At 35.8% G+C, this 144,179-nt stretch overlaps 2 protein-coding genes and 1 long non-coding RNA gene across 5 annotated transcripts; 2 read left to right on the forward strand and 1 right to left on the reverse strand.

Moving 5' to 3' along the window:
• Positions 1-10,519: 10,519 nt before the first annotated feature.
• On the reverse strand, positions 10,520-98,651 carry LOC6054823 (RNA-binding protein MEX3D). Of its 3 annotated transcripts, none has more exons than XM_038261148.1 (4): positions 98,064-98,651; positions 44,308-44,691; positions 43,278-43,860; positions 10,520-12,812 (listed from the first exon to the last, which is right to left on the reverse strand). In XM_038261148.1, exon 4 carries the CDS (start codon positions 12,701-12,703, stop codon positions 11,276-11,278), a length of 1,428 nt encoding a protein of 475 aa, XP_038117076.1. In that variant the 5' UTR covers positions 12,704-12,812; positions 43,278-43,860; positions 44,308-44,691; positions 98,064-98,651; the 3' UTR covers positions 10,520-11,275. The 3 variants fall into 3 exon arrangements, with proteins under 3 accessions (XP_038117076.1, XP_038117082.1, XP_038117070.1); XM_038261154.1 differs by lacking the exon at positions 98,064-98,651 and adding an exon at positions 63,268-64,042; XM_038261142.1 differs by lacking the exons at positions 43,278-43,860; positions 44,308-44,691; positions 98,064-98,651 and adding an exon at positions 22,050-22,849.
• LOC119769230 lies at positions 90,339-90,744 on the forward strand. The gene is made up of 2 exons (XR_005278301.1): positions 90,339-90,497; positions 90,556-90,744. It is a non-coding gene; the product is annotated as an uncharacterized LOC119769230 (long non-coding RNA).
• Positions 98,652-133,077: 34,426 nt separating the features above from the next.
• LOC6054821 lies at positions 133,078-139,693 on the forward strand. Its single transcript, XM_038267055.1, has 4 exons — positions 133,078-133,708; positions 133,772-133,963; positions 138,004-138,162; positions 138,228-139,693. Exons 2-4 carry the CDS (start codon positions 133,786-133,788, stop codon positions 138,557-138,559), a joined length of 669 nt encoding a protein of 222 aa, XP_038122983.1. The 5' UTR covers positions 133,078-133,708; positions 133,772-133,785; the 3' UTR covers positions 138,560-139,693.
• The last annotated feature ends 4,486 nt before the right edge of the window (positions 139,694-144,179 follow it).

Below are 144,179 nucleotides of genomic sequence, written 5' to 3' on the forward strand. Positions count from 1 at the left end.
TTTAAATTTATGGTTTAGACTTAAAAATCGAAAAATCTCATAAAAGTGGCGTGTATTATTGTTTCAGAGTTACAGTAATTTTTAAATTGCAAGATACATTTTTTTTAAATACCTTACGCCCTTCTCAAATGTTATTTTCGTAGAATAAATGTCATATAAAATGTGAAAACTTTTGATTCTTGCTTCGATTTAAGTTTAGAGTGTAATATGATTGGATAATTTTATAAACAAAACTAGTTTTAACGATTTTTTGGCAAAATTTTGACTTTTTAAAAAATTACCAAAAATTTATATGTATTTGTTAAAAAAGCTTACAAACTTAGTTAACTATTTATAAACATTGATTTTTTTTCTTAAAAGCTGTATCAGACACCTTAGTGATGGTACATTTGACGTAAACATAAAATTTGAGCACATTAAATATCTTTTTGTTACAAGAATAGCTATGACTATCAAAGTCACTCCGCAATTCAAAATAAGAATTTTCAATGCAACTATTTTTTTTAACAATAGTGTAAAAACTTTTTATCAAAAAAGTGCATGCACCTTGTGTGGCCTAAATAGTAATCTTAAGACAAACCTTACCAGTTGGAAAATATTTCAAAAATAAATTGTAATTCTATCAATGTCACCCCGGTTGACGGTATTTTATTGATGTGTATATGAAAACGTGAAAAAAACTCAACTCAAACTCAAAATTATATATATTTTTTTGTATTAATTTTCTACGTTTATGTCAAACGACGAGAAATTTCGGTTAAAATTATGCAATACTGGAGTTTGTAGTAAAATTTTCACAAAAAGTGATTTATTTTCAAAACTAAGTTATTTTAAATTGTTTTAGAGTTATAAAAAAATAACAAAATTCCGTATTTAAAAAAAAAGTCTATTCGGACGGTAAATTTTGGACAATATTTACAATATTTGAGCTTTGGGAAAAAATAAATAAATTTCTTATTGCTTGAAAATCTATTTTATATGTTTTTTTTTTTTGAAAAGTATACGGATTTTTTTCAAAATTAGAGTATTTGGAAAACAATGGTAAATTGTTTTAACAAGGTATTTTTTTTAAATACCTAATTTTTTGTTTCTTTAATTGAATAAAGTCAATGCAGATTTTATTTCAAGTTTATGCCCCATTCCCTTAAAAAAAATCCCTAAAAAGGGTTTGGGCGAAAAAATGTTCAAAGAAAATAAAAAAACTGGTAAAATCGCCTGTAAGCTTATTAGAGTACATTGCAAAGCATTTATTCGTGCATTTTCAGTAAAATTAAGGCTTTTTTACAAAATTGATTGATATTTTGCAATTTTGTGACAGTGTTGTATGAAACATTTCTGGAGTTTTTTTTTTGAAAAGGACCAATAAACCAAATTTCCAGTTTTTGCTTTTTGGGTGTTATTGAAACCGCCTTGAGTCAGGGGTATTAAAAAACACCCAAAAAGCAAAAACTGGAAATTTGGTTTATTGGTCCTTTTCAAAAAAACTCCAGATTTTATGATACTTTTTGCTTATTTTTTAAATTGAAAAAAATATTTTAGAACGTTCAGGTTTTTGATAAAAATATTCAAAAATGACATTTTGTGAAAATTTAGTTTTTTTTTGTAGAAAAAATTTCAACCGGAACGGACATGGTCTGACCCCTTATTTCAAACTGTGGAAATTAGGGCTTATTTTGGTAAATTTTGAAGACAGTCCACCCTCTTTGACAAGACAAGCTGTGAATACAGTTCTTTCAATTCGGATAATCAAGGCTCCAGAAAATCGAGTCTGTACTGTATTTGAGATTTTTTGCCTATGTATCAATTTTACATGAATTCGAACAAAATCTTACATCGTTCACCAATATTGAATTTAATAAAATGACTTTCGTTTCAGCGATTGCACGGAATTTGACAAAGATAGGCGCTTTCACTATCAACTCAATCGTTAAAATGCTCACTGAGCGCGCCTGTCACGGTCATCGCTAGGTCGCAACCATCAGGGAACGCACACACGAAGTCGAAACGAACGAAACCAAGCTCAACACTCACTCGCATTTATTTGAACGCAGTCATGGTGAAGGAGATCGGTACTTTGGAAGGACGACAAACGAACGTGCTCTGTCAAATGAGAGAGGTGGTGAGAGTCGAAATAAACTGTGTGAGTGACTGTGCGCTCGATCGTTTGAGTGTGAATAATCGAAAGAAGAATTTCAAAGTAAAAAAAAAAATGCCGAATGGTCACAAGCCATGATTTTTGAACACTGAAAGGCGGATGTGTGATACTCACGCGGGCGTGAAAACATTCAACCAAAACAAACCAAGCTTTGTTCCATATTTTTTCTTCTATAATTTCGTATGAAAGTATCTTTTCTTTATTTTTTAAAGGAAAATACATGATTTTTGTTTTATATTTTCTGTTCTGTCCGTCTGCTCAGTTATTCTTTTGGTATTTTTTTTCTGTTACTCATTCAAATGCGCAAAGTTGATGACTGTCGAGTATAGATGTGAGTGTGAGTGTTTTTTAATTGTGTATTTTGTGTTGCGTGTGTATTGGTGAGATGGGCTCTTTCTGTTTTTTTAGGTAGTCTTGTTTTCTCCGTTTGTTTGTTTCAGAGTGTGAGTGTGTTTCTTGTTTGTTTGTGTCTTTATTTTTGGTTTATCTTTTAAATGCTCTCTGTAGTATTTTCTTAAATTGTTTGTTAGTGTATTTGTGTTCAAATGTTACGTGGTACGATGAATAAATGTGAAATGACGCTCTGTTCGCTCTCTGTTTTACTTATATTGGTAATATGATTCCATATATCTCTCTCTCTCTCTCTTTCTCTCGTTTTCTCAATAGTGAGCGTCTGTGTTTACTAGGTTCTTTTTTGGTTACTTTTTAAATGTTTTCTTATTTGCTTTTCAATCTCCTGTTTCCGTGTTGACTTTATTGTTTACTTTATTTTGACATGTGTTTGTGTATCTTCTTGTTTCGTCGTTTCATTTGCTTGTTTTTTGTTTTTAAATTTTTCGATTTTTTGTTATCTAAATATGAGTTATGATCGCTTCTCTTTCTCTCTTTCGCTTTTGCGGATGCTCTTTTTTCTACAAATTGTTTTAGGATGGGACGATGTTTGCTCAAATGGATGCTTTTACAAGTGTTTGTATGTATGTTTGTGTATGGTTTGTTTACGATTTTTTTGTTGTTTACTTTTGTGGGATGACATGAAGTACTCTCTCTAGTGGATGAGGTTATGATTTTGGTTTTTGCAACAATTTTTTATTTTATTATTTGCCAGTCAGATTTCTCGTTTTTTAGTTTTTATTACTCTGAATATTTTTTATTTCATCTCTATTTGCTCCTTCTTTGCGCTTTCGTTATATAAAAATAACACGTAAATGTCGTTAGTGTTTACACTCCAATCATGATTTCTTGCTTGATTAAACGCGCTCAATCTCTCGCTTAGATTTTTTTTTACTTTTATTCAATCTATTCAGATCGGGCATCCATATGGCTCTAAAACACGAATTCGAATCAAAAGTTTTTTTTCCTGTTAAATAATTCTTTTAATAATATAATATATTTTCATTTAAATATTTTATTTAATATCATATCTGCTTTTTCCCAAATATAAATCTATTATAAATGCTTCTTGTTTTCTTTTAGCTTAATATTTTTATATTTCAATATTTATCTCTTTCTCTCTATTCTCTCTCTGTTTTAAGACTGCTCTTTATTATATATTGTTTCTCTCTCTCTGTCTCCTCCGGTTGCTCTCTCGCGAGAGTAGTCTGCTGTTGCTGCTGATACACCGAAAAAATGGCACAAACACACACGCACTCTCGCGCTCTCTCTCATGATTTTTTTTCTTCCACGTCTCTCTTTTGCTCTCATTCGCCAAATTGTGCTGCTTTGACTCAAATATGGATATTTTAACGCGCGCTCTCTCTCTCTCGTTTTCTCTGTGATTTTTTTTTTTTTTTTTTTCATTATTTCGCGCCGTGATGAGTGACGCCTCTCTTGTGAGTGTCTCTGTGTCTGGGTGGTCGGTTTTGGTTTGACATCTGATGGGGGGTGGTAGGAAATCACGCTCCTCTTTTTTTTTGTTTTTTGCTTTGTTTCTCGTATTGTTCGTAGGAGGGTTTACTGGGCAGTTTTGCAAATCGTTTGTTTTCTTTTCTTCAGGAACTCATTACTTTTTAGCTGAGAGACTGAGAGCTCAAAAGGGATTGCGCTTGTTTGCTTGTGTGAGTGTGTTGTGACTGTCTTGGATACCGCGGAAAGGAGTTGAGTATGTTTGTGTGTGTGTTAGTGAGTGGTTTACCTTTCGATTGTTTGGAATAATTCTATCGTTTTAATAATTATTATGATCGTTTAATAATAATATTTATTAAAATGGTGTATAATCCGGCATCTTCATCAGCTCTATTTTATTTATTTTCTCCTTGAATTTCTAGCTGATCCACCTTTATTCCCTTTATTAATATATAATAGATATAATAAAGTTTACTTTTTAGGGGATTTTTCTTTTTAAATATACCAGCTTGCGAGAGCACACACTCTTGATTTTCAATATAAATTGTTTTTTTAGTATAAAATTGAGCTCTTAAACATACATTTGATAGTGGTGTGTGTGTGTGTGAGGGTGTTAGTGAGTCTTGGTAAAATTCTAGTTTGATAGAGAGTAATGCTTCAGATTGCTGCATGTGTTAGTGTGTTCGGCGCTCCTTTGTCAGATTTGAGTGGGAAAAGAAAGTGCCACGAAAATGATTGAGTTCGAAAACCAGATTTGATGGTGCGCGTGAGAGACTTTGTCTCTCGAAAATGAGCGAATGTGTATGTGTGTGTGTGAGAGTGTGTTTCTTTTGCTAACGATGTAATTTTTACTACCACTACTAAATATGTTACGACTTGTTGCCTAGTAGTCAATAATTTGCTTTGGAGTAATTTTATGAGAGTGAGAGGATTTTTTGATTTCCGATAATTGCTTTTACTTGAAGAAATGATGCTACCCATGAAGATGGCTTGATTTTTTTTAGAAAAAAAGATCGCTTCAATCACATGTTTTCCTTTATCTTTCGATTTTTCTTTTTAGAACATAAAAACACAAAAAAAAACATACAAACCTTTCAAAAAAAAATTAATTTAAACAAACTTACCACTTGGAAAAAACACAGAAGGCCATGAAACAACGAAACGAAAAGTGTCAACGCAAAACAAATCAAAATAATGAGTTACCAACGAAAGTCACTCAGAACTCACCACGGCTCAGCTCGCGCGCACGCGTTCATTTGAGTTAAGTCATTTTTGAGTTATTTTTACTCAAATTGCGTCAAAACCGAATTTACTCAGAAATTAGTTTGGGGACTTTTTTCTTTTTACTCAATTTTAAGGCCGAATTTCACCTGTGTTTTTAGTGATTTTTAACTGGAATTCTGAGTGAAAATTACCCAACAATGAGTAGGTGTGGCAAAAGTCAGAGTTGGGATAAATTCACCCAAAATTTCAAATGAAACTGAGTGAAATGTAATCAAATTTGACGCTTCTCACATCTACTCATTTTTGAGTAGGTTTGTTTTGACGAAATTTGTGAGTGATTTTGACGTCGGTTTGTCAGTTAAGGTAACAAAACAATCGAAGGGCGGATTAAAAAACAAACGAAAAATGTCAAACGAAAATTGTGAACAACGAAAACAGGGTGTGGAGGAGGGGAAAAAAGGGAGAAAATTTGCACAATTGCAGCTGAATGCGTGGATTTTCTGTTTGTTTGTCGAGTATCGTTTATGAAAATAAATAATGTTTAAGTTTATTTCTCTTTGTATTTCCTTTTTCAGATTTTTTTCTTTTCTTTCAATATTTTTTCTTCTTTGTTTGCATTAATATATCATACTATATTGTTTATATACGTCATGCTACGATTTTTCCTTCGCTTCTTGCTGCTTTAAAGATCCTTCTTTATTAAATATTTTTTTCTTTAATTGTAACATAATATCAATATTTTACTGCCTAGTTTACTATAATAATTTTCACTCTTTTCTTTTCAATATTCATTAATTATTGGGCGTGGCGAGCGCGGTTTGCCGGAGAGCGAGAGAGAGTGGCGCGCACGACGCGCCTCCGCTTTGAATGTATTGGTGAGTGCGACCTCACGGGAACTCACGCGCAAAGCGCGAGCGCGCTTGTTCGCTCTCCTCTCTCCTTTTCGCTCTCTTTCCTACTAATAATCTCTGCACTGCACGTGGATTTGCTTGCAAAATTGTCGTCGTCTTCTTCCTTGCTCACTTTTTACTCACTGTTGATGCTGTCGCTTGTCAGTTTTTTTTCTTCTTCAAATATAAATATTTAGATAAAAATAAACTATATAAAAATAAATTAAACTTTTAAACGGTAAAAATAAAAGCACTAACAAAAATATAATCAATCGTTTTTTTTGTTTGTTTGTTTCAAGGGTCTTTTGTTTTTTCATTATCAATAGCTTGTTTTTGTTATTGTTTTAATAAGTAATATTTGTGTTGCCTTTGTGTTTGCTAATAATTCGATACTCAATAGGGAACGCTAAAAATTCAAATAGATCAGCTCAACCGAATTGTAAAATTCCTATACTTTTGTGGCCTATTCACTCACAATAATCTCTTTTATTTCACTGCTTTTTTTCTTCATTCTTTCTCTTTTTTAGTATTTTCTTCACCTTTTCTGATATCTCTTCCTTCCGTTTTTTTTAAATATATTTCTAATTCATAATAATAAAATCAATCTCATATGATATATAATAATGAACTTACTCTTTCTTCTCTTCTTTTTATAGTTTGCTTCTCTTCTCTTTCTCTCTCTTACTCTCGCTCTCGCTTGCTCTCTCTTTCTCTCAGTTTTAAGTCAAAGTTTATATCTTTTGTTTTCGGTTTTCTTTTTGCTTACGTTTGCTTTCACTGTCACATTAGTATAGTCTCTTTAAGTTGTGTTTTGTTTCTTATTTGTTTTTTTTCTTCTTACTGTTCACATTTAAATCGGTTTGCTCTCTGTATTTTTTTATGTTTTCTTCTTTTGTTTACTCCATTGATAATAATTAAATATAATCATATAAATATATATACTTCCATATAAATAATTTTATTCATATCAATAGTTCCTTTTTTTCTTTACTTTTATTATTACTTATTACTTTCTGTTTCTGCTTCTTCCTCTTCTTCAATATCTGTTTTAAACTCCGCTTCGCTTCGCAGCATTTTTTTCACTCTCGTCTTCTTCAACCCAGCCACGCACACACACAGAGCTTGCCGCTTGTTGTTTGTTTTCACAGTTAGAATTTTAGTGTTGTATTTTAGTAAACGCCACAAAGTTTTTTTTTTTTTGGTGTGTGAAAAAGTCCGACCACATTCGAAAAAATGGGCACGGGTGGGGGAAGCTTAAGTTTTTTTTAATGGGGGGAGAAGGGACGAGAAATGCTTGCGTGTTTTTTTTCAACTTCCGGACGCGTGATTATCGAGTTTTTTCTTGCTTCAAATTTTGCTTAAATAGTTTCTCACTTGGAAAGTTTTGCTGCTCTTCATTTGCTCTAATTGGTTTTCTTTTTATTCTTTAATATATAATATATATCGATAGGATTATAAACAAAAACACATAAATGTAACTACTACACTGTTTAACAAAATGGGAACAAAGTTACGGTTAGATTTTCATTTTCTTCCTCTCATACTCGGGTTTTGTTTTGCTTATGATTTTTTCACCCTCTCGCTCGCGATTTTTTCCCTCTCTGCGAGAGTTTAGGATGAGTGTATTTTTGTGTGCTTTGCTGTTTCGTTTCTCTCGTTTTTTTTGGATTCGCTCTCAAAGCACATTTTAGCGTTTGGTTTGTTTCGTTTTGCTTTGAATTTTTAAAACAAGGTTAGCTTTTGTTTTGCAAAAATGAAGGTTATTTTTTGGGATGAAAGAGACATTTTGATCCTCTTTTGTTCTCTTTAGGAATTTTGGGATGAGAGTGGCGGCACTGTTGACAGATTGCTTGACAGATTGGGGGCAGTGTTGCCAACCGAAAGAGTTATCTATTAATTTGTTTTAAAAAAAATACTGAATTGCTTTAAACCGAAAGGAACATGTAGTATTTTAAAATAAATTCATTTTTAAACTATTCTAATAAATTAAAGATTAAGATACTCTAAATTTTTACTCATTTGTAAAGATTTTTTTCATGAAATATTGGGTTTTAAATGATTCACTCTGAATTTTCACAAAAAAACGATTTATAAATGGTAAAAAAATAAGTTCGCAGTGATGTCAAACAAATGCAAATTTTGCCGTTCTTCCGGAAGGATGTTTATTTTTGTGTAAATACCAAAAAAAAAGAAAATCACAAAATACTGTATTTTTTTGCATACAGTCACATTTTCGCATTTGACAAAAAATCTCTCTAACAAAGACAAACATTAAAAATTTTTTTAAATTATTTTCTTTAGGTATTCAGTATTTTTTTCAAAATTCAAAAATCACAATAATTTTCAAAAATGTTTAAAAATATATTTTTTTAAATATAAATTTTTAAAAATCGAAGATTTTAGATATTTTAAGAATTTTGGCGAATCAAAAAAAAATTTTAAAGTATTAAAATTTTGAAAAATGCTTTTTTTATGTTTTTTTTAATTATAAAAGTTTTTGAAGTTATTACTATTACAAATTTTGATCTCGATATCGAAATCTCGATCGTGAGGTGAAAAATTACGATCAAATGCAATAATTTGCACAAGAGCTCCTTTACGTTGCACTGAAATTTTTACTAAAAATTAAAAATTATTTTTCAAAAAAAAAAATGTTTGCAAAATTGTCTCATACAAGTTCAAATTTGGCTAAATTTTCACAAAGTTTTTTAAAATGCAAAAATTTTGAATATGAGCTTCAAACAAGTCCTTTTTTTTTTTTTTTGAAGAATTTGGAGAAATGTATTTACGAAGTATTTAAATTTGTCCAAAATACCGTACTTTTTTTAAATTGGTCCAATATGGGTATCAAACGATGACAGATTTTTCAAGAACCTTTCTTAAAACGAAGTTTTTTGAGATCTAAAAAAATTGCTAATTTGGATTAAAATTCAGCATGAAAAAACTTTTTTTAAATTGAATAAATTTTCACAAAATACCATATTTTTCGAGATTTTTAATATGACCGTCGAACACTTAAACATTTAGCTTAATTTGCGCGCAATTTACCTTTTCTGAATTTTCGCAAAATACGTTTTTACAAGTACTGAAATTTTTACAAAATACCGCGTCGAGCGTCGAGTTTAAATTTGCGCATACCAAATGATATTTCTTACAACTTTCTCTAAATTTTCCCAAAATACGATTTTTCAAATACTCGAAATTATCGAAATTTGCTATATGAAGTTCAAGCATAGGCAAATTTGAAGCATACTTTAGCACTCAAAATAGTGTAAGAGCAAAGTATAATTTTTTCACAGTTTTCAAAACACTATTTTTTTTTTCTTAGAGGGGCAAATTTTGAATGGATTTTCGAAAGTTGGTTTTTATTTTTTGTTTTTTTCTGAACACATATTTGCGCGTTTGCTAGAACTTGTTTGTAGAACTTGGTTTCATTGATCTAATAAATGTAAAATGTTGACAAATTTACGTAATAATTTTTAATATCTCGCAAATACATGCAAAATATAGAAAAAACTAACAAAAAAAAATAATTTGGGAACAAAATTTATATATTTATTTCATACGACCTTTACGACCCGTAAACAACATTGACAGCGCCTCTGGTGGGGACTTCAGGAAGCTGCATGCGGGTCAGATCCCTGGTTTGTCTATGAATGTCCATGATTTTTTTGAGTATTATAATTTTCTTTAAGTACATGTTTTCTGATTTTATAAATTTGCAAAATGGGTTTGAAACAATTACAAATTTGGTTTTAAAATTTTTAATAAAAAATGTTTCTATTCGGAAATGCTCAAATTTTTTTGAAGGTGCAAATTTAGTTGGAATTTTGCATAATTTTTTTTTTATTTCACGAAACGCAGTATTTTTGAAAAATACTCAAACTAAGAAACAAACAATACGGGATGGTTTTTTTTCAAGAATCTTTCTTAAAAAATAACGCTTATTTACACATTGCTTAAATTTTTTGGATAAATTATGGTTTTGATTTTTCAATTATTTTTTTGACTAGATATTAAACAAGTGCAAATTTCTAATAAAATTTCATGTAACACAAACGCAACCAGTTCGATTAAAGCATCCTGATCTTGTTGTTAGATTACGCCCAAAACTCTTTATTTGTAATTTTTATCAATTGCAACACATTGGAGAACACCCGAAAATGTATGACAAAATTTAAAGCGGCCAGCCCAACTGCGTTGTGTTCACCGCAAAGAGGATTCTGAGAACGGAGCACATTTCACAGAATCTACAGGGAAGGAGGGATGCGTGGACATACCGTACCAAACGCTCCGGTTTTTTTGCACCAAAAAAGTGCAAATACCAAATGAAAAAAACAAAGGTTTTGTTTATTTTCAATACAAGCATTCTTCAGAATTTATTTTTTTCTGTTTGCAAAGTAGACGGTCAAACGAAGCAAAACTTGCATGCATTTTTTTCGAAAAATGGGGTGATCTTTCAATGATTTTTTTTTCAAGCAAGGGTTAAATTTGCACGAAAGAAAAAGAAAATGTTGACATTCATCATTTGAAGCATTGATTGTGTGTGAAAAAAATAACCCCGAAAAATACGATGTTTTTCATTGACAAATATCAATTTTTAGATCAAATCAATTTGAAAATATATTTATCATTTTGTTGCGCGTGTGCGGTTTTTCTCCTTCGCCTTCCTAATCTTCTCTAACTAAATCGAAAAACCCGTGAAATGCTGAGTCTTCTTCAAACTTCCTGCGAACCACACGACGCTAAATCTCTCTTTCTCTCCTAAATTATAGCTTTAATGTGTTTTTAAAAAATCTCTGAATTCTCAACAAAAAAAGAACGACTTCAACGAAAAAATAGTAATAATAATAATATAAATCAATCTCTCTCTAAAACGGACAACTCTGTCTCACTTTTTTGTACCTGCCTGCCTGCCTTACAATGCTTACAATAAACCGCCACTTTTTTTTCCCGATTACTTTTGTTTCTTCTGATTGTGTCTCTCTCTGTCTGTCGCGCGCCTCACACGAAAGGTTGGGTGGGGAAACGGGTGGGGGGGCAAAAATGTACATAATAGATATTTATATAGTTAAATCGTAATAATCGCCAAAAAAGTAACTAGAATAAAAAGAGGGGGGAGACTACTACGAGCTAAAAAAAAACAAATCTACTCAGAACTCGCTTATCGCTGAAAGATGAAATCGTCCGGCGAGTAGGAGACCGAGTTGCGCGACGAGTGCGACTGCGACGGCAGCGTCCAGATGAGCGAGGACGCGTCCGTGTCGGTGCCGGACATGCCGGAGCCCTGGCCCTCGCTCAGGTTCTCCCAGATGTTGCGAAAGTCGGGCACGCCTCCCGCACCAGTGTTGCCGCCGCTGCTGCCAATGTCCAGCCCGGACAGGTGATGGTTCTGCTGGTGGTTCTGCTGATGGCCGCCGAGCCCGTTGAGGGGGGACGTGGCCGGTCCGTTGTACGCGGCACCACTCATGTTGTTAAAGTACTCGAGCAGGTTGTCGATGATGAACTGGTTCGTGTCAAAGTCGGGCAGGCCGCCGCCTCCACCGTTCTGAAGGCCACCGTTGCCACCATGCAGTCCGAGCCCGTTGACGGTGCCGTTGCCGCCGAGCCCATGCAGCAGGTCGTGGCCGGCGTTCGAAAGGGAACTCTGCGGCGACGTCGTGGCCGTGCTGCTGCCCGAGCTCGAGTTGGAACTGCTGCTGCTCGACGACGACGACGACGAACTCGAGCTGGAGCTGGAACTGGCCGAGCTGGCGGAGGAGCTCGAGTTGGTGGCCGAAGTGCCGGCCCGCGTTGCGATGTGTTCCTCGATCAGCTGTCGCGCCGTGTGCACGTTCGTGGGCAGTCCCGTAATCTCAAACACCGACTCCTGGTTCCGCTTGGGCGTGATGATGTACGTGTTCGTCTTGAGCTGGATGTTCTTGATGGTGGCCCCCTTCGGCCCCACCACCAACCCCACCACCTTCTGCGGCACCCGAATCTGGATCGTGATCTCGTCCGGCGTGCTGTACCCGAGCATGTTCCGGCTCTCCGCCAGCAGTGCCATCGCCTGCTTCTTCGACGACCGCAGCGTGCTAAAGTGGTCCGCCGCCGACAGAATCTCCTGCTTGGCCCGCGTCACGTCCTCCTTCGTTCCCGTAATCACAAAAATAGGCTCCTCCCCCCGAATCGGCGTCTTGATAAACGTGTTCGTCTTCGCCCGCAGCGCCTTTATCTTGCAGCCCTGCCGGCCCACGATCTCCGCCACGTGCTCCGACGACGGCACCGGCACGCACTCCGTGTGCGACTTGTACTTGACCGGCCGCTCCTCCACCTTCGGCGCCAACCCGTTGATCATCGCCACGAACGTGTCGAACACCTTCGAGTTCTGCTGGATCAGCTCGTCCACGTTGGACGAGTGGTCCGTCAGCACCGGACTCAAATCCCCGGGACCGCCGTGGCCGACGCCGAGCTGCAGGTCCTCAAAGTGTGACGTCAGCTGGGCCAGCGTGGTGGTGCCGGGCGGGAGCATTGTGGCCGCCGCCGCAGCGATCGATTGCCGGTTGTCGTCGAACGCGAGCGAAAACTCGTCCATGCTGGTCGCCGAGGACATGCTGTGGGCGTTGCTGAGTGTGGGAATTTTGGTGGTTTGGTTCCGGGGTGGTGCCCGGAAGTTGATGGTCTAAACGACTAACGATATTTTTTTTTAACTAGAATGGACACTGGAAGGAGAAGAGATAAAATGGAGATTAGAATCGTCATTTTATGTTATTTTGGAAGAAAATTGCAAAAAAAAACTAAGTTATGAGAAAATATATGAAGTTTTTTTTGAAAAGGTCCAATAAACCAAATTTTCAGCTTTTGCTTTTTGGGTGGTTTTAATACCCCTGACTCAAGGCGAATCCAAAAACACCCAAAAAGAAAAAAGCTGGAAATTTGGTTTATTGGACCTTTCCAAAAAAAACTTCTTGAAAAAAGAACTCCATAATACAGAAAAAATCGCCAAATACTTTTTTTTGTGAAGCTCTAGCCTAAAATCACGAAAATCCTGAAGTCCAACAAAGAATTACTTTGAAGAATTGTTGGAATACTCCCCGCTGCTAAAAACCCAATTCAATTCAACGATCAACGAATTATCGCTGCGGCACACTTTGCGCAGTAGGCCTGGCCAGGAGATTATCAATGGCGCAAAAAAAAATCTCTCTATCTTCCAGGCAGCTCTGCGTCGTGATTAAATAAACGAAAAAATAGAGCCTGCAAAAAACAACAGCAAACACGTGCAAGACTGTCAAAACGGCTGTCACTAAAATTCCCTTTCGTTTGTTGTCGCAATTGCAAGGTGTTTTACGAATTTCAAAACTCTGTAAAGGTCAAAAGGGTAAAGGCTGGTATGCTGATCGGAAGGAACGCAAAACTCCATATAAAAAAAACGCCCAAGAAACGGTCAAGGAAAGGGTCACGAAAAGATTTTTCTTAAGCGGTACGCAGCTGAAAAGTAACAGAAACGGAAAGATTGCGTTTGACGTTTCTTCGCGCGGTGCTTATTTGCAATATGTTTTGATGAAAAAATCAAAGAATTGCCATTTTCTTTTTTGAATGCGACTGATAACTACAAACGTTTAAATAATTTTGTATTGGATTTAATAATATTTAAAATTCCCGCCGAATCTCAAAATGCAGAATATTGAAATTTAAAGGACAGATTTAGTTTTTTGGAAATGGAGTAAAAAAAAAGAAGTTGTCTTTATAGATGTCGGCCATCGTGTCACCAACTATTTATTGCTAGTACCCACCAGTACTCTATATTACGAGTCCCCTGCGCTGTCCAAAATGCAGTAAATCAGAGTGAAATTAAACTTGACAATAATCATACAAATGTCTATGTTCTTACTGAAAATACAATAATAATCTGAAATTTTGAAATCCAACCTAACAACAAATTCAAAAATATGAAAAATCAAACATTTCAGAAATTTCAAATAACTTTTTTTCAAATAATAAAAAAAAATTCAACAAAAATATGAAATTTGGAATAAATAATAATAATAATATTAAAGTTTTTATAAAGGCAATAGCTCAAAAATGTTAAAACTCGGAACGAATGTACAAGTCGAAATTTCAAAAGTTTTAAAATCGGAAACATAGAAATTCGTAATTAAGCATAAGCATAAGCATAGGTGAACATAGAAATTCGTAATTACAAATTTAAGAAAACCTGGAAATTATAACAATCAAAAACTTTATTTTTTCCAAAATTAAAAAAAATCTAGAATGAAAAATTGAAAATTTAAGAATTTAAGGATTTAAGAATTTAAGAATGTAAGAATGTAAGAATGTAAGAATTTAAGAATTTAAGAAATTAAGAATTTAAGAATTTAAAAATTTAAGAATTTAAGAATTTTAAAATTTAAGAAGTAAAGAATTTAAGAATTCAGGAAAAAAATTAAACATTTGTACCCAATTAGGGTAGAGGACCCAGTTTTCACCCTGCTCCAGTTTTCGCCCACCTACTGGATTTAATCTGTATTTAGCAAACTTATACCATTTTTTGGTTGAATTTACTATGCAGGTTTACATATTCATTCATTTCTAGTACTAATTGAAACTTTTCTTATGAATTTCTATTGTTTATTAAGTTTTTATAAGCTTTTCAAAAAAAAGCCTTACTGCAGCCGCCATATTTTTGTCAATTTAGACTACAGCGGGTAATAATGTTAATGAGGGAAAACAACTCATTTTGTCCGAAAATTATGTAAATGAATAATTCATTAGTTCACTGTATGTGTGAATTTCATGAAAATCTAGTGATTTACCTGTTTTAAACGTTTTCCAAAGGTTATTTCAATAAAATAAAGAGGGCGATTTCTGGGGTCATGAAAAAACATGCGATCCAATTTTCGTCCAGGGCGAAATCTTTTATTGTGTTTTCAGATTTTATCTAGAACCAGTTTTCGTTTACCATAAAAACTTATCTAATCGCAGCGAAATGTGCTTGAAAATATATTTGGAACATTCTAGATTATTTTTATAGGTTAAATAATCATTTTAATTAGTTTCATTCATTAGGGGGTTTTGGTATAAACATCAGTTCAAAAATTGACCTAAGCTAAGATATGGGACACCTAGTTCAAATGTAGTAAAAGTTTACTGGTACAGAGGAAAACAAATTAAGCAGAGGATGGGAAAGTAGTTACACATGTGCTTTAATATTTTTATTAAGAGGTACTCGAAGTTTTATATTGAGTCAATTCGGGAGCGAATGCCCCATAGGGTTAAAGCTCCCCTAACAAAATCAACAACAACATGGAGCTAATTGTAACTGTGTGCTCTTATCTAGGGTGAATAGGGACACATGAGTTCTATCACAAATTTTGATTCAGTCATATTTTTTTTAGTGAGAGTGAGAACATGTTTTGGTTTTAGTTAGAATATACAAAGAACCTAAAAAATATTAGGACATCTGTATAGAAAGCTCCTAGGGTTTTTTGAACTTCAATTTATTTTACGACAAAATATGTGCAAATCAATGAAATTGAGCTTCGGGAACATGTTGTGTATCAATAGGAGACCATATTTGCTTAGCTTTGTGTCATAACTTCATATGGTATCTTGATTTTTGTCGTGGGCGAAAACTGGTTCCAAGGATGGGCGAAAATTGGATTTAGGGGGGCGAAAATAGGCTCTTCAGAGCACTTTATTAAAACGCAAAATTTCATCAAAATGAACATGTAAATGATGAAAACTTTGTGGAAACTTAAAATCAAATAGTTTATCAACGTTCTACAACATATAGAACCAAATACCATAAATTGTCATTAAATACTCATCAAATTTCCTAGATTGCCACTATAAAGTGGGCGATTTCTGGGTCCTCTACCCTAGTACATTTAATAATTTCCAAATTTCCTGACTTCCGTATTTCCAAATTTACTAACTTCCTAACTTCCTAATTTCCTGATTTCTCAATTTCCTAACTTTCTAATTTCCTTACGTCCTAATTTCCTAACTTCCTAGCTTCTTAACTTCCTAATTTCCTAGTTTACTGTTATCCTAATTTCTCAATTTTCTTACTTCCTAACTTCCTCACTTCCTAATATCCTAATTTCCTTATTTAATTTCCTAACTTCCTTACTTTCTAATTTCCTAGTTTCCTAATTTCAAAATTTTCTTATTTCCTAATTTCTTAATTTCCTTATTTCATAATTTCCTTATTTCCTTATTTTCTTTATTTTACTAATTTGCTAATATCCTAATTTCCAAATTTCCTAATTCCCTGATTTCCTATTTTTTTATTTTTCTTATTTCATAATTACATATTTTTTTAATTATAGTTTTTCTTGTTTAAGAATTTAAGAATTTCTAAAACGGGAGCGGCCGTGGCTGACTGGTTACGGTGTTCGCTTTGTAAGCGAATGATTCTGGGTTTGATTCCCATATGCTCCCAACGAGAAAGTTAAGAACACATAAATTTGAAATGTTGAATATGAACGAATAATCAAAGTCGCTCAAGGCGGGGTTCGATCCCCCGTCCTTTGGGTTGGTAAGCAAAAATGCTAACCACTAGGCCATGACGACTTGGTGAGCTTGGACTGGAATTAGGAAAACTGTTACAGAGAGCGAGTTGTGGCGCTATAACCACGGCAAATAGTGTCCAGGGCATTCGTGGAAATACAATGTCCCATCCCAGAGGGTCCCGGAGTACCAAACCTTCTTAGCATGGTGCTCCCAACGAATACAACCAAAATCTCGGAGCGTATTTTGGTGTGTCCCCACGCTTCTTCCTCCCCTGTCGATTCAGAATTGTGTTGTTGTTCGAACACTCAGTGCTCAAACTCAACCCAATTACGGATCATCTCTGCGATACGGCTTTACGCAGTAGGCCTGGCCGCTTTAACACTTGTGATGTTTCAATGCATTTGATGCAATGGCGCACTGCAAATGTTAATAAATGACAAGAAGAATGCTAGGCGTCATCTAACCTAAGGCACTCTCCAGGATCCCTTCGAAAGATTGGCTGCGCTAGGGTCTGATTAGATTAGATTAGATAAGAATTTAAGAATTTCTAATTTTCTGTTTTTTTAAAGAAATGTTCAATTATTGATTTCTTAATTTTGTTTATACTTGTTGTTAAAAGTTTTTGAATAAACATTTATAATCTATTTAATTTTAACTTTTGAATATTTATAATCTTTTTATTTTTTTCCTCGAAACAACCTCAAGCGCGCACACCGTCAATCGCGCTCATACCGAACTGTCAACTTTTCTTGGGGGTCACGAAAAGAACACGCAACATTTCTTGACCGCGTTCCTTCCGATCAGCATACCGTACTTAAGCATTGAAAGCTGCACAAAACTCAATTAGGTCCAAAATCGACGCGGCGTTCATAGATGGCACCATATTCAACTTATGTCACAGAGAGTTCAAGTCCCAAACAGAGTTGTAAATGACTGATAGGACAAAATAAAGCGATCGTCACTATAGCTTGTGAGTTTTCTTCTTTTTTCTCGTGATAGCCAGCAAGAGCATTCTCTTTCTGTCACTCCTTCTCTTTTCCTCTTGCAAGCTCACTCGCCGAAGATTCTTTTGTTTGCTCAGAAACCCGCAATGAAAGAAAACTAGAATATCACACCGAAAGTCCTTTTGCAGAGAATTTCGCGACGGAAAGAAGGGCGGTGAAAGTTTAAATCACTCTTGAATTTTACAATAAATTTCAGCATTCAAGAAACCTCGGCCGAGCTCGGTGTTCAATGTCTAGCAAAGTCCAGAGCTTCCAAAGAAAAATTCCGACCTTTTTTAATTAGGTCCTATAAAAATTTAAACATTAAGTGTATCTCGGATGCTCTGCTGGGCATTAAAATCCAGAGCAACATTTGAAAGGGGCGGTACGACATTGCTCTTACGGCCTTTCATTACACGCGTTTAAATGGGACGAAAGGCCGTAAGAGCAATGTCGTACCGCCCCTTTCAAATGTTGCTCCAGAAATAAGATGTGAGGAAGATACACTCTATTTTTACATTTGGTTATAGGCCCGAATGAAAAACGGGTCCAAAATTGCCTACAAAAATCGCTTCTTCCTTCCCGCCGCTCAAACCCAATTCAATTCAATGAACTATAGCTGCGACAAACTTAGCGCAGTAGGCCTGACCTGGCCAGGCGATTTAGCGTTGGAGAATAAAAAAGTTTCTCTCAGCAGATGATAGAAAGCATGGGCGCTTGCTTGCTCGCTCGAGACCACGGAAATGTTTTTTCAATAAAAAAAAAACAATTCTCACCAAAATATCAAAAACATTTTAATTTTTTTTTATTTGGCTAAAAATTGTGGAGAACTTCTATGACTAAAACAAAAAATGACGAGAGCAATCCAAGAAAAAAAATTTCGTTTAAGTTTCTGCAAATTGGTATGACCCTTAAGATATTCCAAAAACTACGCGACTTTCTTGAAAATATCGAACCAAGTACCAGATTTTAAGCGTGTTTTCCAAAAGTATTAAGGCTGGTACAAATTTTATTTAAAGTTATGGGGGGGGGGGAGTTGATTGAATTTTAAATTTAAAAAAAAAATTGTGTTCGTCAAATCTCTCATGATTGATTGCATGATTGCATTAAAAACAGTTGAAATGCATTTTAAAACACTTTTTCCATGCAAATGCTGAAACTAGGGCTTGTTTAAAATATATATATATATGGGACACTTATTCGTAGAACGGAAATGTAGCTTGCTCGAATCATAAAATATCCTGAAGAAACTTTCAAAAGTAATAGGAAGTGATATGATATTTTAAGGGACTTCCAGTTCAATAATACGCGGGTTGACAATTATCTTATGAATCAAAAATGATATGCCTTGGACAGATGCTCCTAATCTAATCTAATCAGACCCTAACGCCATCATTTCGGAAGCATCCTGGAGGATGTCGGTGTGATTATTTCCAACATCCTGCGTTTCTAAACGGCCAGCCCAACTGCGTAAAGTAAACCACAAAGATGATTCGTTGAAATGGATTGAATTTGAGCATGAATGTTCACACAATACACGTTTCAGGCATTACAATTTTGGAAATTGCTTGCACACAATCAAGCAGGCATTACACTATGACAAACTAACAAACTTCCACTTTTACGTGTTTGACAGTTTGTCAAACTCGCAAACAACTCTAAATATATGCAGGCTGACGTTTTTGCAAACAACTGTAGGCAAACTGTTAAAAAGTACGAAATTACTTTACGCTAGTGTAGTAGTGTGCCAATAACCGACCTCGTAAACTTTGTGCTGTTCATCGGAATTTTACAAACATTCTAAATATCAGTAAACGTGCCCATGCAAAATATTATTATGCAGGCAGGAAAATTAAATAAACCACGTGGGCACCCTTCTCGTTGAAAATTTCCATACAAAACATATCTTTTATGTATGGAGCGTGAACAATCGTTGAACCCCCGGATGGTCCTTTTCCATAAAATTGTCTAAAGGAGCTATTACACTACGGCAAACCAACAAACAAACTCGCACTTTTCGACAGTTTGCCTGGATTTGTTTGCACAAACGTCAGCCTGCATACATTTTGTCTAGTTTGAGAGTTTGGCAAACTGTCAAACACGAAAAAGGGCGAGTTTGTTTGTTTGTTTGCGGTAGTGTAATGGCTTCTTAAGTTTATTGAAAAAAATACTTTTATTGCCTCCGGAATTTTTTAAAAAAAGGGGGGGAGGGGATTGCGGTCAAGGGGGCAAAAAAATAAAAAAAATATAAAAATTTAAATAACAAGTCATAATCATCACATTTAAATGAAGAAAATGTTTTAAAATGCATTTTACACTAGTTCAGTTGTTTTGCAATAATTAGTTTTCCAAAAATCTAAGATCTGACAAAAACAAAAATTGTATCGAAAAAAAAGATTTTGCATCAAAAATTTTCAAAAAATCTTAAGATTTTTTAATAAACCCAAACATGCTAAAAATGATTTTAAACGCAGAAGAATGTATTTTAATTTGATTTCAGCTGGTTGGCCTTGAATTTTAATTGAAATTTTGAAGTTTATTGTAAAAATATTTTTTTTGCCCCCTGATTTTTCGGGCCAATTTTGAAGGGGGTGACAAAACTTTTAAAAATATTTGTACCAGCCTAAAATGAATGACAAAAAACTGCAATTTCCACCTCGGCAATAATTTTTTGAACTTGACATGTTTTTGAGGAAACAGTTACAGTGAGTTTTAGAGTTTTAAAGTTAAAAAAAAGCTGGGCGATCAAAAAAGATCCAATGCCTCAGCAAACAAAATCCTGATGAACTACGGAAATTTTATGAATAGACCTGTGTTTGTGTTGTACGATAAACAATAATGAACTGCATTACCGAATTTCGGTCAGTTTTTACCAAATTCGGTAATTTTTAGTTTACCGAACTGTTTAGCAGTTGAAAAATCGGTAAAAATAACCGAATTTAATAAAAATCTAAGTGTGTAGATTTCAAACAAATGGAAAACTATTCTTTTACTTGCAAAAACAACCTTTAAATATGTGTTATTTATTTGTTAACGTGACAAAATTTGCACAAAATAGAGAGTTCCGCAAAATCAGCAAGATCCTCCACCAGAATTGCAAAACAAAAGGAACGGATCACATTTCACAGAATCAACAGGAAACGAAGGATGCGTGGACATACCGTACTAAAACAAAATTGTGGAACAAGCGGCTACCTCCGAAAAAAAAACAATAAAGATCAGCTAAAACAACGCTGATCCAGCGCAAAAAAACTGTTAGCTTAACAAATCCGCTGTGCCAGTGGATTGTCTGAAATTATCAGACAAAACTGGAAGAATTTGGAACTTTTGGGCTGGTTCTAGGAAAACTGAACTGCCAGACGGCGATTTATTCAATAGGTTTAAGGGGTTACATACATGTAGAAAATCGCAAAATTCCATATTACACAAAATTTATTAAAACAACTAAAAAGATGATTTTCAATCACTCCTGAAAGTTTCATGAAGATATTTTAAGCTGCAATTTTTTCCATGCGCAAAGCGAACTGTCAAACTTTGCGAGCGTTTTTTCTCTGAACTGTGAGTTTATTTACGAGTGCCACGATATCTCAAGATAAGAAAGAATAAATTGGCTGAAATTTGGGGTGAAGACTCGCAAGACATATCCCGTGTGCATGACGAAGTCCGATTTTGAAGTTTAAAAAATAAACAGATACATAAAAACGTTTTTATCTTTTTTTAAAGTAAACCTTTTGAAAATCGACCTTCGTCATGAGCACAGGGCCGGTTTAACGAGTCTTCACAAAAATTTTGAGCCAATTTTGTCAAGGCAGCGTTGAGATATTGTGGCACCGGTTTTTTGAAAATGCTAACTTCATATAGCTGTATCTCGGCTAAGATACAACCAAATGTCTTCAAGTTTGTTTTGTTAATAGTTGAAAATTTTTTATTTAATGTCCTGAAAACCAGCCAACCTCTGACATTTTTTGCCGATTTACATGTATATAACCCCTTAATTTAAGATTTAATAGGGATTCCAGTGAATGTTTTTACAGCCTGAACAGAAAACGAAGGTTTTGGTTTAGCTAACATTATTGATGTTTTGACGATTCAACCTAGTAGACTAGGTATGTATAATTTGTTGGAAAAGTTAACCTGTTTGTGAATACTTTGTACCCGGTTAAAGAAGAAAGTTAAAAAAATGTTCAAGAAATGAAAAGGAAACAAGAATACGAAATTCATAATAATTTCAAGCATCAAGTCGGAAAGCACTGCTCAGACAGATCATCGATCTGCAAAACCGTCCCTTCACCATCATTACCCACCCAAAGACTGTGAAGAATTGCTTCAATTTTCTGCAAACCCAAGGTTGCCAATCCCTTGTGTAAGCGCCCTCCTCCTCATCTTCCTCATCTTTTAGCAGACAACCCACCCAGCTTTCCGTACCATCATCCCTCTTCTAGCCGGTCAGCGCGTTCGTACCTGGTTCTTAATCCTCTTCTCGCTGCAGCAGGTTACTTGGATCCCCCAACTGTGCTGCTGCTCTTGGTTTTTCTTGTGAGTTAATCCACCGTGCAAAAACCAAAACGACGTTCTTCTCCGAGCTCTCCTGGAGACTTCCCTGGAACAAGCTGCGTGTGTGACTAGACCTCTTGTTCGAGATATTGCCGTGTGTGTGTAACGACGTTACGATGCTATTGCTTCTTCTCTCCTTTTCCGTTTTGCGCTCGAGGTTCTTCTCTCCCACAGGCACTTCGTTGGTTGGTTATTCAGACTTCTCCTCAAGGTTGATCTTCACTTTCTTTTGAGTGAAACTTGCTTACTTTTCAATGCTTCTTTATTCTTCTTTTAATTTTGAAACAAAAAAAAAAGTAAAACAATTACTATCGCAGACTTTTGAGTGGTGTGTGGCGTGTTAGACCTTTGAGCACTTTTTATTTTTTTTCCTTAGAAATTCCTAAATTTTACGATTAAAACACGTTAGATTCCTGACTTTCACTGGGGTTTCCTCTCACTAGAATATCAAAGCAGGCCTCACTCGCGAGAATCCTTTTTATTGGTTGCACAAACTCTTCAACTTTGTTCCCTTCTTCTTGTGTTTGGCAATGTGCAGCTCGAACTGTCTGTGTCTGTCGAACTGGATCGTAGCAAGCCTTTTTTTCCACACTACTAGCACAACGACGACGACAGGAGAGCACGTCCGTTCGCGATGAACCACATTTTACTTCTGACCGGCCAAGATCGTCGCGAGGATCGCAGAAGGCTTTGGCGAAAAAAAAGGACTGCTGCAGCACGAGGAGAAACCGAACGCTCAGTTCTGTCACACACGAGCACCGTGTGCGTGTGTGTGAGAGAGGGAGAGAGCAAAGAACGGACCAGCTGCGCTCTGCGCGCAAAAAAAAACGAGAGCTTTCTTCTTTGTGGTGGTGGCACTTCTTTGCTGGGATAGACAGAAGTAAATAAGGACCTCCGGCCGGCGCTCTCCCGTAGGCACACACGCACAAACACGCACACACACGTGTAAATAAAAATCAGCCGGCAAAATGTGAACACACATGAAGCATGGGAGAGAAGTTTCAAAAACGAGAGAGCGAGAACACAATTTATGCTCCAACTCTCTTTGCTCTACCTCCACCGCACCGAACACCAACATAATCGTAGTAGTCGTGTGTGGAGTTAGGTGCTTGGAGTTGGAGTTGGGGCTGGCTGGAGAGGCTCGACTCGTCTCACGTCTGGCCCGGTCTGCCCGTCGATGCTCGTAAAACACGCATGAGCGATCAACAAAAAGAAAAGAAAGAACGAAGCGTTCGAAGGATGTGTGTGCCCGGTTAGGGGAGGGGGGTCTTTTTCGAGAACAGAATGGAATTTTATTATATTAAATTATTTTCATGTTTTTTCCGAAAATAAATCACATGAATTGAATTTTTTAATCGATCAATCATTTTGTTTGAAGGTTCTTTTCTAGATTTCACTTGTGTTGATTTTTATCGATTTTTGTCTTTTATTGGATTTTTTTCAATGATTTTGTCGGTTAAACAAATCACTTCAAATGTAAACATCCACTGACGTGAGCAAGATACACTCAACCCCCGGTGGTTGGTCACTTTTTCGTTTGACACTTTTTTAGTTTGTACCCCGTTGGTTGGTCAAAGTCAAACTAAAAAGTGACGAACTGTCACTTTTTACACAGCGCTTACGCACACTATCACAACAATCGTTTGGTAGTGTGTGTGAACTCCGTGTAAAAGGGGTGTCAAAAGTGACCCCGTTCGTTTGACAACAGTTGGTGTCAAACCATCGGGGTTTGAGTGTACACCCTTCAGTTACAAACTTCAAAAAATATTTGCAACGGCCTTAGCCTCGCAAATTTTTTTCGCTTATTTTTTTGTTTTCGTCAAATCTTACTTTTTCGAAAACTAATTATTGCAAAACAACTCTGGAGTTTTTTTGAAAAGAACCAATAAACCAAATTTTCAGTTTTTGCTTTTTGGGTGTTTTTTAATACCCCTGACTCAAGGCGGTTCTAAAAACACCCAAAAAGCAAAAACTGGATATTTGGTTTATTGGACCTTTTCAAAAAAAAAAAAACTCCAGAACTGAACTAGTGTAAAATGCATTTTAAAACACTTTTTGCATTCAAATGTTGAGACTATGGCTTGTAATTTTTTTTTATTTTTTTATTTCCGCCCTCCCTCTATTGAGCCGAGGGACAAAACAAATTTTCATCGGCCTAATCTATTGTCTTTCACATATTTATAGAACCGGAAGAGATTTTTAAAGCAAACAGAATCCATGGGACCGTCGAGGAAGAGATTCATCAAGCAAGGGAAAATATCGAGGAATGAAGATAATTGAAGTATGCAGATTGAAGGGACTGAAGAATTCATCGATAGATGGAGAATTATTGATATCGAGAAGATCGACAGCCAGAGTGTCGACTGTATGACACCCCTTTTACACGAAGTTCACACACCCTACCAAACGTTTGTTTTGATAGTGTGCGTGGATGTCGTGTAAAAAGTGACAGTTCGTCACTTTTTAGTTTGACTTTGGCCAATCAAACTAAACAAGCGTCAAACGAAAAAAAGACCAACCACCGGGGGTTGAGTTTTAAAGTGTAATAAACAAATTGTCCGTCTTCAACTAAATCATAAACATAAAATATGTTTTGGGAAATGATCTTTTCCTTAAAACATCAATAATGATGTAAAATTTGTATGTGTCTTCTCAATCTTTCAAATAAGAGCAGTTCTTTTTACAGTTTTTGGCCTTGGGATAATCGAGTATAGACTGTATTTCATCAATAATTTTTTAACTATCTATTTTTTAGAACATCTTGTTGTGTTTTTTTGAAGCGTTAAACATTCAAATGGTTAATAAAAAATATTGCGAATCAATAATTTATTTGATGTTAATATTTTTTTCCAAGGATTGTTAAAATATTTGAGAATATTTTCCACTCTTTCAAATAGTAGGTAGCAGTTCTTTAAATAGGTTTAAATAGGTGATTTGTTGGACTCTTTTGCAATAAAAATGTGAAAACTGTACTGAAATTTAAAATGATTTGAAATGTTATCATTGTAAACGGTTAGTTGAAAAATTATTTGCTGTTAAAGTTTCAAACTAAAAAGACGTAAAAAGAAGCGAAAAATATGCGGCAAATGTGATCCTTTGACTTGAAAATCAGACAAAAAGTTGTCATGTAAAAATTTAAGAGCGAGTCCACGAGCAAAGCATACCCATCTCGCATCGACCTCACCAATCTGCCTGAAATTTTCAGGGGTTGTTTGTACATATAAAACTAGCATCTGGCCAAAATATGAGCACTCTAGGTCAACGGGAAATGGGGAAAATCGGGACACAATGTTTGAAGGTTCAAAAACGTCAAAAATCTTAAAAAGGCCCAAAGCGTTCTCAGTCTCAGATGGTAGTCCCAGATGTCCCCTACAAGCTGCAGGTCGAAGCGAGTTGATATCTGGATGGAACACTTTTTTATTTGAGTTTTAAAAATTATGCTATTTTTTCACTAAAATGCCAATAACTCCCTTTAGATTTAACCAATTAGGATGCTCTACCCTGCATTTTGTTGCATTTTTTAAGCCCTTTCAGATGCATTTTGAATTTTGAAATTAAATTGAATTTTGCCTAAGTTATAGCCTTTTTAAGATTTTTGACGTTTTTGAACCTTCAAACATTGTGTCCCGATTTGCCCCATTTCCCGTTGACCTAGAGCACTCATATTTTGGCCAGATGCTAGTTTCATATGTACAAACAACCCCTGAAAATTTCAGGCAGATTGGTGAGGTCCAAACGACGTCCCATACAAAGGGGTATGCCCTGTTCGTGGACTCGCTCTTAAGGCTTACCGGTTAAAGCATATATAAGCACAAAAAGAATGTTATGTTAAAAAATGTGGCATTTTTGAAAAACTGTAGATGATGCGCTAAAAGAGTGCTGTCATATTGTAATGGCCAGATTACCGAAACAAAATGCTGTTTTTTTAGAGCATTTCATATTTTTTACGTGACATTTCGAAAAATTGTGAATATCCATTAGGCCGTTTCAAATATTTGTCAGAAATTATGTTATAATTATCCGAGCTATCAAATAACAATGTTTTAAAAATCTTCGAATCAATCCCCCCTCCATTAGCCCAACAACGGCTCAAACATCATTAATTTTCAGCCATAGGTGACAAAGGTGGCATTTGAGTTATTTAAACAAATTGAAAAATTATATTTTTTTAAAATGGTTGTTTTGTTCATTTTTTAATTCTTATCGAAAAAGAAGTCAAATCGACTGAAAACAATTTGAAGTGCATTTGATGCTTCGATAGGGACCATCGTGGACATATTTCTGAAATTTTGGGTGTTTTTGAAACCGCCTCAAGTTAAAAATATTCAAAACACTCAAAAAGCAAAAAAAAGGAGTATTGGCCCTTTTCAATCAAAACTCCAAAAATATGAATACCGTGGATTGAAATTTCTATTTTTATACGCATTCCTTTTTAATTTTTACTTTGATCGGAGTTGAAGGACAAAAACTTTTGATTTTTTAGACCACCCTATTGGCGGTTTTAACTTTTTTTTAAAAAAGGAGGTTCCATACCAAATTTAAGCCAAATCAGAGCACTTATGACTTGGATCCTGTTGGTTTGGCATGGAAACGCTGAATTGTTTTTTCTGATCGATACCTAAAACCTTTCGAAGACAAATTATATGAAGTTAAAGATAAAATTGCTAACAAATTAATTCAATACCAAAGCAAATATAAATCTATGGAATACCATGGGACCATCCATAAACCACGTGGACACTTTTTTGTGAATCTGTTACCCCCCCCCCCCCCTTCGTGGACAATTGTCCATACAAAAAAAATCTTTTTAGTATGGATCGTGGACAATCGCCACCCCCTAAAGTGTTCACGTGGTTTATGGATGGTCCCCATCCCGAGCATGGATAAATAACATGGGAAATGCGTGATAATACCTTTCTCTGGTATCAATTCCAAAATTTGCACTCTGAACCATTTAAAATTTGTCCTAACAGACCAAAATTTGTGCATAACAAGAGCAAAGTTTGGTATCAAACAAATTTAAGGAATTGTTTATTTTTGCAAAATTGCAGAATTTGTCATTGATGGCTCAAAGCGAATGCTTTCATTGAGAACCGAAAATTTCAAACCTGATTTTATTTTTTTTTTACATCCCCCTATCTATAGATATGACTTGAATTTGTGGAAAATTTTCTAAGTCATATTTTGGTATTACATTATTTTATCAATTTCTTTCGAAATTATGGGAAAATTTTGACGAATTTTGATAAGGTTAATTTTGCGCTAAAATGACTTGAAAACCAAAAATCTTAAATATGATTTCAAGCAAAACAATGTAAATGGGCCAAATCCAAAGTGTAAACAAACAGTCTGTCTGCTTACGTCAGTGGATGTTTACATTAGGAACGAGCAGGTCAGACTCTTTGTTTACACTTCGGCTTTGACCCGTTTACGTTGTTTTGCCTGATATTTAAAATTTTTGATAAACCCACTTAGAAAATTTTGGAATCGTTGAAATGTGGACTGTATATGTTTTGCCTAATATATATTTTTTTACTTTTGTACTTTGTTATTCATTATGTCCAGAGGTTTTTTAAAAGGTCCTATAAATTATTGTCCTTCATGTGATTACAGGACCTATAAAAAAAATATTTTTTTAAATTTTACTGACTAGTCAGCTGCCACCACCCAAAGTAGGGCCCACTCCCCTTCTTCTTGCGACGATTACGGCAGATGGGAACCGCGCGCGCGTGTGTGCAATGGTGCCGGCAAAAAAAGAAGCACAAAGTGATGTTGTAGAGAGCGAGCAGAAGAAAGAAGTTTCAAGTCGGAAAACAAGAAGCATAAGAGAGAAAGAGAGAGGAAAAGAAGCAAGTTTTGGACCACATGTCGATCAATTCGTCGTCGTCGACGACGGGGTTCGAACCGAGACCGAAAGTGCAACACTCCATTCTCAACAGGCGACAACGTCCTTTGCGCAGAAAAAAATGGTTCAAAGAGAAAAGGAAAATTTAAGAAATAGAGGCATAAAAGCAGAAAATAATAACGAAAAATGGAACCTCAATAGACGGACGAATGGATTGATGGAGGCCGATCGCGGAATTGACGCGATGAACTTGAATTATGGCATTGCGCTGTCAAATTTGGATGATTTTTGTAGAAAGTAAGGTTCATGAACAGAACGAGATCGTGCCAATCTATTTTTTTTTCTTTTTTATAGCTATCGCCATTATGACATAATGGTAGCTGTCACTTGGCATTAATTAACCCAAACGTCAAATTTTGCGTCATAACATGCTAATCACCACGTGCTTGCTTGTTATAGCAACCGTCATTATGGCACACTGACAGCAGCTGTCACCCACTTCATTCACACAGTGTGCGTAGATCAACCTGAATGAGGTTCTGTGTAACACATTTCGTCAGACAGGAAGGACCGAATCAATCGCGAGGGAAGGAAAAAAAACCAAAGTAAACAAGTGTGTGAGCCTCGAAGAAGGACGCACCAACACACAGGCAAACGAGTTGTCGGCAGCTGTTAAGGTGCCACCACCGTGCAGTCGTCGTCGTCGTCGCGCTGGATAAAGCCTGAACTCAACGATATCGGAAACGATTTATGAGCTCAAACATGAGTCGTTTTTTTTTTGGTCAGCTTCTTCTTGATGTGTGTGGAAGTGACTCTCGCAGTTGGTGGTAGTTTGAGCTGTGAGCGCGCGCGCGCGCCAAGGGTGAGTGTTGTAATTACAAGAAGGGCCAATTAAAAGGTTTACACTGTAATTAACAATCTTGCCTTCAGTTGGGAGTTTTTGAGCAGCGTAATTTTTGAGGCATGTTTTGTGAATTAGTAAACAAATGAGCACATTTCACTCAAACATACTTGCAAATTTACCAAGGGTTTGCATCTGCTATTTTTTTTAATTAAAAATTGTGGATTTGTAGTCAAACCATCGGGATTTTTTATATGAAACACCTTTAGCAACTCTTTATGAATCCGATCAATTTTCTTAATCTTTTACGTTATTTTGTCTGATCAAAACTTTTTGGGGGCCGTTTGAATCATTGGTTTGTCATAGTTAAAAAAAAATATTTTTTTGCATTTTTTTCCACAAAAAAATATAAATTCCAAGAAACTATTTTTTTGTTCAAAACTGTTTTGATCGGTCCAAGGCAAATATATTTCTCCCTCTTTCAAAAATTCAACAATAAAAAACAATTGGGCACACACAAAAAAAAATGCAGAAAATTTTACCTTTTAGTTGAAAAAAAAACAGGTACAATTGCTGGAACGCTTTTTTAAACACATTGTATAAAGTTTTTTTTTGTCTTTTAATCAAATACGGCATTTTTCTACTTTTAGAAAAAGAAAAATACATTCAACTTAAGAAAAAAAAAAAAGATTTTTCATTCATTCAATTAATATTCAGCAAACTTTCAGAAGTAGCATAATGTGCAAAGCATTTTGTGACAGTTTTTGCTTCAAAATAATAGAATTAGAGAAGTTTAAACTACACTTTTTTCTTTGTAGCACTCAAACTACACAGAAAAAAAATCATGGTAATACTACACCAGGGGTTCATCTTAGTATATTATAGGTATAGGTAATATTCAAGTTTCCAAAATTACAGCTTCCAAATTAAAAAAAAAAAAATACTGTGTACCATAAAAAGTAGGAATGTTTATAATAAACTGGCAAAACTCGTATTTGAATCAAATTTGAATGTTAAATCGAAATTGCACACGTTAAATAGGGTTAAACAAGAGCAATTCTCTACGAAATCGGTCTTTTTTCTTCAATTGCAATGCAAAGGTTTAAAAACAGGAAAATTGATGTTTTCTACATCTCCTCAAAACATTCATCATTTTCTAATGTCGATATCTCAGCAACTAATAGTCCGATTTTCAATGTTAAAAAGTGAAATATTTGTAAAATTTTCCGATCTTTTCGAAAACAATATTTTCAAAATTTTCAAGTCAAGACTAACATTTCAAAAGGGCCAAACATTCAATATTTCGCCCTTTTGAAATGTTAGTCATGGATTAAATTTTTTGAAAATATTCAGAAATGCAAAATATAGAGAATTTTCTCAGCTTTTCAAAAATATTTTTCTCAAAAGTGGGCAAGCATGTGCACTAATTTTAAAAAATGAAAAACTGTGACTATTTTCAAAAAAGTCACCTAAATATGTATTTTACTTGAAAACGGCGCACTTTATCAAAATTTCACTTGAGTACTTTTTGATTGCAAATTTAATTTTACATCGAAAAAGGAAGTTGACAAATTTTTGCGACCAATATTACGATTTTTTGAAAAAAATAGTACTGATTAAAAAATTCATAACTCGCTCAAAGATTTTTTTGTACAACCTGGAAATTTCTGAAAAGTTGGCATTTTATGTCCTCTAAAACATATCAAAAAATAAAAAAAAAGTAGTGTTTTTTTGCAAATCAAGTTTTAGTGATAAAAAGTTAAATGAAAAAATCACCAAATTTTTTTACCGTGTATCATTTTTTCCAGTGTAGTCCGTATCCATACCTACAACTTTGCCGAAGACACCAAATCGATCAAAAAATTCCTTCAAAAGATACAGATTTTTGAATTTCCATACATCATTTTTGTATGGACAGCTTTTGTATGGAAAATTATATGGACAAACTAATGATGCAAAATGGCTTCTTTGGGCATACCAAAGGCACCAAAAAAGTTTCAGCCGGATTAAAAAAATACAAAAAAAAAATCGAATGACCGAAATCTGAAAGAACTGCTCACAAGTTAAACATAAGTAATTTTATTTTTTTTAGAAATAGTGATTATATATGTTTATCAATCTTGGAAAAGCGTTAAAAAATTCTCAACAATTTTAATTTTAGGACTTCAAAAATCGGACAATAAAATGTTGAGATATGAATCAAATTTGAGAAAATTGAGTTTTCATTTTTAGACCATCGATATACCGGAAACTGTAAGTGCGATTTTCAATGTTTTAAAGTGATACCATTGTGAAATTATCTGATCAACCTATTAAGGTCAAAAATCTGTGTTTGGTTAAATTTTGGTTAAATATAAACACAAATTCGCAGGATATTTGTAAACATATTTGAGTTTGGAGATATTATTGCTTAATTCTTTAAAGCAGTTGTAATTTTATTTTGCCCTTTTGAAAGTTTTGCGTGTTGAATTTTTTCATAAGATAATGAAAGAAATCGATTTTGTTTTTGAAAATTTAATCAATATGATATAATTTTTTTATAATTTTTAAAGAGCTATATGCGCCTTGAATTTCCTATGTTGCTAGGGCCTTTTGAAAAAATAAGCAAACAAATTTCTAAATAGAAAATTCCATATTTGTCCTGATATCTTTAAAAAGTTCAGACATGATCCAAAATTAACACTATATACAAACCTTTTTGCGATACTGAACATCGAAAATTTTAACTTTAAATAAAATTTGTACCAGCCTTATAGCCCAAAAACAAAGCGCTTTTTTTAATTTTGATTTGATCGGAGAAACCAATGATGTTCAATGGCTTCGTTGGACATTATAAGGAATTTATTGACCAATTTTCAACAAAATATCTTAAAATTACAAACCTCAAAATCATAAAAAAATAATTGCAAAAAGCTGAGACCTGTTGTTTTTACGAAAAACAAACACTGTAACTTGTTAAATAAAATAAACTTAAATGTTGAAGCCGAACGTTTGAAATTTGTAAGCAAAAAAAAAAAATATAAAAATACTTTATACATTACTTATTGTAACAAAAATTGAGAAATATCAATGAACCTTTGAATTTTTGATGAAGTGGCTCACAAGCTGGAAATTTGTAAACATATTCAAAAACTTTTTATTAAAAATGCACACATGAACGTTTCTTCAATGTATTCTAAACAGTTTCAAAGTTTGTTCAATGTTAATTTAAATTTTAATTGCTTTTTACAAGCATATTTTTCAGTTTACCATTTTTATTACTTTTAAATTACAGACCTAAAAGTTGAAAAAAAAATGCTTAAATATACAGAGAAAGCCCCAATTTAAATGCTTTAAAACTTTCAAACAAGTTTCAAATTAGTCTAACAGTTTTAGTGTAATGTCTTTGATTATATTATAATGTTATTACATTTTTAAAGAGCAGATTGTTGATTCTATTACACACATTTATAAATTTATTCATATTGACATATTTTACATAAGTAAATACAGTATTTGTTCGCTAATTGGGCATGGCTTAACTGGGCTGCTTTTAAACTTGACGCTCGATAGCTGAGTTATCTTGTTAAACTTACAATTTTGGTGGATTTTCTGAAAACATTTCATCGCACAAATTAAATGGCACATGTCAGGCTGACGTCTGCCGAAAAGTTTCAGAAAACTTAAAAAAAAATCAAAAATCAAACCATCCACATTAACGACCCTCGGGTCTTTTGAGTTCTCTATTGCAAGTTTCTGCTCGAACCTAGGAGTCCGAAGACTTGAATGGAAAGAGCACCCAAACCTCTTTCTACTCCAAGGAACCTTCCACCCCAGTGTTTGAACTGACGACCTTTGGATTGCGAGTCCAACCGCCGCCAGCGATTCCACCGGAGTAGGCTTGGTTTTGGTGTGTTGTTTGTACTTATGGCATGGAGACGACTCCTACACCTGGAATGACTTAACGGCCTAACAACAACCAAGCCCGGGACCGACATTTTACTTCCTCATCCGATGGAAGTTACGGCAGTGGATCGCTCGACACACTCGCTCAACAATAGCGTGTGTGCGTGTCCCATCTGCCTAATAACAGAAGAAGCCTTTGAGATTCTATAAATAGAATTGCAAGTCCGCAATAGATCTAATTCCTGGTCGCAGTGGATAGTGGCATCGAACAAAAAAAAAAAAAAAAAAAAGGTTGGGGCAGATGGGTCAGGAAACTTACCGATTTAAAAAAATCCACCAAAGTTATCAGTTCACCAACAAGGCAGCCCATACAAAAAGCAGATAAACGTCAAAAAACAAAAACAAAACGATATGGTCGAGGGGCCAGTGGTTGCAAAAAGCAAATTCAACAAATAAAAAATAATATTTTAAATATTTAGGCAATTTCAAGTCAAGATTAAGGAATAGTTGTAAAGTGAGCTCTGGAAACAAATTAAAGCAAACTTTATTTTTATATTTTGTAGAGAAAATATTATGCATCGGTGATCCCCTCATAATGTTGTGTTCAGACCAGTTAGCGAGCAGCATTCGGTAGCTGAGCTACGTTCTCGCCAAGTTATCGAACAAGTACTGTAGTTGAAAATAGACTTGAAAATCAATATTTATAAAATTTCAATGTTACGATGTTCCAGAAGGAAGTAAGTTGATACACAAAGAAATTGCAAAAGGCCAATTTTAAAATTGATCAATTTCTTTGTTGCACATCGTTTTCAGTTTTACGCAACCTAAGACGGAAGTAAAATTGCAGCGTATTTTTTCAATTTTGAAAACTTCTTTCAACCTAACAATTACCAGGAAGTTGATGAAAAAACACAGGCTTTAAAAAGAATTCAGAGACAATTACTGCTGGAAACAAATTTAAAACTATGCAAAAAAGAAGAGACAAACTGCACATTCCGAACAAAGACCTCCGTAAGGACAATGACGGCGGTGCAAAACCGAACATCCTTTTCAACGGTCCGCTCCCGATGGTTGCTTCCGATCCGATCGGCGATCAGGAGGACCCCAAGCTTTGTGCGTGCGTGTGTTCATCGACCCAAGCGACAGATAATCGAAAGGTGTTTCCTTTCGTTTCCTTTCTTTTCGTTTTTTTTCCTGAGGTCCTTTTGCTCTCTCTCTCTCTCCGACGATGGTGTTCCAATTCTTGCAGCTGTTTGCCTGCTGCTGTTTCTGCTGTTGCTGCCAATGGGTCTGAAATTTCTTCCTTCGTTGAGGTCGATCCTTTTGCATCCAGCGTGTGTGTGTGTGTTTGTACACCATACCCTAGTTAATGCAACACACAAGGAACTTCACTTGGTAATTTACAATTTTACAGCTTTCTGGGCGCAATTGAGGAGCAGCAGCTGTTCGGCTTTGGGCCTGGTCGGTTATTTTATTGCATTTTTTTCCTTTGCTTCCTACAACAGCAGTTTAAAGTGACAGCTGATTACGGTTAATCAACTGCCAAATGGGGAGCAGCAGCAGCTGGTGAGTTGGGATGGATCGATCGGTCAGGGTGAAAAACAGACAAAAAAACAGGACGATCACCTTGAGTTGAAATGTTTCTTGTAGTTATTACACATTTTCGTTTCAATTGATTACATGTTATGATAACATTTAGAAATAATATTGACAAATGTGAACTTTACCTAAATTGATACTAACCAAAATAATTTATGTTTCTCTTAAAACTAACAGATTTTCCAAATATAACTTATATGGGAGTTTAAATATGGGTAAGTTGACCCATTATTTTTCAAAAATCTTATATTTTATAATTGTTTAAATGTTCATAGTATGGGGTAGCAGTTCTCTAGATTTTCGATATAAATATGCCTGTTTTTGATTTTTAACTATTGATTTGCATGAAATTTCGTCAATTATCCTATTTCTTATAACCGAATAAGTAGTCGGTTTTTCAATACAAGTCTTTATATAAATTTGTAGCTATGAAAATTTCAAAAGTTTAGAAGTATCTGATCGCAGTAAGCCGCGCGCGCGGACTGTTGGGTAAAAATCGCAGCAAAATTTTTGACGGTTCGAAATGCTTCTAGAGAATTTAAAAGTTGTCGTTTTTCAATCGGTTAGCAAAAAGTTTAAATTTTCTTGTGATAATATTTTCTACACTTTTCCAGGCCAGGTCATAAGTGCAACTTCTTTCTTAGAACCACCGAACCATCGGGAAATATTGGTTGGGAACGGACATACTCAGTGCAAGACGAAAACTCTTACGTCAAACGATCGGTCTGTCTCCTGTGAAGAATCTGGAATCTGACGATCGGGATACCACCTCGCGGCGTCTTTTGAAGATTTGACTTTTATGTTAGATTTGCTGTTTCTTGGTGAGAGCTTTCCATCATAAGTTGTTAAATTATAGTATTCCCCTATATTATGTTATTATAAATTGAATAACCCTTCTATCCCTTCACAATCATCCCCATTCTCTCCAACCCGAATTGCCCAATTGGGTCCTAAAATGAAGCTTAGATTGCAGATATTATTGTTTACAGCGATAAAGCTTACTTTTCTGAGTACAATGACCCTTTGTACGACCACAAAGAGTTGAAAATGGATTTTTAAATCAATTTTGAAAAATTAACCGCGCGGTCCTTCTTGACAGAAAAGCTCCTACTTGACAGCTCGTTCCAAGGGGACCATAGTGGATCCATCGAAAAAATGTTGTCTCGTCAAAAAAAAATTTCCGTTTAAATGAAAAAAAAGTGATTAGAAATGGTTTTTAATCGTGTTTTTTACCGTTGTACATAAAAATTGACATAGGGCTTTAGTACCCAATTCCACTTCCCTCCTAAAAATATAATAATTTGCCAATTTACACTCACACTACACCTAACTGATTCGGAGCGTTTGGTACGGTATGTCCACGCATCCTTCCTCCCCTGTTGATTCTGTGAAATGTGATCCGTTCACCGAATATGTCTCTGCGGTCAATGCAACGCAGTAGGCCTGGCCGCTTATATTTTTGCTGTACATTTTTGGGGTTACTCGGATGTACTGCAATTGTTAATATTGACAAGAAAGGACTTGAGGCGTAATCTAACCGCAAGTTCTTTCAGGATGCTTTCTTCGGACTGGCTGCGCTTGTGTTCGATTAAATTAGATAAGCTTAGCTTAGATTTAGAAGTATCTGATCGATGTGGTGTCTTTGGCAAAGTTGTTTATTCAGAGAAAAGGCTGGTATAAATTGTATCAAAACTTTTAGTCCCTCGGCTCCGGTCAAGATCGACGGGGAGAAACTAAATTTCATGCTTGATTTTGAAAATTTCAATAATCATATCTTTTTTGAATAGTATTTGTATAAGTTTTTAGAAATACCTTCGAAAACATTATAAATATCATTTCGATGTTAATTTAAATTTGCAATCGAAAAATACTTATAAAAAATTTAGTTTTAAACATTTTTCTTTAAGCTTTTTGGAAAACCTTGTCATTGCCAAGCCAATTTAAAAATAAAAAACATGCTGAAAAAATCAATAATTTACTAATTTTTCAAATTTTTCATTTGATTTTGATTGATGTCTGATGGCTAAGGCTACCAACTCTTGCTGAGCAAAAATCCGAACACTTTGCCGATATGACACCATGGTACAGTAGTTGTTCGTTAACTGGGCTGAACAAAAAATAACGAGGGGACCACCGATGCATAATATTTTCCAGATAAAATATAAAAATTAAAGTTACTCATTTTTTTACAATGCTTACTTTTCATATTTCTTTAATTGTAACTTAAAATTAAACAAAAGTGTGGGAAAGTTTTTTTATTTACTGAATCTGATTTTTGCAACCGGTCATTTTGGTTTGTTTTGGTTTTTTGACGTTTGTCTGCTTTTTAACTGGGCTACGGCCCAGTCATCGAGCGCCCAGTTTAAAAGCAGCCCAGTTAAACAACGCCCAGTTACCGAACAACTACTGTGTAACAAAAACTGTCAAGGAATTATTTAGATAAGTTCAACTAAATAAATTTGAGAATTACAAATATAAAGCTGTGTCGTTTTTACAGCTAACAAATTTTACAAAATGCTATCAGAGTGCTGATGACTTGCACGTTGAAAAGTAAAGTAAATAAAGTAAACCGTGATTTGAATCAAATCATTATGGTCTTTAATTTTTTTTTTGTAAAATGTTTACGAAATGTCAAGTTTGCTTTTACGAATGATATCGTTCTCAGTATTTCACGAACACTTTTCCAGAGTTTTTTTTTATTGAAATAGGACCTTTTCATGTGAAACAGAACAGTTTATAGGACCTTTAAAAAAAAACTCTAGATTTGTTAATTTAAATGTTCAAAGGTTTTCACAAGTTTTAGAAAGCCTTTGGATCTTTTAATGGATAAGTATATTTAGTAAGAAATGTCAAAAAGAACAACTCTACAGTGTTTTTTCAAAAGGTTCTATTAAAATATGGAAAAAAATAAAATAAATAATAAACTCTCCCTTTTTAAATCAAACTCACAGTTAAATTTAAATGTCTAACTAACAAAAGCTTTGACCAAATCAAAAAAGCAATTCAATGTTCAAAAATTGTTGAAATTCCATACAAATTCGTATTATGAAATGTTAAAAATCCGCGAAAAGGGTCAAAAATCCGTATGATCCGGAAAAATCCGTACAATTGGTAGCCTTACTGATGACATATGGCCTCGAAAAGATAAAAAAATCTATTTTTTTTATTCATAACTTATTTTTATTAGGTCGTTTTAGGTACTACGACCAGGTTAGGACATAAAAAATCTATATAAATATGGATAATAATGCACTCTGTGCAATCTAGCAAGCCATCATTTTTCATTCACGATTTCTTAAAAATCTATTGATCCGAATTTCAAAGTTCAAAAATTCAACCTTTGACTAATTTTTAATTCTGTTGATTTTTATTGCAGAATTGTATGATCAAGATCAAAATACACTGGAGCAATTCTCTACGAAATCGGTCTTTTTTCTTCAATTTTAATTTTTGTATTTTTTAATCCGGCTGAAACTTTTTTGGTGCCTTTGGTATGCCCAAAGAAGCCATTTTGCATCATTAGTTTGTCCATATAATTTTCCATACAAATTCGGCAGCTGTCCATACAAAAATGATGTATGAAAATTCAAAAATCTGTATCTTTTGAAGGAATTTTTTGATCGATTTGGTGTCTTCGGCAAAGTTGTAGGTATGGATACGGACTACACTGGAAAAAATAATACACGGTAAAAAAAAATTTGGTGATTTTTTTATTTAACTTTTTATCACTAAAACTTGATTTACAAAAAAACACTATTTTTAATTTTTTTTATTTTTTGATATGTTTTAGAAGACATAAAATGCCAACTTTTCAGAAATTTCCAGGTTGTGCAAAAAATCACTGACCGAGTTATGAATTTTTTAATCAATACTGATTTTTTCAAAAAATCGAAATTTTGGTCGTAAAAATTTTTCAACTTCATTTTTCGATGTAAAATCAAATTTGCAATCAAAAAGTACTTTACTAAAATTTTGATAAAGTGCACCGTTTTCAAGTTATAGCCATATTTAAGTGACTTTTTTGAAAATAGTCGCAGTTTTTCATTTTTTTAAATTAGTGCACATGTTTGCCCAGTTTTGAAAAAAATATTTTTGAAAAGCTGAGAAAATTCTCTATATTTTGCTTATTCGGACTATGTTGATACGACCTTTAGTTGCTGAGATATTGCAATGCAAAGGTATAAAAACAGGAAAATTGATGTTTTCTAAGTTTCACCCAAACAACCCACCATTTTCTATCGTCAATATCTCAGCAACTAATGGTCCGATTTTCAATGTTAATATATGAAACAATTGTAAAATTTTCCGATCTTTTCGAAAACAATATTTTTGGAATTTTCAAATCAAGACAAACATTTTAAAAGGGCGTAATATTGAATGGCCTTTGTGAAATGTTAGTCTTGATTTGAAAATTCCAAAAATATTTTTTTCGAAGAGATCGGAAAATTTCACAAATGTTTCATATATTAACATTGAAAATCGGACCATTAGTTGCTGAGATATTGACGATAAAAAATGGTGGGTTGTTTAGTGAAACAGAAAACATCAATTTCCTGTTTTTAATTGCAATATCTCAGCAACTAAGGTCGTATCAACAAAGTCCAAATAAGCAAAATATAGAGAATTTTCTCAGCTTTTCAAAAAATATTTTTCAAAACTGGGCAAACATGTGCACTAAAATGAAAAACTGCGACTATTTTCAAAAAAGTCACAAATATGGCTATAACTTGAAAACGGTACTATCAAAATTTCAGTAAAGTACTTTTGATTGCAAATTTGATTTTATCGAAAATGAAGTTGAAAATTTTACGACAAAATTCGATTTTTGAAAAAAAGGATTAAAAATTCATAACTCGGTCGTGATTTGCAAATTTCTGAAAAGTTGGCATTTTATGCCTTCTAAAACATATCAAAAATAAAAAAATTAAAAATAGTGTTTTTGTAAATCAAGTAGTAATAAAAAGTTAAATAAAAATCACCAAATACCGTGTATTATTTTTCAGTAGTCCGTATCCTACAACTTGCCGATCAAGAAATTTTCAATTTTCGCCATCATTTTGTATGGACTGCCAGGTATAATATATGGACAAACTAATGATGCAAAATGGCTTCTTTGGGCATACCGAAGGCACCAAAAAAGTTTCAGTCGGATTAAAAAATACAAAAAAAATCGAATGACCGAAATCCTAGAGAACTGCTCACTGAAAAAAGTCAACCCTCGAAATCGTGAATTGTGTTCATGAATTTGAGAACCACGAAGGAATATATTCGCGTTTAAAACGCAAATTCACCATACTCCTGAATAATTTCCATATGGTTCTCAAATTCATGAACAACAATTCAATTTTCTTCACTCTTTTGACCGTTTCAGGTCAATTTGGAAATATTATTTAAAAGATGAGGTAAAATCATATTTCACAAAGCCTAAAAACAAAAAGCTAGCTTACTAAAATGATGAAGAGATAAGTTAAAAAATTTACGATATTTTGACAAAAAGCACTTTTTAAAACACAAAAGATTTGAACTGCAGCTTTCTATGTCCAATTTTTTGTTTAACTTATTAGAGAGAATTTCCTGAAAGATTACTTTCAGTTGTTGAATATTCTCTAAATAACAAGTGCATTTTTGTAAACTGATTTCTATGTTTGCAATAAGCAGCTTATTTTTTCAACCAATTTTGAAGCCTTCCAGCTGTGCACTCAAATGCATCAAATCTAGAACAAAAACCTGCACCTTTTTCTGCAAAGGAACCGACACGAGAAACCTTCGGCTTTTCCTCGTAAATTCATCGTCTCTGAATATTGCAACTCTTGGTCCTCTCTGGTTGTCGCAGAACGAAACGCAAAAAAGGGTCTTTCAAGAAACCGTCGTCGAAGGGCGCATTCTTTCCCTCTCTTTCTGGTTCTGATCTGATTTCCCCGAGATGCACCGACGACGACGACGACGACGAGACCAAGATAAAGGACGACCTCCAACAATCCGGCCTGCTGGTCTGGTTTCGTATGCGACCGGGATCAAGGCACTATTCAAGAGTCTCTACAGACTTTTGCGAGCGCTCTAGACGCTGGTCGTGGGTTGTTCGTTACCTTGATCTCCAAAAAACAACTGGCACGACCGAGACGCAAACCAAAGAGTGTTGTGTAGAAGGGCAAAAAGCAGTTCCTTGTGAAGCACAAGAAGAAACAAGAACGGAACAGAACGTAAAGCCTTGATGAAAAGGACATTTCGAACGAGTCTCGACGGCCAGCTGAAAGAGTGTTGCTTTCGAAATAAAGGTCTACATAGCAAACCAGGTGAAACATCTGTCAATCAACTCTCGACGTAATTAGCAAGAGCCGGAATTTGTGAATGCTGTGCAGCCTCTAGGTTGAGGCCTCTGTCTGGGGTCTGGCGCGGCCAGGGTATAGAGCCAAAGTCGGCTGGAGGTCTTTGAATTCGTTCGAGGTCCTTGAATGAATATTGGTTATCGTGATCGGGCTGGGCAAGTTCAAGTGATTATAATCAAAGAACTAAAAACTAAAAACTAAAAACTAAAAACTAAAAACTAAAAACTAAAAACTAAAAACTAAAAACTAAAAACTAAAAACTAAAAACTAAAAACTAAAAACTAAAAACTAAAAACTAAAAACTAAAAACTAAAAACTAAAAACTAAAAACTAAAACTAAAAACTAAAAACTAAAAACTAAAAACTAAAAACTAAAAACTAAAAACTAAAAACTAAAAACTAAAAACTAAAAACTAAAAACTAAAACTAAAAACTAAAAACTAAAAACTAAAAAAACTAAAACTAAAACTAAAAACTAAAACTAAAAACTAAAAACTAAAAACTAAAACTAAAACTAAACTAAAAACTAAAAACTAAAAACTAAAAACTAAAAACTAAAAACTAAAAACTAAAAACTAAAACTAAAACTAAAAACTAAAACTAAAAACTAAAAACTAAAAACTAAAAACTAAAAACTAAAACTAAAACTAAAAACTAAAAACTAAAAACTAAAAACTAAAAACTAAAAACTAAAAACTAAAAACTAAAAACTAAAAACTAAAAACTAAAAACTAAAAAAAACTAAAAACTAAAAACTAAAAACTAAAAACTAAAAACTAAAAACTAAAAACTAAAAACTAAAAACTAAAAACTAAAAACTAAAAACTAAAAACTAAAAACTAAAAACTAAAAACTAAAAACTAAAAACTAAAAACTAAAAACTAAAAACTAAAAACTAAAAACTAAAAACTAAAAACTAAAAACTAAAAACTAAAAACTAAAAACTAAAAACCAAAAACTACAAACTAACATTACCGTCAAAATGAAAAAATATTAATAGACTTTCCGGAAATTTATTAAAAAATCCCGAAGAGTTTCCCATAACTTTGCTGCCGGCCACCGGGTACAGAGCACATCCGTTAATTCGAATGTCCGCTAATTCGAGCGTTTTCAAATGAAAAAGGATCCAATTGTTCGACGAGCACGTGGTTTCGTGCTTTTGACAGCTGTCAGTCGTTTCAATTAGCGAAATCGGATTCACTCATTCGAAACAGTTTCATTCGAATTAACGAATCCGCTCTGTAATTGTTATTATGGGTTCCTGAATATTTCGACTAAACGCTTTACTTTCTAACAATTCAGAAAAAATCGAAACAAATCTTAAGTCTCATCTACAACCAAACTTAAGCAAACCCTTGCGAAAACAATCATCAAGTACATCCAGATGTCAGTCGAGTATCGACCATCGGTTGCTGCGATCTCTGCTTGACATCGAAGACACAAAGCTAGCAGGGGCGAAAGTGACAGGCGCAACATTTTGCGATTTACCATTGTTGATCAGGCTTTAGAATGTAGTGGAGGCGCATGTTATTCAATGGAAAAAGTCTGAATGACTCTTTTTAAATAGTCATGTTATCTGAATAGTTTAATTCAAACCGATCACCTAACCCTCAAACCCTTTCCTCACCTTGGAGTTACCCGGTTTTTCAAGAACTAGCACAACAAATTCTACCACACCGTTGCGTTCTGTACCTCACACACACACTTTTGGTCTAGTGCCAATTCAAACAAAGCTGGCGAACCGGCGCATAACCAGGCCCAGCAACCATATGCCATTCCGAAATGTCATTGACTTTTTGTCCTTATTTATTACGTGATGTTTGGGTCGGCCATCGGCGGCGGCAACGCGGTTCCCCTTCTTTTCGTTGACGACGTTTAAAGGTGCCAACTAGCCGCGAAGCAAAAGGGATCCGAGGAGGCTAGGGAGCCTCAACGCAAGAGACTTTGAGATTTGGGTAAAATTTGAAGTAATATTGAAGTCATGTGATTGACAAATTAGTCAGTCAGTCTAATCTTAAAATTTAGGATGACAGCTCGACAGCCAAAACGGTTTTGGAAATTTACAAAGTTACACTTAAGGTTACGTCCTTTTGCAAAGTAAACATGTAGTTTTAAAACTATCAAACTGCCCCTCCCTCTTAAAGGTTCCCCACAATGATTCCTAGCTCACGCATTCGGTGCATCTTCCCCGCGTTGATGAACTTGTGCATCGGGACTTTGCAATTTAGAAGCGCGAAAACCCCGAAGAAGTCATCCCAAGATATACGCACACTTGCGCGCGGCTTGCTTTGTTTTTGTTGTTGTTTGCGAACGTATGTGCATGTCGCGCACTTTTTGCGGTTTTCGTTTTCTGCCCAGAAATGTGCTAATTTTAAACTTCTTGTTCTAAAATGCGTTTGGAAATGTCATCTAATTACATGCCGCGCGAGCGCTAGGGTTTTTCTCTTCCCGGATTGCGCGAATCATTCAGAAAGGCGCAGCGCTGTCATCGCGGTTGTCACAACAACGCACGCACAACTGTCAAAGAGGGTGCGGGTGGGTGAATGAACTGTCATATTTGGGCAAAATTGTAAACAAAAGAAAAGGGAAAACAATGGACAATATCAAAACAAAAGGGGGCGGCGACATTTTAGACTTACCTCAAATTTCCGTTACACGAATTTTCTGCTAATGTTTAAACGTTAAGGGTTGAGGGTAAGTTCGTAGTTGTAGTTCCTGTTTCCTTCCTCCTGTTTTCGGTTGACGAGTTTTTTTTGTGTGTTTTTATTGTTGTTGCTGCTGGTTTTCACACACTTTTGCGCTACTTGTTTTTTGACTTTTCTCTGTGGGAAGAACTTCGGCGACTTCGTTTCTTCTTTTTTAATGCTGATTTTTTCTCACGCAGACTTGTTCTCGAGTGTGCGTTGTTTAGTTGATTTTTACTAAGTTACGAAAAGGAAAACTTTGCTAACTTTTTACCGATTACTTTGAGTAGATGTGTGTTTTTTAGTAATAGAAGTTCTTTTTTGCTTCCTCTATGAAGAAAATTTAGTTGGTTTTAAATTTGACTAAGTTCGGGTTAAATATTTGCCTAGAAATTGTTGTTTGATTTTATCTTTTCGACTCGTACAAAAGTGTGTGTGTGTGTTTATTGACGATTTCCGACTTTCAATGACGATGAATTTTAACGAATGAGAAATGGACTCGTTTTTTCTTTCTTTCAAAAAGTTGATGATTTGCAAGCTGTGAACGAAAAAGAGAGAAAAGAAAAATTGAAGAATCTATTTTTCATCATGTCTGTCGAACAGTCCTTTTTTCAAAATTATTCAATAACAATTTTTAGGTTAAAAAAAAAATCTGAGTAGGAAATTCAAAATGGTGAAGTATGATACTCATATTGCCTATGTTTGATTGAATTGAGTATGGTCTAATAGCAAAACACCCAAAAGTACATCGTTAATCGACAATCCAGTTTATGGATGACCCCCAAAAATGTTCATATTTTCACTAAACATTCTCCAAGATGGGAACAACAATTGATTGGGCTGGATTTGCGCTATCTTCAATACAAAAATTATAAAAAATCAGGCGGTGAAAATTATGTTTCCCGTTAAGGCCTAAGTCCAACGGTCATGTTTTGGTGATGTTGAAATTTAATGTTTCAAAATATAATATTCTTTCGATACTTACCTTCAAGTTTACGTCAAAATTAGCTAATTCGTGGTGCCGTCCTTCGATTGATGATCCTTTTTACAGATGAAGTTTCTCTAACCGCTTGTCGCCCAAATTTACCCAAAGTGAGAATGCTAATTACTAGTAGTAGCTGCTGCTTACTTTCTCCCCAAAAAAAGAACTCCACGCTAACTCAGAGTTGTATGCACCTTTGATTAATTTCGTCTATTGCTTTTGCGGTAACGTTCCGTTCGGTTTCCGAGACCCCTTGTTGTTGCTGTTGTTGTGATAATGTCAAATTTCTAGCTCTCACTCCTCGTTCTTGAAACCTATTTGGGGTCCGAACCCAGGCGGAATTCGACAGCTTTCGGGGTGGGGGTGGTGGTTGACTTTGGTGAATATCTGAAAGGCGAAACAAAAAATAGACAACAGTAAGTACGCGCGCGATCATCATCTTCGCCAAGTTCTAGAAGCGTCAAGAGAACGGACAAGAACAGCCTCGAAAAGCAGATCGGAGACGCCGGTGCTGAAGGCCTTTGATCCCAATTACCCGCCGCGCACCGATCTTGTATTTCAAATTCCATCTCCTCACGTCGTCGTCGAAGCCTCGGTGACCACCACGGTGTCGGTCGGCGATGGAAAAAGAAACAACCGCGGCGGGGCCATTCTCAGCGAAATTGACAATACTTTTTGCGAGCTGTCAAAGTTTTTACAGCATGAAATCTACTCAGTTTTCGTCTTAACCGAATCTATTCAGAAATGAGTAAGAGGGGCAACTGTCGGATTTGAGTGAATTTCATATTTCAGATTAAAAACTGTCAAACCAACGAACTATATTGCAGATTTCACAAAGAACTTCTCATGAACAACAAAAAGCCTCATCGCGCCGACCAGAAACATAAAACATTGCCGTAGTCTGTGCGGTGATTTGACCAGGTTGATCCGTATGTGTGTGAGTCCGTGGTGGGCTATATCGAAGAGCCAAATTTCAATAAAAAGACCTCGTGTGCGTCACGGCCATCTATCTGCCGGGTGGAATCTTTCTCACCCTTGTTTTCGTTGTTGTTGTTGTTGGTGGTGCTCGGTGAAGGCTCCACCACACGTCGCGGTTAAGCAATAGCGTCAAGAATTGAAGCGCGGAAGGTTGCTATGACCACATCGCAGTAGGCTGAGGAAGCACCAAAAAACAACAACTGAAAAAAACACGCGGTTTGAAGTTCTTTCTTCCGAACAAAAGATTTTGAACTTGTTGTTGTAGTTGAATCACAATATTTACCATTCATATTATTATGAGACTCAAACCACGCTGGTTTGACACAAACTATATCAAACGTTTGTTGTGAAGGTGACAGTTCGTCACATTCTAGTGAACTTAGAAAAAACAAAATGAGAGCAAACAAAAAGTGTCAAATTATCAGAGTTTAGTGTATTTGACATTCTTTGGTGCGGTTGTCAAAGTCGCTAATTCTGACTCTGTCACTCCTATGGAAGCTGACTTTGTTTATGTTTTGGTTTTCCTAGCACGGTCTATTGTTTGATTGTTATTGTTTTAGTTTTCGTGGCACGAAGTGATGCAAACACAATAATGCAAGCCAAGATGGTGCGTACCTATGATATACAGATTTGGTAGTAATTCATGTATTTGAAGACTCTTGCTATGACTTCGGCTTCTGAGGATTTTGTGACTCCGATTTGACTCCAGCTTCTCAGAATTTGCCGACTCCGACTCCTGCTCTCCAAAAATCCGACTCCGGCTGCGACTTTACAGCCCTGGTGCTTTCAGGCCTTTCGTCAAATTTGATCGGATAGCCCTCAATTCTTTGTGAAATTCAATCAGTTTGCGTTCAAAATACTCAGTCGTTTGGCCTCAAAAATATTTATTGACTACAATTGTTTTTTACAAAACTGAGTGGCATTTAATACACGCACATTCAAAGTCACAATCGTTAGGTAGTGTGTACGCGCTTTCAAAAGGGCTGTCAAATTGAATAAAAAACTATTTTGCAAGATTCGATAAGCTGAAGTTTTCTTGAAGACCCTCGAATATTTCTAGCAAAACAATGCAAAAGGACCGAAGCCAAAGTGTAAACAAAGAGTCTATCCTGCTCATCCCGAATGTAAACATCAACTGACATGAGCAGGATAGACTCTTTGTTTACACTTCGGCTTCGGTCCTTTTGCATTGTTTTGCTAGATTTCTGGAAATTTCTGAAAAGTTGGCATTTGATGTCCCCTAAAACATTTCAGAAAATAAAAAAAAATAATAAAATAGTGTTTTTTTGCAAATCAAGTTTTAGTGACAAAAGTGAAATTATTTTTTTCAGTGTAGTTCTTATCCATACCTACAACTTTGTCGAAGACACCAAATCATTTTTGTATTGGCATTTGCCAAATTTGTATGGAAAATTATATGGACAAACTAATGACGCAAAATGGCTTCTTTGGACATAACGAAGGCACCACAAAATTTTCGAAATACAAAAAAAAAACGAATGACCGAAATCTCAGAGAATCGCTCATATTCGAAATATTGGATGATCATGTTTAATCTGTATGACAATAATAATTATTGTAAAATTCTCTGGATGTTTTGCACCTCTGACACTTATTTCATTTGTGAAACATTGGGTCCTAAAATTAAGCTTAAATTGAAGATATTATTGTACACAACGATAATGCTTATTTTTATGAGAACAATGACCGTTTATACGACCCCAAAGGATTTGAAATGGATTTTTAATTCAATTTTTAAAAATAAACTGTTCGGCTCTTCTTGATTGCCGTTCAAGAGCCAAACGACATGCGACACCTAGTGTTGAGTAGCAGAACAGAGCGAAGAATGTCGATTGAAATTTCCGCCCTTTGAGGTTATGTATTAGGATGTAACAAAAATGACTTTTTGGCGGGCATTCAGGGGTTTGTTCCGGTGGGCATACTGAGCCTAAATCCCAAATATGAGTTTGATTGGACGCCACAGGAGCTGGCGCTCCGTCGTTCAATTTTAAATGGGATTTAACCCGTAAAAATTTTTTTTTCAAAAATGTCACTTTTTGAGGCATTTTGGCCACCAATGCGTTAACCAAAAACATCACTGGCGTGTAGGCGCACCTCGTGACGCCCGAGACGCCATTTTGATTTTGCTGGGACCGATTTTTCGAAAAAATGCCAAACTTTAAAGGTCTATACCGAGCTCCAGGATGCTCCAAACTTCAATGTTATATATACCAAAAGATGCGCAAGGATCTGGCCTACACGCCAGTGATGTTTTTGGTTAACGCATTGGTGGCCAAAATGCCTCAAAAAGTGACATTTTTGAAAAAATCTTTTTTTACGGGTTAAATCCCATTTAAAATTGAAGGGCGGAGCGCCAGCTCCTGTGACGTCCAATCAAGCTCATATTTGGGATTTAGGCTCAGTATGCCCACCGGAACAAACCCCTGAATGCCCGCCAAAAAGTCATTTTTGTTACATCCTATTATGTATGCGAATTCTGTTTTGTTAAATTTCAGCGTTGAAAACAACTTTTGAGCAAGAATTCGAGCTGATACTTTGTTAACTTTTGATGCTCTATCATTTTAAACAATATTTTGTTTTCAAAATTATTTTTTTCCAAAATCTTTTTTATTGCGTTAATTTAAAGAGGGCAAAAAGTTTACAATCGTACTACTTGAATTTTTTCTCAAAAGTTGTTCTAAGAGCTGTAAATTCAATTTTATGTTTGCATTCCTATGTAACCGAACAGCGAAAATTTGAATCGTCATTCTTCGATGCTTTGCGCCATCTGTCGGAATTTTTGAGCTTTTGATCGCGAATAGAAAGTAGGGTAGAGTAGTCATCAATGAGACACGGGGAACAATGATAAAATGGCTCTCACAAGTCGTATTTTCAACCAATCAGGCTCATATTTGGGGGAAAGGTGTATCTACTGGATACACGTCTGCTATAATAGTGGCTTTGGTTATGGACGCTCCCTTGAAAAGTTATTCATATATGTTTGATTCTGGGGTGTAAAAGTAAATTATGGACAAAAAATACTTTTTCGCTCTTAGGCTGCCATTTACACCAAAACTAATATTTCTTCAAATTTCTTTCGTCGTTCCATAGGGATTGAGTTGTCCTACATTGTCCTTTCATTAGATTTGGCCAAAATTTAGAATACACCCAGAATCCAGGGCTGTCTCATTGTTCCTACTCATTTCAGCCCATGGGTAACAATGAGACACTTTGATTTTTCTTCATTAAACATTTCAAAATCCATGTAAACCTTTCAAAACATGAATTGAATGTGATTTTTGGCATATTTATAGAGTTTTAACTTCATTTAACCAAACATACAAAGTTATTTGGTGTAAATATATGGATTTTACAAAATTTAAATACTTTTTAATATAACTTTTGTTAATTAATGTTTCATGTTGGCAAAATTGCTCTAAAATGTTCAAGGCAAGTCACCTGTATTGGAACAATTCAAAAACATGATGTTGTATTAGAAAAGTATTGATTTTCGTAAAGTGTCTCATTGTTCCCCAGCTGTCTCATTGTTCCTGCCAAGTGCGTCTACAATGAGACAGTTGAATAACTCTGGCTGTAGATGTCGGATCGATCTCATATTTTGGTCAATGTTAGAACACACTAAAAGAAAGAAAATGCAACAAAAGGCTCATTAAAACATGCTGATGAAAAAATTAGAAAAATCGTTGAAAGTTGAAAACCAAAAGTGTCTCATTGATGACTACCCTACCCTATCCTATTTGACAGCTCGTTCTATGGAGACCATAGTTGATCCATCGTCAAATGTTGTCTTGTCAATGTTTTTTGTTTTGCGTTAAAAAGTAATCAGAAATGTTTTTCAATCGTGTTTTTTACCATTTTATATAAAAGTTTGGACCCTATTATTATTGTTTTTCAGTAAGGATCATTTCTAAGACTTCCAGATAAATAATTCAAAGGTTTTTCTTTGAGTTTGATAATTTTTAAATTGATCTAGAACCGATCGAAGAATGGCATCGGTTACAACTGGTAATCATACGATTCTCACCAGCGTTTCCACGACCGGAATCAACCCCCTTTTACGTGTTCACCTCTCATCATCGCTATTGAAAGATGTAAGTCCGTACCTACCAAGCCAAGAATCACGATGGATGGGCTGACTGGTTGGTGACCCCCTGCGTGCTAGCATCGTCGCTACCATCACCACGAAGAATAAGGAGAGCCCCCTAGAAGGCATCAACCCCTAGAGCCCGTAGCCCGTGGCTAATAGCCCACCAACAACCCTCGACTCCACCACCATAGAAAAGAGCCCCCCACTTCAACCCCAACACACATACGCGCTCGTGCAAAAATTATAATGTCTTCCGGTGTGTATGAAGACTAGGCCTGTATGTATTGGGATAGTTAAAGAGGTGGGAGAGATGGAAGAAAACCGCCAGAACCCATCTCAAAGCCTCCGGACCACACCGAAGAAGAGCGAGGGAGAAACGCCACTTTGGTGAACTACACTGAAAAAAAATGAAGTTGCGAAAGAATGACGTTTGACAGCTCAACCGCAGACAGGCCTACTTCGCATAGATAACCGTTGAGAGGATTCGATGAAATCTGTGACTCATGCTTGAAATAAATCAATAACAAACGTACTTTCGTTAATCCAGTGCTTCTCGCAAATCCCAAGAACAAAATTGCGAACCAAAGCTCACAAACAACGCAAAAAGCAACTCAACGGCGCAAGATCGGTAGAAAATGAAGACGTAAGTTTGATCACCTCGACTTGTAGGTACAATCAACTCTGCGCCACGGCCTGACGACGATCTTCCACCGAACAACAACAACACCAAGAAGTTGCCAACGATTAACAGAGCACAACACACACACACACCGGTCGCAAAAGGTGGCTCAGCAGACACCGCGCTGAACCAGAAGGTAGCAGCGCGGCAGCTCAAGTCAGGTACACATGTTCAAGGCCATCACTTTGTGTCCGCCGGCCGGCAGCTGAGAGATCGAAGAAGGCTGCGGCTGGATCTCTTTTGAGGAAAGAGAGAGAGAGGGTTGATCGAGTGCCAGCCATCAGAGTAGGCAAGGTGGTGTAAAGTTGAAGTACCTCGTGTTTGGATAATAAAATTCGAAATTATTAGATTTTTTGTAATTCACTTTAAACAAAACAATGTAATTGGGCCCATTTCGAAGTGTAAACATAGCGCCTGCTCGTTCTCAATGTAAACATCAACTGACGTTAGCAGGATATACTCTTTGTTTACAATTCGAGTTTTGCCCAGCTACATTGTTTTGCTTGATAAAACCCGATTTTACTCAGAAATGTGTTTTGACGCCAAGCGACTAATTTGCGTGCATTTAACTAAACATGAATTAGCGCAAATCTGACGTTTGGCCTAAAAATACCAGGGCTGTGGTGAAGTCGCTGACGGAGTCGGTGGACTCAGATCTTTTTGTAGAGCTGGAGATGGAGTCTGATTCTGAGAAGCTGGAGGCGAAGTCGGAGATTCGGATCGAGATTCGGAGTAGATGGATCGCTACCAAGGCAAGCTGTATCATAGATGCCACTAAAACCAAAACAATAACAAAATAACAATGGACCGTGTCAGAAAAACCAAAACATAAACAAAGTCAGTGACAGTGGAGTGACAGTCAGAGATAGCGATTTTAATAACCGCATTACTACACTGATTGCTACATCACCATACCTGTCAAAAATGTCAAATACACTCAAACCCCGTTGGTTTGACACCAACTGTTGTCAAACGAACGGGGTCACTTTTTAGTTTGACACCCCTTTTACACGGAGTTCACACACACTACTGAACGTTTGTTTAGATAGTGTGCGTGAGCGCCGTGTAAAAAGTGACAGTTCGTTTGACTTTGACCAACCAACGGGGTACAAACTAAAAAAGTGTCAAACGAAAAAGTGACCAACCACCGGGAATAGAGCATTCTACGTGCGTATGTATTGCGTGTACGTACACGACAAAAAAGTGAGGTTAAATTTTGTCAGCCAGCAAAACCAAATGGTGCGCTAGTGTGCGTACGCGAAACGTCATAAAGCTCTATTGAGTGTACACTGAAACCGTGATGATTTGACATTTTTAGTTTGTATTCGCAATTTTTTTGAAATATTATCAAGTACCGTAAAATTATTACCTATGTACTGTTTATTTGTCAAACCAACCGAGTTTTACTGTACCTAGAAAATCGAACCTGTATTCAAATTGGTACGTTATCAGGAGGTGAGGAGACATTACGCACCGATCTGAATCCATTAGTATTTCGATCGAAATTAATACCCACTACGTGAGAACCAACTCGTGCGCGTCTTGTAACAACTTTTGTACGCACGCTTTGATTTCCACGCGCGTTTTTCGGTCACTTCTTCGCGTGAAACCTCCTCGAAACCATGTGGCTTCGCATTGAGGCCGCGAACCGCAATTAATTATGCCTTATGGCCTATCTACAATCACTTAGCTTAGAACATCTAAGTAAAGTAGTTACTTAGGAAAGTCTGCAACTTACGTTCGTCATCCACAATCAACTTAGAAAACTTGCTGGGCTGATATACATTGCTATGCAGTTGTTTGTTTACCTTTGATATGGAAACGTCAACTTACTGTAGATTTTGAATTTTTCCAAACCAAACGTCAGTTTCTAATTTGATTACTTTTCCATTGTAGAAACTCAGATTCATTTCCATTGATTCAAATTCCTAAGCTAAGTGAAATTTTCTAAGCTAAGTGATTGTAGATAGGCCATTATTGAGTGTCTTCTTCCAAGTTCTACGCACCGGACGCGCTCTCGCAGACAAGAAGGCCTTGATTTTTTCTGCTCGTCTCTGGTCAAATTTTGTCAGATTCTGACGCTTTTGTTGTTTGGCCCATAAGTAGCCGATTTGGAGTCGTTAACTTTTCTAGAGTGCTCTGGGTTGTTCAACCCCCTCCGCCGGACACTCTGGTGTTGGCAAGGCTTTGAACCGGATCTTGAGCCCAATTTGCTGGTGTACGATTCAACAGGATGATCGGCACATTTCAGAACCGACATTTTCGTGGCGCGGTTCGTGGCATTTCAATTTAAAGCGAGTTTATAGCAAACTGACAGCTACAGCAAAAAGGTGCCATAATGGTGGAACTAATCTCTAGGGTAGGGAAGCCGTTCAACATTTTGCCACTTTTTGCAAAGTTGTAACCCGTTTTTGAAACTCGTTGTTAATCCAAATTCTAAGAACGGATTAAGACAAAAAAAATGCTCCAGACATATCAGGGTCTATTATCTGTTAACATTGGTACCGCATGATCCATAAAACAGGACCAAAACCCCCATTCATGGTATTGAAATTTGAGTAGTTCAACCCGTCAGACGTTGGGGGACCCCCAACAAATTAACAGCAACATAACACACGTCCCCGTACAAACATGAGGGAGGAAGGGACCTGTCAATGGGTTTTATGGTGCCGCCCGGCGGCTTTGCTAAGTGTCAAATTACCCCCGAAACCACTCTGGCGAACACAATGAGCGTGTGTGTGCGTTTTTCAAATTTCAAGAAATCCAAGAAGGCTACGCTACCTAACATGGGCTTTGAACGCAGTTTGTCACCCGCATAAATTGGCAATATGGGCTTTTGGATTGGTAGACATAATTCGAAAAGGATGGCTTGGTTGGGAAATTAAATCATTTTACTTAATGTGTAGCAGTAATAAAATTATTTCAACAAAAATTAAAAAAAAACTGACATTAAAAAAACTATACTTAGTACAACAAACTGAACTATTTCGATGAAATTACCATTGATTTTAGAAGAATTTTAGAATTTTTATATCCAGAATTTTAAATGTTGAAAGTTTTGTAGAATTTTAAATGTTAAGAATTTTGTAGAATTTTAAATGTTACGAATATTGTAGAATTTATAATATTTGATTACAGATTTTAGAAATAAGATTGTCTATAAACTTATTTTAGAATATGAAAATAAAAAAATGGAGTTTTAAAGATTTTCTGATTTTTTTTTATTTAAAGAACTTTCCAATTTCATGATTTTTTAAACTTTTAAATTTTTAGAAATTTTGAAATTTTCAGAATTTTTTGAGCCATTAGATTTTTTTAATTTTTTTTACTTTTTTGAATTTTTCAAATTTTGAGACTTTTCAAAAATTTCTAAATTTTAAGAATTTCCAAAAATTTCTGAATTTTCTGAACTAAAATTTTTTTAAAAAATTTTTAGAATTTAAAAAAATGCAGAATTTTCAGAGTTTTTAGATTTTAAAGAATTTTTAAAATGTTCGGAATTTTCAGAATTGTAAATTTTTTCTAAATTTTTAAAAATTAAAGATTTTTCAGAATTTTTTTTTTTAATTATTAGAATTTATAGAATTTTGAGAATTTTCAAAATATTTAGAACTATGAGGATTTTTAGAATTTTTAGAATTTTGAAAATTTTCAAAAATTTCAAAATTTCCAAAATTTTCAGAATTTTCAAAATTTACTGAATTTTTAGAATTTTCAGAATTTTTAGAATTTACTAACCCCTCAAAACTCATGTCCTCATGTGATACTTTGTCGGAGACGCAGCTGATTTAGCGGTCCCATCACTCAAGTATCGGACTAACATTCCCATCCACTTCCCCGTGTCTTACCACTGGTCGTGGCCGGCGTCTGTATTGATCAGCATGATAGGGACCTTTGAAAATTGCGAAGGGGTGATGATTGGTTCCTACTTTTCATCTGTGGTCCACGGAGCAATGTTTGGGGTCCTGGTCAATAACGAAGTAGCAGCTACGGGTAGACACAAATGCTTTGCTAATTTTTAGAATTTTTAGAATTTCATAAAATATTCAGAATTTCCAGAATTTTTAGAATTTTCAAAATTGTCCTAATATTCAAAATTTCCAGAAATTTTATATTTAATAAAAAATATTTTTTTTTAATTTTAAAAATTTTCAGAATTTTTCAAATTTTCAGTTTTTTTTTTTATTTTTAAAATTTTTAGAATTTCCAGAAATTTTATAATTTCCAGAATTTCCAAAAATTTTAGATTTTTTAATATTTCCAAGGTTTTCAAAATTTTTAAAATTTTCAGAATTTTCAGATTTTTCAAATTTTTATTTTTTTTAGATATTTCAGAATTTTCAAGTTTTTTAGAACTTTTAGAGCTTTCCAAATTTTTAAAGTTGTATAAATTTGTTGATTTTTGTGAATTTAATTTTTTTTTCAAATTTTCAGAATTTTCAGATCATTTACATTTTTTAAATTTACTTAATTTACTTAATTTTTTAATTTTGAAGATTTTGGATTTTTTCTGAATATTAAAAATTTTCTAAATTTCTAAAATTTTCTGAATCTTCTGAATTTTCAGAAATTTTCTGAATTTTCTTTTTTTTAATTTCTGAAATTATCTATTTTTTTTAATTTTCTAAATTTTCAGAATTTTATAAATTTTCGGTACTTTTGAAGGTTTCTTAATTTTCATTTTTTTTTTGTATTTTCAGAATTTTTTAAGTTTTTTAAATTGTCTTAATTTTCCAAGTTTTTTGAATCTGCTGAATTTTATTTTTTTTCATTCTCAATTTTTTTTGGTTTTTCAAATTTTCAGAATTCACTTAATTTTTTGATTTTTTTTTAATTTTCTATTTTTTTCAATTTTTTGAATTTTTTACATTTGAGAATTTTCAGAATTTTTAGAATTTTCGGAATTTTCTGATTTTTTTTAAATTTTCTAAATTTTTTGAATTTTCTGATTTTTGTATTTTTTCTGAATAGTCTGAATTTTCTGAATTTTCAGAATATTCAAAATTTTTTTTTTTAATTTTCAGAATTTTTTAAATTTTCTGATTTTTTTTTATTTTTTTTTTTTAATTTTCAAAATTTTCTGAATTTTCGATTTTTTTTTGAATTTTCTTTTTTTTTAATTTCAGAAATTTTCTGAATTTTCGGAATTTAATTTTTTTTTGAGTTTTCTGAATATTCTAAATTTTCTGAATTACAGTCATCCCACAAATTCGGAACACCCACAAATTTGGAACACTTTTATGATAATTTGTCAATAGCATGCCAAAAGTAGCTTTTCTGTCGACTCTACTATTTTTAGAACCTTCATTTAGACATTATCTTGCTATTTCACTAGTAAAAGTAGTACTTTTTGAACAAAAAACTTCATTCCAAGACTATTTTGTCCAGAACAGCAAAACACTGCCTCCAAATGGCCTGTTTCATAATTGTGGGATGTTATTGTGCCTCCCACAATTGTGGAACACCTGAATTTAACTGATATTTTCACAAAAAAAGTTATCAAACCATGTATAATACATCACTAAGCTTGAGTTTCATTGGTTTCAGTGTGTGAAGTCATTATTTGATAATAAATAAGTACTCCTGGAGAGATTCAAAGTTTGTTTACATTCGTAAGAAAAAAGTGTTCCGAATTTGTGGTTTCAAGGGTCAAAGTAATTCTTCAAAAACTTCATATAAAAGTTAAAATTTGCAGATGTTCGATACAGCATTCGAAAGATCGCAAGAAAAGCTTTCAAATGAAGGTAAAAGCGAATCATCAAGTTCAATTATCGATTTGCTATGATTTTTTGAACATTGGCCGATCTGGAAACCGTTCCGAATATGTGGGATGACTGTATCTGATTTTTTAGAATTTTCAAATTTTTTGAAATCGTCTAAATTTTCAAAATTTTTCAAATTTTCTTAGCTGTCTAATTTTTTTGAATTTTCTAAATTTTCTAAATTTCCAGAATTTTCTGGATTTTCTTATTTTTTTTGAATATTTTGAATGTTCTGCACTTTTTAATTTTTTTAAAGAATTTTAACAGTTTTTAAAATTTCTAGATTATTAAAAATTTTAAGAATTTTAAAATTTTAAAGTTTTTAAAATATTTAAGAATTTTAAGAATTTTAAGAACTCTAAGAACTTTAAGAATTTTAGAATTTGCTGATTTATTTTTTTTACTGCGAGATATCAAATCAGCAAATTTTAGTGTTCACCTATTAACACGAGGTCCAAACCACGTGGCTTCACGTTCAACCTGCAATTGCCGAACCCCCCGTTTCATTAACCTCCCCTCACAGATCCGGTGTATGTGTGTTACGTCTGACCCTGACGTTCGAGTTGGAGACCGGCGTCGGTGGCGGCATCCAAGTCGACCGCGGCGTCGACTCCAACTCGATTCCGCCAGCAGTGGCAAATGGTTGCTTTGGTTGTGTCCTTGGTGGGCTCATGAACAAGAAGAAGAAGAAGAAAAAAACCTTTTCACAATTCCAATCATGATCATCATGCTAATGTGTGTGGAACCATTGCCGGCATGTCCGACCGGCTTACCACCGCGTATAATGGTGCATGACTCGGTAAAAGTGTTGCCAGTGCTTGCCCGGCTTAAGACGGCTGGATGGCAACACTTTACTGATATATTGGCTGAAAATTATAATAGAAATTACTGATTAAATGCTGTTACCATCACAATCATACAAATTCACAAGAAGTATCATGTAAAATTACACACACTTTTTTGCACAGTGTACAATTGTTGGTAATGATGCTTGCGATGGTAATAACAATTGTGATGCAGAGCAAAACGAATACTTCTAGCGCGATTTGACAGCCTTCCCCCGAGTTGGCAACACTGCTGCTTGAGCAAAGCTCAATTTTCTTTATTGTTTTGCGCAAATTTTTCCTCTTAGCATGTTTCCCAGTTCAGTTCTCTTTTCTGGCATTCAAACCACCCTCAATTCAGCGAGTAAAAAAGCCAGAAAGAAGAAAGAAAAAGGTGTTGAGGGCAAAAATTGCGAAAGGAAATTTGCAATTAAAACATACACTCTCCGGTGAGCTTTTGGCAGGTGCCTGGGTACATAAATTTGCTGGCAGCTCTGGCTCCTGCCTTTGGTTTGGTGCGCCCAAGGTTGGCCAACGGGGTTTAAGTGGCGTGAAAAGATTGCACTCTTTTGACAACAATGTCATTTAATTAAGAGGGAGGGCGCCAGTTCATTCTCGGGTTAATAAAGTGATTTGGAGTTGTTTTAGTTTGATTCGGTAGTAAATTTATTTAAGTTTTAGTTAAAATGAGTTTTTAACATTATTTCTTCAAATCTAAGTTTTAAAAACCTGATTTAACTAGAAGTTAAGAATTGAAAATTGATATTGATAATATTGAATAGAAGTTAACCTTCGGGAAGTCGCGCAAAAAAAAACTACAAGAGCAGTCGCGTGGTGTACTTTGTGCACCTGTCAGAAATTTTCAAATAAACCGAATATAATTCCAAATAGGAAGAAACAATGTTCTACAAAGTTGTTAATTCCACCAATTAGAATGCCATCAGATATCTAACCACCATCCAGAATAACCCGGGGGCCCGGGATGTTCCGAAGGGGGACATTTCCGAAATTCTGGTCCGCTAGGCATGATGGGTGTCAAACTTCATAATTTTCAAAGGCAAACCTCTATATGGGCATTTTAAGTATCAAAGATGATCTGGCCACCATCCGGATTAACCCGGTGGCCTTGGGGATGTTCCGGAGAGGGGACATTTCCGAAATTCTGGTCCGCTAGGCATGATGGGTGTCAAACTTCATAATTTTCAAAGGCAAACCTCTATATGGGCATTTTAAGTATCAAAGATGATCTGGCCACCATCCGGATTAACCCGGTGGCCTTGGGGATGTTCCGAAGAGGGGACATTTCCGAAATTCGGTCCACAAGCCATAATGGGTGTCAAACTTCACAATATTCAACGGCAACCCTCAATATGAACATTTTTAGTGGTATAGGTGATCTGGCCACAATACGGACTAACCCGGTGGCCCCCAAGATGTTCCGAAGAGGGAACATTTCCGGACATCCGGTCCACAAGGCATGATGAGTGTCAAAATTCCCAATTTTCAAAGGCAGTCCTCTATATGGACATTTATAGTGCCATAGGTGATCTGACCACAATAAGGACTACCCCGGTGGCCCCGAAATCCCAAATCTGCAATAACAAGATCATTTCTAGAGCTTTTTGTGACTCCAAACTGTACTGTATTTTTTTAAAGTATTCTTCATGGTGAATGATTTTTCCTATGTTTAAAAATCTGTTTATGTCTTACCTACTCGTAGTAATCAAAAAACTTGTTATAAGATTTTAATCCGAATGTATAAAAAAATACAATATGTTTTTCTTAGATGATAAATAATGACCTAAAGCAACATTTTAACTATTTTTTTTCTTTGCTAGGACGACTTTAAATTTTCATTGATTAAATATTTACAGTACTTACGGAAAATTAAATATACATCAATAATCTTAACGCAGAATGCATATATATTTTTTGATCGTAATTAATTTGGGTTCCAATGGAAAGCATAAAATGATTTATGGCCTTACTTACATACGTAATCTACTTCAGATTTTTAAAACCCCCCAACATAGTAGTCATGTCGTCATTAAGAGTAATAGGGGCAGGGGGGGCAGAATGGACCAGGAGGGGAAGAATGGGCCACCCTTGGTTTTGGGCTTTAGAATGGATTTAGACCAATTGTAAGGCAAGGGTCTTATAAAGGACGTCAAATAACTTCACCATACCGAAAACGACGTTTGAATTCATTGTATTTTTCGAATTATGAGCAAAAATGTAAATTTATTGACAAAACCACGCAAATGTTGTTTATTTCGAGGTTTTTAAATAAGCTTTCTAAAAAGTTGGATTGTTTGAAAAAGTTTGCTCAATGCTTATAACGTTACTAGATGTTACTACCAAGGTATACAAACAACAACGGAACCTTGAAATCATTTAGAGGCTTGGTGGTGGAAGTGTTAAATTAAAATCCACTTGGGGGCAGAATGGACCACCCTTATCCTGCCTTATAAAAACAATCAAAAGTTATGAAATTTCGATTAAATGGATTATTTCACTCATGGTGGCTTCACAAATCACGTTTAATGCAACATTAGTTGATTTTTTAGTTATTTTGATGATTATTTGTGAAAATAAAAAAAACGGAATCGACGTAACACCTTATAATGTGTGGCCCTCTTAAACCTTGCGGTTTCGTCAACGGATCCACAGGCGTGTATCGTTCTTTTAGCGACAAGACTCCGCCTCCCGGGTCTGCTAAGTGTGAAGGTATGGGCACGGGGAGAGGGCACCGAATACCTATATTTACACTTAGCATTTTTGCGTCCGCCTCGGGATTCGAACCGGCGACCTCTGGATTGTGAGTCCAGTGCGCGGTCCGATTGATCCACACAGGTGAAAATAGTGTCCTTTTTCAACATATTACCACTATTTTCAAAAATGTTTGTTTTGTTAAGTGACTATTTTTATAAAAGTGGTCAAACTTCATGGAAACTATGTTAGAAAGGTACCTTAAGTCATTTCTTATCTCCCTTCAACGTTGTATTAGACAAAATGGCTTGTTTTCTAAGGTGGCCCATTCTGCCCCGCACCCTGGAAAAAGTAGTCGAAAAAACTTTTTTTTTAAGTGACTTAAAAATAGTTTTAAGCTAAAAAATTTCATCAACCAAGTATATAACATTGAAGGGAACATCCCAAAGCATAAGCCTACTACACTGAATTCATAAGTTTTCATGTTTTTCTATGGTTTTTGGCACATTTTACTTAGGCGGGCCATTCTGCTCCCCCTCCCCCTAGGCATTTTCAACAAGTTTCATTTAATTTTTTCTCGAACTTTTTTTCTCGAACTTTTTAATGAAGTTTGACACCCATCATGCCTTGTGGACCGGATTTCCGAAAATGTCCTCCCTTCGGAACATTCCCGGGGCCACCGGGTTAGTTCATATTGTGGCCAGATCACCTATTGCACTAAAAATGTTCATATTGAGGTTTGCCGTTGAAAATTATGAAGTTTGACACCCATCATGCCTTGTGGATCGGATTTCTGAAAATGTCCCCTCTTCGGAACATCCCCAAGGGCCACCGGACCGTACTCAGAACCCATATTTTCATCAAGTCGGAATTAGCGGCCCTCCTGATTACAATGAAACAGTTTTGGGGTCAATTGATCCTGATTGAGACTTATAAAAACAATGTGTAACTTCCGGTATTCATTCCACCAAAAAAATACTTACGCGAGCAGTCGCGCTGGTGTACTTTGTGCACCAACCCAAAACACTATTTTAAAAATATATTAAAAATAGTTTTTACTCAACAATGTCTTAGGTTAACTTGTTTCCGTCAGTAAAAATGTTTAACTTGAGCATATATCAAGGCTACGGCTTGATTGTTTCATGAAAAACTACTGTTTTTTTAAGTTTCCCAAATCTGGTGCACAAAGTACACTAGCGCGACTTCCCGAAGGTTAAGGCTCTGGCATCATCCTCAATCGGCCATTTGGCGGCCATGTATGTTTTAGAAAAACATTCAAACCTTGATTCAGAATGTTTCAATAAAAAAAAGTTTCCTTTGTTGTGTTGTTTGTAGAAGCATTTTACATATAGTGATTATTTTTTCATTTCATTTCACTATTTCTGGACCCTGAATCATTGATAGTCATTGCCCCAAAAGTGAAAGACACCATCTACCACCTTAAGAATCTTATTTAATGAGCTGTGGTGAATATAAATTTGTAGTGGTGAGTTTCGTTAAAAATGACAGTTGATGTCTTGAATTTTGAATGGAAGATTTACATCTGTTTGTCTGTGATAGCATTCTTCAAGTATGATGATACATAAATTTGATTGAAATCGAAATCACGCTCAAGTTCACATAAACATAAAAGAACAAAACAACCCGAACAGGAACAGACGTTCTCATTATTCGATAAACGTGCGTAAAAGTAAAATTGGCAACACACATAAAAGTATGAATGCCGAAGAAGTTAATAAAAACCACAACAACAACAACAGCAATAACAACAAAACATTTCGGAGGAAGCAACCGTGCGAGAGAAGAGCGAAAAGGAAGAAACAACCACAATGAGCCCATAACAATAACAACAACCAGCGGAGAAGGAGAGAGAAGAGATGGGGAAAAAGCTTCATTCTTGAGCGCGCTCAAGTACCATTTACTATACCTTCAGCCACTTCTCGGTGTAAATAATAAAGCATGTGGTATGAGCGGGTGATGATGAATGATAGTTGATGGCGATGATAATGATGATGATGATCGAGAATTCCCCACCATGTCGTACCAGAAACATAATCATCGGTATCATTATCGTGTACCGTGGTCTGAGCACGCAGAAATGTCAAAAGTATCACAGGTATTGAAATACAAATAATGTTGTGAGTCTTGAATCTACCCAGATTCCCCTAAAATATCAGCAAAGTAGTCCACCACACTCACTGAAGCTATTCGGGTATATTCCAGGGTCAAAATCCGTCGACCTCTTGCTTGTTACGGCGGTAAATCTGCAGGTCCTAACTTGAGAAAGTCTTTGGATGGCCCAAAACATCCCAAATTATCTGCAAAGCAGTCTACCTTACTTACTGAAGCTATGCGGGTATGATCTGGGGTTAGAATCCGTCGACCTCTTGCTTGTTACGGAGGTAGACCTACAGGTCTTACCTTGAGAAAGTTTTTGGATGACCCGAAGCATCCCAAAATATCTGTGAAGTAGTCTACCATACTCACTGAAGCTATGCGGGTATGATCCGGGGTCAAAATCAGTCGACCTCTTGCTTGTTACGGCGGTAGACTCACAGGTCTTAATTAAAGGGAGTCGTTGGATGACCAAAAATATCTCAAAAGTAGTCCACCATTCAAACTGAAGCTATGCGGGTATGATCCGAAATCAAAATCCTTCGACCTTTTTCCTGTTACGGTGGTAGATTTACAGGTTTAAAATGCAGGACGCCGTTGGATGGCCCAGGTCATTCCAAAATACCAACAATGTAGTCTACTAGTCTCATTGAAGCTATGGGGGTACGACCCCCCCCCCCCCCCATCAACCTCTTGCTTGTTATGACGGTAGGTACGTAGATCTTAACTTCCGAGAGCCCTTGGATGATCCAGGACATTCCAAAATACCAACAAAGCAGTCTACCATGCCTGCTGCACCTATTGGCATATTATCTTGAGTAAAAATCCGTCGACCTCTTGCTTGTTACGGCGGTAGACCCACAGGCCCTTACTCCAGGAAGTCTTTGGATGACCCAGAAAACCACAACATATCAGCAAATCAGTCTACCATACTCACTGAAGCTAAGCAGATATGATGTGGGGTTAAAATCCGTCGACCTCTTGCTTGTTACGGCGTTAGACCTACAGGTCTTAACATCAGGAAGTCTTCAGATGGCCAAGAAAACCACAACTTATCAGCAAATCAGTCTACCATACCCACTGAAGCTATGTGGGTTAGATCCGCGGTTAAAATCCGTCGAATGCTTGTTACGGCGGTAGACCAACATGTCTTAGCTCCAGGAAGTCGTTGGATGATCTAGGGTACCGCAACCGATGTAGTCTACCCCACTGATTGAAGTTATGCGGATGTGATCCGGGGTCAAAATCTAATAAAATCATGGTTGTGATGGCGGTAGACACGCAGATCCTTACTCCCAAGTGGTCTTGGATGACCCAAGACATCTCAAAATAAGTAGTCTACCAAGCTCGCTGAATCTAATGGCATATGATCCGGAGTCAAATTCCATCGACCTCTTGCTTGTTACGGCGGTAGACCCACAGTTCTTAACTCTAGGAAGTCCTTGGATGACCCAGCGCATCCAGAACTGTCAGAAATGCGGTCTACCATACTAACACAGCTATGCGAATATAACTCGAGGCCTAAATCCTTGGACCACTTTCTTGTTACGGTGAAGGTCCTGAACGACCTAGGACATCCCAAAAATAAGGACATTTCAAGACCACGTGGTTTCTGATACCCTTTGTTTCAAAAACGTGATTTTTAAAGGTTTCGATGTCTTCATCTCGCCCAACTCGGGTCAGACCTTGGGGTCTCTTCGTTCGTTCTTCCCACCGTCATCGTTCGAGGAAGATCTATTGGCGGGGGATCTCGCCAAATACCGGATGGGAAGCAGCACTCTTCCTTACCTCGCTCTCTCCTCACCAGCTGTCGCCCAGTCTTCTTGTGCTCCAGTCAGTCTCCTGTTCGCCTGCGTTCGCCGCACGCGCATGTGTGTGTTTGTGCTTTGTTATGTATTTGCCCGGCACTCGTCTGGCCGGCTACTACTACTACTAGTACTATCTTCCACCACCTTCCTGCTTTGTTTCTGGACCTCCTCTTCCACCGGTGTCTTGTTGTTGGGCTATGACTTTTGCTCTCGTTTTGGAACCGCCGCCACTCTCTTGCCGTGTGTCGCGACTCGTTGAATTTTGCACAATCCTTCTCCCGCGTCACAGCGCTCTTCTTCGTCACTTCACGGTACCGGGAGTGCAGTCGCGTATCGAGAGATCCCGTGTTTGCTTTTATTTTCACTTGAAACTATCCACTAATTGCTTCCCACACCGCCTCCTCCCTGTCTTTCTTCTTGTAGCACCATACGAGTTGACGCGGCCGCGTTCCTTGCCAAGTTCTCTTGCTGGTTTGTGCAGGTTGATATTGATTTTCGGGTTGTGTGTGCACTAGAAGGCGTAGTAGGCCGGTTGGAGGAAAGGTTCTTCCTTGTTAGCGCCCTGTGCGTGCACTCTCCTGGTTAACCACTGCGACAGAACAGCCTACTGTGCGATGTGCTCGTTAACCTGCCCGCTTTCTTTGATTTCGCCGTCGTAGTCTAGGGGTGGGTCTCGTCGTTGCCGTCGTCAAGGGTTCGCGTTTCACGCGGTCTATCCGTTGTCTGTCTACCTTGGTTGAGCGTTTGATACTGCCGCCGTTGCACTATCTGGGGTGCTTGCCGGTGTGGAGTTCGGTGCGACTGTCGTCTGTTCGTCACTCCAACCCGTTCGTATGCACTTGGCAAAAAAAACACGATGTGCAGCTGCCGGCACGGCAGCGGAATCTCGCAGTTGTACATAAGAACTTTCTGCATAACGTCGGGCAGCCTCCCCGAGCTTCGTCGGGAGTACGTGCATGAGCGCTTCCGTCCTCCTCCTCCAGCGTCAGAATCATGCGCGCCCCGCGGTAATCGTCTTCCCTAACCTCAAAAGCAGCAGCCCCAACCCCCCGCATCGTTCCCTTTGATCTAGATTGCCCTGGAGAAAGAGAAGGGCGGTTGTCATGCCACCCGGTTTTCCTCTAGAACCCGAAACAGCACCGATCGAAGCATGCTCTGGAAATGTTCCTACGCGTGTGTGTGTTTCGATTCGCCGGCAAACGATTGCGATTCTCTCTCAATGAGTTGCAATAAAAATATGCTTGCGGGAGAGAGGGACTGTGCTCGCGAAACGTCAAACAGCTTTGGTGGTGTGCTGATTGGAGCTCTTTCTCTCTCTCGCAGAGAGCTTGGGAAAGGACCTCACCTCTCTGATTTGTCACGGGGAGTTGGTTTGTGTTGGCGACACTTTGCGACCCTGGACAATAAAATTCAGTAGTAAATTTACAACGGGGCGTAAGCTGGAATGTAAACTAACAACTCCGTAGTAACAGCACAGACAAACAGACATGAAAGTTAGAACAAATTTGTGTTCAGAATGTGGGACCAGTTCGAATCAGTTCAAATTCAAATTTTGTCTGCACACTAGCGACATCTACTTGCGGATCCATAAAGCTCATCTTCTGCTTGACAGCAAGTTATGTAAGTGTGTGTGTGTGTGTGTGTGAGTGAGTAAATGGTGACAGATTGGAATTCTACCAAAACTAAACATTTTGAATGGATTTCGAACCAAATTTTTGTATAAATGAAATTAAAATGCTAATAATTATTAAGAGCAGTTAATGATAATGCATTTATTTGCCAAAAGTGTGATATGGAAGTGGAGACTTCTTTCGGGGGAACTATCGGATACTTAACGGCTGCCCTTTTTCTCCACCAACGAGTTGCTCGCATCTGGTTTAACCTGAGACCGCCGTTCTTCCGGAGAAACAACATCGTGGATCAAAAGGCTGTCCTCCCATTCGAGCGATGAATTGCTCTCACCTGCTTTGACCTGCGGCTACAGCCGCCGTTTTCCCGGAAGAACGAAATCGTAGAAGAAACGACTGTCCCTCCACTCCAGGGAAGGATTGCTCTCGCTTGTTTCCACCAGCGGCTATCGTCCTTCCGGAGCAACACCATCATAGACAGAAAGGTTGTCCTCCCACTCTACCGACGAGTTGATCTCACCTAGATCGACCTGCGGCCTAGAGAACTCCACCGAAGAAGGAACGGCTGTCTTTCAACTCCAGCGGCCAATTGCTCATTCCGAGCTCGGTTTGCGGTTGACTTTCTGGGGGAACCCTATCAAAGAAGGAAAGGATCTCGGCAAGTTCAACCTGCGACCTTTCTTCCTGGGGAACATAATCGAGAAACTCCACCTCCATGTAATCAAAATTTTCTTGGAGAAACTCCACCAACGATGATGAACTGCTGTTGCCAACTTGCCGCTGTGGCCAGCGTTCTTCCGATGTAACATCCTCAACGAAAGAAATCCTATACTCCAGCTTCACTCACCGGCACACCCACCGGCAGCCGGCTGATGTTACCAGCATCGCATTCCACCTCCATAAAGTATTCTTTCAACAGCTCTATTTGGACATGAAAAGTTTTTTTCCATTTCTGACTAAAAACCTCGCCACAAACGTTGCACGCGGCAAGGCCAACTCAAACCCATACAACAAGATATTAAAAATATATAGCGGAATTAAAAGGAACAACTCGTCTCTTTGTATTCACACCAAACAACAAATTTTAAGCTGTCATTGTAACGAAATGTCAGTGCACAAGGGCGCCTCTAGTGGCGAATCCGAAAAGTATTGACCATGCTTTACAAATTTAAAAAAAAAACCGTTGCATTTTTGGGACAAGTTGGGATCCCGACTTTCATGTCTGTTTGTCTGTGGTAACAGTTCAATAGGGCAAATCTACGATTGTAAACAAGCAGTCTATCCCCCTCTTACTTGACGTGAACTGTCACATGAGCAAAAGGGATAGATTGCTTGTTTACAATCGTAGATTCGCCCTATTGAACTGTTACTACGGATATAACGAAATAATTGTACAGCTTTTGCTCAACAAGTTAATATCTGGAGTTTTTTTTTAAAAGGTCCAATAAACCAAATTTTCAGTTTTTGCTTGTTGGGTGTTTTTTAATACCCCTGACTCAAGGCGGTTTCAAAAACACCCAAAAAGCAAAAACTGGAATTTTGGTTTATTGGACCTTTTTTTAAAAAAAAACTCCAGATATTTAGAATGCTTGGTTTATGTAGTGTTTTGGAATGTTTTTATTTGATAGAAAGGTTTATTTTTTTTAAAATTTAATTCGGGAGTGTCAAAATATTTTTTTTTTATGTTTCTGAACCCAATGCCAAAGCCAAGTGAAAGGCCAAATGGCCCATAAAAGAAAAAAAAAGTTCAACCGCCAATTTTTTTATTTTAATTTAAATAAAACATGTTTATAATTTAAACATTCATCAACAAAACAGAAAAAAATATTTTGTTGCTATTTTTATTACAAATGTTAAACTAAAATTAAAAACATACGGCTAAAATATGAGCAAATTAAAGCAAACAAAATGAGTAAAAATGGTACTTTATGCATCAAAAATATTTAAAATTTTTGATATTTAGCATATTTAAGCATGAATTATTTGGGAGCCTTCAATCAAGTTTGAGTTTTTAGATGATATTTAGGCTGGTACAAGTAAAAGTTTTTGTCACTCCTCTTCAAAGTTAACATGAAAAATCAGGGGGCACAAAAAATTAAAACTTCAAAATGTTAATGGAAATTTAAGTGCAATCAGCTGGAATCAATTTACAATGTATTCCCTTGCATTTAGAATTATTTTTAAGTATGATTGGGTTGATTTAAAAATCTTTTGATTTTTTTCAAATTTTTGATGGTTTGCGATGTATCGCAAAGTTTTTTTGTTTTCGTCAAATCTTGCATTTTTTGAAAACTAATGATTGCAAAACAACTGAACTAGTGTAAAATGCATTTTAAGCAGTTTATGCGTTCAAGTGTTGAGACTTGTTATTTATTTTTTTATATTTTTAAAGACCTCGACCGCGGTCAGAGTCAAGGGACAATTACTTTTTAAAATATTTGCATCGCAATCACTGTTTATAAATAAAAAAAATCCAATATGTTTTTTAATCAAAAATAACGACTAAATATAAAGTGCGTGAATCATTCACAGTGTTATATTTTAATGAGATTTGTTGGAAATTGTTATTTATCAAAAAAATTAAAAACGGCTGAAATGTAGCATACAATAATACAATTAATACAATTAGTTCATTGAATACGATTACAACAAAAAAAAGTGAAACAAGATTTCAAATATAAAGTCCAAAATGTTTAAAAGAGGTGTATTTTCACATTTTTTATCGCTTTCTGTTTTTTTTTAATTTGAACTTTGAATTGAAGCGATATATTCTTTCACCTTGATTATTTGACTTTAATTTTTATGATAATTCAGGGTATTTTTGAAACTAAGCTTCCTTTTCAATATTCCCGATCTTAAAAACCAGGGCTAGTGATTTTTTTCGCTATTTCACGAAAGCCGTACAATCCGTCAAATTTGCCTCTGAAACCGTCAATGGCAAACTTATGGGAAATTGGACGAGCTTTTCGGAAAAATTATATTGAGACTGAAAAATCAAGTCTGTCATATAGAAATTGCCAAAAACCACCAAAAACCCTATTTTTTCGACATTTTAATTTTAAGACAATGGTCAATATGGAGTCTTTTATGTAAAATTGTCTGACGAATCGATTTCCACTATCGGCTTTTAAAAAAAATACTTTTAGACCACTTTTCAAAAACACTGTTTATGTAAATGATTTTTGTATTTTTTTTAGGAGAGACATACCATCCTGCAATTTTCTTCAGTCTTTTTGTAATACTTAGCCTAATTCCTCAAACATTTTGAACGAAAAAAAAAATCGTGACATCTCCTTAAAATTTAACTTTTAATCTTAAAAATTGAAAAATCTCATATAAATGGCGTGTATTTTTCGTTCAGTGTATTTTTTTCAGAAAGCTCGTCCAATTTCCTACAAGTTTGTCTTTTACCACTTTTTGATACGATACGACCTCGAAGCCGTTGCGAGGTACAGTAATATTTAAATTGCAAATTACAAAAAAATATTTAAATTACTTGCGCCCTTCTCAAATGTTATTTTCGAGTACAATTTGCTCCATATACACAAAAATGGCTTATATAGGCCTAGGATAACATGTCTACAAAGTTTCATTGAAATCGGAGAGGGTCGGGTACAACAGTACCAGAAAAAAAATCCTGATTTGAGCTGGCATTGCTCTTAAACTTACAAAAATATTGTATGGTTTAAAAAATAGACGAACGTAAAACCACCGCGTACGTAACACCACCGCGTAACACCACCGCGTAACAAAAAACGTAACACCACCGCGTAAAAAGAGGTCTCTCTGTACATGTTGAAATCATTTTTTTTAAGCTTTTTGCATTGTATAATATTTATTGAAATTATGAATAAATGTAAAAAAAACTGCTATTAATGAAATTATGCCTAAACTTTATTGAAATACCCAACTAGCCAGTTGCTTATGTGCACTTTGTACACAATTTGTAGGAACAATTTTATGAAACGCCGAAACATGCGACTAAGGAAGGGATAATACAATTTCCGTATTGCTGGAATTTTTGAAAAGCAGATATTTTTTTATACTTATTTTACTGGTTTTACGTTTGATGAGTGTGATGGTTAGGATCTGTTTCGTTTTGTAGATTAGCAAATTAAATTTCTAAAATTATGAATTCAAAGGACGAAAATTCTTCCAAGTTTCCCAAATAATTCCAATAGCACTTTTTTTTCATATAAATATTTTTGTCAGGGGCGGCTATTTTTTTAAACATTTTTTGGTTCGTAATTATTCTAGAAAAACACATTTTTACGTTTGTTTTAAAAAGTTTTGCCGTGAAAATTCGCTAGTTCTGATTTAAAAAAACCAACAAAATACACCTTAAATAAAATCATTCAAATTTGCAGGTTCGCACAGTGAGCACCCTTGCAACGAAGGGGGCACGTTTTGATTTGGTCATTAAAAATGCCGGTACAACGCTTTTGCTCAGAGTTTATATACTACCAATACTGCCACAGCTGCCTCTAATTGAATGCCGAGAGGAAACCAAAAAGATTTGCGGGAGAACTCCGATTTAAGAGAGCCAAACGAGAGGTAGATTTTTTGTTTAGTGATGTGCAAGTATTGGTTATCACTGGCAAAGTTGTCACACTTTTTTTTATCGGGATTGTAGAGCACATTGGGCAATTTATGATGGTGGAATACGACCATTTTTGAACGATTTCTTTGCCCCATAAATCAACCCTACCTGAAAACTTTTTGAACCCTTACGAAAATCAATCACACTTTTTTTGATTGCATGCGTGCTTACAGTTTGAGAAAACTGTCAAAAGCACGTGAATCAGCCCTGGTGAATTCGAAATTAGCGTGGTGAGTTTCCGAACCTTCAAATTGACCATAAATTATTGATTGATGGATTCTGAAACAGATCTTCGTCTGCATGTCTGTGGCTTATCAATAGATACACATTTTTTTATGTTTCAACAAAATCGTTTTCCGGTAATGTATTCAATTTATTTTAGTGTGTTATTCTTTTAAACACAATTTTTAAGTAAATTCAATCCAAATTACAATCCCACTGTGCCGTGCAAATCAAGCTGCAGTTTTTCGCTGCAGATGCACCGCCGGTCGTTCTCGAAGGTTTCAAAGCAAAGATCATCGCAGCTCATCAGTAGCACGACCAATTTGCCGGAAAGACCCGAGCGAAGGAGGAATCCTAACCTAAAAGAAAGAATAAAAAATCGGCTGCTACATCATCTTGATCAAATGAGAATGTTTGCGAAAGGAACGACACCGGCAAAAAAGGGAGCAAAAGTAGAAACTCTGAAAGTCTTTTTTTTCTTTCTCTTGTTTTAGCAAAGAACCAGACGCAAAAAATGATGATGAAGGTGCATTCTAACCCTTGGCGCGACGACGTTTGAGGTTATGTCGTGCGCGCTCGAGAAGTGTCAAAGAACCCATAACGGTTTATGGCAAGTGGTGCCATAATGGCCGTCTCGTCTGTCAGCTATTATTATGCACAGAACTGATGATGGGGGGAGGACAAAGTAGAACTGTCATTCAAATTTTCTACGTTCGGTGAAGACTTGAGGGTAGACTGAGGGATGCCCCGGGTGGAACCGGCTGCAGTTCGATTTAATGCTACAAAAGTCGGGTCTTGGTCGGGGAGAATCCCCCGACGACTGACATATATGCAGTTTTAGAGCCACCCCCTTCTTTGTCCCCACCACCGCACTGCACTGCCAGACTTGCGTTGTGGCCACGGGAGGACCCTCCGAGAAGGATTGGGTTCTTGCTTTTTTTTTTGGTTGTTGCTACTGCGCTGCAAACTTCGTTGGAAGTGCTGTGCACAATTTGCTTTGTGGTGTTTTGTCTGGGAGGCGAAGCGATCTGGATGTCTGGCCGCGGTAACCACCCGGCAAGGGGGGTCGACCATAAACTACGTGACGTAGTTAAAAATCACAAATATTGCATTTTTCATTGACAAATTCATTGACCAAGGAATGGTACCTTTTTTGAAGTTACGTAATTTTTGGACGTACCCCGAAGGGGAACCGCGAAACCACCACGTCTGGGTCTGGGTGCGGGTTCTCTGTGACGGCAAGCAGAACAAAAAAAAGTCAAACGTTTCTCCCCGGTTGCACAAAGAAATCCTTTAAACGTTGCAGCAGCAGCAGCAAAAAAGGAGCAACCTTGGGTTCATCTAACTGTCTGTCTGGATGCGGTGTGTGGTTTTAGAATGCACTCTTCTTTGGGAGTAAATAAGATTTGGAGAAATCGATCTGGGGATCGACTCTGGGAGAAGCGATGAGTTGTTGAAAGGATGAGCAAGCTGCTGGAGGATTGATGAGGCTAGACACTATTTATATAAGAAAATGATGAACATTTTTTTAAACATTTTGCACAGAGCAAAAAAATCTCAATTGTTCTCTTTTGAAGTGTTAGTCTTAATTCCAAAATTATGAATTTATGTATTTCAAAGAGATCTAAAAATATAACAACTGTTTCATTCTTAACATAGAAAATTAAGCTGACTATGGAAACTTGAATTTTCATGTTTCTTTTTCTTTTACTCGCTGTATCTCAGCAACCAGAGGCCCTATCATATTTGGCGATTTGTTTCCGTAATTCTTTATGGCTTTTTTTTTCTTAGCAGTTATCAATAAAAAAATGAAAAATGTTTAAAAATAAGCAAACAAAATCAGTGAATCTATTACCACTGAATAGTCCTCATCAATACCTACCACTTTTCCGAAGACACCAAATCGATCGGGAAGTTCCTCCAAAAATGTAGATTTTCGAATATTTACGTATAATTTTTGTATGGAGAGCTGCCAAAGTTGTATGGAGCCTTGTAAGGGTGAACAAATGTCACAAAATAGCTTATTTGGTCATAGGAAAGGCCCCCACAAAATTTGTGCCAAATTTGAAAAATACAAAAAAAAAATGCAAAAAGTCGGCCGATTTCGGGGGTGGTTGGAGAACGTTAAACAATCATTTAAAGTTGTAAAATCGCTGTCAGACAAATAAACTTTTTGTTTTAAGGAAGAAAAAGAAAACAAAAATCATCAAGCCAAAAATAATTGCAAAAAATGGTAAAATACTAGAATTTGAAACATAAAAACCCAAAGTTTGAATGATTTAAAATTAAGAAAATTCAAAACATTTTCAACATTTTGAAATTTTACGATACAGTCCAGATTCGATTATCCGAAGGCCTCGGAAAAATTTTACTTCGGATAATCGAAAGTTCGGATAAACGAATCACAAAAAAAAAAAATTTTTTCGCTGCCTTATTTCTGATTGTCGAGAATAAGTATGACCCCTAAACTACGCCTAAGAGCGAGTCCACGAGCAAAGCATACCCATCTCGCATCGACCTCATCAATCTGCCTGAAATTTTCAGGGGTTGTTTGTACATATAAAACTAGCATCTGGCCAAAATATGAGCACTCTAGGTCAACGGGAAGTGGGGCAAATCGGGACACAAAGTTGAAGGTTCAAAAACGTCAAAAACCTTAAAAAGGCTATAACTTAGGCAAAATTCAAATTAATTTCAAAATTCAAAATGCATCTGAAAGGGCTTAAAAAATGCAACAAAATGCAGAGTAGAGCATCCCGATTGGTTAAATCTAAAGGGAGTTATTGGCATTTTAGTGAAAAAATAGCATAATTTTCAAACTCAAATAAAAAAGTGTTCCATCCAGATATCAACTCGGTTTGACCTGCAGCTTGTAGGGGACATCTGGGACTACCATCTGAGAATGAGAACGCTTTGGGTAAGGCAGTTTAACACATCAAATAGACACTATTACTTTTAGTGATTTTTTTCGCTGTAAATTTTGGCTCGGGGGACCCGAAACGAAACTATTGGCAAAACAACGTTGGCTCGGGGGACCCCTTAGATCCCATTTTTTGGTTACAATTTTATCATATTCGTGTTCCTGAGACAATTTCACAATAGAAACATGCATAAACATGTTTATTTTCATCCATTTTAACCCTTTAAAAAATGAAACTTAAAAAAAACTTTGATTCACATTTATTTAAAATCAAGTTCGTTTCCAAGGATACTAGATGACACCAGAAAAAAGCAGCTTCTTAATTTTATTTTTAACTTTCGTTTTTAAAGGGTTAAAATGGATGAAAATAAACATGTTTATGCATGTTTCTATTGTGAAATTGTCTCAGGAACACGAATATGATAAAATTATCACCAGAAAATGGGATCTAAGGGGTCCCCCGAACCAAAATTTACAGCGAAAAAATTCACTAAAAGTAAAAGTGTCTATTTGATGTGTTAAACTGCCTTACCCAAAGCGTTCTCATTCTCAGATGGTAGTCCCAGATGTCCCCTACCAGCTGCAGGTCGAACCGAGTTGATATCTGGATGGAACACTTTTTTATTTGAGTTTGAAAAGTATGCTATTTTTTCACTAAAATGCCAATAACTCCCTTTAGATTTAACCAATCGGGATGCTCTACTCTGCATTTTGTTGCATTTTTTAAGCCCTTTCAGATGCATTTTGAATTTTGAAATTAAATTGAATTTTGCCCAAGTTATAGCCTTTTTAAGGTTTTTGACGTTTTTGAACCTTCAAACTTTGTGTCCCGATTTGCCCCACTTCCCGTTGACCTAGAGTGCTCATATTTTGGCCAGATGCTAGTTTTATATGTACAAACAACCCCTGAAAATTTCAGGCAGATTGGTGAGATCCAAACGACGTCCCATACAAAGGGGTATGCCCTGTTCGTGGACTCGCTCTTAAGTGATTTACTTTTTTATCAATCCAAGATGGCGGCCAATATGGCGTTGACGAAATATTGAAAAAATGCAGTTTATTATTTAGCAATCAACTATTCAAATTTGACAAAAATGGGGTCGCAGAACACGAATTTGATGATCAAAAAAAAAAAAAAAGAATTGGAAAATAAAAATAAAAAACAACATTATTGGAGAATTTTCAACTTGGAACAACTGAGTAATATTGTTAATTTGATTTTGGTAAAACGCGGTAAATTTTCTTGAAATATTTCGAACTGTCAAAAATCCATTAAAGCATTTACCACATTGATCACACAAAAAACTGTTGTAGAAAAGTATGCAACTCTGAGTACTTTTGTTAATTTGATTTGGCTAACCGCGGTGGATTTTCTTGAAATATTTCGATCTTTAAAAAATTCACCAAAGGATCTACCGGTGGATACTTTTTTACCAAAGTTTGTTGTATGATCAATGTGGTAGATGCTTTGGTGAATTTGACAGTTCGAATTATTTCATGAAAATCCACCGCGGTTAATTGTGTTGCTGATGGCAAATTCTATCATATCCTTGGAGATTCCATCCCAAGATTGGCTGAAAATTTAATCGAAAAAAGTGATTTTTCTGTTTACCTTTTTTTGCTTTTTTTCTTTTGGTCGATCAAACAGTGCGGCCGTACAATGTGAATCGGCATTACACATTTTTCAGTTCGGTTTTACACATTTGCATGGGACTTTTGAGTTTAACCAGGATAACACACTTCGTGTTACCCAAGTAATATGAATAATACTGATTCTGAGTGTTTGTTATCTGAACTTCCAAGATGGCGGCTTCGTCGCTACCCCCTGGGTTAACCGCAATCAAATTAACAATAGTACTCTGATCTTCAATGAAATTAACTAGGACCATCCATAAACCAGGTAGACACTTTATTTAGAAATCTCGAAACCCCCCAAGGTTGTGTGCAATTTTCATACATTTTTTTGTATGGAAAAAATAGATTTCCTAATTCTACAATTTGCGGCACTTTTAATTTTAGAACTTTTGGAATTAATGGAGTGTTCAAGCAAAACAATGTAAATCGGCCAATTTCAAAGTGTAAACAAAGAGTCTATTCTGCTCACATCAGTTGATGTCGAGGTTGATGTTTACTTTAGGAACGAACAGGATAGACTCTTTGTTTACACTTCGACATTGGCCCAATTACATTGTTTTGCTAGTATTGAACTGGGTGCTGAATAGTGGTTTGCAAAACGGCCTCATTTTTGAACTGTCAAAGTGGAACCAATTTACTGTTCGCCAAAAGTAGAGAGTAGAATCTGAAGTAGAAGTCAACAAATTTTAAGAAAGTTGAAGACGAGATCTTCATTTGCTATAATTTTGAATGAAAGTTGTTTATGGAGTTGATGCGGTTGTATCCATCCAGAAGCTGTCTTAATTGTTTGATTCCTTTTGAAAACTAGTGCGTCCATCCCGGGAATTCCCGGGATTTTTTCAAAACCGGGAAATCCCGATGCCCGGGATTTTTCATAACTTATCCCGGAAATTCCAGAAATTGAAAAAAAAAGATTATTTTGGTCTTGAAATTTAGATTTGGCTGTGGAAATAGATGACAAGTTGAATGCTTAGCCTGGTACAAAGATTTTTAAAAGTGTTTGTAATTTTTGTGATTTTGTGGCTCTTAAAATCAGGGGAGAACAAAATTTAAAAAAGCAAGTTTCAATTTGAATTGAAGTGCAATCAACTGAAATCAATTTTAAATGTATTCTCCTGCGTTTAGAAACATTTTGAGTACACTTGGGTTTATTAAAAAATGTGTTGAATTTTTGTAAATTTCCAATTTTTTTACTCAAATTGTTGTTCTCATAAAATCATACATTTAAAAAACACTTTTGATTGCAAAAAAAAACAGAACAAGTGTAAAATGCATTTTGAAACACTTTTCAAATGTTTTTTTACGCATACTTAAGATTTTCTTTTTTTTAATCATGCACAAGAATCTGGGGCAAATTAGGTCAAATGTAACAAATGGATCATCCATAAACCACGTGGACATTTTAGTGGGGGGTTTATCGGTTGTCCATGCTTCAGTAACTCTTAGTAACTTACAGATAATTTGTAACATATGTTTTTTTTTAAATCACGAAGTTCATAAATTATCAACAATTTTATATTGACATTTTTGTTTCAGACATCAAAAATAAAAAAAAATCAATGTTTTCTAGTCACGTATCCCAACAAAATTTATAAAAGAAATATCCAAAGCACAATAGAACAAACAAAATGCATTTTCAATTTCTTATATTATTTAGCTAATTCTATGATTTTAGGCTTGAAAATCATATCAAATATAATGAAAACATAGATTTTATGACTGTTTCGAAATTTTCCGGGATTCCAAATATATTTTTCTCGTTTCCCGGGAAATTCAGAACCCGGAAAATTTGACGCCCTATTTAAAACCTTCTGGTTTAGTGACAATCTTTTCCGTTTATTGGATCAGCTTCGCTAGAATTAGCGATGTTTTTTCGCTGGACCAGGAAGAGCTACAGAATTCCAAAATCAGCCATGGAATTTATCTGCGACATCGCAGAATGACACTCTCGACGCAGTTCTTCGCACCTCTTCTTACCGATCGAAACACAATTCCAGTAAAAAAAAGTCAAAAACTAAACAAAGTAAAACACATACCACTGATTATAAAACAGCACATTTACCAGTAGAAAAAAGTCATGCTTGTGCTTGAACAGCCTCCTACTTTGTAGATGTAAACAAAGTGGGACCATTCGAAAATTACGTTACGCATTCTCTCTTTTCATCACTCAGGTATTGAATTGCCACATTTTTAAATTTTCCAATTCAGGAATTTTAAGAGTGGTTGAAACACTTGATTTTTGAATTTATGAAATTAAAATTCAAATAGCATTTTTTGCAGCTTAAAAATAATTCGATCGTCGATCTTTTTATAGAAAGTTGATACAATTATTCAGATCGCCAATCAAAATATTTAGATTATTGATCTATTTTTTTCGAAATTTTATTTTGCCATCTTTATTTTTACTTTTTATGCGTCATTTCTCTATATATTACAAATAAAATTATTATTATAATAAAAATAATAAAACGACAACATTGTCAGTATCCTCTCGACTCTTCCAACCAAATTCATAATTCACAAACTGCTCCGTAAAACCACCAACACCATCATCGTCACCAGCTCCGATTGGCCTCGCTGCTGCTTTCCAGCACTGGTGCCGTTGTCGGTCTGCGGAACCATCCAGACGACAAGGACACGGCCAGAACCTTCCATCCCATACCCCATGCAAGTGTTGCGGCGCGAAAGAGTGCAACCCGGACCAGACGAGAAGCTCTAATTAATTGAAAACTATAATTTCAGCGTCTGCCCGGGTTCTGGTGGTACGTCCCGCTTGGTTGGTGTTTGTTGTGGTGGGGAACTCTTTTGCGATTACATGGCAGAACTATGTCCTATGAGTACATGGCATTGCCTCCCTCCCAGCACTCAGTTTTTGTTCGGAGCGACCTCGATTTGGCGGGGGAACTTTGTAGCTATTGTTTGACTTTTCTTTTCTATTCCAAATTTGCTTTCAAAGAAATCTGTTATAATTTAAAATTTAACGCAGCATTGAATCAATTAAGGGGTTGCAACGTCACTTTGGAAGATTTATCGAGGATGTCTGGAAGATTGAGATATGCAAAACATAGTCTGGCTTATAATTTCGAACACAGTTATAAAGATAAAAAAGCCCAAATCAGCTGATACGCAAAATGCTTTTAAAATTAAGACAAACTCGTTTCGAGTGATGACACCGAAATCTGCAGGATCCCAGGTCTCAGGTAAATTAAGCCAGGTAGAAAACTTCCAACCTTTTTTTTTCGCTACTCTCGCGCGCTTTTCGGCGAGTCTGTGTCGAGGACTCAGCTGCCAAATTTTGACCGAACTGCTGAACTCAATTGACGACATGCCGACTTGGAGGGGTCCTTTTACTTGCTATACTTTCCCCCTCCAACCGATTCCGACCCGTTGAGGAACAGAAGGCTCGCGTTCCGTTAAAATTCAAATGCGACAATTATTTCCTCGAGGTTTCCTTTCTCCGTTTTGATGGAAATTTCAATAACACACAAAACAGCCCGGTGTGGCCCTTGGCAGGGGTTGCTGAAGGACCCCAATCGTTTTTGAGTTGGTTGCCGGCGGGGTTGGCATTTTCGGGACCCCTTGCCGGCAGTTGTCGAGCCTCTCGGGAGCGTACTTGTGGGACAAAATTATGGATTCGATCGTTTGTTGCCAAGGTCGGATGGCGCAATGAGTTTTTTTTCTTTCCCACAGACGTAAATTACAGTGTTTTGGGTTTTCAGTTGTTGCATCAATAACTTTGCATTTGGAATGATGCAGCTATTGTTAGCATTTCAAACAGAAAAATTGCAATATTTTTCACTGTTCGCATAAATATCCCATACAAGCCTTACCCGACAAACTTCGTTCTGCCTTTTTTCGTTTGTTGACGTTTTTTGATTTTTTGCTATTCAGCCTCCTGTGATCAAAAAATGATTTTACTTAACTTTCCCATACAATTTGCCGATGCTCCGGAATCGGTTCCAGAGTGGCCAAAGTGTCAATTAGTTGGCGTAAGAACCTTCCATGTGCTTATACGAACCCAACGCAACAAAAAGCACCTCGATCCGATGCTCCGTATTGAACTGATTCGAGTTCGAACAAAACCGTCAAAATTTTATATATATATATATATATATGCATTTTCTTATCTTTTAGAAAAATATCCAGCAATTTGCAGTTCTGCAGATGTTTCAAATAAATAGCATAACTTCTTAACTATCAAAGTGTTTTCTTTCCTTAAAAAAAACTTTTTTTATAATAATATTGTGAGTTATCCCATTCTTTCAAACATCCCAAGTAACATTTTAGGCTTTACAAAGCTGTCACAACCGCTATAAAACCTATCAGCCAAAACCAACATTAAAACCACTTAGTCGTAACAGCCTCCCCAGAACCCCGATAAACCTCTGTTAAAACCCAAAAAGACCTCCGCAAAAGGTTGTCACGGCCTATTCATAAAACCAACATAGGAGTTTATGGCTTTAAAATTGAATCCTAACAACCTTCTCAAAGCTTTAATAAAACCTTTGTTAAAACCTAGTTTGGAGGTATGTAAAAAAGACATTTCATACGTCTTCAAACGTCTTATGCCAGACAGATTATATTCTGGAAAAAATAGCCTTTGTCTTGCCAAATGATATAACTAATGGAGATGGTTTGCAAAAATGGAGATGATTAAATAACATGTATTAGAGGTAATCATAATAATTTTATACAATATTCCTCACAGCTGGTTGCTTAATTTCAGCTGCGGTTAAAATTTTATCGATAAATGTGGGGGAGATAGAGCCAAAAAAATCAAGTTTTAAACAAATAAAACAAAAAATTTAGTTTTTTGAAATAAAAAGTTCAACACATCGACGTTCAATGGTTGTACTAGTAGGCCGTCCCAAAAAAATGAAAAGTTGCCAAATCTTTGGTGCTCTCCCCTAGAATCATAGATTAGGATGTCAGGAACAATGTTTTCATACAACAAAAAAATCCCAAAAATGGTTTACAACTCGTGCGTGGAGCTTGGATGAAAAAAAGTGCATTTTTCGAGTATTTTTCAGAAATGCGCGTAACAATCATACTAAAGTCATTCAAATTTGGTCGCCTTAGGCATCAAGTTATAGTTTAATGTCCCTTGAACAAATTCCTGTATAGACATAGTCCATAAAAACTTATGTTTGGGCATGGCAGGGCGTTTTAGAGAGAAAAAAATTGTATTTTTTAGCCAAAAAATTTCAAAAATCACTCCCCAAAACGAACCAAAAAATTTTGCAGTCAAAACTAATGCATTCAGCTTATAGGAAACTTTACGGAGATCATTTTGCTTTTTTTTAACATTCAATATTTGTCTACGCAAAGCCGAGATATTTGCATTTTAGTGAACAAAAAGTGACGAATTTTCAAAATTCATGGTATATAAGCGTTTTTATTAACATTAACGTTAGCTACGATGATTACAAACGGGATGGCATATAATTTGGATATTTTATTTTGCTCGCTCAAAAACGATAATTGGTTGAAACATTTAATGAAAAAACATGAAATTTTCTAACAATATGACGTAAACGACATATTTATAAGTACTGCTCAGTGCTCTTGATATGAACACATAAAACTCTAATGGGTAACTTTTTTTTTTTGAAAAAATAAGTTTTTTATAAATGAATTTGTTTCATTCGAATGTACATACATAAAAAATCACGTTTACAGCTTGGAGATATGAACTTTAATAAAATAAATTTTGATTTATGATTATTTTTTTTACGTCACATTGTGAGAAAATCTCATGTTTTTTTCATGAAATGTTATTAACAAATATCGTTTTTGAGCGAGCAAAATAAAAATATTCAAAAAATATGCCTTCCCTTTTGAAATCATAGTAGCCAATGTTTTATGCTAAAAACGCTTATATACCAATAATTTTGAAAATCCGTCACTTTTTGTTTACTAAAATGCAAATATCTCGGTTTTGCGTGGAAATAAATTGAATGTTAAAAAAAAGCAAAATGATCTCCATAAAATATCCTATAAGCTGAATGAATTATTTTTGGCTGCAAAATTTGTTGGCTCGTTTTTAGGAGTGATTTTTGAAATTTTTTGGCTAAAAATACAATTTTTTTCTCCCTAAAACGCCCCGCCATGCCCAAATTCAAGCTATTATGGACTATGTCTGTACAGGAATTTGTTCAAGGGACATTAAACTATAACTTGATGCCTAAGGCGACCAAATTTGAATGACTTTAGTATGATTGTTACGCGCATTTCTGAAAAATACTCGAAAAATGCACTTTTTTCATTCAAGCTCCGCGTGCGAGTTGTAAACCATTTTTGGGATTTTTTTGTTGTATGAAAACATTGTTCCTGACATCCTAATCTATCATTCTAGGGGTGAGCACCGAAGATTTGACAACTTTTCATTTTTTTGGGACGGCCTATTGTACTAGTTATGTCAGAAATTCAGCATAAATGAATGTTTTCATGAAATGCTAGTAAAATTTATTGCTTTTTCATTTTTTTTTCTACCAAGATGATGATCAATCAAAATCAATCAAACCACGCGTATAGCACCATATTTATGCATTTCTATTTGACGGTGTTAAATGCTTTTTGGGAGCTTATTAGTTTTAAGTAAGCTTTTTGCATGCCTAAACTGCCGCTCTAATCGTGTCCGTCCCATATGTAAAAACAGCAAGCCGAGAAAAACGCGTGTCAAAGTTGTCCCGCCCATAAGTGGATTTTCTTTGGCTTTCTAGAACAAAGTACTACATTTTATTGGTTTTTTTCTGATAGTTTACATGATTTTGATCCAAACTGCATCATTACCTCAAAATTGACGAAATTACATATGGGACGGAATAGCTTCGAGCGGCAGTAAAGGCAATTGACAGTTACAACATCCTTGGTATTAAAGAAGCATACGATAGGCATGACATTGCCATCGGGTTTTCAAGACTCTCTTAAAATATTCATAAAACCTTATTGAAAGCCATTTGGCTTTTATTGCCATGAGGTTTTATGTCCAAGGCATAAAACCTTCTTAGAACCTTTAAATCAGCTCATGCTTAAGCTATGAACAAGATTGTCCGTTCGACGCAGTGGTGAACGCAGAACGCTGTGCCAGTTCGATTTTTCCATCAACTGTCAGTCGAACAATCTACAGGGGTTGCTTTGTTCAATGGTCGATGACTGGCAGGCTATGATGACAGGCGCAAAATTTTGCGTTTGCGTCCAGGCCTGACGGACAATCTTGTTCTTACCTTTACTGGTTGCTGTGAAAGCCAACATAAAACTTATAAGCAATCAAGATGCTACCATAAAACCTTAGTAAAACTAGGTGGAAGCTAGCTGGTTTAAAAATGTTGCTTTGGATGAGCACACATGTAGAAAAATCACGAAATTTCATATTACATGAGCATGAGCATGAGCATGAGCACATGAGCATGAGAGACCACCCATGGTTGTCCTTCTCCGTTGCTGAACAGAACCGTAATATCCTTTCAGCATTACTGATCATAGGCTTCGACAATCAAGTGGTGTTTCCCTTATCAACAGCATGTATGAATGCGCCGAAAAGATAAAACACCATAATTTCCAGAACAAGATCAGTTGCGAATAGGTAACAGTCATTGGCCACCAACGGCGCCCGCCATGTCAGTTTGTAGATCTCGATTTTAAGGGACGGGAATGTTAGTTAGCGCAGGTTGCTACTAGGGCAGCTGATTTACTCTGTGCTTACACCCCACAAGCGCCAGGAACCTGAAAATTGGTTAGTAGGATAGGGTGTTTGGTCAGGATTCATCATAGAAGATGATGATGCGACCCAAAATCATAGTGTTTGTTGAAAGGTATTATATTTTGTTCTCAAGGCAAACAATCGGATGCTGCGGATGAGACATTTCCCGTTTAACTGTTGTTAAATTTTTAATGAAATGGTTTAATCTTAGATAGCCGGCTGTGGAAAGATAAAACCAAATAATATTTATTTATAAAATGAGGTGTTAAACGCAATGCTGCAATGATAGCGTAGTCTGATTTTTAATTATATAATCATTTAGTTCATGAATTTGTTACGGAAAAGACGCGACGAACTCAATCATCAAGTGCCTTCCGATCTTCTTTCTGTTAGCTAGATAAGGTATTGATTTTCGTTGCCTCTCGAGCTACGATGCTTTGGAGAGGGCTTAACACACAAACAACCGACGTCGAGCCCGCCGAGCTACGGAGCTATGGGAAGGTCTTTTCAACACAAAAAAGACTCGCGCACCACACGACGTTCTTGATGAATCAAAATAATTTTGTTACGCGATAAACCTAACGAACTCGGATCGTTTTTATCGAAAACTATATCACAATTCACGACCAAAATGCGAAACAAAAGGCACACACAAAAAAAATCACTTTTCACTCCGAATATTTTTTACAACCACGCGCTCCCTATGCCAATTATGCACTCTGCTTTTCGTATAAAATGCTATAGAATGATCAGATTAAGAGATAGAGATTTGGTGTCTTCGACAAAGTTGTTTGAAATGGCTAGAACTACAATACTGCCCAAGAAAGTGTACCTCTATCTCATCTAGAAGCGAAGATAGTTTTTGAAAATATTAGAAATTGTTGGACCACCCTAATATCGTTTTGACCAAAAGATGTAGAATTTCATTCTTAACAAATGCTTCTTAGACACCAAAGCTCGAAAATGCATCCCTGAAGCGGAAATAAATTATTCCTGCTAAATTTGCGTTTCCGACCACTGTGCCTTCGGATAATTGAGTTTGGACTGTATATAATTATTTTCATTCAAATAATATCTTTCATCAGTAATCATTTCATTTGTTTAAAGTTAAAAACATCTTTTTCGTTTACTACGAGATTTATTAATATTCCCTTACACCACACCCGGCATTATTAAGGGTTGACGATGCATTTTGATGATTCTCACACAAATATTAGAAGACTGTTTTTCTTAAAAATAAACTTTTGAGGATTTCTCAATTTTGGCAACATCAAAATCACGTCGTGCTACCAAAACTGGGATGGCACTTCAATCGTGATTTTTTTTTAAATCTCCGACTTTTTGTTTCTCGACGTTTTGAACACTTTCAACCTTTTGTCTAATAGACCGTTTGTCATATATTCCGTAAACAATTTTTGATAATTCGAAAAAATGTGATTTCCAATAATTTGCAGCCTGAAATTGGGATGATTTGGAAATAAAGTGTCAAACGTATTAAATATAATGTCCAAATTATTGAAAAACACGACTATTTTCGAAAATTCAGTTATGAAGGGGGTCGAATCGCCCCTCCGTCACGAGGTATCGAATAATTGAGCTCGGATTCGGAATCAGGGACCAAATTTTCTTGTTAGGACAAAGTTTTACGCTAATCGGAGAGGGGTTGGGGCAACTGCTGTGTGAGTTGGCGGATAATGACCCCACTCTAGATTTTTAAACGGTCTTATTACGTTTTCAGAATTATGTTTTGAAAGCCATTTTTAAGTTCTTATTATTAGTATTGTAATAGTTTAAACTGCTCAACATTTTTCAGAAGTTTTTTTTTTTATTTAGGTGATTTTGCTTTAAAAATTGCAAATTTCAATTTTAATGAGATAGCAAGACTTTGCTACAATCCGTGTCACCTAATTATCATCTTGGCATTTTCAATTGCAATCAAATTACAAATTAGTTCCAGTTTATTCACCAACTAGCTAATAAAAAATTAAGCACTGCCAAGCTGGACGCTTCCAATCTCATTCCCATTGGGACCGTTCATAAACCATGTGGTTTTGTATTTGGAATGTTTTGATTTCCTTCCCAACCCTTGATTTTGTCTAGACAATGTGTATTCTTTTTGTACGGATCCACGTGCTTTATGGATGAGCCCCAACCCAGACGGGCACTGTCAGCAAAATATTTACTCGCACCATTTTATAACTCAATTTAACTCGCTTCAATCGACAATTTCACCCCCCGTCCAAGGACATCCTCCCGAATAATAATGAAAAAAAAAACGGTTCCCACAGTCTATTGCCCCGGTCTATCGCCGACCCAACCCGGAACCGGCATCGGAAACTGCTGCGATTTTCTCTCGTTTTTTTGTCTTCTTCTGTTGCAATTTCTCACCCCTACATATTCTCGGAGAACTGCATCGCTGTGTTTTCTGTATGTGTGCGCCGGTGCCAGGACAATGCAAAAAGCAATAGTGAGGGGGTGAGTTTGGTCCAATGTTTTTTTTTTCGCAAAAAAATAATTTCGTAACCGAGTCGCTCCATACAGCCAAAACGTGGGCTGCTGCGACACAAAAGGTAGTTTGCGAGTGTGTGAGGGTGCCGCGAAATGCATGGCATGCTGTGCTCTGCACTTTTTGACAAGGTACATAAACTGCACTAAAAGAGGGAGAGAAGAGCATTGAATTTTGGGATGCTGCAGCATAGACAGTTCTTATCAGCCAGTTTTCTGTGTGTAGTTTGAGAGAGGGTGAGAGGAAATTGAATAAGAGAGTGGAAAGAGGAGAGTGAGAGACTGAAACCAACATTCCTTCATTCCTTCGGTGTATGTTTATGTAGCGGGGATGTTTGTATACTTTATCAATGTTTGCTGGTGTGGTGCTCGTCCCTTTCTAGGTTTGGCAAAACTTTGCAGGTCGCAAAAAAATCGGCATGCAATTTTCTGCAGTTTGTGAAAAGCACTGAAAGTTTAAAAAAGGTGAATTCTAGCGTTCTTATGCAATCCACTTATTTTAATTGAAAAAATAAATAAGGGACCATCCATAAACCACGTGGACACTTTTTTGGGAATCTGTTACCCCCTCTCGTGGACAATTGTCCATACAAAAAAACTTTTTGTATGGATCGTAGACAATCGTCATACCCCCTTTAAGTGTCCACGTGGTTTATGGATAGTCCCTAAATTGAAATGTTGAAAATATTGAAGGAAAAAGCACAGAAAAATGTCATGATCGTTCAATTCATGTTCTCACACAGACAAACGGACATAAATCACTTTTAAATCCCATCGACCAACAATTTAACGGCCTATTTGAATGATTGGAAACACACCTACCGTACTCACACACTCAAGGGGAAATTTTAATACAAGTGAATTCTGTAACTTTCAAGAGTTATTCTTTAGAGTGCTATAATGTTTAACCCTTTACTGCCCAAATTTTTTTTTCGAAATTTTTTATTTTTCCCGTGTTCAGGAGGTCATTTTGAGCAACTTTTGTTCTACGAAAAACTTTACTTCTCTTGTTTTATGTTTTTCTTGTTTCATTTTTAGTATTTTAATTTGCATTTATCTTGTTTAGTTTATGTTTGTTTTAGGTAGTATTTGGCCTACTCTACCACCTCCTATCATTACATTTTGCCTATCTAATTTTTTCATGTTTTTACAGTAACTTTTTCTGTTTTTTGCATGTTTTTCACATTTTCTGCTATAAAATGGAACCATTATCATTTAAATTGTAAATAAATGCGTAGAGGCATAGACTGGGGCACTAGAGAAATTACTGCATACTTCTTTTTACTAAAAATATAGGAAATGTTAGTAAAAAACACAGCCATTGTTGACCCCTAAAAAAATTACATTTTTTAAAACATTGGCAAAGTCACATAAAACAAGTCAAACTTCCAACCCTAAAATTTCCCAAAATTTTAAAAGTTCTTCTTTCCAATGACAAATGTTAAATGATAAATGATAAATGATAAATGATAAATGATAAATGATAAATGATAAATGATAAATGATAAATGATAAATGATAAATGATAAATGATAAATGATAAATGATAAATGATAAATGATAAATGATAAATGATAAATGATAAATGATAAATGATAAATGATAAATGATAAATGATAAATGATAAATGATAAATGATAAATGATAAATGATAAATGATAAATGATAAATGATAAATGATAAATGATAAATGATAAATGATAAATGATAAATGATAAATGATAAATGATAAATGATAAATGATAAATGATAAATGATAAATGATAAATGATAAATGATAAATGATAAATGATAAATGATAAATGATAAATGATAAATGATAAATGATAAATGATAAATGATAAATGATAAATGATAAATGATAAATGATAAATGATAAATGATAAATGATAAATGATAAATGATAAATGATAAATGATAAATGATAAATGATAAATGATAAATGATAAATGATAAATGATAAATGATAAATGATAAATGATAAATGATAAATGATAAATGATAAATGATAAATGATAAATGATAAATGATAAATGATAAATGATAAATGATAAATGATAAATGATAAATGATAAATGATAAATGATAAATGATAAATGATAAATGATAAATGATAAATGATAAATGATAAATGATAAATGATAAATGATAAATGATAAATGATAAATGATAAATGATAAATGATAAATGATAAATGATAAATGATGAATGATGAATAATAAATGATAAATGATAAATGATAAATGATAAATGATAAATGATAAATGATAAATGATAAATGATAAATGATAAATGATAAATGATAAATGATAAATGATGAATGATGAATAATAAATGATAAATGATAAATGATAAATGATAAATGATAAATGATAAATGATAAATGATAAATGATAAATGATAAATGATAAATGATAAATGATAAATGATAAATGATAAATGATAAATGATAAATGATAAATGATAAATGATAAATGATAAATGATAAATGATAAATGATAAATGATAAATGATAAATGATAAATGATAAATGATAAATGATAAATGATAAATGATAAATGATAAATGATAAATGATAAATGATAAATGATAAATGATAAATGATAAATGATAAATGATAAATGACAAACTTCATTGCATATTCTGAATTCATGAAGCAGACATTAGAAGATCCCCAACATCAAGTGCAATTTGATATTCTTTGTCAAAAAAATCAATAAAAATTGTTTGCTGGTGTTCTTAATTTACAAATCCATCACACTCTTGAATTGTATCTCCAGACTGAGCGTTCCCATTGGTCCAGGTTTGTTCAACTCTGCCGCACCGGCGAACACACACACACATTCAAAACACTTTATTTGTTGCTTGTGACCCTTAATCAGAACGTCTAGCAGCCCGATTTCTGTAATGTTATTCACGAGGACCAACCGGCATCCAAAGCACCTCATTTCCTTGCCAAAAAAATAGAAACAAGCAGAAAAAATACTACAATCTCTGCTCAACCGTACCATGCAGAACGTGACGTCAATGAGCTTTTCGTTGTTTTGTTTCTACCGCACCCACTTCCATCCTCGTTGGAGAGGAAAAGCCGAAAGCTTTCGCTCGCCAACTGTTTAGCCTAATTCTGGGTCGACCAACAAAAATAAACCTTCGAGGGGTTTTATTTTCTGAGTGAATCCTTTCTTGGAAACACGAAATCGCACCAATACCATGCAACCTATGCATAGCTATGGCTATCGTTACATGGTTTGATTATGGAAACAGTGGGAGCTTTTCCAAGTAAAACAGTAAAGTTGTTACAAAAACTATTAGATTTTGCCAAAGTAAAGCAAAGTATAAAGTGATTCTGATGCAAGGTTCAAATTTGCCAAGAGCTGCCTTAAAATCATGGAAATATTGCATGCAAATGCATGCACATCACCTCCATGCGAAAGTCATGTAATATTACACATTGAATGATCAGGATTTCTGCTTAAAACAAATCAACCCTGCGGGATTGAAACCTAACAAATCTGTACAGATCTGCGCCGTAAACAACATGTTTCCCATACTGATGGGCTACATAGTTCTGTTTGTAATATTACATAAGATTTCATGACGCAGCTAAATTACTTCGTTTTTTCGCTGTGTAGCATCTACAAGATCTCCTCTCAAATTTTTCCCGACACTTAAAATGTAGCGCCAAGACAGGAAATCCTTGCCGAAAAAAGCCGGCATTTATTGCGATTTCCCATCCTGCGGTTATGAAGGCAACTTTGTCGCCGTCGTAGTACTAGCAAAAAAAAAGACCACTAAACTGTAGTAACAATGTAAACACTGTGTCGGCATACATGTATCTTCACAGGGAGCAGCAAACACACATAGTAGTAGTAGCATGTAGTGGCTCCTTAACTTGCAGCTGTAGTAGTGACCTGGTGGTGGGGGTAGTATCGGGTCAGTGGCTCTTGGAGGATGTGCCACAATGTTTGCTTTTGGTGGTAGGAAAAACACTTTGTATGACCGCCGCCGACCACCACCCTTGGGCATGCCATAAATGGCGGTTTATGATTCGATTTGAGGCGACACATGCATGAAAAGAGGGGAATGAGGCAGAATAGTCGCTTCTGTCTGCAAGAATCCTGATGTAATCGATATTGACATCGAATTTGAGCATGTATTATATGGTTGAGGGTGACTGATGATATTTGAGATCGCTAACAGGAAATAAACCATTATGAAAAATGTATAAATTTCAAAATAGTTAGAAACTTCGCTAATTCTAAATGGAGACAGCTCATACCTAATTTCAAACCTATTTGCACATACATGGTCGGTTTCTTAATTTTAAAGCAAGTTAATCAAACCCTATTTAACCCATCACCTAAGTCACGTGAGACTTGCGACGCTCATGGAAAGTAGTTAGGTACTGAGGAGAGTTGAGTGACAAGGCAGACAGACAAACAGTGTTGCACAATGTCGTATTTTCTGGTACATTCTGGTCAACCCATCACAACCCCTCCCAGTTTTAATAGTATGGTTCAGGTTGTGAGGTATAAGTAAGGCTACCAACTCTTGCTGAGCAAAATTCCGTACACTTAACCGATATGATACCATGGTTAAAAAAAATGTCAAGGAATAATTTATATAAATTTGAAATTAAATATTAAAAACTTTACTTAATCCACCTTTTGGTGGTTGACCTTTTACACATTTCAACCTTTAACACTTTTCAAATAATAAATATTAGGGGAACTATACCCTTTCTCAGTCTATTTCTATTATCGGCCTATCAGCACTTTGATCATGAATTACAACTTATATAAAGTGTTTTTGACTGTTCCAAAGTAATAAATAGCTCAAATAAAAGTGAGCAAGCAATTCTCCATTGTTGAAACATCTGAAAATGTTGATTTAATAGCAGAAACGGCAAAAGTGATGAGAATTGGTCGAACGGCTTAGTGTGATTAAAATGGGTATATTTCCCCTATATCAAACAAAATTCAAAAGCTAATTTAATCTAATCTAATCTAGGTTGATTAACGCCTAGCATCCTCTTGTCAACATTTACATTTGCAGAGCCTGAATGCAATAAATTGCTTTGAAACATCACAAACGTTAAAGCGGCCAGGCCAACTGCGTAAAGTTTACCGCCAAGATGATTCATTGAAGTGGATTGAGTTTGAGCACGAATGTTCAAACAACAACACAATTCTGAATCTACAGGGGAGGAAGAAACGTGGGGATCCCCCGCTCACGTTCCTGTTTGTTTGAGCAATAAACCGTTGGAAGCCACCATGCTAAGAAGTTTTGGTGCTCCGGGACCCTCTGGGATGGGACATTGTATTTCCACAAATGCCCAGGACACTATTTGCCGTGGTTATAGCGCCACAACTCGCTCATATCAAACAAAATTCAAAAGCTGTCGTTAATACTAATCATATAATCGAAAATCAAACACAAATCAAACACATGTTTGACAAGTTGACACAAGCCTCCAAAATTTATAATTTACATTTTAGTTTGGTAATCAGAAATGGCTTTTAAGCCTGTTTTACCATTGTACATAACAATTTACATAGGGATTTAGGACTCTATAAAATCAAATTGATTTGATCAATCATCAATTAGACCGTACAATTTGGACTACTGGATTTCTTTACGTCTGTTTGTCTGTGGAGGAACTTTCGGAACAGTTTTAGCAACCCCACCTGCATTTGATTGTCAAACTATTTCTTTAACCGCTTCCCGGACACGAGAATTTCTAGCAGAAATAGTTCTGCTAGAATCCTGCTAGAATGATTCTAGCAGGCCAGCCAGAATTCAGTAAGAATTTTACTAGAATCTTCTGACAGAGCGAATCTGTCAGAATTCATTTAGAATTCTGTCGGAATGTTCTAGCAGAAAAAAAAATTCGCCTTCCCGGTTGTGGCGAACTCGATTGCTGCCAAATCCGCGTTTTTGTCGACGATCTTTCTTTCTTTCGTAGACTTTGCTAGAGAAGGACGTTCTCATAATTATTGTAAGTTGTTAAAAATATGATTTCCAAAGCAATTCATCTTCAAATAATTTTATTCCAGCAGGAATCAGATCGCAGGAGTGCTTCCGCCTACAGAGTGATGGACCGACTCGCAACACCAGCTCGGAGATCAACGAATCTATACTTCGTTCCTTGCCAGTTTCGCGAAGGAAAAATTACTGTTCCAAGATGATTGTAGAAATTCCTGGCGCAGAATTAGTTTGCTGGAGACCAAATTGGATGACTCACGTAATGTAAACTAAAGTGATTGAATCAAATAAAGTTTATAAAAATTGTGTTATGTTTTGCTAACTGGAGTATTACAAAAATATGTCTCATTTATTACGTAGAATTTTCTGATTTAATTCTGTTCTTACAAAATTCTAGCAGGATTCTAGCAGAAATTCATTCCGTTTAATTCTAGCAAAATTCTTACAGAATTCTAGCAGGTTGGCCTGTCAGAATACTCTAGCAGCATTCTAGCAGGATTCTTACAAAACCGGTTGATTTCGCCGTTCCTGCTAGAACCGGTTATTGCATTTGAGCTAGAATTCTTTGAGAATTCTTACAAAGATCTGGCAGGATGATGGCAGTGTTCTATTAAGAATATTTTCGCTCTGTTAGAATTCTGTAAGAATCCTGTGAGAACGCCGTGACTGGGTTCGACCGGCAACACAGCCCTGACGTCATTTTTTCACGTTTACGCCAACCGGTTCAGCGGTGAGCTAAAGCAAACTGTCAAAAAGTGTCAACAAGCTGGAGGCAGCAAACATTTTTTTTGAATTTTCCCAGAAAAATTAAGTTGATTAAGTTATTTTACAAAAATAGGCTTACCAACGTACCACACGACGATGACCCAAGACCTCAGCATCTACGCGATCAAAATTATTCACGAAATCGAGTAAGTTTTTATCAATTTTCAATCCATGACTGGCGGTCTAACCCTTCATTTTCCTTTCAGTCGAGCTGGCCCACAACGTAAAGGACGAAATGTCGGATCTGACGCTGCCGCGGAAAAGGAGCAACCCCAAGTGTGGTCTTCCAGGAGCAGACCAGGCCTGTGTACGAATCCTGCTCCGTTGGAAAGTTTGGTTTTATTGTGAAAATAAACATATGACACGGATCATACTCTTAAGTTCTTATTCTTTTTTATTGATGAATGAATATAGATTCAATAAATAACGTATTTTTTTGAAAGTGCAGAGCTTGATCTATATTTTTCTAGTTTCCAAACTTCAGAGGAATTATAAGATATTTGGCCAAAATTAAGGGCTCATATTTTTTAATGGGGTTATCAGATCTTCGATGATTTAGACTCATTTGAAAGGTCTATCTATTATCTAACTAACGACGGGTCGCATGATGGACCCTGATATCATTCCCATCGAAATATCTGGGATCCGGCCTCAAAAAAAAAAGCGTAAATAACACTTAAGTGCTTATAACTTTTGATAGGGTTATCAGATCTTCAATGTTTTGGTCTCGTTGGAAAGGTCTTTCAAATACCTTCCTGAAAATGTATAGCATGACCCTTTTTACAATCTTGCGAACTTCAGTTAAAATCGTTTTTTGAGCATAACTTTTGAATTACTTTACTAAACATAATGGTATGAAAATATGACCTATGGGACCTGTAGACAGATCTAAAAACACAGATCCGGACAAAATCGGTCAAGCCAGTTCCGAGAAAAGTGAGTGAAAAAAAAATCTACGTCCGTCCACACACAGACTTTTGCTCAGAATTTGATTCTGAGTCGATAGATATACGTGAAGGTGGGTCTACGAGGCCTATTTAAGAAGTTAATTTTTCGAGTGATTTTATAGCCTTTCTTCAGTGAGGTGAGGAAGGCAAAACTGTCTCGTTTTTACATTTTACAAATTTCACTTTGCTTATGACTTACACGTTTGAAAATATTCACAAAATAAACCGCGATTTTCTGAATCAAATCTTCATGTTCTTTATTTTTTTGTTATAAACGTTTAGAAGTTTTCAAAATGTCAAGTTTGCTTATAAAAGTAATATCGATCTCATAAAAACATGTGAAACACAAAAGCTTATGGGACCTTTTAAAAAACTCTAGATTTGTAATTAAAATGTTTACAGGTATTCACAAGCTAAAGAAAACCTCGACATAAACTTTTAAAAAATATTTGCAACGGCCTTATAAAACTTCATTAAATCTTATGTCACGTGGCGTTTACGTCGTTTTGGCGGTTATGTGGTAGTAGAATCAGCTAATTGCATTGCTAGCAACAATTCCTCATACTGGAAATAATCAAAATTGTAAAAGTTATGGGCGTAAGAGCGATTGTTCCTCTTACCCCATACGGACGTCTTGCCCCACCTTCTCCTATATAAAAATTTTGACCAAAAAGTGCCTTCTTCTTGGGCTACAGGGCAAAAGTTTTCACTGTAAAAAGTTTGTTATAGAAAAATCGAAAATCTATGAGAAAAACTGCGATTGGCCAAAAAGTTAATTCGATCAGCTTATAGTCCATGTAGAGGGTGACGAGCGGGAATTCCCGGGAAAAATTTCCCGGGAAATCGACCATTTTTGGACCTCTCGATTCCCGGGAAATTCGGTCGAGACTCCCGGGAAATTTTTAACTTATAAATATCGAAGCAAACTTAGATAAACTATTAAGAAAAACATTTGAAAAATTGAAAATTGTTATGAATATTTAATGTTCAATTTCCAATAAACCAATGCTTCTCTAATCTTCTTATTCAAAAAGATTAAATTTTAACTTGTCACAAATTCCAAACCCTAGAATTGCGAAAAAATGAAAATATTTTCCAGTTACACCATAGACATGAAATCAAATTTTTTATTTTCAAATATTTTTTTATTATTTCTAAGAGGGAAAAGATTTTTCAAGTTAAGTTCAATTCCATAATCTTCTCTTGAGCATAGCAATCGTCATTATCTAGTTTTTTTTTTGTGAACATATGAATTTTCCTGGTAACTCTAAATATTTCTTCAATGAAATTTTACAGTTGACCTGAAAATTACAAAAAAAAGTTCAATTTGTTGTTTTGAGTCGATGTTTATCATATTGCAAAATTCCCTACACTGGGAAATTCTATATTAGTTATATTAGTTTTTTTTTAACAAAAATCTAAAAATAACTTTGGGCAACTTTTGAAAAATCACTCAGTGCGAATTTAGATTCGTAAATATTTTAAACTACAATTTTGGCTCAGGAAACGATTTTGTATTTCAGAAAAAAATCAAAAGGTTTCATATGTTTCCTTAAAATTATGAGGCTGCTTAAATTAACGTTTCATAGAATTAGTATGAATGAATTGTAACTGAATTTATTAAGAAAACAAAAACAAATTTATTAATTTTCATTTCATTAAATTTTAGCACTATTGGCATAGTTAAAAAAAAACTCCCGGGTCCCGGGAATTCCCGGGAAATTGCCAAATTCAACTCTCAATTCCCGGGAAATTGAAAATCTCGAGAATCGTCACCCTCTACCATAGGGGGATGGCGTCGCTATTTTTAGACCACGTTTTCCACTTTTTCTCATCGAAATCGACTACTTTATCGACTTCATTTTGCTGGGCGAGATAGGACGGCGTCTATTTTTAGAAGATGACCCAGCACTTTTCCACTCTTGCACTTAAAAAACCAGATGGCAGCACGATGTAACGCCACGTCCCTATGAAATTATCTATCTTTTGACTTATGGGAGTATGGGTGTTGGGGGCTGTTGCAAAAAGATATTAAGATTTAAATCCATTTTCAACAGTTATTTGCAAAAGCTATGTAAAGTAAATCTTTCCCAGTTCCTGAAGGGAACACCCTTGAAGAGTATCGGGGCCGGCATTTACAAAGCGGATTCAGTGGCAGTTTCATTCTCAACTTAATGTTAACATGTTAAGGTTAATGTTAACATTCCATAGGTCGCCTTCCTAAGGTGTCGTGATTAGGTCCAGTTTGTGACGATACACTACCTTCCCTTTACTAAGCAATCGATTCCAGAAGGGAAAATATCACCAGTTGTGTTGGTCCGAGCCGGGATTTGAACCCCGATCTACCGTTTACGAGGCGGAAGCGTTACCACTGGGCTACGTGGCTCGGTCCAAAAGCCATGAGAAAAAGTAAAACCTGGCCGAGGATGACAGGGAGGGTAAGTAGTTTCACTACACTGAAATAAAAAAAAGTACAAAATTCCTATATTTTAGGAATTTTGCCTCTTTTCCTTATTTAGTAATCCGAAAAACTCGAATACTAAATAAGGAATAGAGGCAAAATTCCTAGAATATAGGAATTTTGAACTTTTTTTTTGTTTCAGTGTACGGTGTTGCAATTAACACAGAATTATGTTTTGGAAATAACAGTTTTTTAGGGATTTAATATTCTTGCTTTTTTAACTGTGCCAATCGACTGCATCGATGCTCACCATATCACAATTTCGCAAAACGCACGCAGCGGTTGCCCCTCTGTAATTCGGTTAATTTGCATATTTCAGCAGAAATTTTGGCTCATTTTCGCCCCCCAATAAGGCCATCCAATATTCAGATATCATCTCATTTCGAGCGGGAGGGGGTTCACCCGATACCGGCAATCTACCCAAGGAAGGGAGGCAGTTTGGACTACAACCGTGCCACTTGCCCGATCCGAGGGGTTGAAGCACACATACATCTAGAGGTTTGTTGTTGTTGTTGTTTTTGTTGGTGCCGAAAGTGGCGTGCACACAAGCAAACGCAAAGCAGGCGCTGGAATTCATGTTTGTGTGTGTGTGTGTTTGTGGACGGACGGCGGGGTGAAAAATCGATTTTCCGACGAGACAATGAAGGTGGTGGCGGTGGAGAAGGCGACGACGGAACCGAACGGACCGTCGAGGGCCCCAGGAGGAATGGAGCGGAGTTCGACGAAGGGAAGGTGGAAAAACAAAACTAGAATTTGAGAGCAGAGCGAGAAGCGAACACGGCGCTTTTCCGGGTAAAACTCCGGTATAAACAGTTTTGCCTGGCTTTTTTCTTTGCTTTGCGCAGAGTGTTTTCTCCAAGAAATGAGAATGGTTTTACGAATTTAATTTTTCTTACATGCATTTTTGATTTAATATCGGCTCTGAATATGGAGATTTTAAAGTTAGCTTGACAAAAGAAATCAACATTTTCTGATTAAGCTCAGGGCTGTTTTTTCCCATTCCTCAACCAAATTTGTCCAATCCCACTTCCGCCTTCAAAATATTATTATCTGCCAAATTAACACCCCACACCTAACTGATTCGGAGCGTTTGGAACGGTATGTCTACGCATCCTTCCTCCCCTGAAGATTCTGTGAAATGTGATCCGTTCGCAGAAACCTCTCTGCGGTAAACACAACGCAGTAGGGCTGGCCGCATGAATTTTTGTAATGCATTTTCGGGTGTTCTTGGATGTACTGCAATTATTAATACTGACAAGAAAAGTGATTGGGACGTAATCTAATCACAAGACTTTTCAGCATGCTTTCATCGGACTGGCTGATTAGATTAGATTAGATTAGATTAAGCTCAAATTTGGTGAGGCTGTTGAAACCATCAAAACAAGCTTTTTTATACATGCCTAGGAGCCAAGGATGCCAAATGCACAGATTTCTCGGTGTTTCACGGACATTTGAGCTTGTGGCAGACATTTTTTGAGGTGCACAGACTCTTGCAAAATTTCGTTAAATTTATGTTTTGCTTGAAAACGTAATTTCTGATGGATGTCCATGACTGTAAATCGATTTATTGAATTTTTGACAAACGCACAGAAATACAAAGACTTTTTTACAGACATTTTTAAAAATTATGTGGCATCCCTGCTCGGAGCGTTTTGAACGGTATGTCCACGCATCCTCCTACGGTTAATGCAAAGCAGTAGGCCTGGACGCTTTAGTGTTTGTTATGCATTTGGATCCTAAGTACACGGAAAAAAGTCAATTCCCGAAATCGTGAATTATGTTCATGAATTTGCGTACCACGAGGTAATATATTCACGTAAATAGGGCAAATGCACCATACTCATGAATAAATTCCTTCATGGTTCTTAAATTCATGAACACAATTCACGATTTCTAGAATTGTTTTTTTTCTGCAAATAAGTCCTTCAGGGATGCGCTTTTATTCGATAAGATTAAAATGATTTTTTATTAATGGATTATTAAACCAACAACAGCAAAGTCAACAGCTCATATTACCTAGAAATCGATCATTAGTAGTAGACCTAAACCAGAATCTCAGCACCGTGACAACCGTTCTATGTCGGCCGGACAAGGATAGGTGAAGGCAGGAATTGTTGATACTCCACTTTTTAACACTCAAACGCTCGGGTAGTCATTTGACCTCTATTTTTTTCTTAAAAATCTCATAACTTTTGATAGAATTGACCAATTTGAATGCTTCCGGTTGCAAAAGATCTAGATTTGTCTATATTTTTAACTGTCAGATGGGGGACAAATATGGTCCATTTTTACCGGAGATATTCCGGATTCCGTTGGGGTACCTCGACCTGCCTATATTGGTATTTGGTCAATATAATTAAAAAGTTTCGACAGAAAAATGTCAGAAATGATGCAAAACTTCAAGGCATCAGCCTAACACATCACCCTGCAAAAATTATTGACATGATTAAGTCCTACGGGGCAGCGGAGCCGGATCCAGTTGGGCACCAATCGACATCAGCTCAGTGAACCGTTTCCGGTTGGAACCTGTTCCGGTGTCCGAAGGTCTTGAGCATGTCATGTATCTATGCAGGATAATGTATAAGGATGATGCCTTGAAGTTTTGCATCATTTCCGGCATTTTTCTATGGAATAGTTATTGTTATATTGACCCGAGCCCCAAATAGGAGGGTCGAGGTACCCCAACGGAATCCGGAATATCTCCGGTAAAAATGGACCATATTTGTCCCCCATCTGACAGTTAAAAATATAGACAAATCTGGATCTTTTGTAACCGGAAGCCTTCAAATTGGTCAATTCTATCAAAAGTCATGAGATTTTTAAGAAAAAAAATAGGGGTCAAATGACTACCCGAGCGTTTGAGTGTTAAAGACGATAAGCGAAAATCTCCATTCTTAGGTAATAAATTTCGCTTGCAATTGGTCGGTTTTGGGGATGGTGTTTGAATGGTCCAAAAAGGCCACTCTAGGCGAGTGGTTTTAAATTTCCAAGAGTGTCTACCTGTTTTATGGACGGTCCCTAAACAGCAAAAAAATGCTTTGATGAAAATTCGATGGTCGAAAGTTCTTTAACCTGAATTTAGGTGGAAAAAGTGCAATTGCACACAAATCATGTAAATTTACACATTCCAGTTGGACACAAAATAAACAATATCAAATTCACTAAGAATTCCCTAGCCCCGCATCTCTGGAATCGGGGGGAAGAGGGAGGTGCGCTGGGTATCATGAAACACTGTTACGTCACACAGCGCCCCCTTGGTTGAGCCTGACCGCGCGCCGGATTTGCCCAAAGCCTCTTCCCAACCTGACCGGTAGAACCGCTTGGCGGTTCCAACCACAAATCCAGCCCTACTTTCTGTCATGACCTGGCAGTTTTCCGTTTAGAGTGCTGAAAAAGGGCTCCTCACCTGCTGCTGCTGCCGCGGCTTGCTACGATGACGACGATGACGGATGACAGGAAACAGGGCTGGGCTCGCCGTTGCGCGCTTTCTCTCTTTCGTCTAGCTGTCAAAGCTTTGAGGGGTTTTCGGGAGGGGGTGGTTCCGCTAGGGCAGGTTCTCCTAGCTGTCGGGGATCACTTCCAGTTCCGGGATTCGTTGTTTCTTTGTCTTCCTCTTTTTTCGGCACTATCGGGCTAAGCACAAAATTTCACCACAAAGGATTGCGGGGAGGGGCTTTGGTTTTGAGGGGGGTTGGAGGTGAAAAACCTAACCCAAAAAACGCTTCACAAGAACCACGTTCACGGACACTTTCCAGAACTTCCGGTTTTTCCGGCCGCAAACTATCCGCGCACAATCGAAGACCAACCCGGTTCCGAAGCAGGTTCCACGAAACACTTGAAACTCAAAAGACTCTCGGCGGTGAGAAAACGCGTTTTTTTTATTGGTGTGATTGTGACTCTGTGTTCCGGTTGGCGAACGAAACTTGGTTTGTTCCGACAGTCGTCAGAGTGATGATGTTCTTCGGCCGCGCTAGAAGTTACGATTGCTGGTGCTGACTGGGAAGTCGGTGGCCAGAGCTGTCAGAATCTGCGAGTGTGTGTCCCGGTCGACGGGGGGAGGAGGAGGAGGAGGCGCCAGCAAAGGAAGAAAAGCAGGCCGTGAGAGGGATCCGCGCATATACACATTTGGCAGTGCTACCAATATTACCCTGTGTTGGTGGGAGTGTGTGTGAGTAATGTTCTACACTGTTGGGTGCTGATGGCGAAGAAGGATTCTGAGCCTGACTCGTGAAAATTTACTATTCTTTTGGGGTGGTGTGGGTGTGGAAATCGTGCTGGACTGTTGGGGGTGAAACAGTGCTGCCAGTAGGTAAAACAATTAATTGCTTTTGGCATTGAAGCATCAAGGAGCAATTCCAGCTTAAATCAGTATTTTTTCTGGTACTTTTGTACCCGACCCTCTCCGATTTCAATGAAACTTTGTAGACATGTTATCCTAGGCCTATATAAGCCATTTTTTTGTATATGGAGCCAATAGTACTCGAAAATAACATTTGAGAAGGGCGTAAGGTATTTAAATATTTTTGTATCTAGTAATTTAAAAATTACTGTACCTCGAAGCCGTTGCGTCGCATCAAAAAGTGGTTTCTGAAAAGAATACACTCAAACAAAAATACACGCCACTTCTATTAGATTTTTAAATTTTTAAGTCTAAAACTTAAATTTAAAGGTGATGTCACGTTTTTTTTCGTTCAAATTTTTTGAGGAAATAGCCTAAAATATAACCAAAAGACAGACGAAAAATGCAGGATAGTACGTCTCTCCTAAAAAAATACAAAAATCATTTACTAAAACTGTTTTTTTAAAGTGGTCTAAACGTCAAATTTTTTGAAAACCGGTAGTAGGTAATCGATTCTCCAGACAATTTTACATAAAAGTCTCCATATTAACCATTGTCCTATGTCCAATCGTTGGGAAGATACAGCGGTTTGAAAAATGAAAATGCTGAAAAAACGGGTTTTTGGTGGTTTTTGGCAATTTCTATATGACAGACTTGGTTTTTCAGTCTCGTAAGTATTTTTACCGGAAAGCTCGTCCAATTTCCCATAAGTTTATAGAAATTGCCAAAAACCACAAAAAAAACCGTTTTTTCAACATTTTCATTTTTAAAACCCCAAAATGCGCAAGGTGTTGGCCTACACGCCAATGATGTTGAAAATAAACGCTTCAGTGGCTAAAATGCCTCAAAAAGCGACATTTATGAAAAAATCTTTTTTACGGGTTAAATCCCATTTAAAATTCAAATGCAAAGCGCCAGCTCCTGTTACGTCCAATCAAGCTCAAATTTTGGATGTGGGCTTAGTATGCCCACCAGAACAAACCCTTGAATGCCCGCCAAAAAGTCATTTTTGTTGCATCCTAATAGACACACAGAAAAAAAACCGATGGTAAAATCGCATGCAAAAGCATGCACATCACCTTCGTTAAAAAAGACACTTAATATTACACACAGCATGTACAATTTTTTGTAAACACAAAAAAAAAGTTGGTATCGACGGAATTCAAACCCAGCACCAACAAGTACGGACTGGCGCCTTAGCCCGCTCGGCCATCAGACCGATGAAAAGCTGTAAGGATAAAGGCATATATGACCTTGACATTTCGGTCAAGTAGGTTTTCCATATTGATTGGTTACATATTTCAGGGTGTAATATTACATAAAATTTCATTAATTAATGCAACATTTATTTTATATCCGGACCTTTTGCACGCAGCTGGATTACTACTTTTTTACTGTGCATACACATACTTTTTTAAAGACATTAATGAAAAGTGGCATTTTATGAGATTTGAAACAAAAGCTATTAAAAAATATTAATTGCAATTTCTGCCTGTGTGGATCAATCGGACCGCGCACTGGACTCACAATCCAGAGGTCGCCGGTTCGAATCCCCAGGCGGACGCAAAAAATTCTAAGTGTAAATATAGGTTTTCGGTGCCCTCTCCCCGTGCCATACCTTCACACTTAGGAGACCCGGGAGGCGGAGTCACGCCTGTGGAACCGTTGACGAAACCGCAAGGTTTAAGAGGGCCACATTATAAGGTGTTACGTCGATTCCGTTTTTTCAATTGCAATTTTGAATTCACGAATAAAACATTTCCTTGTTAAATTTTTATTCACAAAATCATTTTTTCAACAAATTTTTGATCGTTAGAAAGCATTGTAAAGAAGAACTTGGAAGTTTAACTTTTTTTGTGACTAATGTTTTCAAAAATGATATTTTTTGGGGTCAATTTTGGCTGTGTTTTTAACTAACATTTCCTATATTTTCAGTTAAAAGATGTATGCAGTATTTTTTGTAGTGCCTCAGATTATGCCTCTACGCCTTTTAAACAATTTATTAGCAACAATTCTATAGCAGAAAATGTGAAAATCAAGCAAAAATTGTAAAAGTGACTGTAATAATGTGAAAAATTCAGATAGGTAAAATGTAATTATATAAGGTGGTAGAATAGGCTAAATACTACCAAAAACAAACATGAAATAAACGTAAAAGTAACGTTTTTCGTAGAGCAAAAGTGGCTCAAAATGATCTCCTGTATACGGAAAAATAAAAAAAAAAACGAAAAAATTGGGCGGTAGAGGAAGTATGAGTATGACTACTCGAAAGTGAATAAGAATTTTTAAATCCATGACGGTGGTCTAAATGGCGTTTTTTTTTATTTTAAAATCTTGCATTTAATATCTTTTAACGCGACGAACCATTAAAATTTGACTAGAATCAAGAGTTTTCTTTTGAATATACTACACATATTTTGGGCATGGTCTAATGATGTTTTTTTTTAAATTGTAGACTTATTAATTTGAAAAAAAAATCCCAAAAGTTTCGTTGTTTATCATTTAGACTACAAAATACGTAAAATAAAAAAAAGATATATTTACAACGGCCTGTTTTGAAAAAAAATATATTGATTCATAAACAAATATAGCAATTTTCAAAAAAAATATGCAGTCGAGACTCCATTATCCGAAACTTCGATTATCCAAAGTTCGATTATGCTTCTTCGTTTTTTTTTTTTTATTTTCTTATTTTAACCATTAAATTTGAGCCTTCCAGCAACACTTCCTCGGTTCCACCTGGAAAACCTTTTTCCCTTACATTCCGAAGCATAAAATGGCACAAAAATTTTGCTTGACACGAGAATTTTCATCCAGTCTTGCACCAATACAACCGCAACTGCTTTCCTTTTGCCGGTTTTCCACCCCGTCTGCAACACACACTGTTTCACGCTCGATGTTGATGTCGGCTGGTCACGTTCGCCAAAACTCAACACACGCTAACACAAATACATCGATCGTAGTAGGTGGCGGGCGCGCGCATGTCCTGGCCATGCGCGCCCCGTCGTCGTCGGCGGCAAAAGCGGCTCCCGGCCTTCTGAGTTTTGTGTGTGCGAGACTTGTGTTTTGTCTACACTTTTGCGTCGCGGACGCACTTTTTGCTTCAACCCCACCCCGCTCTTCGAGGACCAAAACAAGGGAACCTTCGGGAAAAAGCTTTTCCGCCCCACCCCCACCCGTTTTGTCCACGAAGCTTTCGTTCGGATATAAACAGAAAGCTGTCGTGAGAGGGGGTGACGGGGGGTGTGGAAATGGGAAAATGCAATTCTACGAGACCTACTTTTGGCGCGCCGTGTTATTTCTGGGAAGAACACGCAGCGGCAGTGCACACAGACACACGCACACGAATATAGCAATTATTGTGCCTCGAAGGGTGTGACACCATTTGACAAGCCTGTCAAACTGCATTAGGTGAACAGTTTTGCGCCATTTGGAAGGTTATAAATTATGCGTTGATTTTGTTGGGTCAATTTTAAGTGAAACGCGCAAGGCTTTTTTGCTTTTGATATAAGATGTAACTTTTGAAGAATAAAAAAATGATTCCATTTAAATTTAAAAATTTTCGCAACTTTACCGGAAAAGACCAGTAAACCAGTTTCCCAGATGCCGTCTAACCGATTTTCTTTTATTGGATTTTTCAACTTTTTTTTCCTTGAAATCTATAAGGGATATTTGTATATTTTCAATCGAAAATATTGTTATAAATGCCCCATGTGAACAACCCGAAATGTTTATTGTTGTTGTTGTATCATTTTTTGTAAATTTTTACCAGAACTATGAAATTCAGAGAGACTTATTATTATGTCTTGTTCTATATGCAAATATTGTAAAGAATTAGTAATTTGTACGAGAATTATAACATTCATAAAGATTCACTCTTTTTTATAATAATTTAGGATCTCAGCTTTAAACATTTTGAGTTATAAAGTATAGTTATATGGTAAAACAACAATATGTAATAAACATTCTTGGAAAATGAATTTCTTGGGAATTGTCTTTTCTGGAAAATGTCATCCTGGGGACTGAAATTCGTGGGAATGGGATCGAAATATTTTGAAAGTTTTTTTTAATGGTCTAAATATGATTTAAAAAAATTATTCTCGAAATTCTACGCCATTCACTTTTTATCAAAAGAGGTTCTTTCTTCTCTAACTGAGATTGAGATGCGAGAATAATCAAGTCTCTTCTTTCTCATGTTAGAAGTATAGATTAGACGAAGCTTAAGAAATCTAACATGACTATTATATAGCTAGAAATTATAATTTAACTTTTTCGCGAAAGCCGAAAATGATTTTAATTATTTTTTAATTGGTTGAAACTTTTTTGGAGTTTCCCTTAAACCAAAAAAATACATTTTTGCATCATTGCTTCGTCCATAAAAGTCTCCGTTCATTTTGCCAGCTGTCTATACAAAAATCGATTATAATTTATCGAAAATCTGTATCTTTGGAAGGAATTTCCTGATCGGTTTGGTGACTTCAGCAATGTTGTAAGTTTTGGTAAGGAAAATTTGAAAAAAAATATTCTTGAAAAATACAAAATTTTAAAATATCGTTCCCTTTTCAAAAAAGTCCGAAAGAAATAAATTGTATTAATAAGTATACAGTAGTTCCATTTGAAAAGAGCCTAAACCGAAAAAAAGTTCTCCGGTCGGGCTCCAAATTTTTCTGGGGGTTCCTTGGCCAAAATAATTCGACTCGTGTTTTTTTGTTTGGCCATTAGGGTGACCTACGCCGTGTTAGGGTGGTCTAAAAAAATGGCAATTTTCATCGTTTTTCGCAAAAACCTCTTTTTTCGAAAAATCATATCTCCGCGCCATTTCATCCGATTTTAGCTGTCTCAGACGCAAAAGAAAGGTGATGACTTTGGCTATTTGGGAAAAATAATAAGAAGTCTCAAAAATCTAGCTTACCATTTGAAAAAGTCGCATGAAAGCTTAAAATGGCGTTTTGACCGTGTCTGGACCAAAGAGCCTATGTCTGAAAATATTTTTATTGGATTCCTCGGAAAATTTTACAATGCATATCAAAAAATTGGCGATGTCGAACCGTACGTTTTGGTGATATGATTTTTTGAAAATATAAACTGAGTTTTTCGACGCGCCACGCGCAAAAACAGAAAAATGACTTGATCGGCAAAAAATCAACTTTTTGCCTTCCTCACTGAGGTAAGGCTATAATCCTGCTCCAAAATTGAACTTTTTATTTTTCACTAAAACTGCGATAACTTTAAAATTTCAGCGATGACCTATAGATGTTTGGGTATCATTTTTTTTTGTAATTGAAAGACGCAACCAAGTTTCCGATTATGGTTCATATTCAGTGAGGGTCTCATGGACACTTTGGAGGACCCAGAACATTCCAAAAGTGATCCAAATAGCTCAGAGTGTTGCCAAAGGGTCCCAGAGACATCAATGAATATGAACCATGATCGGAAACTTGGTAGAATCCTGTTGTTACGGCGGTAGACTCCAAGATCTGTATTACAGGACAATTTGGTGGACCCAGAACGTCCAATAATGAAATGTAACTTCTTTTGCCTGTTTCTGTTTAGTCATGTAAAAATTTAACTACTGATACCAAAATTTTAGATAACACAGCGCAGAAAAATTCAGGCCTGAAAGGGTTAAATGCAAAAAATAGGACAGGACAACATTTTTTCGATGAATCAACTAAGGTCCGCGTAGAACGAGCTGTGAAGTAGGATCTTTTCGTCAAGAAGGGCCGCGGTTTTTTTTTTTCAAATTTATTTAAAAATCAATTTTAAATCTTTCTCGGTCGTACTCAGAAATATAAGCTTGATCGTTGTGAACAACTATCACAAATTTAAGCTTCACTTTAGGACCCAATTGAAACATATCAAACGAAATATTTGAAACCAAACCTGCACAACAACAAACAAACAGAAAAATGAGGCGTTATTTTGTATTCAACAAAGTATTTAATTCCTTTCGTTGTTGCAAATTGACTTTTGATTGCATTTTCTGATTTGTATGAAACCTTCTCCATTGATTTATTTATTTTGACCAAAAAAGTTATTGTGCACTATTGCTTCATATTCTTCATACAAAATGGTGTCTGTCTACACACAAGTGCTGTGAATGTTTTCGCAAATCTGTATCTTGAGATAAAATTTTCTGATTACCAAACATTGGGAAAGTAAGTTATCCCGGGCAGACGGTAATAACAAAATTCATGTCATTTCAATAACAAATACTGTTAAAATAACAAAAAGTGTTATGGAATTTTCTTGCAAAATCCATTTTTGCATAAGAGTTTAATAACAGTTAATGTTATCATAACAAAATTTGTTATTTGTCTGATATTGGTTGAAAGCCAAAACAACTTGGGAATAACATTTTTCGTTATGAAAGAATAACTCCAATTGTTATTGGGATGATCGGATTAGTTGTTAAAATAACAAAAAATAATAACAAAGATTTGTTCGAAGAATAACTAAAAATATTATTAGTCTGATATTACAATAACATCTCAATAACAAAAAAATCATTACGTCGAATAACGATTCTTGTTATAAATAACATAATATGTTATTGGCCTAGTATTTTCAAATATCAAAAAATGTTATTCCCAAGTTATTTCCGTCTGCTCGGGATGACCAGGTTTGAATTAAAAACCTTTTTTAGTCTTAAAAAAGATCATAGCTACAATGATTAATACACCCATATAGACCCTCGTTGATCAGGTAGATCATCAGGTCATAATTCCCGGGAGTTCCTGGAGGACCCATAATAATCCAACATGGCGAAGGGTATCCATCGTGGTTCACTGAAGCTACCTGAAGCTATACTGATGGTTAAAGAGCGCACACTTAAAAGATTAGTCTAAGTTTGTTTTTCATGCTAAACACTACAAATATTAAATTTACCAGAAGTTCCGGATTACCGAAACTGTTGCCCCCGAATAAGCCCCTGGTGTATTGAAAAACCTTCTCCGCAAATCAAATGCAACCGGAAGCAACCCGCCGGTAAAATCGATTGCCGCAGTGCCCAGAACCCTCGCCAGAACTAGTTTTACAGATCGGATTAAAAAATTAGCCACCCTTACCTTTCATTTGCGGCCAACACATTTGAAATCGGTTAATTTCCATTTTTTGAGCGACTTCCTTCAACGTTAGACATTTCCAAATGTTGATCCAGCAAACAAAACAGCGCGCTGCTGACAGACCGTGGATGAACTTTTCTTTTGTTCTACTAGGGGATTCAAATCCCGAGCATGGGTAAATAACAAGTAAAATGCGTAATAATACCTTTCTCTGGTATCAATACCAAATTTTGGTATTCCTGGACCCTTTAAAATTTGTCTTAAAGATTATGCAAGAGCAAAATGTGGTATCATACCAATTTAAGGTATTGTTTTGATATTGCAAAATTGCAGAATTTGTCAATGGTCGAACACCAAATTTTGGTATTCTTTTGGTATTACAGTATTTTACCAAATTTCTCTGAAACTATGGGAAAATGTTGACCAATTTTGACAAAATAATTAATTTTCGCTAAAATGATGTCTCAAAGCGAATACCTTCATTGAAAACTGGAAATTTCTAACATATTTTAAACATTTTTGATATACCCCCTGAAGAAATGACTTGAAATTGTAGAAAATTTTCTTAGTCAGGATGGCACATTTTAGTATTGAAAAGTTTCATCAAATTCCTCTGAAATTATGGGATTTTTTTTATATACCCTCTAAGATTTTTTTTTAACGTTGAAATTCTCTAATTCGGGATAACCAAATACTTTGAAAAACGAGTTAATCGACAGATTATTGAATTTTGGTGAATTTCAATCCAGTTTCATTTTAATGAAACTTATTTCCCAAGTAACATTTTTTTCTAGGAGTTCTACAAGAGCTCTTCAAGATAGCTACAGCATAGCAGTTTGGACCACGGTAGGATAAAATTCTATTCAAAACTTCTTCAGGAGTTTGGAAGAGTACTTGAAGAGAGTTTTATCCTACCGCGGTCCAAACTGCTATGCTGTAGCTATCTTGAAGAGCTCTTGTAGAACTCCTGGAAAAAAAATGTTACTTGGGTTTTCAATCTTGTTATTTTTCAGAATCTTCAAGAACTTCAAGCACAGGTCGTTCATCAATGACAATTGCATTCGATGTGGTGAAGAATATCACTAAGAACAACATGAAATCATCAGGTGAGTAGATTTGGCTGTTGCATATGGATCATTTCCGTTTTTTCACTAACTGCAACTGCTGCACTAAAAATGGTATGAAAATACCAAATTTTGTATTACATGTGCAAATACCAGCGACCAAAATGTGACCTTGGTTGCCCAGTAATAGATGGTAAAATACCATGAAATCATACCAAAATCATGTATGTGGAAGACCACTGGAATATCAAAATCTGATTTTCCAAGGGCGCGGGAATACCTAAAAAAAAACATGGTAATACCAAGTTTTGGTATTCAAGCAATATTCAAAAATCCAGAAGACCTCAACTTGGTATTGAAATGGTTTTATTTTGAGGTATTATTTTACCCTTGGAATAACATGGTTAGGTATTGTTGTGCCCTTCCACATACAAGACTTTGGTATGATTTCATGGTATTTTACCATCTATTACTGGGCAACCAAGGGCACATTTTGGTCCCTGTTATTTGCCCAAGTAATACCAAAATTTGGTATTACGGTGTTATTTACCCCTGCTCGGGATTGGCAAATATTGTTGTATTAAAATTTGGCCATTCTAGTGCGTTTGAAAGGTCAAATTTGATGTAACAATGCCTTATTTACTGTAAAAATTAATTACATCGCATCAAAGTAGCGATATTTACGAAAAAATAATTATTTTCTAATTAAACCGAATGACGAAATAATCATTTAACCCCAATGCACCCCCGAATCTTTTTTCGCGGTGTTCATTCGCTCGCGCCAACTCGCGATCTTCGGGCGATGAACTTTTCGCCCAATTTTGTCGCCGGCACTTTTCAATAAGAAGAGCAATATAAATCACGCACTTCAATTGGGGACCATCCATAAACCACGTGGACACTTTGAGTGGGGGGGGGGGGGGGTGTCCACGTTCCATACAAAAAAGTTTTTTTTTAATTTTTTGTTCACGAGGGGTGAGGAGGGGGTAACAGATTCCAAAAAAGTGTCCACGTGGTTAATGGATGGACCCTTGAAATATAATATAACGTATTTACATAAAAATTCATTGTTGATGAAATTTTCGTTGACTGTTACCAGTTAACAATTGTTATATTTAAGAAAATTGACAAATTTCACGGGATTTCCTGGAAATTTTAAAATTTCATGAATTTTACGCTGCCCGCGAAATCGTGAAAAATCACTAACCCTAGTCATAACCATTATAACCTACAGCTTTGTTTAAGAAACCAAATCGGTCAGACAATCCCTTATCGAGGTACAGATGTTCGATTATTTATATACAACTTCCAACAAAAACAATTATTCATGAAATCACCGATTCCGTAAAAGAATGTTCGTCTGTTTCTTTGGAAGGAACTTTTTGATTAATTTTATGTCTTCGACAAAGTGTTTTTGACTACCTTTTTCCTACCTATCGTACATATGCAAAGTTTGTAAATGTTGTCTTGAAAACTAATTTGGCTTCCATAATTTTCATTTTTCGACTTGCGAACCTGTCACAGCATTGCACGCTGGCGATTTCCCGCGTGACGTCTTCCAACATCTCATTTAATTGCAGTTTGCGCTTATCTCGCTACACTTCCGGGTTTTCCCAGCAGCAGCAGCAGCAGAAAACATCCTTGCTCCACTTCCGATTTATTTGTCCACTGCTGCCTCCACCCTCCCCTGAACCCGCGAAAAGCGCGAATAACCACACCACACTCACTAACACTACCCCAGCCAAGCCAGTGCGAGATTCTATTGGTTTTGTCGTGCGCATGTGCGTCCCCCTGTAGTTGTGTGAGGTGGCCACTGTCGGCACTCTGGATGCACAAAAAGGATGCACACACTGGCGGGGGTCAATGCACATATAAGAAGCTTTTGCCGACGACGTTGTTGTTTGGGGTTGAGCGTGTCTGTGCATTTGGCGGCGCAAGCAGGCAGCATCGTTGCAGTGGCAGAGTTGGCTGCATCAACCGTCGCCGCACACCCCGGGAAGAGACCCCCCGGTAGGGGTGGACCCACCCTATGAAGGGGGTCGGTGGAGACGCATGGTGCTTCTAAAACGGTTGATGATCGATTTAATTCGAATTATCACAACTGGACATTTTTTAAGTTGATGTCAGTAAACGCTTCAGTTTCATCAGAATCTAATCGTCAGAAATGATTTTTAAGTGAATTTCCAACTAATAAATGAAATTGTTAATTTCGGGTCAAACTGTATGGAATCATCTTAAACAACCATGCGCACCCTCATTTTTTTCTACCCCACAGATAAACGTGGGAACGCATGGTTGCTTAAGATAATTCTATACAATTTTCATCAGAAATTTTTCTATTTTATTTATTTACAGGATATTCACTAAAATTCAATTCTTTCAATTGGATCCTGTTCAAGAAGCCCAAATCTATCATATCTTAATGAAACTGTAGCGTTTACTGTAATTAACTTCAAATATGTCGAGTTGTGTTATTAAAAATTACGAACATTTGTATGGTTTTTCTTATCAATTTTCCATAGAAAGTTATTTTGACATAAATTTATCTGCTCAGTCCCTTATCCATGAATGAAAACTTATATTCATCGTTTATAATATATCCTGTATAACAAAGAATAGGATTTTTTCTGTTTTGTTTAATTATTTCAGTTCAAAATGCTTTCGTATGCCGGGGTTACATTCTAAAAGTTTCAGTACTTAACATATATTTTTCAATAAGACCGATTAAAAAAATATTTTATAAAAACGTGTTGCACTACTTTCCAACCAAACATACTTTCAACAGTGCTATAATTAAAAAGCATCCTAATTTTTTTGATGATTGTCATAATTTTGCCATTTGATTGTTCCATTTCGACCAAAGCAATTTTTTTTTCGCTTCCTAATTTTTGATGAACTGCGAACAAATATTGCTTAAGAGGCAGTATTTGTAGATTCTGCTCGGTTTGTTCTAGAGGTCGTATCGAGGTGCTCCGATTTGGATGAAACTTTCAGCGTTTGTTTGTCTATGCATGAGATGAACTCATGCCAAATATGAGCCCTCTACGACAAAGGGAAGTGGGGTAAAACGGGCATAAAAGTTTGAGGTCCAAAACACATGAAAATTCTTAAAATTGCTCGCATTTCCGTAAAACTTCATCAATTCCAACTCTCTTAGATGCATTCGAAAGGTCTTTTGAAGCCCTTCAAAATGTGCTATAGACATCCAGGATTGGTTTGACTTTTTCTCATAGCTTTTGCAAATTACTGTTAAAAATTGATTTTTTTAAAACCTTAATAACTTTTGGCAACAGCCTCCAACACCCATACTCCCTTAGGTCAAAAGTTAAGGAATTTCATGGACTATAAGCCAACGGTATTAACTTTTTGGCCAATCGCAGTTTTTCTCATAGTTTTTCGATTTTTCTAGAACAAACATTTTACAACGTTAGTTTTAGCTCTGTAGGCCTTCATAGCGGCACTTTTTGGTCTCAATTTTGACATATTCGGAATCCTCAGAAAATTAGATTGAGGTGTTGTAATTTTGAATTTGATTGGAAAAAATGCCATTTAAAATTATTTAAATTAATTAATTAAAATATTATTTAGAATTTTGTCGGATTAGGGGTAAACAAATTTTCGCCTACTTGATACAGCATTTGACGTATTGATCATAGGGTAAATAAGATCTATTTCTTTTTTCAAAAATGTTTTATTTAATTATTTTTTAAATCAAAATTACAACTCCAATACTTCTAACTTACGTGAAATTGACCAAGGATTCCGAATATGACAAAATTGAGACCAAAAAGTGCCGTCTTCTTGGCCTACAGGGCAAAAACTAACGTTGTAAAATGTTTGTTCTAGAAAAATTGAAAAACTATGAGAAAAACTGCGATTGGCCAAAAAGTTATATCCGTAGGCTTATAGTCCATGAAATTCCCTAACTTTTGACCTATGGGAGTATGGGTGTTGGAGGCTGTTGCCAAAAGTTATTAAGGTTTTAAAAAAATCAATTTTTAACAGTAATTTGCAAAAGCTATGAGAAAAAGTAAAACCAATCCTGGATGTCTATAGCACATTTTGAAGGGCTTCAAAAGACCATTCGAATGCATCTAAGAGAGTTGGAATTGATGAAGTTTTACGGAAATGCGAGCAATTTTAAGAATTTTCATGTGTTTTGGACCTCAAACTTCAATGCCCGTTTTACCCCACTTCCCTTTGTCGTAGAGGGCTCATATTTGGCATGAGTTCATCTCATGCATAGACAAACAAACGCTGAAAGTTTCATCCAAATCGGAGCACCTCGATACGACCAGTTTCACATCGGTGAAAAACTCGCTCTTAAATGAAATTGTTAACAAAAAAATCAATGAATCCATTGTAAACTATTAAAATTAAACAGTATTTTTTTCCTGAGATCATCAAGATAGAAAGAAATCGACAAGTGTGATATTTGGCACCATGGAAGAAGGGCTATTTCTCGTCATTTTTGAGGTGGAACAAAATATTTCGTAAGAGATTCTAGATCTACTTGTTTTGGAGATTCTTTTCGTCTTTATAGGATTTTTCTACAGAAAAAATCGCTGAAAATAGATGTATTCTTGTACGAAACATTTGTTTTGATTGTGTGAGTTGGTAGCATTGTTCTTTCGATTTTGGCACTGAGCCCTCAATATATTTTGAGAGAAAGATTCTCTTGACTCTGATTTGTAAATGTATTTATTTTAAAATTGGGTATATATCTGTTTATATTGAACCAAACCCATGACTTATATTAAGAAACTTGTATGGAAAATAATTCTCTAAAAATTCTGCTTAAAAAATTTGAAATGTCATGGTGAAATATGGCAGAGGATTGAACAACAAAATTTTGAGAACCTCTTTGGTAATAAGTAGCTTTTTAACTAAGGCTGTACACATTTTAATAACAGTTTTTGTCACAGGAAACAGGAACAGAACAAAACAATTCCAAAGAACACCGATTTCCAAATTTGTTGCTCTAAAATCTCCTTACCTATTCAGACTGAATTCTGTTTTTTCCTAGTTAAAAGTAACTTAATGATTATTTGTAAAATATGTTTTTTTTTGCAATTTTTTTTATGTTGAGCTTTTCAGTGTTTATGTCATAAAGTTTTTTTTCAATTTTGACGGAGAATTTATTTAACACATGGATGTTTGCAAAAAAATCATTCAATTTGCGTTTATTCGAAATTGTCAAAAATGTTTTAAGCAACTTGTTATTAAACTTATTTTTTCCAGCACTTGTCGTATTTCTCGATTACTTTTTCAAAACAACCAATGCGCCAAGAGTTTCCTATGTACATAGGGCATTTTGAAAAAGTAATCGATATTTATCCGGTCAATGTACGACTCGTGCTGAAAAAATCACCTTTCTGCCACTTGTTGCATAAACTTTTAATATATAAAACATGAAATTCAAAACTTATCTATGATTTTACATTGACTGGTGTCATTTTATTTGTTGTCGCCTCGTGTTTTTAAAGATATTTTCAAAGAAATTTTTAAAGCTTTTCTGGTCTTGTCTTATGAAAAAAGTTATATATTTATATAAGTCTTATTTAGGATAGGAATAAGATTTTTCAGTGAAACATCTGTTTCCCCGCTAGAATGTAATTTGTAATTGTCAAACTCAATCGATGCTAAAAAGTAATTTATGGTTTTGATAAAATATTGTACGATCAGTTCCTAGCTGGACTCGGTCGCTGGAAACGACCGGCGACTCAACGACCGACGAAATAGGCGGCGAGCCAGATGCGGGCGTAAAAATGTCAAAATCTCTTCCCCCCTCACTTCGTCTCACCATTCAGCTGCAGCTTTGTTGACAAACAAACGGAGCACGCGGTCGCAAGATGGCGGCATCGAGCCAGAATTATGGGTGATCATGAATGTTTTTTCAAGAAAAATAATAATTTTCCGACCCCTAGGTCTATTCACGACCGTTTCCAATGACCGTGAGAAGATGCCAGAAAATCCAGCTACGAGCTAAATCCACAATAAATAAAATTACTAAATTGTTCGCTCTACAACATTGCCTTGGCGTTCTCGATTGGGAGATTCCTACTCGAAACTAGGTGTCCGAAGGCTTGATTTTTGAGGCAATTGCAAACCTCTTTTTACACCTTAGCTGCCATCCACCCTGGGATTCGAACTGACGACCTTTGGATAGTTTATTCAACTGCCTACTGGCGACTCCACCGAGACAGGGACCCAGGGAGACGACTCCTACATCTGGATTGAGCTAACGACCTAACCTTCTAGGTTAGACCGGGGCCAACATTTACTTCCCCGTCCGACGGAAGGCGTGATCAGAAAAATCTCGTCTCGAAAAATGCCACCGTGACCGTCAGGGATCGAACCCAAGCCGACTGGGTGAGAGGCAATCACGCTTACCCCTACACCACCGCTCCCGGCTTTAACCTTCTACTGCCTAATTTTTTCCATTTTTTTTTATTTTTCCCGTGTTCTGGAGGTCATTTTAGGCAACTTTTGTTCTAAGAAAAACTTAACTTCTGTTGTTTTATGTTTTTTTTTGTTTCATTTTTAATATTTTAATTTGCATTTATCTTGTTTAGTTTATGTTTGCTTTTGGTAGTTTTTGGCCTATTCTACCACGTCCTATCATTAAATTTTGCCTATCTAATTTTTCATGTTTTTACAGTCACTTTTTCAATTTTTTGCTTGTTTTTCACATTTTCTGCTATGGCACCATTATCGTTTAAGTTGTAAAAAATGCATAGAGGCATAGTCTGGGACACTAGAAAAATAACTTAAAATAAAGAAAATGTTAGTAAAAAACACAGCCAAATTTGACCCCTAAATAAATGACATATTCCGGGTTCTACCTAAGTACCGGGAACCGGTCCCAAAGTGGCCAGATCGGTCCAAAAGTGGTTTTGGAAATCATGGATGAGCTTGATTTTGAAAATGATGAACTTTGACACCCATGTTGCCCTGTCAAAAATTGTTCAGAAATAATCCCGTAATTTGCCTTATTCCGGGTTCCACCGGAGTACCGAGAACCGGTCCCAAAGTGGCCAGATCGGTCCAAAAGTGGTTTTGTTGATCATGAATGAGCTTGATTTTGAAAATGATGAACTTTGACATCCATATTGCCATGATAGAAATAGTTTTATTTCTGACCGTCCCTTGACCGATTCCCCCGGGGTAGGAAACCTGCCCGCTCAATCCGGAACATCCCCGGTGGTGAAAAACCCATGGTCAGTATTGTCTGTAGGTAGAACAAAAATCGTAATATAAAAAATTGTGTTTTTCCAAGATTTCTATTAACAAAATAGTGCGGGACCCAAAAAATGCCATTTTTGACCCTGTTTGACCCAGTGACCCACCGGAATATCTCCGGCCACCGGAACATTTCTGGGTTCATTTTCGGAAAATAGACATTCTAACGAGTCCAACTAATAAAGAAGTATGCAAATTGGTTGAGTTTTCGCTGAGTTATGGCCATTTTAGTGATTCCAATTTCACCCAGGTAAAGTCACAACATACAACCCATAAATTTTCTAAAAATTATAAAAGTTCTTCTTTCCAATGCTTTGTAAAGATCAAAAATGAGTTGAAAATTTATTTTTGGCAAGATTTTTAGCGATTTTTTGAATCAAAGCCCGATTAAGGGCGGGGTTGGGTTGTAGACGGTTAAGTTTTGACATTTTTGAAGAAAGAAGTAGGCTGTTTCATCATCCCAGAATGAAAGGAAAGGTAAGTACAATCATCCCACAAATTCGGAACACTTTTGTGATGATTTGTCAATAGCATGCCAAATGCATTTTTTCTGTCGACCCTACTATTTTTAGGACCTTTATTTGAACATTCTCTTGCTATTTCGCTAGTAAAAGTTGTAATTTTAAAACAAAAAAATGCATCTCAAGACTATTTCATTCAGAGCAGCAAAACACTGCCTCCAAATGGCCTGTTTCATAATTGTGGGCTGTTATTGGGCCTCCCACAATTGTGTAACACCTGAATTTAACTGATATTTTTACAAAAAAAAGTTATCAGACCATTCATAAAAGATAACCAACACAGAAAAAAATAATGTAAATTTTGAAGCTGTAATTTTGGAAGGTTGAATATTACCTCTTTTATGATGTAATTTTACCTCAATTTAGACTGAAAAAGTGATATTACACCAGAAAAGTGGTAAAATTACACCTTTTTTCTGACATAAAAGATGTACCCCTTCCCAGATGTAATATTACCATGATTTTTTTTCTGTGAAGCTTAAGTTTCGTTGGTTTAAGAGCGTGAAGTCATTATTTTGTAAAAAAATATGTACTCAAGGAGAGAGCCAAAGTTTGTTTACATCAGTAACAAAAAAGTGTTCCGAATTTGTGGATTTCTAGCGTCAAAGGTTTTCTTCAAAAACATGATATAAAAGCTGAAATTTGCAGTTGTTCGATACAGCATTTGAAAAGCTTTCAAATGAAGGTAAAAGCAAATCATTAAGTTCAATTACCGATTTTCTATGATTTTTTGAACATTGGCCGATCTGTAAACTGTTCCGAATATGAGGGATGACTGTAACGTCATGATTCGAAATCCGGACACTTAGTAGCATATCATTTTTGGTATAGCTGACAAAATATCATGTAATAAGTTGAAAATGAAGAAATATCATTATGATGTAGTATTAACAGTTAGTTTTAAGAGAATGCATGCAAAATATGTCTTTTCTAACAATTTTTCATTAGAATTTGAAAATTTAAATGACTTGTTGTGCTTCGAATCCCGGACACTGATAAAAGCTGATCCGAAATCCGGACACTTATGCTTCGAATTCCGGACACTCGTTTTTGCTAATGAATCGCACAAATTCGGACTGAAATGTTAGTAAATGGCATTCTTCAGGTCTCAAATAAGCTGTTAACATCAAAACAATCGATATTTTCTATAAAGATTTGTTTGAATTCAAGGAAATCAAAACCATAAATTTCTGCTTTGCCTTCCCGGTGCTTCGGACGCCTATGAAATATTTCACGTGAAATGTTTCGCATTTTTAGTAATCTTATAAATTTATTTTATTTAATTGTTTTGAAATTGACTACAGCGTTCAAACAAACTTTAAATGAAAGTTGATGTTAGAATTCATCAAATAACCCATTTTTGACATTTGAGCAGTTCTCTAGGATTTCGGTCATTCGAAACTGAACCTTTTTAGGTGCCTTCGGTATGTCCAAAGAAGCCATTTTGCATCATTAGTTTGTCCATATAATTTTCCATACAAATTTCGCAGCTGTCCATATAAAAATGATGTATGAAAATTTAAAAATCTGTATCTTTTGAAGGAATTTTTTAATCGATTTGGTGTCTTCGGCAAAGTTGTAGGTATGGATACGGACTACACTGGAAAAAAATGATACACGGTAAAAAAAATTTGGTGATTTTATTATTTAACTTTCCATCACTAAAACTTGATTTGCAAAAAAACACTATTTTTAATTTTTTTTAATTTTTGATATGTTTTAGAGGACATAAAATGCCAACTTTTCAGAAATTTCCAGGTTGTGCAAAAAATCATTGACCGAGTTATGAATTTTTTAATCAATACTTATTTTTTTAAAAAATCTAAATATTGGTCGCAAAATTTTTTCAACTTCATTTTTCGATGTAAAATCAAATTTGCAATCAAAAAGCACTTTAGTGAAATTTTGATAAATTGCACCGTTTTTAAGTCAAATCCATATTTAGGTGACTTTTTGAAAATAGTCGCAGTTTTTCATTTTTTTAAATTAGTACACATGTTTGCACACTTTTGAAAAAAAATGTTTTTGAAAAGCTGAGAAAATTCTCTATATTTTGCTTCTTCGGACTTTGTTGATACGACCTTCAGTTGCTGAGATATTGCAATGCAAAAGGGCCAAACATTCAATATTACGCCCTTTTAAAATGTTAGTCTTGATTTGAAAATTTTTAAAATAATGTTTTCGAAAAGATCGGAAAATTTTACAAATAATTCTTATATTAACATTGAAAATCGGACCATTAGTTGCCGAGATATCGACATTAAAAAATGGTGGGTTGTTTGGGTGAAACTTAGAAAACATCAATTTTCCTGTTTTTAAACCTTTGCCTTGTTCTGAAAAGTTGGCATTTTATGTCCTAAACTCTAAAATAGTGTTTTTTTTTTGCAAATCAAGTTTTAGTGATAAAAAGTTAAATAATAAAATCACCAATTTTTTTTTACCGTGTATCATTATTTTCCAGTGTAGTCCGTATCCATACCTACAACTTTGCCGAAGACACCAAATCGATAAAAAAATTCCTTCAAAAGATACAGATTTTTGAATTTTCATACATCATTTTTGTATGGACAGCTGCGAAATTTGTATGGAAAATTATATGGACAAACTAATGATGCAAAATGGCTTCTTTGGGCATACCGAAAGCACCAAAAAAATTTCAGTCGGATTAAAAAATACAAAAATTAAAATTGAAGAAAAATGACCGATTACGTAGAGAATTGCTCATTTATAATGCGAACTGTCTTTGCTTCGGCACTAAAATTGGAACGATACAGAGAAGATTAGCATCCCAAGTAGCACTCATAACTTGTCGACTGTTGAATAATAGTTAGACAGTTGTTTTTGATTAACATACGAGAAAAAATCGCAACATTAGTTAAATAACAGTTTGTTTAACTACTTGTGTAACTGGCTTATATAACTATTTAGCTTTGTGCCACACAAGTGTTAAAACACAGTCAACTTCACTCTTTTCCAACTTTAACACACAACATAGGAAAAATACTCACATGTTTGAGAGGTTAAGCACTCGCTCCTAACTCCATTCAATTTGTTGATTTTCACTATTTAAACAACTTAATTTGGAAAATTTTTGATAAAAACTTGCTTGCTCACTTCCAATTGAGGTATTTATCATTTGATATCAGTTGAAAACGCTTTTTTTGAGCTGTAATTAAACGTCAAAGTGATATGCCAAGATGCTTTCCCTCATCGGCAATGTTATCCTCGAAAACAGTTTGTTGAATAAAAACAATATTGCACTGTTTACTTTACTGCTTATCTAACATTGTCATGTGACGGCATCTTCTGAAATGGGCGTGGCCTATATTCTATAAATAACCTTAGATTTTCTAGCTTTGTTACATAAATGTTTTCGGAGATCATTTTTTATAACTGATAAACAACATACATATTCAACTTGACATTGCGTGTTGTTATGTGGTGTGAATTTGTACGTGAGGAATTTAGAGTTTAAATAATGTTTATTTATCGATGATTGCAATAATTTTAATTGTTGACCGATTAGTTTGTAAACATATAGCCGGTAAAAGCTACAAAAATTATCAGCTTATGGAGTTTATGACAAACAACAAATTAAATTCACTCCGATTTTTAATATTACTCCGTGGTACGGTAATCGAAATGACAGTTGAAACGGTTTGTTATAACAAAGTTATATAATAGAGTTATAAAAACTGTCATGAAACAAACATATAAAACTTCGATTTCAATTCCAGTCACTGTTGGAGTCAAGTTCTTTAGCTCACTGCTGCATAACAAAGCTGACAGCAGCCTTCTTATTGACGATTAGGTCAGCTTATTTATATAAAGCCCCGTGGAGCGATGCGGAAGGGCGCCTGGACCTGCCGTGGAGATAACAACAAGTCGTCGAAGTCGTCGGATCGAATCTTGGGGAATAGGAAGTTCATCAAAAAAGGAAAATATAAAAGTTCGCCATGTTATCCTGTCCAAATGAAGAGAGATTAACAGTATTCACAGATAGAGTGCGCTAGTGTTCGTTTTTTTTATTCAATTTTAAATTATTTTTGAACGAATCGGCCAGAAACAAGCTTTTCAACATAAACAGAGATTCTATTTATATTGGCCTCATCGAAATTCCAATAGGAAATGTTTGTTTACATGTAGGTTGGTCAACGGTTAGACAGTTGATTTCAATCTAACTTTCCTTTTCAGTGTGCGCTTTGATTTGACAGCACAGTCGCAAACCACGCCCCTTTTTTCGTTGAATCTCTTGTTAGATAGCACAGGGTTGTCAAATACATTTGTACAACTTACTCTGATAACTTGCATCTTGCTCTGACAAGTTATACAACAAAAAAAAGTGCGCTTTTTCCAGTTCACAGGAGTTGTAGAACAAGTTGGGGTAACACGGCCGATCGGTTATACAACCAGTTAGGAAATACGTTTATCTGACAAAGTGTGTTGCTTGGGATGGCCCCTGCGCAAGGATGACACGAAAAATCGTGAAGCGTTCCACAACTTATATCCAAATAATTGATAAAACAAGATGAGGTGTCCGGGTTTCGAAGCGTCCGGGAATTTGAATTATGACGTTAGTTCCACAACTGAGTTGGAAAAAAAATCTATAAGGATAATGAAAATCGATTTCAATAGAATCAAGTCCTATAAAAACATCGGATTGTTTCGGAAAACTTTAAAAATTATGTATTGGTAATTTTCTGATATTTATATCATAAAAAAAATAAGTCTAAGTTTTTAATGATGATCAAAATGTTTCAAATGACATTTATATTTCTACCACAAGGCATTTTTAAGCTTTAAAAATATGTAGATGTTAGTAATTATGGTGAGGGATGAAAAATACTTTAAAATCTTTTTTTTTCTTCCTTAAATAAGTAGTAAAGGATTACAAGAATTCAGCTGAGAAATGTGTGATTGCAAGTAAGGCAACCCTTCAACTATCCTTAGTTTTTCCCTGTTTTACCTCGCTGATGCACAAGGAAACTCACATTTACAACCACTAGCCCCCCCCTCTATAGCTGGAACGGGATGGAAAGCGAAGTAATTAAGGATTATGAAGCACTTTGAGTTGGATGTGTCACTTTAGACGGAAACGTGTGCTGAAATCGGGATGGTTTGTAGGTGGTCCTCCAGGGGCATCAACTTACACCCCCCCCCTTTCACAGAGAAGATAGTTTGTGCGGAGTTTTGCGCTGAATAATTCAAGCGGCAATAGTCTGTGGGCCAGAGGGGGGCGACTAATGCTTAGACAAGGAACTTTCTGCTCGAGCTTCTGCACCCTGGACGTATAAATTTCCTCTTCGAGGTCAGGTCACATGAGAAACCTGAGGGTGGGTCGGAGCTGTCGGAAGTGTGGCCAGAGGAAAAGGAACCTGCAGTGCATATTCTAATGACTTGCTGCTTCACTAGTTTCACTAACTTGCATATTGCAGACAAATTTTCACGTGTTAAACCATGCATCCAGGGAAATGTCGTGTCTGCTTTGTTCCTACATAGTTTGGTAGCAACTTCAAGGAATTGGTAAAATAACTAGACAAATTGAAAGCAGAAATAAAACAACCTTGTAATGAGATTTTTAAATGAGAGCTATATTTGTTTTGAAGACAAGACAAAGACTTTTGAAGCGAACAATGAGCTTAAAAACGCATAGTTAAACAATAAACTGTGCAAAGCTGTGCCAAAACCGACCTGGGAAAACCCTTTCCACGTTGAGTATGGCACCTAAATTGTTCCAGCAAAACTTTGCTGCTTCCCATCTGACGTGACAACCCCCGGAAGTTCGTGGAATGAGCTTGTCACAAAGGAACAACCTTAATGGAAAGTGCAACGACGGAACTGGCCACACCACACGACACACCCTCAGCGCGGAGGCAAATCTCTCCCACACCCCGTGTCTGTCACAGTTCCCTACATTCCCGGTGGCAGCAGCAGTCGTGTCTGGTTGGGATGTATGTGTGTAAAGGGATAGTAGAAAAAAAAAGAAAATCGGTGTTGTCGGTATTTGTATGTTTATATGTACAGAAATTCCCTTCTGATGGGGAGCAAATGTCGAACAGGAAGTGGGGATTCTCTTCCTTGTTTTTTTTTTGCTCTCGTCTGCTTCCTCATGCTATTTATCAGCAATGTTTCTGGGAAGATGTACAAGAGGATTTCCTGCTAATTTACGAAGAAATTTGTCGTGTTCAGGAATTAAATCATCAATTTCCATTATTTCTCATGCCAGTAAATGAACCTCAAGCAATTTTCCTTAAAATCATAAAAAACTAGGATTTTTACTTATTTATTTTAATTTTTGCATATTTTATTTATAAATATCGTGTATGATTTTTTTTAATTACATATATAAGGTTATGGATGTTGATATCTCTTCCAAAACACTAATTTTAACAAAAAAAAAAGTTACCACACTATCTTAAATTTTTACGAAAAAAGTGTTATTTTGAACACTTCTCGACCGATTTAGTAGAATTCTAGTTTTTTTTTGTTTAATGAGTCCGTTGCAAATATTTTTCAAAATTTATGTCGCACCCCTTCAAAAAACAAAATCCCAAAAAACGGGGTGCAAACAGTTTTTTCAATGGAAATTGGAGTTTAACCAACTGAGAAAAAAAATCTAAAATGCCCTATTCTGCATTGATAATTATACAAAGCATGTTGAGGTTCGTTTAAAAAAGTTTAACTTTTACGGAATTCCAATGTACATCACCACAAATACTCTTTTTCTCGCAAAAATTAAATTTTCGTCACTACTTAAAATTTTGGATACTTAGGGTAGGGTAGTCATCAATGAGACACTTTTGGTTTTCAACTTTCAACGTTTTTTTTTGTATTTTTTTCATCAGCATGTTTTAATGAGTTTGTTGTTGCATTTTCATTCTTTTAATGTGTTCTAACATAGACCAAAATATGAGATAGATCTGACGTCTACAGCCAGAGTTATTCAACTGTCTCATTGTAGACGCATTTGGCAGGAACAATGAGACAGCTGGGGAACAATGAGACACTCTTCAAAAATCAATACTTTTTTAGTAAAACATCATGTTTTTATATTGTTCCATTGCAGGAGACTTGCTTTGAACATTTTCAAACAATTTTGTCAACATGAAACTTTAATTAACAAAAGTTATACTAAAAAGTATTTAAATTTTGTAAAATCCATATATTTTACGAAATAACTTTATATTTTTGGTTAAATGAAGTTCAAACTCAATAAATATACCAAAAATCACTTCCAATTCATGTTTTGTAAGATTTCCATAGATTTTGAAAAGTTTATTGAAGAAAAATGAAAGTGTCTCATTGTTACCCATGGGCCGAAAAGAGTGGGGAACAATGAGACAGCCCTGGATTCTGGGTATATTCTAATTTTTGGTCAAACCTAATGAAAGGACATTGTAGCCCAACTCATGCCCTGTAAAATGACGAAAGAAATTTGTAGAAATATTAGTTTTTAAGTTAATGGTAGCGTATGAGCGAAAATGTAATTTTTAGTCAAAATTTACTTTTACACCCCAGAATCAAACATGTATGAATAACTTTGCAAGGGAGCGTCCATAATAAAAGTCACTTTTATGGCAGACGTGTATCTAGTAGACACGCCTTTCCCCCAAATATGAGCCAGATTGGTTGAAACTACATCTTGTGAGAGCCATTTTATCATTGTTTCCCGTGTCTCATTGATGACTACTCTACCCTATTATTTCCAAAACAACGGGACAGATGTGTAATGCATTTTAAAACACTTTTTTAATTGAAATTTTGAAACCGTGACGTGTAATTCTAATTTTCTAACTATTTGTTATATCGCCAGTTGAATCATGACTAACATTGTAAAAGGGTCAAAGATTCAATATTACGCCCTTTTTAAATGCTTGTCTTGATTAAAAAAAACCAAATATTGTTTTTGAAAAGATCTGAAAACTTTACGAATGTTTTATATTTTAACATTGAAAATCGGACCATTAATAACTGAGATATTGACATTAGGTGGGTTGTTTGGGTGAGACTTAGAAAACATCAATTTTCCTGCTTTTAAACCTTTGCATATCTCAGTAACTAAGGGTCGTATAAGTAAAGATCAAAAAAGCAAAATATAGAAAATTTTACTCAACTTTTCAATAATATTTTATAGAAAGTGGGCAAACAAGTGCACAAATTTCAAAAAATTAAAAACTTCGACTATGTTTAAAAAAGTTACCTATAAATGGTTTTAACTTGAAAACGGTGCACTTTATCAAAATTTCACTAAATTACTTTTTGATTTCAAATTTGATTTTACATCGGAAAATTAAGTTGAAAAATTTTTGCGACCAATATTTCGATTTTTTTAAGAAATCAGTTTCGTTTAAAAAAATCATAACTCGGTCAACGATTTTTTGCACAACCTGTAAATTTCTGAAAAGTTGGCTTTTGATGTCCCCTAAAACATATCAAAAAATGAAAAAAATAAAAATATTTTTTTTGCAAATTAAGTGTTAGTGACAAAAAGTTAAATAAAAAATCACCAAATTTTTTTATGGCGCAATTCTCACTAACTTGGACTTCGCACTAAATTATTGCTATCGATCGCATTATTGCGACTTGTCAAACTGGATTGGGTTTTTTTATTTTTCTCAAAAAATGATCAAAGCGAGCCGATGTTGCTCACCTGTCAACCGCAATTTTATAGTGCGATTGTCCAGTTTGGTGGAAACTGCGACTGGAAATGTAAATAAACAACTGCTGGTTGCCTAGTTTTTGGAAATTTTGTTGTCAAAAGTGCGAGAGAAAAGTGCGGGCGAAATCCAAGTTACAGTGCAAGGATCAATACAGTGTATCATTTTTTTCTGTGTAGTTCTTATCCATACCTACAACTTTGCCGAAGACACTAAATCGATCAAAAAATCCTTTCAAAAGATACAAATTTTTGAATTTTCATAAATCATTTTTGTATGGACAGCTGCCAAATTTGTACGGAAAATTATATGGACAAACTAATTATTAAAAATGGCTTCTTTGTGCATACCGAAGGCATCACAAAAGCTTCAGCCGGGATAAAAAATACAAAAATTAAAATTAAAAAAAAACACCGATTTTGTAGAGAATTGCTCCCATACTTCTGCATGTTCCCTAAAACATTTTGGAAAATTGATTTTCTGTGAAAAAAGTCAATTAAAAAATTACAATTTTCTCCCGTACCATTTTTTTTCTGAATAGTGCTCTTCAGTACCAACAACTTTGCCGAAGACACCAAATTACCAAACAGTGGCCAAAATTGTATGGAGATTTAAATAGGTGAACCAATCACACAAAATGGCTTCTTTGGTAGAAGGTCCCCACAAAGTTTGTGCCAAATAAAATAATACAAAAATAAAAATGGTTGAAGTCGGCCGAATTCGTAGAGAATTGCTCAGCTGTCAAACTTCTAATAAAACTTGTATGGACAAAAAGACAAAAAAATGAAAAAATCAAATAAAAATTTAAATTGCATTTGTAAAACTTTGAAAAACATACAAAGGCATACTTTGAATTAAAATTGAAAAATATAAATTTTAAAATTTATGAAAGGGACTAAATACTTTACGCTGTTATCAAGGTACAGATTTCCACGTTCTTATAGATTCATCCACTTACATTTTTATTTTTTAATCTAATCTAATCCAACCTAATATAATCTAATCTAACCCTCGCGCAGTCAGTCTTTCCTGGAAAATGCCTTAGGTTGATTAAACCCTAGCATCCTTTTATCAATATTAACAATAAACAAATGCTATAGATTGCTTTGAAACATCACAAACGTTGAAGTGGCCAGGCCAACTGCGTAAAGTTAACCACAAAGATGATTCGTTGAATTGCATTGAATTTAACACGAATGTTTAAACAGCAATACAGTTTTGAATCTACAGGGGAGGAAGAAACGTGGGAATCCCCTGTTCACGCGCCTGTTTTTATAGACAATAAATCATTGGAAGCCACCATGCTACACTTACATTCTTATTTTTTGTGGAAAAACTATTGAAGCAAAATGCTTTACCTTTTAAAAAATGTTTGCATGTTATTTGTCTTTTAACCCTTGTTTGACCTCGTTCAGACCTCAAATAAAATGTATATTAGCCTAAACAGTGCAGTTAAGATTAATGAGATTTCCTGAAAATCGAATAAATTATTGTTTGTTTTCCAATTTTTAAGATACAAAAAAATGTGAGCTGAAAGTGGTATAAAAAGTTATAAAGGATTATTTCTTTAAAATGAGTTATGATAGAACCATCCATTTTCTAATATAAAAGACAGTGAAACTGGACAAGAAATTGAAAAAATAAGTTAGTTGGCTATTTTCATTTTGATAAGTTAATTGAAATATTTGTTTATTGAGACCAGTTTCCATTACTCAATACATATTGCAACATGCGGACACTTTCAACATTATTTCCCAAAACTGGCAACTTCACCCTAAACGTGAACACCACGTGGGGAGTGGGAAGTACATAACGTAACCTCTGCCCACCCAACTTCCTGGTTTTGCTTTTCCCTCTCGAAACATCATTAATTTTCCCTCCACTCCACCACGATGTGGTTTTCTCACATAAAACATCCGATCCTAGTGTGCGTTGGCTCGACTTCCGTGTTCCTTTATTTCTTTCCCTCTCGCAAAGTTTCCACTGTATGGGGAAAAAATGAGAGAGGAAAAGCAGAGTCGAACTGCAACATAAAAGCCGACTTCCGCGAAATGCACCACATTTTTCATCCCGGTTTTTCTTGTGTTCTCTCCGAAGGGATTTTCAGAGAGCTTTAAGGTGAAATTCCAAAACAACAGAAAAATGGCGGAAAAGGCTGCCGTCACTGCCCCTTAATTCTCATTAATGATTGGTTGTTTTACCTTAGACCCCAGCAACGAAAAATTTCCACTGCTAGAAAATCGACTCTAGACTCACTATTTTGCCACCTACCTTTTCCAAACGTTATCACCAACCAAGTATGACCATGATTTACCTTCCTCACTAAGTTTGGCTCCAAATTTTGTCCAAAAACTTCCAAAAACTCAGTCTAAATTAGAGTCACTAAAAAATTGCACCACGGTTTCTTCTTTTTCCCGAAAAATATACTTCTTCTTCTCAAATCTGAGCCCCACTTTATTTTATATTTTTCTGCCTATCTCTCTGGGCGGATCGGTCTGGTATCACTAAGCACATCTTTTTATGGTAAAAACTTTCCGAAACACTGGTTTTGACGAGCCAAAAAAGTACAATTTTATCACAATTTGCTGACTTTACCAGAACCCGAGCAACCGACCGAAAATATTATCTTTGTATTTGTCTTTATCTGTACGCATCGTACACACTACTCTTTCAAAGTGTGTTTGAATTATTTGGTAAATCATCATTTCTCAATGCACATTAGAAAAGGCGTGCTAAAACAAAGCCTCGTGCCTCAGTTTAATTTGGCATAAGCCCTATCCAAAAGTGTATGAATCAGTGTGCTAAGTGTTGCCAGTCAAATAAATCAGCAAAATTTACCCAAGAAGTTTTTTTTATTCTAATTTCAACCAAACACAAACATTTGAGTTTGGAAAAAAAGAGAATATATTTTTTATGATAAAAAAAAATATTTAGGCAGCATTCAATTGGCCAAAAAAGCAATCAAAGTAAAAAGAAACAACAAGGACTTTTAGTCACCATCGGCCTGGCCTCACTGCTATTGCAGACAGCCCAACTGTCAGTTAGAGGGGAAAACAGCGAAAACAGAGAGCGAACAAAAACACTGAACCTGAACTGTCAAGCAGCTAAGAGCGAAAAAAAAATAGCGGCGGAATCGACGGTGAAAAAAGTTCTTGATGACCGTTCGCGATCGAGAAAAAATAATTAGGACTTGTCGGAATCAACTCCACTGCACTGCTTGATTGTGGAGCTTCAAAAGGTAAGGTAAGTTCGATCTTCCAATTTTGAAAAAATTGCCTTCGATTCAATTTTGATTTGGTTTTGTTCTTTTCGGTGCATATTTTTCTCAAAATAGGTCGCGTCTCGTCCAGGAGAACCTTCTTCAAACTCATCCGGGTGACCTGAACGATGACGAGCCTGCTGGACGTGCCTTTGTAGCTGGTGGCCAACATGCCAGAACAACGCCTGCCGCTCTTTGATCCGGCGGTAAACATCACTCCTGCTCGCCTCGTCGTCTTCGTATCTGCCGCTGGTTGGAGCCAAATTTACCAAAAAGTGGGACAACTCTTGCAGCGCACCGGCCAGCGAAACCAACGACGGGTAGTTCTCCTCCAGTAGCTGACCCTCGGCCGCACTTATCATGGTGGTCAGGTGCTCCAGATCCTGGACGTCGGCCGGTCGCGCTCGTAGTTTCTCGCCGGCGAGGACTGAACAAAGCAGATGCAATCGCGCATCATTCTCGCCGCCGAGGATTTGCGAATCGGTGTGACGTGTTGCTGGATGAGCCGTCGGATCATCTTCTGGCTGACCTAAAAAAAGAATCCTGCCGGACGTGCCCTGGAAGATGGTGGCCACCATGCCAGCGTAAACCAAGTTCCCGTTGGAAAACGAAGAACAGATGCGCACCGTAGAGCAGGAAATGGTGCATAATGAGAATGCAGGAAAACGATTTTTTTTTATTCATAAAAGTGTTAAAAAATTAAGTTATATCTATATGTATTGCAAAAGAAATATAAAATGAAATAAAGGTATTATATTCCAAATCTGCCCGCCGTATTCAATCCATATAAAAAAGAATAATTCGTAACATTTATCCATTTATTAGTAAAAGCTATGTACAAAAATAAAAGTTAACAAAATAGTTTCGTAACTAACACGACAATTTTCGTGAATAAATTCCGCCGCAACAAATAAAACGGTACGAAAAATTTTGTACAATGAACACATCTTTTTAGTAAAGCTACGTAGATTAAAAAGTACAAATCTTTTTGTACAAAACACTAAAATTTAGTTACGTTTGGTTGTATTAGTGATCAAATATGCTCAAGTCTTACGAAATTGGGTTCGTTAAATTTACAAAAATGTTTCGTTGCCGAAATCAACGAAATTTTTCATACTGATAACAAAATGTTTAGTTCTATTTATCAGTTTCTATAAAGAATCAGAGTATTGAATTAAAAACAATCCGACAAATTACAAATCGCAATACACTCAACCACCACCTGTGTGCAAAAGGAGACAGAGCTTATCCAAAAAAATCACAAATCACTTTGTGCATCAGCCAATTCCCACTGCTAGATGAATTAACCTTTTTGTAAATGTTTACTTTTGTTAGCAAACAATAAGCAAGTGTTTGTAAACAAGATCAGGATTGTATTGGTATGTGTGACAGTTTTACCAACACATGCATTCTGAAAATGATTGATGATTTCGATGATGATACCAAGAAGAAGAAGAGGAAGAAGAAGCCCAAATAGGTTGTTCTGGAATTTCACCTTAAAAAAATCTTTCTCTCGGAATTGGAAAATCTAACGTAGAAGTGTTCGTGAGAGCGGGTCGGGTTTTCACCGATTTTGTTTTTGTTGCTCTACTTCGCCTTCCTGATGGGGGTGCGTTTTCCATCAAAGCGTTGAGAGGGAATGTGTATTTCCGGTAGCGCTATGTACCTGGCAGCACCGTAGTATGTCATGAAGACAGGTTACAATGCAGACAACCTTGCCTTTTTTGTGGTTGGTTTGCGGGTGAGGTGAGGGGGTGTCGATAAGGTGGTGTTTAAGTAGAGGGATGTTCTTTTAAGCCAATAATATTTTTTCAATCATTCATCAAAAATGAAAAAGATTCCATATGATCTATGTAAAAATTTGAACAATTGAATTTCACAAACTTGAATTGTCATTTGCTTTTTATGCTTGAGTTTCAAAATTTAGAGGAAATTTATAACAAATTAACTAATTCGCATTTGCGGATATTTCTTAATGTTTATTTTATCCCCTGAGCAATTCTCTCAGATTTCGGTCATTGGACTTTTTTGTATTTTTTAATCCGACTGAAATTTTTTGGTGCCTTCGGTATGCCCAAAGAAGCCATTTTGCATCATTAGTTTGTCCGTATAATTTTCCATACAAATTTGGCAGCTGGCCATACAAAAATGATGTATGAAAATTCAAAAATCTGTATCTTTTGAAGAATTTTTTTGATCGATTTGGTGTCTTCGGCAAAGTTGTAGGTATGGATATGGACTACACTGAAAAAAATGATGCACGGTAAAAAAAATTTTGGTGATTTTTTATTCAACTTTTTGTCACTAAAACTTGATTTGCAAAAAAATACTATTTTTTTTTTTATTTTTTGATATATTTTAGAGGACATCAAATGCCAACTTTTCAGGAATTTCCGGGTTGTGCAAAAAACCTTTGAGCGAGTTATGAATTTTTGAATCAATACTGATTTTTTCAAAAAATCGAAAAATGATCGCAAAAATTTTTCAACTTCATTTTTTGATGTAAAATCAAATTTGCAATCAAAAAGTACCCAAACAACACACCATTTTCCAATGTCGATAACCCAGCAACTAATGGTCCGATTTTCATTGTTAAAATATGAAACATTCGTGATATTTTCCGATTTTTTCCAAAATAATATTTTCAAAATTTTTAAACCAAGACTAACATTTCAAAAGGGCCAAACATTCAATATTACCCTTTTTTAAAGTGTTAGTCTTGGTTTAAAAATTTTTAAAATGGATTTTTGGCGAAATTTTAGATTTGAAGCCAACCTAAAGGTGGCTTTTATTGCTGTATTTTATAATACGTTATTATTTAAGCTTAACATGAGTTTCATAAAGTTTTCAAACCATAGTGTTTATAAAAGTCTCCAAATTTTCCCAAATTAACTTTCATTTAATCATAATTTCAATTATTTTTTTCACAATACGAAGTTTTATTCTAATCAAGACTATAGTATGATTTTGCAAAATGGAAAGCAAATGATCAGTAATTTCTGATCCATTTCGGTAGTTAATGAAGTAGCAAAAATAATTTTAATTCCCCCTTCAAAATGTGTGTGTGTGTGGGCAACCAACCAAACGGGACCACGCGGTCACTTCTTACAAATTGAGTTGTTTCCATGTATTTTAGATTAATATTCTATACATGCAAATAACTCGCATAGGCATTTGGAGGGTGTTTGCTCTGCCGAGCTTCGGTGACCCATTTCTACGCAGGCTAGCCGTGCGCGAGGTACTTCAGCTTGAATCGACAAGCCCCGCCCTAAAGAACGTTTGCATCAATCGGATTCAAACGTTATTTAGAACTTCCGATTTCTTATCCGTGGACGAGAAATCAGCGCGTATTTTTGTTATTCGTTTGTTTTGGAAAGATCTCACCAAATTTCAGCTGAAGTCCTGATGGTCATAGTGACAGGTCCAACGACTTGTCGTGCTGTCTCACTCGCTGTCGTGTAACTCAATCCCGTCATAAGCAACTGCATTAAAAACAGTTGACCTTCAACAGTGGCGACAAAGCACACGTTTTGAAAGCTTTCACAATTGAAAAATGATGCACACCAAAACTGCAATTTTTAAATCTTCCTGTCCCAACTTTCTTCGATTCTTAAAACACTTCTATTAGCAGTAGCACTCCAAAGGTGAATTAATCACAAAATTTTATTTCACTTCTGATACTCTCGAATATGTGCCGTTTTAGATAACGGAACTTTTAATCCAATTGGAATGTCCACACAGGCTCATTATGCAATTTCTCAACTGTCAACAGCTGATATTTTTTTTTAATTCCCCCTTCAAAATTAGCCCAAAAAAAAACTTTTTTATTAAATTGTTGAAACCTTGGTTTGAAACTTCAATTTTTATATTTGTTTATTGTATTCCGCATCCCTCCGACTTTGGTCAAAGTCGAGGGACATAAACTTCAACAAAAATTTGCAACGTCCTGAAAATTTCCACAAAACTACGTTTTTTTTGAAAATATATCAAGAAATATATACAAAAATGAGTTATGGTTTTTTTTTTAATAAATATTTCGGCAAATTACGCCTTTTAAGAAAAAAAATATTGAATTTATAGTGTTTTCCATATAGGTATCAACTGATTGGAAAATTCTCATGGAAATTAAAAAAAAACATATTATTAGATTTTTTTAAAGAACACAAAGTTTTGTAACAATTTTGGATATTAAAAGATTTTTATTTATTTGAATAAAAAGAAGGTTTGTTCAAATCTCGAGTACAGTTCCCCCCAATTTTGGCAACAATAGATTCTGGCAACACTCGTTTTTGGTCACACTAATATCGCGATTTTGGCAACACCCTAATATTATGGATATTTTGAAGTCTTCGAATGATGATTTTTTTCATCATTATTCATAATTCAAAAATGTAAAGTAACGAATTGAGATACTTTTTTTTTTGCGTAGCTAAACAATTTTTTGTGATGATATTCCTCAATCACGTAGAAAGATCAAAAATCATATCTATAAAATACATTGTAAAACTGTCAATTTCAAAAATTCAAAGTTTTTGAAAGTTTTGAGTAATTTTGGTAAATTTTGTAAAAATATTAGAGTCTAAAAATTCAGTTTTGTGAGGCTAAACGCCTATGAATCGATTAAAATTACAGCGTAACTACAATTCCTTCGATTCTGCTAAGGCTGGAACAAGTATTTTTAAAAGTTTTTGTCACCCCCCCCCCCCCCCTTCAAAATTGGCCCGACAAATCAGGGGGCAAAAAAATATTTTTACAATAAACTTCAAAATTGCAATGAGAATTCAAGCGCAACCAGCTGAAATCAAATTAAAATACATTCTTCTGCGTTTAAAATCATTTTTAGCACGTTTGGGTTTATTAAAAAATCTTATGATTTTTTGAAAATTTTCGATGCAAAATCTTTTTTTTCGATACTATTTTTGTTTTTGTCAGATCTTAGATTTTTTGAAAACTAATGATTGCAAAACAACTGAACTAGTGTAAAATGCATTTTAAAACACTTTTTTCATTTAAATGTGAAGACTATGGTTTGTTATTTAATTTTTTTTATTTTTTTGCCCCCCCCCCCTTGACCTCGGCCAGGGCCGAGGGACAAAAACTTTTTTAAATATTTGCATCGGCCTAAACAATCGACAACTTTTCCCAAAACGTCAAATTGAGCAAAAATTCTGTTTCGAACGAATCTAAAAAGAAATCCATATTAATAAATTGAATTTAAACAAAATTAACATTTTGTATAGTTTAAAATAATTGTAAATGTCTTGATCTTAAACAATGAACACATTGCAAGATGTTAAGATGGAACGGGACGCCAATCCTTGGACAACTTCTGTTACACTTAAATCAATTTCTGAACTCGGCATATTGTTTGCTCTATTTAAATTTATCGTCTGCAACGGACAGAACTTGTTTTGCTTACATTGCTTATTCAAACTATAAAATATTAAAACGTCAATTTCAGTTATCAAACTGACATTTACAATCCAATCCCAATGTTTAAAGATGGTGGCGATTTCAAGCTTGTGACAGCTGTCAGTCGGTCCAATTAGTTGGTAGAAATTGTTTATTTTGAACGCAGATTCTTTCGATTTGCGGTAATTTCTAAATACACTACAACCTCGATGGTTTGACAATCATTGTTGTCAAACAAACTAATTTTTTTGAATTTGTAATTTATTCAGATTTGCTTTTCCATGTACATTCATTCAGTTAAAATAATATTGCATGTCCAATCACAATCGGTGACTTTTCACCTCAATAAACATGTTTGACTTTATTATCATTATAAGTCTGAGACAAAGAACAGGGATGTAAATTTATTCAGGTAATTATAAATCGTTGACCGTTCGTTTTTGGCGTTCAGAGCAGATAAAATAACATTATACAACACTTAATTTATTCAGTCCATCATATAATAAAACGATCAAATCAACTCAATAAGGGGTGATTCGTTGAAATTCTCAATTTACCGACCCATGAACACCTTCCCTGCGCATTTTCTCTGACATTTCTCGCTGACCGACAGTTGTCAAACGTCAAGGTAACGTGTGCAATATTTGCCCAATCCAAAATAACTCTTAATTTCCCCATCCAACTAGCCCAACAATCGCTACCCTAACCCTCACTGCACCAATCACGCCACCAACACACCCTTGGGATGCACTTTTTCAAGCTGGTAGAGATTCAAACCTGGCAAAATAACAGTATCTTGTCGGTTTGGGCTCTCTGTTTTTCTTACGTTTGCGTAGCTGTGTGCGTGCAAGAGAGGGAGAGCGAGGGCAAACCACGCAAGAGAACAAAAAGAAAACGTTCCACACCAGTCCGGGATCCATGTTTCGGCTCGTCTAGTAGGCTGGAAAATTCCGTGTTTTCCGCCATTCTTCGGGCGCCATTTGAATTAAACGTGCCGAAATAGTGCTTTTGTGGGGCTACTTTGCTCGAGTGCGCTGCAGTGAGGGCTAGTTGGCTGGGTGCTTTTCCCGAATCGTGGAAATAGTTCCAGCTGGAGTTGTTCCCGTCTGCGAGGAACGTTCGCGAAGAAGAAAAAGAAGGGCTTGTCAGCGCTTGAGGGGTAGCATACACGTATGCAACAGCGAGTGCGGGCAGGGAAGAGGAGCGACAATAGTGCTGGTAGAAGGCTAGTAGCGGGCTACTACGTTCGGAGTTGGCACTTAGGCGGCACTAATTCGGTGTGGCGCCAGCGTTTTGAGTGCGGGAAAAGAAAGAAGAAGCCTTATTTGGAGTTGGTTCTCTCTTTTTCACCTGTGGTGACGTTTTCGATCGAATGAATCATACATAAATCACACAAGAGTTCTTTTTTTGCTTCGCTCTCTCACCGTCGAGTATCGCACTTATCACGCAAATACGATTCATCGAATTGATTTGAATAAGCTTTCCTCGTTAAGGTAAGTCACTTCCGGTTTTGCCAAAATCGAAATAATCGCAACATTCGCTCAATTTCTTTTTAGCAAAATTTGCAAAAATGCCCGGAAGTGGTCCCGTTTATCAACCAACGACGGTGTCGTATGAAACCCGACCCGGGACTGGGGCCGGAGGGGGTCTGCTGGCCCAGACCACGGCGGCCTCGTCCCTCAAGATGCTCCGGAAGCCGGCGGCCCAGATGGCGGTGCTAGTTTTCGGGTTGATTTCCCTAGCCGCAGGTAAGAGCCCTTATCAAAACAATCAAGGTTAATCGTGTGAAAGGTGCATCATTTGACAGTTCGCGACCTTATTGTTGACTGACATTGGCCCGTCGAATGCCAATCACCATCAAGGTAGCCTAAACGCACCAACTGTCAAATTCGAACGCCTTCTTCGATAGAATTTCCTCTCCTTCACACGGACTCCTTACCAGAAAAATTAAGGAAGCCAAATTTTCAAGGCTAAAAGGATAGTGATAGGGATGAGGTTGTGTTCGTTAGGACTAGTGGTGTGTGTGCGTGGGTGGTGAAAACTAACCGCGCCAGGGGTTTGGGGAAGGTCATGGCATTTCAACGCTGGCTATTTGTCAGACGTAGCTGCTAGGAACAACTCAAGGTTTTACGGCATTGCGGTTTTGCGAGAGACTGTGGTTGTTGCGTGGTTTTATCGGGGCAGGCAGTTGGTGGTAATTCCTCCAGTATCAAATGCAATTAGATCGCAAACTATCGACATCGCCGTCGTGGGGTTTATGTGAAACGAAACCTTAGAAGTAAATGTGTTTGAGTGTGATTGTAGCTTTGAGTGAATAACTGTAAATATTGAGTTTAACGAAGAAAGAACATAGAACAGTTGCTTTCAATAAATGAGCATGAGCATGAGCATGAGCGACCACCCATGGTTGTCCTTCTCCGTTGCTGAACAGAACCGTAATATCCTTTCAACCTTACTGATCATAGGCTTCGACTATCAAGTGGTATTTCCCTTATCAACAGCATGTATGAATGCGCTGAAAAGATAAAACACCATGATTTTCAGAACAAGATCAGTTTCGAATAGGTAACAGTCATTGGCCACCAACGGCGCCCGCCATGTCAGTTTGTAGATCTCGATTTTAAGGGACGGGAATGTTAGTTAGCGCAGGTTGCTACTAGGGCAGCTGATTTACTCTGTGCTTACACCCCACAAGCGCCAGGAACCTGAAAATTGGTTAGTAGGATAGGGTGTTTGGTCAGGATTCATCATAGAAGATGATGATGCGACCCAAAATCATAGTGTTTCTCAAGGCAAACAATCGGTTGCTGCGCATGAGACATTTCCCGTTTACCTGTTGTTAATTTTTTAATGAAATGGTTTAATCTTAGACAGCCGACTGTGGGAAGATAAAACCAAATAATATTTATTTATAAAATGAGGTGTTTAACGCAATGCTGCAATGATAGCGTAGTCTGATTTTTAATTATATAATCATTTAGTTCATGAATTTGTTACGGAATAGACGCGACGAACATAGAACAGTTGCTTTCAATAAATATACATTAAGTACACTCTCCCTCATTTGGACATTTTATCAAAAATGGTTAAGGTCAATTCAAATTTTATTAAGTTTTTGTCTTCCCCAATAAAAAATGTTTCTCCAAAAATCAGAGAACAAACAAAAAATTATTGCTAAAAACTATTATTTTTTTATCAAAAAAAAACTCGTAAAATCGATTTAAAACTCTAATGAATACATATTTAATGAAATGGAGCTACAAATCGGAAAAGGACTAACATTTTTGGAAAATGAATATGTTCATGAATTCTTAAAATTTTGCGGATTGTTCATCTTAATATAATTGTTATAATGCATAAAATTTTTTAAATCCGGCTGAATTTTTTTGGTGCCTTTGGTATGCCCAAAGAATCCATTTTGCTTCATTAGTTTGTCCATATAATTTTTCATACAAATTTGGCAGCTGTCCATGCAAAAATAATATGTGAAAATTCAAAAATCTCTATCTTTTGAAGGAATTTTTTGATCGATTTGGTGTCTTCGGCAAAGTTGTAGGTATGGATATAGACTACACTGAAAAAAATTATACACGGTAAAAAATTGGTGATTTTTTACTTCACTTTTTGTCACTAAAACTTGATTTGCAAAAAAACGCTATTTTTATTTTTTTATTTTTGATATGTTTTAGAGGACATCAAATGCCAACTTTTCAGAAATTTCCAGAATGGGCAAAAAATCTTTGCCGAGTTATGATTTTTTTTAAATCAACGCAGTTTTTTTTTCAAAAAATCGAAATATTGTTCGCAAAAATTTTTCAACTTCAGTTTTCGATGTAAAATCGAATTTGCAATCAAAAAGTTCGAGCTAAGGGTCGTATCAACAAAGTTTTAAAATGCAAAATATAGAGCTTAGCTTTTCAAAAATATGTTTTTCAAAGGTTGGCAAACATGGGTCCTAATTTAAAAAAATGAAAAACTGCGACTATTTTCATTAAAGTTACCTAAAAATGGCTATAACTTGAAAACGGCGCACTTTATCAAATTTCACTAAAGTACTTTTTGATTGCAAATTCGATTTTACATCGAAAACTGAAGTTGAAAAATTTTTGCGACCAATGTTTCGATTTTTTGAAAAAAAATCAGTATTGATTCAAAAAATCATAACTCTGTCAAAGATTTATTGCCCATTCTGGAAATTTCTGAAAAGTTGGCATTTGATGTCCTCTAAAACATATCAAAAAGTGACAAAAAGTGAAATTAAAAACACCAATTTTTTTAACCATTTATCATCTTTTTCAGTGTAGTCTATAAACATACAACTTTGCCGAAGACACCAAATCGATCAGAAAATTACTTCAAAAGATACCAGTTTCTGAACATGTCCTGTGCATTGGTCTTGTTTAAAAATTGTCAAAACAACGGAAATCAAATCACACAGACGCCCTTGTTTAACCGTCATGACATTAAGAGTAAGCATACTACCCACAGCCGAACCTTCAACAGAGTGATGAGAATTGGGTTTTAATCGTACGTGTTTTTAACCGTAGTACATAAAAATTGACATAGGGCTTTACTGCCGCTCAAATCAAGTCCGTCCCATATGTAATTTCGTCAATTTTGAGTTAATGATGCAGTTTGGCTCATAACCGTGTGAACTGTCAGAAAGACCAATAAAATTTAGTAGTTTATTCCAGAAAACCGTAGCAAATATCACTTTTTTTTTTTTGAAGTTCTAACACGTAGCCTTATGGGCGGGACAAATTTGTTTTGCGTTTTTCTCTGCTTGCTGTTTTTAAATATTGCGCGTATTCCCGAGAAAGACACGCGGCAAACCAGCCTCGGAACGACGCGCCGCACTTTCGGCAAATGCGCGCTGTCAAATCCCATACTACACGTTTTGTTTTTGTTGATCTTCTTCTTCGAATCGCCTGGCATTGTTGGCAAATATGTTTTTAGCAACAATGTCTACGGCACATTCTGAAATGTCGCGCGGCGTGTACCTTTGAAAGAATTGGACAATATGTTACGGACTAGATTAGTGCGGCAGTTTAGTACCCAAAAAAAAAATCAAAGCAATCCACTTTAACGGGTCTTTTGTGGGCTCTGTTGCAAGTTTCTGCTCATTTCTAGGCATCCGAAGGTTATGTGTGGTGAGTCACCCAAAACCTCTTTTACGCAAATGGACCGACGTTTTACTTCCCCATCTGAAAGAAGGATAAGGCGGGAATCGAACTCGCACCCCTTAACAACTTAGGGATCGGCAGCCGAAGCCGTTAACCACCGCGCCACGAGGACCTCAGTTTAGTACCAAATTGGGTGCTAAAATGAAGCTTAGATTGCTGATATTAATGTTTACAGCGATAAACCTTATTTTTCTGAGTACAATGACCCTTTGTACGACCACAAAGAGTTTAAAATTGGTATTTAAATTAATTTGGAAAAATTAACCACGCGGTCCTTTCTGACAGAAAAGTTCCTTCTTGACATCTCTTTCCAAGGGGACCATAGTTGATCCATCATCGAAAAAATGTTGTCTTGTCAATATTTTGTTTGCATTAAAATGAAAAAAATGATCAGAAATGGGTTTTAATCGTGTTTTTTACCGTTGTACATAAAAGTTAAAATAGGGCTTTAGTTCCCAATTGATTCAAGGAATGCATGGACAAAATTCCATTAAAATATTTAAAAAATACGAAGACAAGTCGATTTGTGCAAATGTAGAGTAGCCTTAACTTATACCAATGGGTTGAAAACAGAATAGAACATGATATTAGCATATTTTTTTAAGGCATCGTCATGATCGCCAGCGGTTCCGCCGACTACTCCGACACCGAGCAGCACCCGGAAACACACCCGGACGACGGCAGCACAACGCCGGAGGAGCAGCTCGACATCGGACTAATCGTGGCGGGCGTTTTCATCACAATTTTGGGATTCGTTCTACTAGGTAAAAGTTTCTTCAATTTAGTGTTTATTTCAAGTTGTATAACTTTTAATTCCGTCCCATTGCAGGCCTCTACATCAAGGTGGCCGAGTGGCGCCGCAACTGCGTCTGTCCGTGCACCTTCTCGAAGAAGCAGAGCCTGGCGCGGCAGCTGCAGGGCAACAGCTGCGGTGGCCAGATTCTGGCGCTGAACCCGAGCACCGATCCGCTCGTTTCGCACACGCAGTACGCACCGGTGTCGGAGATTCCGCAGCGCCAGGAAGAGGAGGAGGAGCGGCGGAACCTGATGCCGGACAGCAAGGACTCGTGCCTGAGCAGCGCGGAGGAGAGCGACCGGATGCTGGACCCGGACCCGAGGATCGTGCTGCGACCGATCGGGAACACGGTGGAGGATGCCTAGGAGGAGGTGGCGGCGAGCAGCGACGAGGACGATTGGTAGGGGAGCGGAAGAATTGTTGGGTTTTTCTCTTTAGGGTTAGGACGGAAAGCAACGGCAAGCTTAAAGCATCTCAAATGATCGAATCACTTTTGCAAAACACACACTGAAATCTTGATGGAAAAGGTAACCAAACAATAAGATGAGATTATTTTGAAGGATTTTAGTTTTTGTTTCGGCTTAGCAACTCTTATTGGCGCGAATATTAGCAAGTAATTGGAGGAAGAAAATCTCAAAATTAACAAAAACGCTTTTCGAACGAACGGTTAGTGAGTTAGGAACTGAATTTAACGCATTCCGGAGCGAAGGCAGAAAACTGACAAAGAACTTTGTACAACTGGATTGGTTTTAAACTTTACAATGTTTTCACCTCAACTTAGTTTTCCATCGATTTTACAAACTTGTAGGGATAGTTTCACTAAGACAAAAAAATACACATATTTTACACGCGTAACATTCGTCCAACTTTTTGAGATCTAGGTTTTACTTCTCTTGTAGTGCAACGCTTTTTTGCAAGAGAAAAGTAAGAGCATTCTTATTCCGTCCAAGCAGATTGTGTTTCAAGACTTTTTTCCCCTAAAATGCTAAACTTAGTTTGCAGTATTAGAAAATCACGCGTTTATTTCTTTTTCTAGCTAAATAGAAAACAGCATAACAAATCTTGACGCATTTAATATTATTTAGTTCATTCATCACAAAACATTTATCACACACACACACTAGCGAATAGGAGCGCGACTTGATTGACGGAGCGTACTTAATTAGTTTGGCATTTAATCACGAGTTTTACGTTAGTTTTTATAATACTTGGCCAAGTTGCTAACACAAACACACAACAACACACACACGCAGTGCAAGAAGGTGTGCAATTAATCACTTTTAACTTAGCATCATCACACGCAGTGTAGATTTTGAAAAGGATTAGTAGAAAGAAAGAAAATTATATCGAAAAACAGAATGATAGGAAGGATAAAGATAGAGAGAATTTTTAATGCAGCAAATCGTACTAATTTTGTAATTAGTGTTAAACATTTAGTTCGGTAAATTGCATATTTGGCATCTTAAAAAAGGCTAAGAAAAACGAAGAAAACTATGCAAGTACTGTACGTAACAGACTCCGATGACACAAACACAAAAAAAAATACACCCCACACAACTATTGGTAATAAAATCTAATGTGAAGCTAACATTTGGAAATGTTTCTTTCTGCGAAAAGTTGAGAAAAAATAAATCCGGAGTTTTTTTTCGAAAAGGTCCAATAAACCAAACTTCTAGTTTTTGACACACGCGAGAAACCCTCAAACGCTTAATGAATATCACCAAAATCAACTTTTCACTTTCGCTTACTTTTTCACGGCGCTTTCGATACAAAACTGCCCCCAACTTTCGGCATTATGTTTTTTTGCACATAAGTTAGTCACTCATTTGAAAAATAATCCCGAAACATGTAAATAAATAGCAAGCGCAAAAAAAAACAAACATGTCTCTTTAGATACAAAATTTTGAAATGTAAACAATGATGAAACTTTCATCATAGTTTTTAGTCTAGAGGACCATTCATAAACCACGTGGACACTTTTTTAGTAAACTTTTTTGTATGGAGCATGGACAATCGCCATACTCCCCCCCCCCTAAAGTGTCCACGTGGTTTATGGATGGTCCCTAGTTCCGAATGACCTTTGAATTGGTGGTGAATTCCGGATTGTTCCGGATTTATCGCAGATTCCCTTGGGGTACCTTTGTTTTGATTGCTCAATATTTTTCAATATTTTTCTTCAATAATATAAAGTTTTAGTGTCAAAAACTGAAGTATTATGAAAAACAAATCCTCCCTTGCGTTTACGGCATAAAATGACTCCTCCAGATAGCCAGATAGAAGTCACGGAAATAGGGGAAAGTGGGGCAAGTGTAACAAGCTAAGGAAATGCTCGTTATAACCCATCAAAAACGTTAAAAATCTGTCGGATTTTTTTATAATCATCTTATTCCAGGTCTTGACTAAGACTTTGATAGAAGAAGTTTTTAAAAAATCCTGTTTTTTAATGTAAAAAATTGATTTAAAAAAATGATTTTCCGTACGTTCTTCTCAACTAGTGGGGCAAGACGAACAACCCGTTGGGGCAAGAGGAACAATGCATGAAATAACATGTTAATTTGCTAACAATTGAACTGTTATCACTTAGGTACATCAGATTAGAATGTATTTGAAACGTTTCTTTAATTTTTAGATTATTTAATAATATTTTACTAAAAAACTGATCGTTTATACAAAAACAAATTATTACTTAGATGAAAAAAAGGAAATTTTCATAATATCACTATATTTTGTACGGAATTTTTTTTTATCAATTGTTTATCAGTTTTTAAGTACTTTTATGTATTTGTTTCCCAATAAAATATGATGTTGCAGCAATTCGTATTTTTTCCATAATAAAAATCCATATGGTACACTTGCCCCACCTGGACAAGGTTTTTTAAAAGCTCTCAACAAAAATAGCCAAAAGTTAAATCATACTTTATAATAGGTGCAAGTCATTGGTAGGGACACTACTGATCTAGGAAAAATAGCATTTTGATAAAATGAGCCTTAAATCGAACCCTAAGCCTTATTTTGTACTTTCCAAATATTATAAGAAATCAAAGGTTTTGAAAAAAACTTCATTAAATCTCATGCCCCGTGGCGTTTACGTCGTTTTGGCGGTTATGTGGTAGTAGAATCAGCTAATTGCATTGCTAGCAACAATTCCTCATACTGAAAATAATAAAAATTGTAAAAATTACGGCCGTACGAGCGATTGTTCCTCTTGCCCCATATGGTCGTCTTGCCCCACCTTCCCCTATGTCATGGTACCACTAAAAAGACTGGCCACCTGCAACCGGTGAATCCAGAACACGGTCCATGGTAAAACAAATCTAGTCTGTATTTCCCATAGTTCGACATGTAAAAAATATCGATAAAAAATCAGTTGCCACACTGTTGTTGACGTTTCAACACCACTAGGTTTTACAGCGTGACGTCACGAACGCACACGCACACACATTTTTACGGAGACACACGTGCCACAAAAGTAAACAGTGCAGCCAAGCTTTCAAATTTCTATCCTAAAAACCGAGTCGGCTTTAAACCTAATTGGTCGACAATTTTCTAACACGTGGTTTCAAGCTTTTGACAGCTGTCAGTCGTTTCAATTAGCGAATATGGATTCTGTATTTTTTTTTCTTTGAAGTGCCAACTAATTACGAGGTTTAGTGATTTTTCACGCTCTTAAATTGCAATTTTCACGGAAACCATAAAATCAAAACATTTAATTTCACGGAAATTTCACAGAACGTGTAAAATTTAAAATTTCCTTGAAAATCTTATGTCGAAATTAAATGAAGAACTTGTTATTCTTTATTTTATGCTTTTCTTCGAAAAAAAATAAATTTTCTTCACCAATTTTCAAATTGACACTTAAAGAAAACCATTCCTAAATTTCTATGTTCACGTAAGATTGTTGACATTATTTACCGGGAAGTACTAAAGCAAAGATTTCGAGTGAAATTTGTAAAACTGACTTATAATGAGCATTTGTCTGTATAAAGTATAATTAAAAGTTACCTGAATAAATTATGCACACCTAAATGGATGGGCAAGAGCATGATGATTTATGGATTGTTTTGTTTATAACACATTTGATTTTATAAAAATAAAAAAATTTCTCTGATTCACTTCTTTTTGATCTATTTTACATTTGATTGAACTCCAAATTAAAACATGATTTTTTGCAAGCCCGTCGTGAAACTAATTACTTTTCCTGTCATTCGCTAGCGACGAAACGCCTACTTTTCTTTACCAAAAATAACTGAATTGAAAGTAGAATTTTTACATATTTTGTTTTGTTATGAAAGGTGAATTTATTTAACACAAGGATTTATGACATAAAATTCCATTCAAATAGAGTTTTTAAGAATGGCAAAAAATGTTTTAAGCAACTCGTTGCAAAACTTAATTTTTTCAGCATTCGTTAAATAAATGTACGATTCGTGCTGAAAAAAAACTTCATTTTGCAACTTGCTGTATAAACTACTGTTTCAGGTTTTTCTTGCCAAAATGATTTATATTATACAAATTCCCAATTTCCACTAAAACTGTTTTACAAAAATAATTAAATTTCGTGAAAATTTAACGGAACATTGAAAATATCTGAAGTATTCTAAAAATTGCTTAATTTAAAAGCAATATTTGTTATTTCTACCTTTAAAAAGATAATGGTAGTTAAATTGTTATCATGAAAAGTCAATTGAAATATTAAAAAAAAAACAACTTAAAAACTAGCGATGAATTATGATTTATTGGAAAATGTGTTTTGTTGCAAAAATCGAGGAATATGGCCATTTTTGGGATCACCTTAGACCGGCGTAGGTAACCCTAATGACCTATAAAAATAAAGGAGTCTTATTATTTCGACCAAAGAACCCCCAGTCCAATTTTGAGCCCATTACGAACACTTATGTTTTTTTTCATGCTGCATCGTGGGGAATTGCTGCATGTGTTTGAATATTTTTTTTAGAATTTTCGGAATGAAAGTCTCCAAATAATCTAGAATCTTGTAGGAGAAATATACCCATTTTAATAAATAAGCGGTTGTGTTTGAATGATGCTAGATAATCTGGAGTGTTCCTTGATATTCACTTAAACCAAGTACAGCAACGAATAGAACAACTTTTTGTGAACATTTCTGTTTATTTTCACATTTACTAAAAGTTATGCTATTCCTTTTACAAGAATTAAAAAAATAATTCCCAAATGCATTCTAATCAGTCGAGTGCATTGGGCCACACCCATTTTCCTATTTTCAGCTTAGTTCCTTTTTCTTCCAGCGCTCTGCTTAGTGCTGCCAAAATTGAACGAAAAGTAGCATTTATAGAGAAAATTTCCTGGCATCACTGGCTCACTCCAACAGGCGCTGCTGGTGGTGTTGGTGGCCACCCTTTGTTCTTTATCTGCCTTACACTCATAAAAATGTTCACGTTGAAGTTACGTGAAAAGCCTTGTGGTATTTTTCCACTAGAGTTTTCACGTAACTTCTACGAGATAGCTTTAGTGGAAACGAAATTTGCTTGGCCAGCTCGATTCACGTTCAATCTACGTGATGGGAACGTAAAAGAAACATTAACGAACAGGTGAATCTCTTAAACGAAGGGAAGTGAGTGTTATGAGGATTTCACGTAAATTTTAGTAAAACTGTTAATGAGGTTCACCAAATTACATAGCCTCTTGTATAAAAAAGTGGGGCATACTAGAAAGTTCTTTAAATTATCCTATTTGTTTAGAATTAATTTTGCTCATTGGTATTCCATGATCAAGTCAATTCTAAACAAATAGTATAAATTGGCGAATATTCTAGACAAAAAAACAATTGCAGTAAGACTCAGTGTACATTTATTGGAATCGGTGAGTTACAGAATATTTAGAGAATTCCTAATTCAAAACAGAACCCTTCGGAATCGTCCGACTGCTGATGGCCAAACACTTGATCAGCTCTCGGCGAGGCAACCCGGATCAGATTGCCCGAACTCCCGACCTGGGTCCAGGCTTGCC

The sequence above is a fragment of the Culex quinquefasciatus genome, chromosome 1 (assembly GCF_015732765.1).
Source record: "Culex quinquefasciatus strain JHB chromosome 1, VPISU_Cqui_1.0_pri_paternal, whole genome shotgun sequence".
NCBI classification, from domain to species: domain Eukaryota; kingdom Metazoa; phylum Arthropoda; class Insecta; order Diptera; family Culicidae; genus Culex; species Culex quinquefasciatus.

Bases quoted from the DNA above. Each gene is read 5' to 3' on its own strand.
- LOC6054821 (XM_038267055.1), top strand. From the start codon at position 133,786: ATGCCCGGAAGTGGTCCCGTTTATCAACCAACGACGGTGTCGTATGAA. The intron at 133,964-138,003 runs GTAAGAGCCCTT...TATTTTTTTAAG, and splicing joins GTTGATTTCCCTAGCCGCAG to GCATCGTCATGATCGCCAGC. The intron at 138,163-138,227 runs GTAAAAGTTTCT...GTCCCATTGCAG, and splicing joins TTTGGGATTCGTTCTACTAG to GCCTCTACATCAAGGTGGCC.
- LOC6054823 (XM_038261148.1), bottom strand. From the start codon at position 12,703: ATGTCCTCGGCGACCAGCATGGACGAGTTTTCGCTCGCGTTCGACGAC.